This window comes from Pongo abelii, chromosome X (assembly GCF_028885655.2).
Source record: "Pongo abelii isolate AG06213 chromosome X, NHGRI_mPonAbe1-v2.0_pri, whole genome shotgun sequence".
Taxonomy (NCBI): Eukaryota; Metazoa; Chordata; class Mammalia; order Primates; family Hominidae; genus Pongo; species Pongo abelii.
The window spans coordinates 137,989,351-138,133,529 of NC_072008.2; the positions used below are offsets into that span (position 1 = coordinate 137,989,351).

General features: G+C 38.4%; 2 protein-coding genes and 1 pseudogene across 4 annotated transcripts; 1 reads left to right on the top strand and 2 right to left on the bottom strand.

Moving 5' to 3' along the window:
* Positions 1 to 8,729: 8,729 nt before the first annotated feature.
* STK26 (serine/threonine kinase 26) lies at positions 8,730 to 61,031 on the top strand. 2 transcript variants are annotated; one of them, XM_054545067.2, is made up of 13 exons: positions 8,730 to 8,914; positions 9,015 to 9,165; positions 39,688 to 39,918; positions 40,513 to 40,578; positions 48,506 to 48,562; positions 53,291 to 53,399; positions 53,488 to 53,645; positions 54,554 to 54,739; positions 56,160 to 56,308; positions 57,359 to 57,452; positions 57,905 to 57,967; positions 58,049 to 58,185; positions 59,226 to 61,031. In XM_054545067.2, the coding sequence occupies exons 2-13, from the start codon at positions 9,124 to 9,126 to the stop codon at positions 59,248 to 59,250; spliced, it is 1,317 nt and encodes a 438-aa protein (XP_054401042.1). In that variant the 5' UTR covers positions 8,730 to 8,914; positions 9,015 to 9,123; the 3' UTR covers positions 59,251 to 61,031. The 2 variants fall into 2 exon arrangements, with proteins under 2 accessions (XP_054401042.1, XP_002832159.1); XM_002832113.5 differs by lacking the exon at positions 40,513 to 40,578 and having other exon boundaries at positions 8,733 to 8,914.
* Positions 61,032 to 62,082: 1,051 nt separating this feature from the next.
* On the bottom strand, positions 62,083 to 112,319 carry FRMD7 (FERM domain containing 7). 2 transcript variants are annotated; one of them, XM_009235255.3, is made up of 12 exons: positions 112,087 to 112,319; positions 85,463 to 85,567; positions 84,311 to 84,353; positions 82,333 to 82,366; positions 79,102 to 79,199; positions 71,050 to 71,164; positions 70,712 to 70,859; positions 69,621 to 69,716; positions 67,480 to 67,643; positions 65,296 to 65,364; positions 65,104 to 65,179; positions 62,083 to 64,064 (listed from the first exon to the last, which is right to left on the bottom strand). In XM_009235255.3, exons 1-12 carry the CDS (start codon positions 112,141 to 112,143, stop codon positions 62,970 to 62,972), a joined length of 2,100 nt encoding a protein of 699 aa, XP_009233530.1. In that variant the 5' UTR covers positions 112,144 to 112,319; the 3' UTR covers positions 62,083 to 62,969. The 2 variants fall into 2 exon arrangements, with proteins under 2 accessions (XP_009233530.1, XP_002832160.1); XM_002832114.3 differs by having other exon boundaries at positions 82,333 to 82,411.
* Positions 112,320 to 114,311: 1,992 nt separating this feature from the next.
* Positions 114,312 to 115,586, bottom strand: LOC100438615 (acylglycerol kinase, mitochondrial-like; annotated as a pseudogene).
* Between the last annotated feature and the right edge of the window lie 28,593 nt (positions 115,587 to 144,179).

The following is a 144,179-nucleotide window of genomic DNA, read 5'->3' on the forward strand; positions in this document are numbered from 1 at the left end:
TATGTAAATTGCAACCATGCCTGACACACAGTAATAACGATATGCACGATACCTATTATAATTAACTAATTCCTCTATTTGAATTAATTCAAGTTTGGCTTGGGCTTCTGCTTTGAAAAAGAATTACTTTATATTTCATATGCTACATGCAGAACCAAAGTAGAGAAGTGATACTGAAGCATTTTGCTAGGTATACTCACTTTCCATACCTCACAATTTTACTAGGAAACATATTCAATAACCCAGCATTTTACAACCCAGACACAGTTTCTTCTGCTATTGTTCATATAAATGACCTTTCCATACAGCAATAACCTTTTAATGCTTTTAGAGTCTGGAAAAAATAGGAAAATGTATATTTTTAAAAACTGTATTTCATGAACTAAATCCATCCTTCACAACATAGTAAGCACCCATTTCTCTATATTTGCATAGCAAGAATCTGTATATTGTCAGATGCTAAAGTTACATTAAAATTTAAGAGCTGGTACATTTCAGTTTCTTGTAACACTTGAGAAAAACCCAAACACATAATAAAATGCAGTGTACAAAACATTTAAAATATAATTTATTTGTATCTGCTTTCATGATCTCATACTGTAAATGTCTACCAATATTTTCACAATTTATATGGAAAGCATGATTTATCTATGTTAATTTCAAGTTGGCATTTAGCCATTTGAATGCTTACCTTCACACATGGTAAACTATAAGAATATGTGAAGTTTCATAAAAGTCAATAGCACCGAAAGAATGGAAGAACCAGAACAGTATGAATGATTTCAAAAAATTGGAGGAATATTAACTAAAGTTGCTATGCACTTTCACAGCAGGCAAATATCATGGTTTTGCCAGTAATCTGTGCTTTAGATTGTAATAAATTGTTCCTGTTTTTCTTTCCATCGTAGAAGACACTAACTTGGCTTCGTGAAACCAGGCATGCATGTCATCTCCCACCTCATTTTCTTTTGAGTGTAGGAAGGGAAATATAATACAAACTGTTCTGGTGCACAATAATCTATTTTACAGTTGCAATCAAGAAAACCATACCAGAAAAGCTGGCAACGTAGTATTCAGATTTCTTCACATATTTCTGTTCTTTATTCTTTTCTTTACTGTCATTATCGTGCATTCGAAGGGAAATCTATGTATGCAGGAACACAGCAGAAATATTTAGTAATACGATCTCACAGACATGAGGTTAACAATCATCACTTTGAAGGAAACAGTAGGCTTTCTGCAGATAGATGTGATGCCAGTAAACACAGGACACATTTGACTGGCCCAAAACATAGGACAATTATTTAAGAAGTGGTTTTCTAAATGGGAAGTGAACAGTTCCAACTTGGTTTCTATTTTTTATGTCCTTTATTGACACCTTGACATGAGGTTACAAAGGATTTCTCTCTGCAATTCTCAAATCTATACTTGCAATCTGACCTCTTGCTATTTTCAACTACCTTTTGGATATCTCCACTTAGAGGCTGTACAGGCACTGCAGACTCGGTGTACCCAAACTGAATTCCTTATCTTTTCCCCAATCCTGGTTCCCCTTCTACATTCTCTGGTGAAGTTCCAGGCATTACCATTTATCCAGTTCCCTAAGCTAGATGTCGCTGGTGTTTTAAACCTCTCCCTCAGGTGCTGTCCACATCCAATCAATTGGATGCTGTTGAGTCCAACCGTAATTTGTTTCTGGAATCTATTCCTTCCTCTTCATTCTCACAGCCATTAATTTAGTTCAGTCCCTCTTCTGTACTTTTACAATGGCCTCCTAATGGTCTCTTAATGGGTCCCTCTGCTTCCAATCTTCTCCATATCCAATCTATCCTTTATGTGCTAAGCAGAGTTTTATTTTGAAAAAACAAATCTGGATCAAATTCCTTTCTTCCTTAAAAACCCCAAAAGACTACTGAGAGCCTGAGGGATCAAGTATAAACTCTTCAGAATGCCATACAAGGCTCGCAGTCTGTCCCTAATGGATCCTTCCAGCCTCACTGTTAGGACACCTCATGTTCTCTGTGTTTCTGCCTGTAAAATCAAACTATCAGCTAGTTCTAGAGGTTCTTAACCAAGAGTACACAACACAATCACCTGGGGAGTTTTTTAAAAATAAAATACAAGTGCCCTTTGTCTACCTTGGATGCACAAATTCAGAACTGAATAAATGAATTGCAATAACTATATTTTAACCAGGTCATCAGGTGATGGGGAAATACACAGGCCTGGTTTAGGCATTTGTTTATGCTGTTCCTTCTGCCTAGAATGGCTTCTTTTCTCCATCCCCTATCCTCAATTTTCTACTTGGCTATCTCCTACTCATTTTTCAAGGTTTAGCTCAATATCACCTCCTCTATGAAGCCTTCCAGGATCTACAGAGGTAAAATGAATTGCTCTCTGGTGCCTGTTGTTGTAGTAATAGACTGCTATTATCATCATTTATTGCTGTGAATGCTCCTCATTTTTTTGTGGCATTCTCCTGTGGGAAAGCAAACTCCTTGCATTTCTTTATATTCTGAGCACTTAGCACAGTGCAAGAAATATGTGAGAAAAAAAAGAAGAAGAAGGGAGGAGAAAGTAAGGGAAGAGAAAGTAAGGGAAATAAGGAAAGGTGGTGTGGCCTAGGCTGGACCTGGGGCCAAAGCGAAAGTATAAAAAACATTCTATCTTCTATTTTTCAGCAAAAAATCCCATTATAGTTTACAGTTGGACCCTTGTGGTGAGCCTCATGATATAACATACTGAATGTTAACTAATCTTAAAATATTGATGTGGCCCAGGAAAAAAAAGGAGGATAGGAGCTTTGCTTGTTTACAATGTTGAGTTTCTGCCCCCATTAGAAACTTCTGGCAGTCCCTGATAACATTCCTGCAATGGGTGCCTGTTATTCCCTTACTCTGTTCACGTTCTTTCAAGTACTGCAGTAACAAAACCATGGACGTTTTTACCACAGGGTGACAGAGCCTCAGCTAAGCAAGTTGAAGGGTGGTAATTTTACACAACTGCCTTTCTTAGAGGTCCTAGCAACTTCCTTTTCCTCGGTGTAAGCTGATGGGAAAGTCACTTCCTATTTGGTCTCAACTGCCAGTTTTTTCCTGTTTTTAACTGCCACCTTTGACTAGAACTATTTTCTTGAGAAGCCTACAAATGAAAGAACAAGTTGTCAATTCAATACATTTAAAAAAGTCAACTCAGAGGGGAAAATATCACTCAAATGGGTTGTTTAGCATCATGACACATGAAAGGCTCTCCTGTGACTAAAAACTGCACCTTGGAGAGCACAAGAGAACTTACCTGACCTCATTACAAAGGGCCCAGGCTTCCAAAGAAACTCTCCAGTCTCCTCAGGTACCCATATGGCAAAATAAACTACCATTATAGGATGGCTGGTACAGTGGTGCTTTCAGCATTGAAGAGACTGTGAGTGAGCCCATGCATGTTTCTGAGGGCCTTCACCTTAGGTGCAAGGCATCTAAAGGTCAACAGTCTGATTCTGTAAGTGAGAGTTTAGGCAGAGGAGCAAAACTGGAATCAGGAAGGGAGCTCCTCCATCTTTTGACTCCTGCCTCTGCGTGCAAATGAATGTCCAGGCCATCTTACCTCTCTTAGGTCTGTAACCAATTGGTAAAGGCCAGAAGTTATGAGCTTGATGCTTTTGGTACCTAAATGCAAACATTTCAAAGCAAGTAAGCATATATGTAAAGAAATGTTATAAGCAGGAAACTGCTTAAATGGCATCTGCTTCCACCCACCTCCTCCGTTGTTCTATTCCCCTCAGCAGCATCAGGAAGTAAAGCTAGACAGAATATTCAGCAGGGATGTCTTGGATAGTATAGTTTCCATTATATATAATACTATGATAGTATATTGTGCAAACCACAAAAGGTGGAAGGTTATTCAGGAGAATTCAGAAGTCACACAGTTTTAATGTTTAAGGTTTAATGTTCCTTGACCAAGGTCTGATTCAATAGGTTTCTCCTTGGGATGCTATGCTGGAACAATAGCAACGATACATATGACATCTGCAAGAACTATCATAACATGGTTTCCAACTTGATGCCCAATGAGAGTAAACAGTAAATTTGAGGTATCATCTATGCTTTTATTAAAATAAAAAATGGCCCTTGAATGTTGTACTTCCAAATATCAGTAGACTCCGCAGCTTGAATCAAAATATTCCCATCACTGGATGGTGAGCTTCTAGAATTACCCAGATAATTTTCGTTAGTTTCAAATACTCAGGTAAGTATATCAATTTGCCATTATATTTCATACATATATACATTTTATCCATTTCATCATAGTCACTAGGCTCAAAATGTGTAAGTCCAAAATGTGAAACCCTACCTTTAAATTTTGTAAAGTAGAATAAGAGGTCAAATTTATCATGATGAGTTAACATATTTGAAGGCTAGGTAATGCCTGGTATATTAGAACATGCTCAGTAATTAACTTTTTTAAAAAAATCATTTTTTTTTACTTAAAGTTATTTTCTGTTCAACATTATTTTTCATTAAGTTGTATTCACTTTTAGGGGGCAGATGATCTATGGTTCATTACAGAGGTAAAATAAGAATACTGCTTTGTTTCTATTACCCACTTGATGTGGCCCAATATCTTACGAGTCTTTTCTTTATTTGGTCCCAGCCACAACACTGAGCTAAAATCTTCAGAGAACAATGATTTTCAAGTCTGTTTCTTGGTTAGCAGCTCCTAATGCAAAAATTGCGGAGCATGGTTTCTCAAACCTTATCATTATTGACACTGTGGACTGAATAGTTCTTTCTTGTGGGGACTGCCCTGTGCGTTGTAAGATATTTAACAGCATCCCTGGCCTCCACTCTCTAGATGCCAGTAGCACCTACCTGCCTAGTTGTGATACCCAGAAATGTTCTCCAGGAGGCATAATTGCTCCTAGTTGAAAAACATGCCCTTATTTCACTGTCGCCTATATTAAAGTTTGGCTATTTCCATCTACCTACACTTTAGCTAAGAACCAGTCAATTCAGTAAATATTTGTAAACATGGGTAAAGTTAACTATTTAATACAGGTTGAGCATCCCTAATCTGAAAATCTGAAATCTAAAATGCTCCAAAATTGGAAACTTTTTGAGTGCTGACATGATGTCACAAGTAGAAAATTCCACACCTGACACCTTTGCTTTCTGATGGTTCAATGTATACCAACCTTGTTTCATGTACAAATTAAAAATATTGTATAAAACTATCATCAGGCTATGTATATAAAGTATATCTGAAGCATAAATGAATTTAATGTTCAGACTTGTATCCCATACCCAAGATATGATGTATATGCAATTATTCCAAACTCCAAAAACATCCAAAATCTGAAGCACTTCTCGTCCTAAGCATTTTGGATAAGGGATACTCAACCTGAATAGAGAGTATGACAAATGTCAGGAAATTGAAACCAGGTGCCAAATTTAAATTATTAAGTTTTGAGGCCTCAAGAACACTGTCTAACTCGAAATTCACTAACCTTACCTAATCTGTGTATAATGTTACTCAAAACCTTACCTAATCTGTATGTAATCTTATTTTATTTATATGGTTATTAAGTATTCACAGCCATTCAGGTCACATCAATCAAGCAGGTACCAAATCCTATCTGAGGTGCTATGTTACACTCTACGTGTGACCAAAAAGCATAAGTTGCATCTCCCCTCAAGAAACGTTTTCCATTAAACTATGGGAATACACTGTAATGTATTATCAGACTCTGGGCTGACTTTTTTTCTTTTTTTTTTTGGAGATGGAGTCTCGCTCTGTGGCCCAGGGTGGAGTACAGTGGCATGATCTCAGCTCACTGCAACTTCTGCCTCCCAGGTTCAAGCAATTCTCCTGCCTCAGCTTCCAGAGTAGCTGGGATTACAGGCACACACCACCATGCCCAGCTAATTTTTGTATTTTTAGTAGAGATGGGGTTTCGCCATGTTGGCCAGGCTGGTCTCAAACTCCTGACCTCAGGTAACCTGCCCGCCTCGGCCTCCCAAAGTGCTGGGAACAGGGGTGAGGCACCACGCCTGGCCTGGGCTGACAATTTGAAGTAAAATATTTAAGTTTCCTTTGTGTATGTGTGTAACAAAAGCATACTTGAATTTCTTGACATTTTATTTAAGAATTTGAGAAATAATGCAGTTCAAAGTGGAAAAAAAGTTTCTAATGCTCATAAAATTTGAATTGTTTTCAAATGTTGACACCTTCACAAGATTTAATTTGCAGATACACACACACACACACACACACACACACACACACAGGAAAAATCATTTAAAAGCCCACAAGCAATCCCATGTAAAAACTCAAGTGATCTCTATCAATTATAACAACAACTGATGCTTTATTTAATAGCAGTAAACCTAAATAAAGGCTAAAAAGCTCACTAAGATCTCAAATGCAATGTCTTTCAGGAAATGGCTCAATATTCCAGGTCTCAGCATTAAGCTTTTATTCTTTCACATAGTTACATAACTCTGGCCCAGAATGATGTCAGAGAAAGTCATTTTTCTGATATGCTTAATTTACTTATCTATCAAAATTATACAACTGGCTCATAAGTAGTTGTGAAATTAAGCTAGCAGGAAAGAATTTTGGAGACTAAATAATGAAAGATGTAACACACGATAAACTGAACAATTTAAATGTTCAGTAAGGGCAATGCCTAGGGGTTTAACCTGACATCAATAAAATATATAGTGTATACATTATGCACCTAGTAAACTCAGTGGAGAATTCAAAAGAAGTTCATTGATTCATTCAACAATTATTTATTGAGGGCCTACTATGTGCCATGAACCTAGTCTCTGGGGATACAGCAGTGGACAAAATGTAAAAAAAGCTTGCCCTCAGAGTCCTGCCATCCTACCTGAATCATTCTCATGTAAGAGAGGCTGGATCTCTGGCCTCAAGGACCTAATATGGGCAGACAAAACAAATGAAATATATGAAATAAGAAAGAACTACAGCGTGAGCGCTGCTCACATTGGAGGAGTTTGAAGGAGGGCTTGGAGCAACTAGGAAGGGTCAATGGAGGTGAGATTTGAGACAGGTCTTAAATGATGGAGCTTGATTCAGACCCTTGCAACTTAAAAGTGTGATCTAAATATCATCACCATGTGAGAGCCTGTTAGCAGCATTGCAGAATCTTGGGCCCAGTACAGACTTGGGAGATCAAAATCTGCGCTTTTGAGGGAGCAAAAGAACCCTCGGATTTCTATGGACGTTAAAAGTTTAGGTGGCACTGCAGGTTTCCGGTCAGGCTGGCAATGTTGTGAGCTGGGTTGGTGGGAAATCGAGACTAGATTGGAGCCTACCATTAGGTTAGAAATAGTGAAGGGCTGGACTTGGGGAACTAGGAGTAAGGAAAATGCAGTTGTACCCTTTATCATCATTAAACACAAACAGAAACCATAGAGAAAGTAGTAAGTTTATCACCAGTCAGAGGGACCTGCGTCTGAATTCCCAGCTGTACCACTTCTTAATTGCGTGACATTTCGGTCAAATTATTTAACCTGGTTGAGCCTTTTTCTTCATCTGTAAAATGAGGGGAAATCAATAAGACTCCAGAAGGCCCTTGTACAGGTTCAGCAAGGTATTAATAACACATAGAAAGCACTTAGCAGTCCCTGGCACAATGAAAATGACATCCATTAATAATAACGATATTGATAAGAATCATATACTATTCTCTGAAAAAGATTTAAAAGGAAGAAGAGAAACTACCTTTTACCACTAGAGGCCCCCCACCGTGTGGTGCGTAGAGACCCATAACAAATTTCAAGGTAAGGAACTTCATCTTCATTTTAAACTGGCACTCGACTATTACTTTTTAAAAAAGTAATTAACCCTTTACGTGTTCCCAAAGGGGCCTTCATAATGAAATTCCTGTTGCTATTGTTACCAGTGTTACTGTCGCTACTGTTAGAGTATTCTCAAAAGAGCCTGTCTCCCTCTCCTGGAGTGGAACTTAAAATGGGGCGGAGGCAGGGAGTTACCAAAACCACTGCAGTGTATGCTGAATTCAATAACCTGTACTGCTAACGATCCAATCTCATTTCCCAAGCCTCTACTATCCTCATCAATTTTTCTGCCGATATACCATCTGTTTTCCAATTTCCCTCTGCCTTACACGTGCAGAATTTGTGGTAGAGAGAAGCCCTAGTTTGGCAGTTCTGCAAGTGATAGCCCAAGAGGTAGGGGGAACCTTAAGTTGAAGTCACCTGAAGCATGTTTGGGGTTAGGGAAAGCAAGAGTGTGGCCACAGATCTGCCCAGAGGCGCGGCCCCCAGCTGAGGAGACCAGATGGCGGGAAAAAGCGGGGGTCCACCGACTCCGCGGCTATCTGTGATCCTACCCTTGGCCAGGCCGGGGAGCCAAGAAAGACTTCCAACACTCCCCAAGTTTCAGCTCAAGTCTTCTCCGAGGCTGCATGTGCCCCAGCCTCGCACGCCTCCCTGCAACGTGGCCGCATCTGGGGCGCCCTCATACCCTCAGGGTTTCCCAAACTCTTCCATTCTCTTCCCAGGCCCAGCCGTGTCCCAGGTCTCCGGGTCCCTGGGTTCTCCTCTCCGCGTGCCGGGTGAGTCTCCAGCTTCTCAGACTCCAGCAACCCCAGCCAAACCCCTTCGCTGCCTGGAGCCTTGGCTCCCGCGACACCGCCCGGCTGCGGGGCGGGGGCAGGGCCAACGGCGGAACCGCCCCCAACCGCCTCCCAGGCCAGGCGAGCAGGCGGGTGGCTGGGGCGCCTCCACCTCCTCTTCCTAAAGCGGCGAGGCGCAGAGGAGCGGCATCACTCGAGCCCAGGTCCCAGCCACCACCACTCACAGCGCTCGGCGTTCAGGAAGAGGAGCAGCAGCGGAGGCGGCTGCTTCAGCGGCGGGCGGGAGCCAGAAAGGTAGACTGAGTCCCAGGGAGCTGCGCCGCTAACAGCCCACCTCCTAGCCCCCGGCTACGCGCCGCCAGCCCAGTAACCCCACTTTTGTGTGTCCTCCCAGGCCCCGATCGAAAAGCCTGGGAGGGCCGCCGAACTACCCCCGGAGGAGGAGCCAGTCCGAACCCAAGGCGCCACCGCCGCAGAAGCGGAGCGAGGCAGCATTCGCCTCCATGGCCCACTCGCCGGTGGCTGTCCAAGTGCCTGGGATGCAGGTGAGGAAGCGCAGGCCGCCCCCGCCGCCCACGTGACTGCTTGGGAGCCCGGTGCGCCCTCGGTGCTGGGCACCGGCGACAAGGGACGGCCCCAGGGCTCCCCTGAGGGCAGGGCCGGTCACTATGGCCAGGTGACCTGGGAGTAGGGCTCGAGGTGTTTCCTGGTGTGTAGGCTAGGTAGTGCTCTTCGCTGGGAAGGCGAGGCGGGACTGGAGCGCGCAACTAGGTGGAGATTGAGGCCGGTTGGGGGGTATAAAAATAGGCCAGAGCCACAGACACCTGCGCCTGCTGAGCTTGGCACGGTTGGGGATGGGGGGGCGGAACTTAACCTGGGCGAGATGGAAGTGCCTTGGAATTTGTGGGGTATAACGCGAGTAGTGAGTGCCCTACACCCCCCACCCCAAACACACACTCAAGTTGGGGCGGGGCAACACCAGGGGTGGCGGCGGCGGCGGCTTGAATTGGGCTCTTCCTGTGTGCGTAGGGCTAAGAGAGAGGTGACCTCTTTCTCCCTTTCGGTACTGCTGCTTAAGGGCAAAGTTGTAGCTTGCTCCCCGACCTAGCCCAGCCCATAGTGTGGCGTGAGAAATGCTGGTTCTGTTCAGAGTCGCTGAGGTGATGACTTCTCAGCCCCCTCCGTGCCTTTCCCACAAGATGACTGTTACATGTGGTTAAAGGAAGCTTTTTGTCTTGGACAAGGGACTACTGCATGGGACCTAACTTGTTACTTGAAGTCTACCCAGCCCAACCCCCTCCCATTATATTTTCATTTTATTAAAGGTAAGCTATGTCAGAAAACTTTTTATGCTGTTATGTTTTTAAATCGGTGCACTTTAGGCTATCTGCTAAATGTTATCCAAATCTACTAACTTTTTAAAGCATTCATGTTCTATTTTTTTTTCCTTTGCTAGATGGCCCAAACAACCCATTTAGGGGCGAAAACCACTGAAGCCTCAGTCTCTCATGATCTAAAATGTGAAAACAAACTTTTTTGAAGTTCAAAAATAAAATGTTTAGTAGTAAATAGCTTATATTTCTAGTAGAAATCAAAGAGCTGTAGACTGGGGCCTCAATTTACTTATTGATGCATGGAGTTCTTTTTTTTTTTTTTTTTTTTTTTTTCAGTGTTCTCATTTTATGAATGGCCACAAAAGTGATTTTTAAATTCTTTCCCCAAATGGGATTATTTGTGCACCTAGAACTCTTGGTGTGTCCTAAACACCAGACATTTCAGCTGCATTTAGGGCAAGTCTGGGTTGAGTCTCAGGAAGTTAGTGTATATTAAATAAAGAGAGAGAGAGAAAGGGAAATAGGAAATAGTAGGGCTTAAAAAAAAAAAAGATTAATACACTCAAGCCTTGCAAAATGCCTTAAACTTTCTTCCTCTCAGGCGGCCTCCCCCCTCCTTCCCTCCCTCTTTTCCCCACGCACCCTGCCCCACACCCCATTCATTCAGTTCTGCCTTTGATTGTGTCAAGGGAATTCATAGTTCACAATACTAAGTACAGTTTTGCTGTTTGATCTGGGAAAAAGTGACATTTTCTCACCGTGCTCTTCTTTCCATTCTGTGGAGAGTAAAACGATGCACATGTGAAGTTTGTCTCTGAGGGTCTCCATGCTTCTCGCTCCATTGTGTGCGCGAGCCTGCGTGCGTGCGTCAGCAGAGTGAGTGCCTCCAGTTCATCAAGTTTGTGATTCTGAGGAACTCTGTGTGCTGAGGGGAAAATGGTTTCTGATCTTTATTTTATTTGTCTTGACCTTATTGAATTTATATGGTTTAGGAATTGCTTGCCGTTCAGTATTTCTGATTGCTCCCTGCTTTGTTTAATTATCTGAGTTGCCTATCTCTTGAATTTTTAAATCTTAATTAATGTGGATTCGAATGTGAATCACATACTTTAAATCACAAATTCTGCCTTTCACTCTGTGCCCTCTGAGTTGTGATTACTTTGTCCCACCTAATTTGAGTAGGGCAAACATCTCAACATTAGCAAAGAGGAGAGGAATCTTTTTTTTTTTTTTTTTTTTGGTCATTCTCTTCATCTTAATGAAATGGTAAATTCTTAACTTCTTATTTCCATTTTATTTCTAATATAGTTCTTAAGCACTTTGTGCAGCACACAGTTTTTTCCATAATTGAAATTGTACAATACCTTAATAATAAATTTGATAGCATGCAGTGTGACTCTTGAACCTAGACTATTTTTATTATTGTTATGTAGCAAAATATTGCAGATGAGATGCAGAAATCTATCGTGAGCTTGTAAAATTCTCCTAGAGTTTTATGAAGGCGTTAGGAGCAACTTTTAGACCTTTAGAAAACTTGAGTTAGCCATATGTTCTTGAAATTACTGTATAGTGTTTCCACAAATCGGGGTGAGGTAGCTGACCAGCCTATAACTTTTTAACAGTTTATTTTAGAGAATTATGAAGATTGATGGGAAAAATGATTTTTCCAGAAATACAAACAAAATTACTTTATCCACAATTATTTTCTCCCTCTGAGGAGAGACGTGAAGTAGAAGCCCAGCTACCTGTTCTATCACTTAAGATTTCCAGCATTCCTGACTTTCAAACAAAGAAATTGCTGTTGCCACTAGTTTAAAATAGAAAAGAAACTTGGAGTGAAGAAAGAAAACCCAAGATTTCGTCCAGTTCAAACTCTTCCTTATGAATTAATTATTCAAACTCATATTGTTGATATTTCTTAATATTGTGGTAATGAACATATTTTGCCATATTACACCAAATGTTGAGGATATGAAGTTTTTTTGTACTTAATTTGTGCTTACTTCTTTAGTGTGTAACTAGAGGAATTTTCCATACCAGTAGCTGAACTCTTGAAAATATTTAAAGTACAACTTAAAAAAAAAAACCAATAAACCTGTTTCTTTCCACTCAAATATTTACTCTTTAATGATTCAAACCCTGTTTTCTTTGAAGTTTTCAGTTATAAATCATACTTAAGTTTAAGATATTTCCCCTTAGAACCTACAATAGTATTTTTGAGGACAAGTTTTCATTTAGAATATTGTTGATTGTTAAATCTTTTGTAAGATGTAGGTGGAAGAATAAAGTTAAATGTTGAGTTAGAGTACTAAATGTTATGCTTTATGCTGTGCCTCTTGTTAAAGAGCTTTTAAAGCTTCTGCTAAAGAACTTTAAAATTAGCCTTCATGTATCTTTAAATATGACCAAGGTGGTACAGTTTAAATCTAGTTGTCATTTGAGATAAGAAGTAGAAATGAAGTTTAATGGTTAATGATCACCTTATTGAAGACTTTTATCTAAGTGGTGGGAAACACTGCCCGACATTGGTGAACATAATCACTGGGTTCTGGGAAGCATACTGACGTATATTACATGTTCTACCCTTAAAGATCTTAAAATCTTGTTGAGTTGTTAAAACTAGCACATGAAATATCAAATAATGCAAAATCTGTGAACTCACTGTAAGTATAATAGAAGTTTCTCACTGGAAGTGTTGAAGGCTTCCAGAAAGTAAGCTGACCCCAAAGTCTTGTTAGGATGCACACTGGGCAGGGCATTTCCAAGCAAGGAAAAATCCCCAGCAGAGGTAGACAGACAAGGATTTTTCGACTTTACAATGGTACTCACACAACCATTCTGTTTTTCGCTTTCCATACAGTATTCAGTAAATAACATGAGATAGTCAACACTTTGTTGTAAATAGGCTTTGTATTAGATGATTTTGCTTAACTGTAGGCTACTGTAAATGTTGTGAACACGTTTAAGGTAGGCTAAGCTATGATGTTTGGTAGGTTAGGTGTACTGTATTAAATGCCTTTTCAACTTACAATATTTTCAACTTATGATAGGTTTATTGGGACATAACCACATTTTAAGTCAAGGAGCATATGTATACAATATAAATAAGGAAAGGTGCACTGCATTTGTGAGCGCATGCACACATACACACAATCTTTGAGAACAGGATAAAGTCATTTGGGCTGTCATAGAGAATTCCTCTAGAAAAATGAGACACGATAAGGTCGGAAAACTGGATTGAGTACAGATCATGATTGTCCTTAAATGCCAGGGAAGGATTTTGGCCTTTGAACTAGCCATTAAACATTTCTGAGTAAGGGAGACTCAATGTACCAAGTTATATATCGGAAGAGAAATCTCAAAATTGGATGAATGAATCAACTGGAGGATTGAGAGAGGGAAGGCAGTTTGATCTACAGAGGCTATTTCTTCTTTTTTAATTTTTTTTTTTGAGACAGGGTCTCACTCTGTCACCCAGACTGTAGTGCAGTGGCGCGATCACAGCTGACTGCAGCCGCCACCTCCTGGGTTCAAGCAATCCACCCATCTCAGCCTCCAGAGCAGCTAGAACTACAGGTGCACGCCACCATGCCTGGCTAATTTTTATGGTTTTTTTTTTTTTTTTTTTTTTTTTTTTTTTTTGCGGGGGGAGACAATGTTTACTGGTTGTCCAGGCTGGTTTCCAACTCCTGGACTCAAGCAATCCATCCACATTGGCCTTCCAAAGTGCTAGGATTACAGGCGTGAGCTACTGCGCCTGGCTACAGAGGCTATTTCAATGGGTCAATCATAGTTATACAGATGCAATGGGCCTTCCATGGACAGGTTCCCTTCCATATGTTTAGTACTATGAAGAAAAAATTAGTTACCAGGCTTAATAATTAGCTAGTTTCAGAAGGAAAAGTTAAAGACTGTGGTGTTGAATATGAGGGAACTGGGAGACTTATGATACATCTGAAAGAAATTGGAAAGTAATGGGGAAGAGCCAGATCTGGTAGGAAGTTAAGGATTTCTGTTCTAGACTTGTGAATTTTGTGGTAACAATGGGATGACAAAGTACATATGTCCAATAAGTAGTTGAAGATGTAGAACTGAAGCTTTGGTCATTAATCAGATATTTACTGAGCATCTACTCTATGCCAGGCACTTCACTTGAAAATGAAGGACTAGAGGCATCAAGGAGGGAGAGGTTCATAATGCCAGAAAGAATACGTGGAAGTGAGGGCCCTCATGAGACAGGGCACATAGGTTGTAAGAAAAGTAAGAGTGGCTTTAAGATATATGAAAGGATGAGAACACGTGTCAAGTTAGAGAGTTAACTGTGGTGGGGGATGGGGGAGATTCTTTACTTAACAGTCTTTGGGAAGCCTACATTGGAGAAAGAATTCAGGTTGGTACCAGAGTCCAGTATGTGGAGTTCTTACCTCCCTTACACCTCCCTAAGGGGATAATCAGATTTGCAATTTGAGGTTGAAAGCATTGCTTTGCATTGGTGAACCCGAATTATTGTCCTTGTTATTGAGTAGTTTAATGCAGAGGTGTTGAATATGCTAATGATAATGGCAGAAGACCAGCTGGAACAAAATAATCAAAGACTGTTAGCTGAGAGAAGGCGGGGGTAGTTAGAACTTTTGACACTAGGGGAGTAGGGACTGTAGGGAGAATAAACAGGAATTGGGTATGATAGGACATGTGCCTTCAACAGTAATCAGAGTTTAGAAATGGCACTTGAGTACAAAGGTCCATCATCATGTACTTCTCTTGCTTGAGTCACAACAAATGAGAGAATATAATTTAGCTGGTACTTAGGAACCATTGAACATTGTGATATTGTATTTTTTATTCTGCTTTTCATATTCAGTGACCTTGAGCAAATCATCTACAAAATGGGGAATAATAAAAGCTGCATTTCCTTTGCCTCAATGAGAGGTTATTAGGATGAATTAACTATCATCTGTGGAGTTGGAGCTCCTTTGTAAAAAGGTGTTATGATGTATGGGGGCAGTTCATCCTGCAAAACAATGCTTGGCTAATCACATGAAAACACTGCCATTATCTCATCTCTCTCCTGCTTGATAACCCACATTTTTCTTTTGAAACCCAATCACCACCCCACACCACCCCAATGATGCACAAAGCCCTCTGCTCAGCTTTCCATACTTTCTGTTATATGGCTCCTCTCTGTAGATCTATACTTAGTTCCCACTACATCCCAACAAGAAATCCCTTTAATTCTACCATGCCAGTCACAGTTCAATAATCAGTGATTGGCCAAATTCTACCTGATTTTCAAGGTCCTCCATCTTACCTTCTTTGTGAACTCTCTCTGAATGTCTCAGGCTATAGAAATCTCTTCTATTTCCAAGCACCTATTCTGTCTATTGTCAGTAGTAGACAGTCTTGTCCTTAATGTATATACTGCCTTAGATTTTCTCTAATTATATATGTTATACTTGCCTCCCAAATGAGGTTGTACATTTCTTGAAGGCAGGGACCATGTATTTCACTTTTCTTTATACCATTAGGTATGAATTATATGTAAAATCTTGGCTAATCACTATACTGTACAGTGGACTTTTCTAACTGTTTAAAATTCTGTTTCTTTAAAAATATTGTACAATGCCTGAACTCTGTACACCTTAAAGACTAATTTATATGTGTACAATGTAGACTCTATACTTATTTAAATGATTTTCATGTATTATGTGTAATATGTCTAGCAAAACATTCTTGTAACTAATCATCTGTCCACACACACTGAAGCTCTCATTCTCTTGTCTTCCACAGACTTTGAGAGAAAAATGAGCTTCATTGCTTTCTTGGTAATCATGGCTGATTTCAGGCAAATTTGTTTCTCCCCTCATCTCTTCTGCTTTTCTCCTTCCTTCTAGTTGTACTTTCCCGTGACTCTTCAGGGTCCTCTCACTGGTGATTTGGACCTATCTACCTCTTGTTTCTTCCCTCTTCCCTCCCACTCCCCAAAAAACAAACATAAATAAAAAACTGTTTTACTTTCCTGTCTGAACTGTCACATTAGAAAGAATCTGATAATTTCACACACACTAAGATGTTTTTGATTAATGGCTTAATGCTTTACTTCTCCATGGATATTCACATTTTACAGAGAATTATGCCTTAAGAAATGGAAATCTAACAGAATTTCAGACAGCTTGATAGCAGTTTTTGACTAAGTTCTGTGTTCTGAAAGAGTGGTGGTTTTACTGGTTTTATTTGTTGCTAGAAAAATGGTGTTAGGCTAACAAAAAATAATAGTATTATTAGCTATAGTACAACAAACGCCTTTTCATTTCTTGTAATTAAGACTTGAAGAATTTCCACCACAGGTACATGTAAAACAATGTCTCTGAAGGAGTGGCAGAATGTAAATCATTTTTAAAAAATCAATTAAATACACAGAACTAAAATTTTGACCCCTTCTTTTTTTCCTTTTATTTTAGTTGACATGTAATAATTATACATATCTATGGGATACAGAGTAATATTTTTTTTTGAGGCAGGGTGTCACTCTGTCACCCAGGCTGGAGTGCAGTGGCACAATCACAGTTTACTGCAGCCTTAACCTCCCAGGCTCAGGTGATCCTCCCACCTCATCCTCCTGAGTAGCTGGGACTACAGGTGGTCGCCACCATGCCTGGCTAAGTTTTGTATTTTTTTGTAAATTTGGGGTTTCACCATGTTGCCTGGGCTGGTCTTGAACCCCTGGGCCCAAGCGATCCACCATGCTTGGTCTCCCAAAGTGCTGGATTACAGGCATGAGCCATTGTGCCCAACTGAGAGTAATATTTCAATATATGTATATGATGTGTAATGATCAAATCAGGGTAATTAACATATCTGTCACCTCAAACATTTATCATTTTTTTGTGCTGTGAACATTCCAAATCCTCCCTTCTAGCTTTCTGAAAATATACAATAAATTATGGTTAACCATATTCACCCCTACAGTACTGCAGAATAGAATTTACTCCTATCTAGCTGTAATTTTGTGTTAGTTCTCCAATCTGTCCACATCTTCCCCTCCTGCTTCCCTTCTCAGCCTCTAATACTCACAATTCTACTATCTATTTTCTCATATGAGTGAGAACATGCAGTATTTGTCTTTCTGTGCCTGGCTTAATATAATGTCCTCCAGTTCCGTCCATGTTGCTGTGAATAACAGGATCTCATCCCTTTTTACAGCTGAATAGTACTGTCTTGTGTATACATACCACATTTTCTTTATCCGTTCTTAACCCTATCTTCTGTGCATTTCTCACTTGGTCATTCGCCATTTTAGACTAAAGTGTTAGATGGCAGGAACCACATCTTTGAATTAATGCTTGTAGAAATCAAATATTTATTGAAGATATTAACTAATTTCTCTCAATACTCCTATAACGTAGAGTGATTCTGTAGGAAAATGCCTTCAAATTTGGATTTAAACATAAAACTAAGGGCATATTGACAGCTAACTCTACCCACGATCCCCTTTGTTGTCCCTCCCTAAAACCACATATGACTTAGCAAAATCACCTGACGCGAACATTCAGAGAAACCAGAAAACCTATATGTGAAACATATCCTGTCCTCCATTTCTGCCTGCCTCTCCCCACCACCCCTCACTAGCATATACCTTGCCGGGGATAGAGCTACAGGATGCATCTAAAAACTCCCCCTCAGGCTTTTCTGGACTTGTTCCAGCCTTCCCCTGACAGCAGCCTGCTGGCCTTTCTTTTCCTCCATTTATCATAGCATCGTGGATGAGAAGGATTTGTGTCTCAAAATATCAGGTTAACCATTGGTATGTCTTAGCTTTGGGTAGTCTGGCAAAATTAGAACAAAACGGTGGTTCATACTTCCTGGGCCCCAGAGTAACAAAATTGTAGATTGCTTAGATGAAAGAGTTGAAAATAGTCTAATTATCTTTTTTATATGTTCACTTTCTCTTTTTTGGTCAAGCATCTTAAAAAGTGTGCTGTTGAGGAAATCGAAGCCATTGTGTTTTTGCATTTTTCTCATGAAAAATGTTTACAGAAAAAGTTTTCAGCCTTTCTTTGTGATCCTTGTAACAGAGATTGTGTGTTGTCAGCAGTGTTTTAAATTTTTCCCTCTCCTTCTATTACCTCTTAAAGAAAAAGTGGGAAAAAGAAATCTGTACAAGTACAACCCTATTAACTTAAAATACAAAGGACTGAAATGCGTTGAGTTCAACTCAACCATCAATGGGGTTTTTTTTCAATTTGTTTATTATGGAACAACAGGGTGTCTAGCCAAAGAATTAACGGTTGCTTTGAATTATGGAAAAAGCTTCCCAGTATCAACTTAATGAAGTTTTACTGAATTTGAAATCCACACCACACTAGATGTGTTAGGAAATTTCTAAGCATGCTAGTGAATTACTCTACCAGGTTTCAATAGTGCCTGGTAACACAATCCTAGGAGTGAATTTTTGGCAGGTGGAGGAAATGCTTTAAGAACATCTAGAGGCATCCAGATTTTTCTTTGAAAATGCATTTTTGAGTTTCTCTGTTAGTCCCTTTTTAACCCTTCTTCCCACCCCCAGCTTTCCACTAAACCATTTGCTTTGGGACGTATCAATTTACAGTATGTTATATTAAGCTAGGTTTGACTGCTTGATGCACTATAGTATAAATAACAGAGCAGTGGGTGGTGGGGGTGGGATGGGCAATATAGATAATCAGGTGGAGCATAAGCTGTTATTAATGCAAGACAATTTAGGGGAGCTGAGCCAATAGAAACCATAAAGTCAGAATCTCTTCCCAAAGCCTCTGCCTCATCATTATCGCTGCCCACTAGAGCTGGGAAAGTTTCTAAACTCCCTGATCTCAATTTCCTGCCGCCTGCCTTAACTTTTAGCAGAAGCACAAAAGAAACCAATCAGCAAAGTATGCACACATACTACTAAGTATGGTGACAGAAAATAGAACTTTGACCTGTTGTGGTTAAAGAGACTAAAGTCAATGTATCTGACAGCCTCAGGGAAATAAGCATATTTCAAATTTATGCTTTTTAAGTGCTACTGACCCCATGGGAAGAACACTTGGCAAACTCATTAATTAGGATCCTGTTTGAGTTTCTAGTTTTAGTTCAAATCCTTTGTTTGAACTTAGTGGTGAGCTTTCTTATGTGCTTGTCAGTAAATGGTAATACATTGGACTTTACCAGCTTGGACAGTGGTGACCCAGGTTTTATGTTTTTACACACACAATCTATGTGGTTTGATTTAAGCCAGAAAATTATTAGCAGCAAAGTTTGGAAGGCCTGCTTTGGGTAGGACAGAGTGCTTGCTGTCTATCTTTGAAATACAAAAAATATTAGAGAGTCCTTGAGCTCAAGAAGTTTATACTCTAACCAGAGTGACTAGACACCTACACATTTAGAAATCTAACAACGCAGAACAGTAGTAATGAATCCCAAATAAGATAGAATCTGATGTAGAAGCATCCATCCCAAGGAAGACTGGAGTAAGAAAGGAAACTATCATTTATAGAATACCTTTCTACTAGGCATTCGTGTTTTGCTACTCCACTACATTGCTTCTCGGCAGGATGGCCTTCAACAGACTTTTAAAAGAGAGTAGGAGGCAAGCCTGAGAAAAGGCCCAAGGGGACACACACAGGCTCCTTGTGTAAGAGAGATTTGGTGTAGGTACCTATTGGTATGAATGGTGTTAGGGCTAGACTGTAAAGGGCCTTGAATGCCAGATTGAGACATTTATTCTTTACTCAGTCCATAACAAGGAGGTTTGGGTTTTTATTTTTTATTTTTTTTAGCAATATAGTGAAATGATGAAATAACGTTGTTTGTTTTGGAAGATTGCATTAGGCTGTTGGAAACCTAACAGGCTAGGCTGGAGATAAGGGAAGGCTTAATTGATAAGGGTTTAATCTAGGGCAGTGATGGTTAAACTGGAGCATGCATGGGAAGCACCTGGAGGGCTTGCGAAAACACAGACTACTAAACCTTAGTCCCAGAGTTTCTGATTGAATAGATCTGAGGTGAAGCCTGTGAACTTGCATTTCTCATGAGTTCTCAGCTGCTCTGCCAATTTGGGGAGCACTTTGAGCACCACTCAAGGATGACTTTAATAGACATTGGCGACCCCTTAAATATGAGAAGAAAGGAAACATGATGAGAGAGTAGAGTCAGAGATAAGGCTGAGTTTGGAAGAAAATTGGTACATTTTGGGGAATGTTGAATTTGAAGTGCTGGTCACATATCCAAGCAGAGGCAATCAGTAACACGTTTGTTGAAGAGAGGAGGTGGAGACTGGCGAATCTTATGTGAGGATAGTAGAGGAAATTGTGAGAGATGAAAACAACAAGATTTCCAGTTATCTTTCCAAGAAGCTGAACTCAATTTTGTGTTAAGTTCTGCAGCTTCCAAAATCTCATGGTCACCCATGACTTCTGTTTTCCTTAATCTAGGCAGGTTTGCGACTTAGCAAACACCCATCCTCATCATTATATAGTTATCATTGGCCCATGTGTGCTGTTAAGTAACCTACTTCAGTTTTTATTGATTGATTTAATTTTATTATTGTTATATAATTTTATTATAATAAATTTTACAATAATTTTATTGTTTATTTTGTTATATTTATTTTTATTGTTTTGGTCTGGATAAGCCCCTTAGATGACAAATTCTTACAAATAGAACCTTTCTGTGGAATTATGTTACCATGCTCAGTATGGTTAGGTGTTTACTGTAGTAAACAGCTCATTAATGCTTTTATCTTCAAATGCAGACCCTTATTAAGAACATGAAATCTGTTTATGCTTATAGTTGCTAAAATGCAACTTGGCTAAAGTGATATAAATGGCAGTATCTTAAATGCCAGTAAGTGGCAATATTTCCCCCACAGGTAGAGATTTTTAGACCTCTTATTATGTCCCCCCCTCAAAAAAAAACACAAACAAACCAGACTTAATAGTTCTGGCTGCATACACACACACACACACACATACACACACACACACTCATTCACAATCCTGACATTTCAAAGCCAATTTGTATTTATATATGTAAATTCCTGGAAGGGAGAGGAAGTTACTTCTGAATCATTAAAGAAATATCAAACCACTTCCTAAATGGCCTTTTCTGCTCTCTGAAATATTCTCTATACCTGTCGGATGCATATATTATCGTTTGCCAACAGGTACCCAGTAGGAAAGCTCTGAGTTTAGTTCAAACAAAGGATTAGAACTGAAAATAAGAGAAGCAAGTAGGGCAACACCAAACAATGTGAGCAAACTTGATTTACCTACCTCATTCACCAACTTTGGACCTAAATCACTTTTCAATTTCTAAAATGAACACACAACCAACAAAAACGAATCCATCCTTCAGAATCAAAGATTTGCCACCAATGAGGATGTGCAAAAGAATGTGAAGAAATATTCTCTTAAAAAATTTTGGCTGGGCTCCTTGGCTCACGCCTGTAATCCCAGCACTTTGGGAGGCCAAGGTGGATGGATCACTTGAGGTCAGGAGCTCGAGACCAGTCTGGCCAACATGGTGAAACCCTGTCTCTACTCAAAATACAAAAATTAGCTGGGTGTGGTGGTGCATGCCTATAATCCCAGCTGCTCATGAGGCTGAGGGAGGAGAATCACTTGAACCCGGGAGGCGGAGGTTGCAGTGAGCTGAGATCACTCCATTGCACTCCAGTCTGGGCGACAGGGTGAGATGCTATCTCAAAATAATAATAATAATTTAAGCCGTATTTAATTATCACTAGAATCCCTAAGAGACTTGCTTCCTCTTCAGGGAGTTAAATTTATTTGGATGTAAAAATGCTGATATGTTTACCTTATACCTTACACTTCATTGTGAAGATTTGCTGGGGAAAATGATAGATAGATAAATGGATAGATGAATGAATGTATATATGCACCCTCAATGTGTATTGCACATGAAGTATATTTTACATTTGAAAATACTTTTAATCTGTCGTGTGAAAATAAGGCTTGACATTTGCCTATAGAGTTTTTAATAACCTATACTAATAGTAGATACAACTATTTTTAAAAAGTGGAAAAATGCATTGTCAAAATAAAAATGAGTAACAGGATGCTCACTGTGTTCAAGGAGAAGAAAAATATCATTTGAAAATGTCATTTAAGAAGGTCGGTGAATTAAGAGAAATCAATGTAATTTATGTAAAAAATATGTATTCAGTAAAAATTGTGGTGTCCATGGACTTGCTAAATATTTTTATTATATGAAAATGTATGGAAAATATGTAGAATTCTTTACCTCATTTAAAACCTCATTTACTGGAAGGTAAAAACCTGTGAGCATGTACCTATGTCTAAATATATAATAGTATTGTCAGGATTTTACACATGACGCACTTTGATTGTAACACATGTTGCACGTTTATTGTGGCTAGTTCTTTCTACCTTTGATATTTAAACTCTTAGTATTCCTGAAGAAATTGAACTCACAGCAGTCTGTAACATACAGAGTACGGATCATGGGAAGTGGCTTTTAATGAAATTCAATACCAATATTAAGCAGTTTTAGCGAATTAGGATTGAATTGAACATTATCTAGGATTATATTTATCAAGATTTTCAATTCTTTGTTTAATTTTTCCTGTAGAATAGTTTTACAGAAAATCATTGCATTAAAGGAACTGCTTTTGATATATACTAATTTGTTTACCTGTTAGTAAAATCAGAGATATGTGGGCAGTAAACGAGTGACTTCTACTTCACAGAAACTTGTCATCATTGTCTAAGCTCTTATTTTGAAGCTCAAATTGTTATAAGTACTTAACACTATAGATTCTAAGGGATAGAGAATGGAAGGGACCAGGCATTGAATTCTGTTTCTGTGACAAACAAAGTCTTGTACCCGGAGAGCTGCTTTTTTTTTTTTTTTTTTTTTTTTTTAACTATTTATCTCTTCATGAAAAATGGTGACTGTCACTGAAAGATCTTTTTTACTCTGTCACAGGCTTCTCAAAGGGCACACAAAATGAAAACGTGGGATTCAACTAGTTAAATAATGAATCAATTTCGAGGTTTTAGCATAGGTGACACCTCCATGGTCGTCTTTTTGGACTGTGATTTCTGGTAATAGCAAGTGAAAAAAAACTATTACCGCTGTTGCTATGGATCTTCTATCTGCTGAGGTTCAGGCATCGTTTTTGGAGGCTGCGATGTAAACCCTGCTTAGGGAAGGTAGAATTTCATAATAACAGAGGATTACTGCTGCCTCATGAGGAAACAGAAAATGTAGGTGAGGGAAAAGGTGTTGGACTCTGGAAGAACAGAAAAACAGTATTTCCAAGGAAGGGGAAATCCTTTGCTTTAAAGATTGAGAATTCTTTCTGTGTTTTTTTAGAATGGGAAATTTCTCTACTTTCTGCAGAGAGGAGAAAAAGCTAACAGAAAAGGAAATTGGGGAGGTAATAGTCATTTGTTTTTTCTTGGTGCGTGTGAGTTTTGTGATAAAAGTGACATTTACATAATTAATTTGTTATGGCAAGAAAATGTCTAAAGAGTCTTTTTCGTTGGTAGAAAGCTTGTGAAAGATCAGGGAAAAGATCTAACATAATGGGAATGGTGATTACAGCTGCTTTTCTATTTAAGATGTGCAATTTTGGTAGCATGTGTATTGGGCCAATACATTGTTTCTAGACACTTGGAGTCATTTTGGGTGGCCTTTTTTTCCCTTTGTAGCCAAAATAAATATTTTTCATTAACAAAGAAAGATGCCAGAATATCTATCACTTGATTTTACTTGGCTAATTTGAACTGCTATTTTGTGGGGAGTCGGGGGCTAAAGAGGAGGCTCACTTTAAAATGACTGGACTTAATATCATTGTTATTTTTCCAGTAGGTTCTGGCATTAAAGGTCTCCCTTGGGGAATGATTGGGGAATGATTAAAACAGTTCTGTGGAGCATTTCAAGGCTGAGTAGCATCTCATATATACTCTAAAATAAGTTTGCCTAATGACTTTTTAGCACCACTTGATTTATGTTTTGGCTAAGAGTTCTAAATAGTAGTAGTCCAATTACTTTTTTCTAGGAATATTTACAGATACTACATACTGTATTGTTTACATTATTGACTTTTAACTTTGCAGTAGTTTAAAAGGTATAAATGTCTTTATTCTTAAAACAAACAAAAAAACACTGTTTTCTGCCACTGTTTTCTCTATCCTGTTCCAGGATAGAGACAGTTCTCTCCCTTTGTCCACCCACATGCCTGGGTTCTGGGTCAATCTGTATAACTAGAAGTATCTTAATTTGATTACTCTGGGGTGTATTTTTGATGGTAGTGCATCATGAAATTACAATATAGGTGTGATCTTGGTTGAAAGATAAAGCACATTTTAGATATTTTAAAAAAATTTCTTTAACTGAAAAGATTATCTGTCAATTGTGAAAGAATGCTCTTATTTAATATGGCCAAGTGGTTCCAGAGCTTGATACTTTATTTTTCTTTTCCTGATAGGACACTAAATCATTTCCTCCTAACTACTAGAATAAAGAATGTAGTGTATGCTGTTCCACTATACTGTGAAATTGCCTGTGTGCCTTTCTGCAAATGTAAAGTAAAGGGATTGCATAGGAAATCCTTAAGCTCTAAAACTGAGTTTTGGAGATTCTACTCAGGAGTTGGGACTAGGTTATTATTTGTAAAAGACAGCGTACATGCAACATTTTATATATTGAAGGGATCAGGTACTCATTCCAGGCAAATTTTGAATTTGATGTAAATAATTTTTAACTGAAGCAATGAATGTGTAATTATGCTTTTACTGTGTGTATTTAATTTTCTGCTTAGAGGTAGTAAGGCTATAATGTTTGGCTTATGCTTTAGACAAAAGGAAAGTTCTTTGAAATTTTGAATTTTTAGGTTCTCCCTGGCAAATATTTTGATTCCCTGTATTTTTGGAAAATAATAATCATCTACCATCTTCCAGTAGTGCTTTTGGAGCTTTTTTAATTGAATGCAGCCTTTCTCAACCAGAATTCCTCATCTGAACCATAAAACAGAAAATGATTTTGAGTTACTGTCTTCTCAATTCTCTCAAGAAGGACATATAAGGAAGCCCAATTCTAGATGCCCCAGACAGCAGTTAATTTTTTCATACAAGGATTCTTTAGGGTAGCAGTGGTCAAACTACATCTGAGGGCCAAATACTGTCTGTAACCTAGTCACGTGAGGCCTGCAAGCTAAAAATATTTTTTACATTTCAAAAGAGTTATTTAAAAAAGATGTGACAGAGACTCAGAGACTGTAAAGTGTACCTGACCCACGAAACCTGAAATATTTAGCATCCGGCCCTTTACAGGAAAGGTTTGCCGATCCCTGCCTTGGGGCATTAAGCCTGACTGAGAATTGCTGATGTAAAGAAAGGAAGCATTTTGTAGTACTTTCACTGAGGTTGTGGATATAGTATGACAATAGAAAAGATTTTTACTTTACTAAGGTAACTGACTTGCCTATTGCTTCCATTATTGTGATGCTTAATTCAAGAAAAGACCTCAGATCAGAGTAAATAGGCAGATATGTTTCTGTTTGCTTTTTAGAGATACACTTTAACCATGGAATTACATAGAATGTTGTATTGGTAATGACAATGAATGATAAATTACATTTATATGTTTGTGTGCAGATACATGTTAGTATTTTTCTTGGTGTCTAGAGAAATAAAATAAAAATGGGAGCATTTTATAAAGTAATATAAGGGAGGACAGGGGAGAGGCTTAATTGCTTTTATCAGTATTTAAAATTAGATGGCCACATCTATTAGAGAAGGAAAGTGAATAGGGAGTGTTAAGTGTCAGATATAATCACATTTGTTTCCTCCTTGTACTGAGTAAGTGTCTTCACCCTACAATTAACATCTCAGGTACCTTGTCTGAAGTAAGGAGAATAATACTTAATCAAAAATGCATTAAAATTATTAGATCATAGCATATGAAATAATCAGGCTTTACCAATGCCACTTGACTACTTGATTTAGTGGGGGAGGTACCATCCACCGTAAAACACGTATTGGTATGTCACAATTGTCAAAGGAATGAAAATGACCATCAAGCATTATTTGTAATTTGCTGCTGATTTCCTTTATCTCCATATTCAGTTAATCATGAAGTTCTATCAGTATTTTTTTCCTGCAAAATATCAGACATCATCTCTTCTTTTGTCACACTATTCTTTTGTCATTAAGTAGACTCAAGGCTGCGTGTACACATGATGCAGTTACCTAAAACACAACCTTTATTTTTTCACTCATCTGCTGAAAGCTTTCAGCGGCTCCCTACTAGCCTGACCAGAAATTCCGAGGAAAGATGAGTCAAGCCAGGCTTGCTGAGGTGGTCAGGAAAGGCTGTACTAGATAACTGACCTGGCTTTCTGACTGGGTGTAAATAAGGGAAAGAAAGAGGAGAAATGAAATTAGCCAAGGCAAGAAATAACAAAGGGAATTCTAAGGTTGCGTTTTCCGAAATGTTTTATAAGTCCTTTTGGGGTAGGCAGTGAGGATTTGTTTGATGAATAGTACTTTCTCTCTGGTTAGGGTTGTAAAATGATAGGGTACAAATGAACTCAAGTTGTAGATCACTGATCTTTTTGGGTAGACACTGTTCAAATCATTTTAATTACTTAGAATTGCTCATCAAGCAATTTAAGAACTAATTACGAAACTTTGTCATTTATCTCCATCCTGAGGTTACTTATTTGTCATTACTCTCCCCACTCCACCCCCAGCTAGAAATCATTCAGTATAAAATTAAAAAAAAAAAAGCCAAGTATTTCATAAGGGTCACTTCCAGTTCTAAAATCTTACTGCTTTTTTAAGTTCCTAAACAGACTATATACCTTTTTTTTTTTTTAAGGAAAAAGATCAACTTTTGTACATGTATTCAGATTTAGTACTAGATGTTGATTATCCCAATTGGAGAATTACGGTTTTGTTAAATTGATTTCTAAATAGACAAGGACTATAAATATCAACTAATATAATGCTTTGTATTTATGTTAGCAAAAATTACCTTAGTCATATCTGTGTTGAGAACATGGAAATAGCTTTATGTTTGAAATGATATTTGTTAAAAGATTCAACTCATTAGTAGATATCTCATAATTTCAGTAGCATTTTCTCCTCTTTTTGAACATTTAATTTGTGCTTTGGTAATTTCAGCAATGTCAGCACAGATCAATGGGTGTAAAAACGGGTGAATTTGTACCTCTAGGGATAGGGATTAAGATATTTACAAGTGCTATTGACAATGGGGACAATGGGGTAGGATGGAGATAAGTTTCAGAAATCTTAGTTCAAGAATATTTGGGGACCTTCAAGAGGAGATTAACTCACAACAAAAAGTAGAAGAGTCTTCTAAACTGGAATTATTTGGGAAAGTGAAAATATGACAATATTTAGTGCTTTTTCCCCAAAATGAGTGGTATTCCCTATGCAAAGGAAAGGGAATAGCAATAATAAAATTGTCAGTGACATTGCTGAAATCTCAGCCCTGTATTGTTAATGTAAGCTACTTTCTCATATATATTAACTGTATCGTGGTGCACAGTATAGAGCTTTTATGCTCATTTGTAATAGTTCTTCTTAGGTTAGGTTTTCAGGTACAACTATTTCACACATACACACACACATACTTACCATTTTACTTGGTTTTTAAGTGTATTCTTATTTATTAATGCACTGTTCCAAATCTTTTAAAGAATTAGATAGAGTAATAAAAACTAACAATAAGCATTTGTTTAGCCTTGCACACATATACACACACATAAACACAGACTTTGATGATATTTTTCACTTTGGGAAAATGAAAAGGTGATTATTGAAAAATTAGAGACCATTCTTTTGTTCAATGACCTCCTCTCTTTTTGCCAAGATTAAAATCATTTGCTATTGATGCCATCATGCCATCAGTATCATTTTCTTTTGATCATAAAATGTTAAAGCCAGCAGGACCCAAGAGATAATTTTCCCTAGTCCTATGATTCCATTGGGTAACTCTTAATAAATACTATTTGATTAAATTCATTCAGAATATATATTTGATTAAGGAGGAAAATGTTGGAGGGAAATTATTCTGCAGCCACTTTCTCATTAAGAATGAAAAGGTAAGTCTATGTAAAATTCCACTTTTTCAATCAGTGTTAATTTTCTAAAAGAACTCATGGTGTTAATAATTTAGTGCTGTGCTTACAAGCTTCAAACCTATTGATTTTAATTGGAGTTCCACATCTAGAAGAAAGATAGGCAGTGAGCAAATCAATTTTGTTTTAATCCAATGCATTTTAATAAGTGTGCTAAAGATTCACCATAACATTACCCATGATAGTTCGATATTTGCTATAAGGGGCTGCTGCCTTAGATTCTAACCAAAGGCATTTATTTCTGAAAGTACTAGAATGACATCCCTTTATTTTCCCTGTAATAAGGATAGCATAAAATGAGGCTCTCAGCATCTGTCACTTCAAAGTGCCCTGTGTGGGTTTGATTAAATAATGGCCTGAATAAATTAGGATACCTGTTTTATCATTCATATATTAACAGAGTCTTTGTCTTTCTTTCATTGTATGGCCTTTTCCCTCTTTCCAAATGAATATTTTATAGTTAGGGCTTGTTATCAATCCCAGGCCATATTTATGTAACCTCCTGTTTAGTCAGTAATAATCCCTGTAATTTTAACATTAATGCTCCTGGTTAAACCTGACGCCTGGTTGAATTGTGTATTTCTATATGTATTTAGCACAATGAAATTAAAAGAAATTTACAGCAGAGTGGTATGCAAACTGTGGCTCTTCAAGGCCTCTAATCTTTGCATTAGAGTATGAAATCATCCTGGATGCTCCAGGACATACAGTAGTCATGTGGTTCTGGTTAATAGTGATTGCAGATGTGCTTCTAGAATCAGATTTATATACACCACTGATATGCATCCTTGTGTATGTGGCTACTACCAACTCTTCTTTGAGTATAGCTCCATGTTCTTTCGAGAATTGCTGTTTTGCAACCCAAATAACTGTCTCCAGTTGAAAGAAAAAAATCTCAAAGTTGTGACTTCGCAAAGTTTTTATTATGTTAATCACATGAAAATAGGGATTGGCTTAAAATTTCATACCTATGTTAACATCCGTCAGTTTACTGAATATAGTCTCCCTTTCGCCAAAAGTCAGAAGTCAAGTTGCAAATGAAAAGATAATCACATGCCAAAGATTTCATTTTAGGAGGGCCCCCAGGTAAATACCCTGCAAACATCCAACTGCCATGGTGTATAAAGGGCCATACTGGATACTGTGAGGATAGCTGCCACTGAGTAAGGCAGAGCCCTATCCTTAATAAGCCTGCTATTGAAAATAGAAAGTCATGGCAATGAAAGAGAATGCAAACATTGTAAAATTTGTGCTCTAATGGAGGCACAAGTAAAGTCCTGTGGGAGGGCAGAAGATGAAGCAATGGATTGGTTAATGAGGTTCTCCTAGGGGGATGAGAAGGCTTGTTTTGTTTTTAATTAAAGATGCTGCAATTTTCAGAGATGGAGAAGGAGAGCGAGGTATTGTAGACTGAGAAAATGGCATGAGTCAAAGGCTCAAAAATTTAAAAATAGAGTCATTTCCTAATGGATCACTGTATTTAAGTTTGTATGTCTAAGGTATTACCTACTGAAACACTGGGCTTGAAATATGTTAAGATATTTCTCGAGAGAGAGAGAGAGAGAGAGATCTATCTATCTATCTATATATATATATACACAGATCTATACATATATATCTACATATATAGAGAGATCTATATATATCTATATATATAGACAGAAATGTATATAGATCTATATATAGATGTATATAACATCTATCTATATAGAGAAACATATATATATATATATGTTACTTTCTGAGTACTACTTTATGTTCTGAGTGAATTTACTTCACAACTAGGAGAGAAAGACAAATAGAACTTTAGGTCCTGTATGAGCTGAACTTATTAGGTCTTTATTTAGGTCCTGTATGAGCTGTATGAACCCCTTGACTTCCTCCGGGATAATCACGTGTATATAATGGGACATGGCCAGTGTGAAGGATGAGAAATCAGTCTGGACAATGACTCATTCTGCTGCTCTTTATCTATTCTTGGTGTCTAGGCCCACTTCATTACAGTATTAGAGTGTTGGGGCTTGAATACGGTCTACTAGTGATTTTGAATTTCTTACTGGAACAATGGCGTGGTATATAATTTTCATTTGAGCTATTGTGTGCTGTTATAGGCTTGGCCACATGACCAGTACCAATGAATCCATTACCTTGTTTCAAAACTAGGGTTGGTGATTGCTAGTGATGAAGGAAGGGGAACAAAGGGACTTGGCTTCTAATACTTCACAGATTCACACAGCTTCAGAGCAGTAAGGGATTTAAAGATTGAATACACCTCTCTCCCTCATACAGATGGTGAAATCGACATTAAATCACTGATTTCTACATGGGTGCAGCACACCAGCATGGCACATGTATACATATGTAACTAACCTGCACATTGTGCACATGTACCCTAAAACTTAAAGTATAATAATAAAAAAAATCACTGATTTCTTGTAATTTTCAAGATAAGCGAAATTAAGTCAATTTTTTCCTGACCTCTCTGCTCTCTTTACCTCTGTAGTACTTATGAGAAACCAGACCTCCTTTTTCCTTTGGAATGGCTGTAAAGTCAGAGAGGAATTAGCTAAATGATGCAATGGAATTTGCATCCAGCATTTATTGTGATGATAGCCTTGACTTTCGGTTTATTGAGAGAAGAATGTGATTGTTTGCAGGATGTTTCCTTCCCTTTACCCATGGATATAATTAAAGGTTTAAGGGAACTTCAGATCCCAGAGAGTTAGTAAAAAACAAAAAACACACAATTAGTTATTTCTTTTCACTTAAAAGGGCTTATATCCAAAGATGATTTACCTGGTTGAACAAAATAATCTGACGTTTCTACTTTTAATTAAAATAACAGGAATGTGAAGACCTCCATATTTGTGAAATGGAGTTAATGAAAGTGCTGCCTATTATGACTTTGGTTCTTGCTTGAGGATTTTTAAGATAAGGAAAGTTATTAAATTTATTCTCGTTCTTTCCATATTTCATTTTTCTTTGGAAAAATGTGATATGTGGTTAAGTGACAATAGAATCAAAGAAATGTCTCATTCTTCTTTACTCCATTGTAAAATGAACTGTCTTACAAACATGTAAAGAACAGCATTCTTCGCATCCCAGAATGTATCCTGCTTGCTTGCTTGTTCTTTTCCTCTGATCTGAGCTGGGGTAAAAAGAAGAATGCAAGTTAGGAGGCAGAGGAAGCTCTTCTCCTATCCTCTCGTGAGTAGGAGGAATTAAGATGAAGGAATATTATCAATTATTCTTTTGTTCTTAAAGATGAAGTAGACTCAAAATTATTAGTCAGGAGAAACTCCTCAAACTGCTATGTTATTCATACGCTATGTCAAAATCTTTTGTAATAATTTTAATGAAGTTATCCTTTACTAAAATATCTCATTCTAAGTATTTTTGCTAATGAGATGCATTTAAAAATAAGAATAATAAAGAGAAGATGAAAAAGTACTTATACATTTAATTTTATTTCTGCCTTATGAACACATTTTTCTTGCTGCTATGCACAAAATTGCTGAAAGTTTAAACAGTTGCCTTAATAGTATGAAATAATACTGTGTAAGACCTTTGACTTTATGCTTCACCATTGAGACCAGGGTTGGAGTGCTGTTGCCTCATTCGTCTCAAAACTGCCTTTTAAGTAGGTGGGTAAAGATAAGGAGTCAACTGTGAGTTGATAAAATGCTGTCTGATGACCACAAGGAAGCCCAGGGTTGATGTAATGACATATCCCTACTACATTTCATTTATCTCATTTCATGCATGTAAAATCTGGGAATTTGACTGCTACTTTATGTTGCAAAGGCAAGTTATAATAAACTTTGAGAAAGATGTAAAAATGTGAGTATACCATCAAAAATAGGTAAGCTAATAACATTTTCATTGTACACTTTGTTAAAATATTTTGAGCCCTTAGAAATATGGAAATACAAATTTAAATGACTGTCCACATAAAGAAATTTAACCCCAAGCCAAATTCTCCATGTTTAATTTGAAACATATACAGACATACTTAATTTTTATCTTAGTTCTTATTCTGTCATATGCAAAATATAGTGGAGCTAAGTATTTTACTTCAGAAATATAAATCGCAGGGATCTCTTAAGAATTCCATAAAATTTTATCTGATAACTTGTAGTATAAACCTGAAGTTGTGCAAAGTAAAAAATTACTCTGCTAACATCACATTCTTCAAAGGTTGAGAAAATTTTGTGGGGAGTTTATTTTATCCTTCTGATTATTAAAGGAATCTGAGCATGCATGGCCATTTGAACAATTCTAGGCCTGCGTAAACCTAGCACAAAATTAATAATTGATGCTAAATGTTGTTTTTTATTCCTGGACAATTTCTTCAATTTGTGGGTGTTTTTAAATGAACAGAACTGGAAACCTTAGTATTAAGGGTTACTGAAGTCTACCACAAATCACTGATAAAGCTGGAATTAGAGCTGTTGGATTCTTGACATTGGATCCTATGGGAATCATGATATGGAATGGCATCACTACTTTATCTCCTACACTCTAGAGGCTAGCCCATTCCAGTCTAGTTATTGACATGGAAAAAAAATAGTCTGAGAAATGCCAGAAAGTCAAGATTACTTACGAATCATTTTTCTTTAAAATTGTAATATGAAATATTTGGTAGTTGTGCATGCATATGGGGGCCAATCAATTTCATAGTGGTTCAACAATTATTAAAAAATTGCGTCATTTTCACCAACATCTTTCCCACCAACCCCCAACCACCACAGTCTGGTTACCATTCTACTCTAGTTCTATGAGGTCAATTTTTTAGATTCCACATGTGAGTGAGATAATGCAGTATTTGTCTTTCTGTGCCTAGCTTTCTTCACTTAGCATACTGTCTTGCAGGATCATCCATGTTGTTGCAAATGATTGGTAAAAGGATACAAAATTTTAGTTAGGAGGAATAGGTTCAGAAGATATACTACACAACATGGTGATATAATTAATAACAATACATTGTATTCTTGAAAAATACTAACAGAGTGGATGTTAAGTGTTCTCACCACAAAGATAAGAAATATAGCATGTAATGCATGTTAATTAGCTAGATTTAGTCATTTCACAATGTATATACTGTATATTTCAAAACATCTTGTTGTATATGATAAATACATACAATTTCATCAATTTAAAAAATTAATAAAAAATATCAGTTTAAATATAGAAAAGTCCTATTTTAAATTTTTTCAATTCTTTTAAGTTTAAATTTTTCAAATTCTTTAAGCATTGGGATAGTACAGAGTAGACATTAGACAATTGTGTGATCTCTTTACGATGGAAAGTAATTTTGCTTTTATAGCAAAAGGGGTTATAGTTTAAATTACAAATAAATCCTAGCTGTAGTGAAGGAACCTTAGACATAACAGTCAGGAGATCTGCGTTCAGATTTAAGCTTTGCCACTAGTTAACTACCTTTTATCTTTGAACAATTTGTAACCTCTCCAGGGTATAGTTTCCTCCCTGTAAAAATAGATTTTGGACAAGTTTGCTAAGTTCCTGTTCATCTCAAAGGTTATCTAATTCTTTTAATTTCAAGAGTCTGTATCTCTTCTTAACTTCTCTAAGACTTACCATCATTTTAACATAAATGGCCTTAAATTACATAGCTTCCATTTAGTGATCCTAGCCTAGGACAAAACGGGTATACAATAAATGCTTGTTGCTGATGGTGATGATAAAGAGTTGGATTGAATGACCTATATACATTTCCTTCCATTTCTAAAAGCCCATGATTGAGAGAGCAGTCAATTGTATTTGGATTGTATCTGGCACTTAAAAAAGATAGTGTCCTGTTTTCTTGAACTCAGCACTGGTAAGAGTTATACGGCTATTGACATTAAAATTCTGTTTTTCGTTTGTTTGTTTGTTTGTTTTGTTTTGTTTTGTTTTGAGAAAGGCTCTCACTGTGTTGCCCAGGCTGGAGTGCAGTGGTGCGATCATGGCTCACTGTAGCCTCGCCCTTGTAGGCTCAGGTGGTCCTCCTACCTCAGTCTCCTGAGTAGCTGGGACTACAGGCACGTGCCACCATGCCTGGCTAATTTTTTGTATTTCTTTTTTAGTAGAGATAGGGTTTCACCCTGTTGCCCAGGCTTGTCTCGGACTCAGCTGAGCTCAAATGATCCACCTGTCTCAGCCTCCCAAAGTGCTGGGATTATAGGCATCAGCCACTGCACCTGGCCTAAATCTCCTTTTTTTAAAAAAAAAAAAATGATATCTTGATTAGGAAACATTCAGCAAACATTTTAGGCAATGTTCATAAGGGCAAGTGAAAAATCTTAACACAGGCAATCATAATAGAATAGTAATTTAATTTGAGGCTCATAAACCAACTAGAGAATGACTTTTATTTATATGCATTCTGCTTCTTAGATGACAGGAAACTGTATATACATGGAAGTAATCCAGGAAAGCATTTCATCTCTAGCCTGAGAGAACCGATTTGATCAATTTAAACAGGTAGCTAACTAGGTGTATCTCTAGGTTAGTACATTGTTAGGCTGAAGTTTTTAGTTGCTCTCTGTGATTGTCAGGGCACTTTGTATTCACTGCAAGTCACTCTTGGTGTTCCCACTTGAGGACTTCAAGGAAGTAAGAAATCTTCTTTTAAGCCTTGATATCATTAGCACATTATTTGCTCATTATTTCCTGTAACACTCCTCCTCATCAATGAGTCACTGATAGGCCTACATACAGGCCAGTCTTTGTAAAGTGCAAAAAGTTATTTTATAGCTACAGCATTCATAGTATGGGCTTTATTAATGTAGGAAGGCAGGTGCAAAACAATTCAACCTTACTCAGCTTGGTTCTTAGTTCTGGAAGATTCTTTTAGGACACCTGAGTTGAACCCTTCCAGGTCAAATCCTGTGAGAAATCTGCCTCCTCTTCCTTACATCTATTATGTTTTCACTCTCAGTCCCAGAGTCTTATTGGGGGTCTTAGTTAGCTAGTTCAAATTCAAAGAACTAGATTCTTTACCTTGGTTCTTTCCCACATTTTGCTCTCCAGGTCCCCATTCTGCGAGAACTCCAAGACTAATTCTAAATCTGTCTTCAATGTTCTTGTTTCTCCTGGCCACCAATTCCTAATGCCCCCCTCCACAAGTTGACCCATTTTCTACTAACTAGATCTAAACTTTTATCCTTCATCAATGTTGGCTGTTATCCTCAAAACTCTGTCATCAATCACATCTTAACCTATTATAGGCCCTATCAACGATACATAGACTATATCGGGTATAAACAATGTTTAAGAATATGTATACAAAGAGTACGGGATATGTTGCTTGTGTTTTGACAAACATTATGTTTCTAATCTTGAGTCATCCCTCGGGGTTCCAGGATACCTTCTTCTCCTGTGTATACCAAAATTGGTGCATACTCAAGTCATGCAGTCGACCCTGCGGAACCCACATATATGAAAAGTCAGCCTTCCCTATACATGGGTTTCACATTCTGGAAATATTGTATCTTTGATCTGTGTTTGGTTGAAAACAAATTTGTGTGTAAGTGAACCTATACAGTTCAAACCCATGTTGTTCAAGGGTCACCAGTGCTAATTTTAGAGACATATCCTTAGAAGAAGTATTGCAGATTTCATTTTTAAAAATATAGGTATGTATAGTAAATGCCAAAGTCCTCTTAGTTTTACTTTATTCTCCAAGTTGTCCACTTTTAATGTACAGAGATAGATGAGACCCATATGCTTGCCTGGGAAAAATAAGGATAATGGGTTCCTTGTAATCAAGGATACAAATTTCACATCCATCTGCTTAGTGGTTCCCAAGTGCTGATGTCAAGACTAGTATTCAAATGACTACACAGAAATCATTTGGGGTGCTTTTTCAGAAGTATTGGTTGCAAGGCCCCAATCTCAGATAGGCTGAATCAGTAGTTTTGGGGTAAAGCCTAGGTATCCACATTTTAAAAGTGATATAGGTAGTTCTAATGTATAGCCAGGATTGGAGAGCACCTAGAGAACTTGTAAGAGTTCTTTCAGCTCTCTGTTTCTGTGGTTTAAGTATCCAAGAAGGCTTCTTCTATCTGCTCCCGACTTTGCGCAGGAGACAAGCAAGATGTTCACCTAACATTGTTTCCTTTTGGACTTCTTCAGAGTATTTCCATACTAAATAGTTGTTGTTGTTATTGTTGTTTTAGTGGTAATGATACCTTCTGAATAAGACTTAAATTTCTAACAGTGTACTTATAGTTGAAGAGTGCAAATTCAAGTTAAATAACAGATAAAACAGGGCCAAGGAATAATCTGATTGCCTTGAGGAGGTGGATCTTTGAGGTTTTCATTTTCATAGCCCTGTTTTGGTATGGCATGTGGAAATTGTCTGTCATTAATAAGTCAATATGAGCTTAATTTAGCAGTTCCTCCTATTTGACACTACAGAACATAGAGCTCTTTTTTTGGGGGCAGCTTTGAGAAGGCAATACAAATGCAGATAGAGTAATAAGTTGTGATTTTTGCAGTAGAGGTAAGGAATATTTAGAAATTTCAGTATTTTTTTATTATTATACTTTAAGTTCTGGGGTTCATGTGCACAACATGCAGGTTTGTTACATAGGTATACATGTGCCATGTTGGTTTGCTGTACCCATCAACTCGTCATTTATATTAGGTATTTCTGCTAATACTATCCCTCCCCAAGCCCCCACCCCCTGACAGGCCCTGATGTATGATGTTCCCCTCCCTGTTTCCATGTGTTCTCATTGTTCAACTCCCACTTATGAGTGAGAACATGCAGTGTTTGATTTTCTCTTCCTGTGTTACTTTGCTGAGAATGATGGTTTCCAGTTTCATCCATGTCCTTGAAAAGGACATGAACTCATCCTTTTTTATGGCTGCATAGTATTCCATGGTGTATATGTGCCACATTTTCTTTATCCAGTCTGTCACTGATGGACATTTGGGTTGGAATTTCAGTATTATTAAAAGAATATTTGATTTGGATGGAGAGGGAGCTGACTTTTCTTAGAGGTTCCAAAGAATGATGGGAATGATTAGGCAAACTAGATTCTTTATTTAGGTGGCTTTTAATTGCATTCCTTGGGATGTTTGCTATTTGTTTACTTGATCTTTGCCCTTGTGCTAAAAGCAGGAAGGAAACCTGTATTAATAAAGACTTAGGATACTTTGGTTTAAAATGATGAAGGGGGAATTATAACTTTTGTATTATCTATCAGGGATTCAGGATTAGTAAATGGGGCAGGGGTCTCTATCCCTTAGCTAGTTAGGAAAGTGAGGTTATATTAGTGAAATCTTGTTTACATGATTCCCTCCACTCTGAAAGTTGGTGTTTTGTAGGAGCATTGTTAGACCCAAAATAAAAGAGTAGGAAGTGCAAACATTGTGTAAATGATGGATCTTTCTCTTTTTCTGTGTCTAACTTGCTATTCCTCAATTTAAAATCTTAAACTATATCCATAGATTAGAGTTTACTTCAGTGCTTCTTTAAAATTCAAAATGTGACCTCGTTTTAAAATTTTTGATTTATATATTTGCAAGAACCCATTTATTGTAGGAAGCAAGGAACAGCCATATCCTCCCTGAGGTTGATTGTTTCAATCAAATCCTTTTAAAACACTAATTAGGAAGCTTAAGATTTCATTTTTGTTCCTTAACAACAAAAGATTCTTGTTATAAAGTTAATGAATACATACACTTCCCAGAGTGTCTTATCAGAAGATATATCCTATGTATCTTCAAATAAATGATACATTTCCAAATTTTAGAATTGTTTTATAACTGTATCAGGAAAACGGAAATACTTTTTTTCCAAAGGAAGTTATAAGGAGGTGAACCCATCGCCAAGCTATGTAGTAAGTATTTTTTCCACAAGGTATTACAAAGCCAAGAACCATCACCAAAGGTGGGAAGAGGTAACTGTGGGTTAGCCACTATGTATTAGTAGTCACAATGAAATACAATGTCTTGGTAAAAGAGGACACCAAGGAAATCAATAATGATGGCACTCAAGTTTTTGAGAAGGTATTATAACAAAATATGGGCATTAAAAATGCATTTGCAACCTACTGGAAGCCTAAGCTATTTTTAAAAGCCCATATGGAAAGCTCAAGATGTGTTTGTTCTATGTGGGTACTGGAGGTGGGTGGGGATACACAAGTAGCTTGCAGTCTCAGAGACTTCTATATGGAAAGCACAACTTTTAGAAATGGAAAAAAATCCAGTCAGAGAGAATGGGGAAGCTTATAAGGTAAACAGGTCATGTACAAACTGTATTTTAGGCTGTGTAAAAAGAGAACTTGGTGAAATTCTTTAAAAGCAGTCATGAGTTTTTGGAGTTACCTCAAAAGGTAGTGGTTTACTGGAGTAGTAGTGTGTCCATTGGTGATCATGGTGCAATGAACTTGATAAAAGAAAAACAATATTTTCAATGGCCTCTTTGTCTAATAAAGGAAGATAAAAGGGACATGCTAACTCCATAATTGTCTTCTGAAATTGATGATGAAGTGAAACTAGGTAAAACTGTAGTAAATGAACAGATATCCTAGGTCCAGTTAACAAATTAGACATGATAGCTCACCAGAACTTGATAGAATCCTCTTATATTTTGAAGGAACTCAAAGTTTTTGATTAATAAAGCACTTAATGTGCTTTTGGCAGGGTTGGCAATCTTGAGTTTCTACTTGATCAGCAGTATATTTTCAGCAATATGAATTTAAGTAAGTATATAAAGTTTGTCTTGGGGTAAAATTTTAATTCAAAATTGTATATTATAAGATACAGAATATTTCTGAATCAGGAAACAACAGTGAGTTTATAAATCTAAGTCATGCCTATACATTTGTTAACCTTAAAAGCCTATGCTCATTCCAGATTTTATTGTAGTGAAGTGTTAAATTATTCTGGATCTTCACTGTGACATGAGCTGTGCAAAGTTCAATGTGTTACCATTTTCTCATGATTACTAGCAATTATTACAAAGGTATAGAATCTTAGTTCAGCTATTGATGATAACATTACATATAGATAAGATTCCAACTAAAGAAAAACAAAGACCTGTAAAGCCTGGAGTCTTTTGTGGTCTGTGTTATTTAGATGGCGGTTTGGAAGTGTAGCTAAGATGATTGGGATATCCGAGTTGGAGAGAGAGGAGTGTTAAAAGATAATATTGGCAGAATGTTAGAAACCTAAACAGTTCACCTTAGCTTAGGTTAGATATTCTCCCACTATTGCTACATTTGCATTAATGTGTAAACTGTGTATAATCAGTGGCTTTATTCCAAAAAGTGCCTGATGTTTTGGCATGCATTGGATATATTTGCTGTGTGAGAATGTTTGTGATAGTAGGATCAGCTAAGCTCAGTTAGTGTGTATGATTCACTAGAATATGGACTAGCTGCCTGTTTGGGATTACAATTGTTCTAACAAAGCACATATGGGGAGTCAAAGGAGTTTGTATGCTTTTACAAAAATTTGTTATTGTCTTATGTGATTTATTTTCCTTCATTAAAAAAATTTGATTGAAAACATTTGTGTTCTTTCTTTTTCTCTTTCCCCACTCCCTTTAGAATAACATAGCTGATCCAGAAGAACTGTTCACAAAATTAGAGCGCATTGGGAAAGGCTCATTTGGGGAAGTTTTCAAAGGAATTGATAACCGTACCCAGCAAGTCGTTGCTATTAAAATCATAGACCTTGAGGAAGCCGAAGATGAAATAGAAGACATTCAGCAAGAAATAACTGTCTTGAGTCAATGTGACAGCTCATATGTAACAAAATACTATGGGTCATATTTAAAGGTAATGTGTGTGCTGTATTATTTAAGTCATAAGGTATTTTCATTAGAAGTTTTTTAATTCTATTTTTTTGAAAGGCAATGTCTTAAATTAGGATTTGGCAGTCTATGGCCTCCAGGCAGAATCCAGCTCCATTTATAGTTCCAAATAAACCGTTGTTAGATTTAGCAGCTGTATCCTGAATGCATCCCAGTACTCAGCTGCACCCCTTTTCCACACCTGAACTTTTGGTTTGATGGAGGAGCAGAAATGCAGCTGGTCCTGGAGACATATCCTTTGTCAGGAAAGAGGTATCCCCCTGGGTTTCCAGACACTATTCTCAATGGTCTTGACTGTCTCAACCTCAGAACTGATGGAACATGTAAGTATGTCACTTATTTCATTGAGTTATGGTAGTTATTTACACATTTCTCTCCCCCACCAGGTTGTGAGCTCCTTCATAGCAGGGAGTTTAGCTTAACCAGTCCTGGTACTTACATTCCTTAGCACAGGGTATGGCACATCTTAAGCACGTAGTAGATATTTGTTAAAATGGAATTAAGTAGAATAACATCTGCCTCCCCCTCCAAATAAAAGTTGAATTTTTACTGGTTCCAGGATCATGGGATTAGCAGACACCTGAAGTTCCAGCAGATGGAGATGTTACTACATAACAGAAAACTGGTTGGTAAAACCCAGTGGTTCTTGGGTTCCAGAGTTAGAAGTCAGGATTCGTGTCTGTTGAAATGTGAATAATAAATAGTTGAAAAAAAAGCCCCCACGAACTCTAGCTTAGTTTGGAGTTTGAATCATTTTAAAATTAAAATTGTTTATCCTTGTATTTCAGTTTTTCAACTGAAGGCTGTGCTAGATCTTTGCCATTCAGGGTTTAAAAGGAGGGAAGTGTTTGTTGTTACTGGTTGATCCATAGGCCAAAAAGAGTGTATCCATAACTAATTAAGCTGTTGGCCTGCATAAAAATTAGTGCTATCATTTTATGCTCTGCTGACCAAATAAAACTTCGGATATCCATCTATACCTTTATCAAATAAGCTGTCTTCAAGTTCACAGATTCTTTCTTCTGTTTGATCAGTTCTGCTATTGACACTTTATTGTATTGTTTCATTTCATTCATTGTATTTTTCAGCTTTAAAATTTCTGAGTTTTTAAAATGATTTAATCTACTTGTTAAATTTATAATTTTGTTCATTTATTGTTTTTCTGATTTCACTTGTTTCTTTGTATTTTCTCGAAGTTTGCTGAGCTTCCTTGACACAATTATTTTAAATTATTTGTCAGGCAGTTTATAAATCTCCATTTATTTGGAGTTAGCTACTGGGAAACTACTGTGTTCTTTTGGTGGTGAGATGTCTCCTTGGTTTTTCATGTTTATTATTGCCTTATGTTGATGTCTCTGCAGTTGGTAGAGCAATCACCTCTTCCAGACATTACAGGTTTCAATGTAAAAAGACCTTCTTCCTCTGTAGGACAGTGTGAGAGCAATGGCTGGGTGGGTTGCAGTGGTTCTGGCTCCAATGAGGGCATAGGAGTATAGTTCCTGTGCAGCTTCGTCACTTGAGATTAGTGTTGACAAAGATTGCAGGGATCCTCAGTGGTCAATACCTTGGGTGTCTACAACAGTGGTGAGGGCTGTTTGACGTCTTTGGTGGCAAGAGCTGCTAGGATCTCCCCAGTCTCTTTTTCTTCCACCAGAGAAATCATAGCTGAGTAGATCCCTTTTGGCATTGGGTCTGCTTGTGGGCCCACTTGAGGTGGCACTAGTGTCTAATGAGTGATGCCCATGGAGTGGCCACAGAACTAAGGCTTCAAGCATAGGCATATCTGGAGGGACATGCTCTGGGGCCCAAGCCAATAGTAATACCAACGTCCTAGGTACAAATACCCCCTACTGCTGCACAGAGCTACAGTGGCTCTGAGGGTGGCATGGGGCCTAGCTATTTGTAACATCTGAGCTGATGTCTGGAGCATAGGCACGCTCAGAGGGACCTTGTCTCCAGAGCCTGGGATGTGAGCTAGCTCACTATGGCAGTAATTGGCTCAAGTGTCTGAACTGTGGGTGGGTCCAGTGCAACCACTCAGCTGGTCTGGAGTCCAGAACACAGGCTAGCTTTCAGTGGTGAGTGTGTGGATGTCTGGAGCATAGGCACACTCAGAGAAACCTTGGCTCCGGGGCCCTGGGGTGTGAGCTAGCTCACTGTGGCAGTGGCTTCAATGTCTGAGGTATGGTTGAGCTCAGTGAAGACACAGAATCTGGGTCTGGAGTGTGGGCACTAGTGGAGTGGCCATGACTCAGAGGTCTGGAGCTGCACCAGTTTTCAGAGTGGTGGCTTCTTTCTCCATGTGGCTCAACAATGTCTTCTTCTTGAGATGAGAGAGTTTTGTAGTCATGTATCCCTCTCTGGGGTTCCCTGGCAGAAATGGCTGTTGGCTACCCCAGTAGCAAGAGATGCCAGTGTCCTCTGCAGAGCAGGCCACTGGGGACCATGATGGCTTTTACTGTGTAGTGATACCAATAGCCTCCACCTTTCATCTTTGTTCCTAGACATTTCCTGGCCTCTCAGGTATGCTGATCTCATCAGTGATCCTTTCTGTGGAGATATTCTTTCTTTTTTGCTCCACTGTGTTGCTGCAGATTGTTAAATAGGCCCTTGAATCCTTCCAGGGTTACTTGGGTTTGTGGATAGCTGTCTACATTTGGGGGCTTTTTATGTATATGTGGAGGGAGGGGGTGATTAAAACTAGTATCTCCTCTGCCATCTTGGTGACTTTGTCATCGCTTTCCATCTATCTGTATCTATATTAGTTAATACTGATAGAGAAATTTATCACAAATTTCACTGCCTGTTTACAAAACCTGACTTATTCTAATATTGGATGTATGTGGTATGAATGCATAGTAGAATGAATCATTAAGCAGCCAAACAGCCACTATGTATTACACACTCTATTAGGTGCTGAAGATATAAAAATGAACAACTCACTACTGCTGTCAAGGCACTCACAGTCCAGTTTTGCACTGAAATGATGCCAATTTTATGATTAAAGTATGTACAAGGTATAGATGATGCACAAATAAGTAAGTAGTCACTTCTGTCCAGGAGTGCATGAATAAAAGGCCTCTAAAAGGAGGTGATAATGCTAGTAATTTCTATCCAATTTCAGCATTTACATCTAAGTGTTAGCTATTACTGTATTTTACTACATACATAATTATTTGCTCCTTTGTGTGATAATTTTGCTGTCATATTTGTTCCTAAAAACCTAATTCAGCCTATCATATTCTTTTTTAGAGATCTCATGAGTGATTACGCAGTCTCAGTAGTTTTAGGTTCTCCTCCTAATTCCCATACAAATCCTTGGTGGTACATAGCCCCAGGAATTTGTTGTCGTGTGTGTGTGTGTGTGTGTGTGTGTGTGTGTGTGTGTGTGTGTGTCTGTGTGTGTATCATTTGCTCATTCTGGTTTACTCTTTCTGGACTGAATCCCGGTATTTCCGGACTCACCCTAGGGCAAACCTGAATCCTTGCTGCTTTTAGGCACCTGTGACAAATACACTATTTTTGGTTGCTGACCTAAAATATTAAATAAGCCATATTTAAAATGGCTATTCCATAATATATTGAAAATTGGTACTGATATGGTTTGACCATTTTATTGGTTGCTTATTTATTCATATTCAATACTCCCATGGAAAATGAGTGATAGCTCTATCTTCTTTTCCTAAGATTTCATATAGAGTGTTTTTTTAAGTAGCACAGTAGTATACATGTACTAGTCACCCAGTATTTACTTAATCTTTAAATAATTAAAAACTAGTTTTTTGTTTGTCCCAAATTTTGGTTGTAAAGTGTACTCAGACCAGCCAGTGCTACAAAACCATCCAAGGTAGCTTCTTAAGGGATTAAATCAAATTATTTTTATCTCCTTCACCCATCATTAACTAAACTCTATGATATAAAACACTACTTTGAAGAACATGTTGCTTCATGATAAAATTGTAGAAATGTGCAGCTGGCTTATGTTGATTATTTGTGTTCTGAATCTATTTAAAGTAAATAAATGTGTGTGTATATACATATGTCTCTCTACAAGACATATGTATATACACACAGAGAAATATTCTATAATCTTACAACATTTTCATATCATTTATTTAAATCACTTTCTTAAATTGACCAACTCATTTATTTTCCATTTATATTACAACACAGTATGACTGTGTGGATTTGTATTTTTTTCTAAACTAAAATCACGTCAAATATAACAGGATTCTGTTTCATGTAGTCAACATAAGACAAGGCCACATCCTCTTCATGCCATCAGGGAACTGTGTTATCAGTCAACTTACATACTTATTGTGGCCCATTGTTCCATTTCAGGTGACATGGAGGATTTTGTGAGTCAAGTTAATTGAGCAAACTGGGAAATGGGTTGTTCTTACACAGGATGTCATCCATAACTAAGACCTCACTGTAAGCTGGAGGAAAAGGTTATTACATTTGAGAGAAAATTATATGTTCTTTGAAACTGTATGCAGTTGTAGTGATTTCCTTGAGACATGCAAAAAATGTAGTAGGTATTCATTTTGACTAAGCTCACTGTATAACTTCATTTTTAAAAACGAGAGTTAAAAACCAGACAAACACATCAGTATGACCACAGTGTTTTCCTTTAATTTTAGTTCACTGGGCAGATTTTCTTGACAAAGTTAGTCTTTATGAAGAGTGCTAAAATAAGCAAACCCTTCCCTTCTGATCTCATAATATTGGAATAATCTTTTATAATCTTTAAATATTTTTCTAGTTCAATGTAAATCTTAAAATGACACTCAGGCATTGAATAGAATTTGAATCATGCCTTTATTTGCTGCTGAAAATTGCCTTTAGATTTCTGTGTATGTTAAGGAAATATTGCCTCCCACCCACCATCACCAATATTTATGAAAAAAAAAAGAATTGAATGAAGCAAAATATTTCAGAATCATCTATACGGCTTTGTGGCCTTCTCCTTATTTTTCACTGAAACTGTATGTGCTTACAGCCAGTGTATGTATGCTCAATGCCTCTGGAATATTCTTTTATTGTTAAGATTTGTTTTGGAGTTCTCTTATAAAACTTGAAGAAAATGGAGGCTGGAAAGTTTGTTCCTTCTTAAAATGTTCTTTTCTCAAAATAGGAATAGCTTTAAACTTAATATAATACACCTCTAAGAAGCCCCATGTTAGATTCAATTCAACAGACGCTTATTTATTAATGCCTACTATGTGTATTCCTCTTCTTTTGCATGTTGTGGTTAATCTCATCTACTTTCGTCTGACAACTTCTAAATTGATGTCTCTGGTTTCATCCTCTCTGCTCAGCCCCAGATATGTGTTTATAACTTGCTTCATATTAATAGCCTGCTTATCTGTGAGTACATCAAGTGCAATAACCCTCAAACTAGGGAGGTAGCATTTGAACTAAGTCTTGAGTATGATTTTGGTAGGGGTTGGAAGGTGCGAGTGGGGTAGGGACACAGCATTCCAAACTGGAAGAAAATGACTCAGAAGTGGTAAATTTTCTAGCCATATTCTTGGCAAGATGATTTCTACTGTCACTTCCAGTTTTATAAAATCTTACGTGCTGCATGTTTTTTTAATCAGGCAAAATACAGTTAACACTAAATTTGCCATTTTAAGTGTACAGCTCTGTGGCATTAGCTACATTCACATTGATTTTGTGTTTTTTTTGTTTGTTTGTTTTTTGGATTTTTGTTTTGTTTTGTTTTTTGTTTTGCTTTTTTTTTGTGACAGGGTCTCACTCTGTCTCCCGAGCTGGAGTACAGTGGCACAGTCTTGGCCCACTGCAGCCTCCACCTCCCAGGTTCAATTGATCCTCCCACCTCAGCCTCCCGAGTACCTGGGACTACAGGCATATGCCACCACACCCGGCTAATTTTTTGCACTTTTTGTAGAGATGAGGTCTTCCTATGTTGCCTAGACTGCTCTCAGACTCCTGGACTCAAGCAATCCTCCCACCTCGGCCTCCCAAAATACCGGGATTACAGGCGTGTTGTGCAGCCCTCACCACCACTGATTTCCAAAACAAATAAGGATTCCTTATTTTCAGATCTAGAAATTGAGTAGTTGTAATTTTAATGCTTAATGGTATATACTACTTTGTAAAGTCACATTTCAAGCTTTCTATAAACACGTTTTACTGACAGACAGTTGGCAAGTTTCTGTTTTGAATTAGTACAAACAAAAAGGCACACATTGTTTTTAACTTGGAAAACAGGTGCTTTCATTCATGCAGAACTGCAAAATAGGCAGGCATGTTTTATAAGATCTTTTTCTTTTAAATGTCAGGTGAATGGGAAGCTCTCTGAATTCATATGATAGAGTACGGTACTTGTTAGAAACAAACTTGTGGCAAAAGAAACAATTTTTAATCTATCCACCGTTGTAAGAACCACTTTTTTCTTCTCTTGAAAAAAGTATAAAGGTACGTCAGATTCACAATTCTCAGGTTGTGAGTGCCTAGGTTCTATACACAAATACAAGTTATATGAACCTTTCCTGGAACTCCTCTTCCCTCACCAGTATTGTGGGAATTTATTTCCTCTATTTCCTAATGTAGACTTCACTGCTAACCAAGACTCTCAGCTTTCTGCTCGCAGTGCCTGCTGGCCATCTATGTCAGGACAGAGTGGATGTCAAGATTAGTGGAGGAAGTGGTAGGGGAATATTGTTCCTCCCTTTCTCTTACAAATTCTACATAGTGTCAGCATATGGAAAGGAGAATCATTTTGTCTTAATTAACTGAGCCCTCCCTTCGTGATCGCTAACCCTGGGCCACATCCCATTCTCCACACTACAATGTCAGTTCCACTCTGATTCTTCAACCCTCTCCCATCCCCTAAGCACTCATCATCATGTCACTGGATTCCATTCTCTGCCTTGATAAAGTCACATCCTCATGGAGATGCCTGGAAATTTTAAATTGGACTCCTGAATACCTCCCAGGGATTTTTGAGTTTGAGGGCTACTGGCAGTAGCTTGAGAATCTTCACCCCGCAGCTGGGGTTGTGAAGGTGAGAAATGTGTTTCTGGCATCCCAAGTTGAGGCACCATGCTGAATATATTTTTCCGCTTGAAATATTGTTAAGATATAAATAGTAGTGAGTTTCTCTGGTACTTTTTATGCTATACTACGAATGAATACATTTGTGTGAAATTGTCTTTTGGGAGGACTACCCCAGGAACTTAGGCATTATTTTTATGGGAAAATGCTTGCTTTTAAAATTCCGAACATCTTACTTAAAAATCAACTTTTGGGACACAGTCCAGTCACTACTTGATTGCTGCCAGTATAGTAAACCCAACCATTCTACTTCCAGTCAGCTCTTTGGTCCCACAAAAATTCAGAGAATACCACTCATGAAATGGTATGGAGAGAGAGGCGTCCCTTGTATTTAAGCTATAGCTAAAACAAAAAGGGTTTAATGGTTTATTCCAGTGTTTAACTGATGGTACTGAATGGTATGTGTGTGTGTACACCTGTTTTAGAATTTGTATACATATATTCCTCCCAGGAGCCCCATTTCCTCTTGTTCAGCTCACAGTGAAGTTAATTCCACCTGGAGAAAGCATATATTTTTAAAGCTACACTCTCCCTTTTTCTTATCCATTTACATCAGAGGTAAAATGAACAATATTCTTTCTAGGTTCCGTGTGTGCCAAAAATGCCCATTAATCATAGCTGATAAAAGTTTGAAGTACATCAAAACAAATGAAAGCCAACAACTGAAATAAGGCAAAATATCCATTGGCCTCAAACTCAAACCCAAAATTTCTACAAGCCCTCATTTACCTCCTCATTCTTTAATGTAACTATCTTTTCTTTCCAATATCATTCAAGATAATTATTTAAAGCTTTGTTTTTTATAAAAATTACTAATAGTTCAACAATAACAAACAGTACTTTTATTTGTTTAGCTATATGATAGGCAAAAAGGTATGGGGGTAGTCTAAGCTCAGAATTTTAATTTGGAATGTTCTATGGAAAAAATATATTCTGGGTTCCCAAGCAACCATTTTTAAACCTACATTTTAGAATATATTCTTTATTTTTATTTTTTTTAATTTTTAATTTTTGTGGTTACAAAGAAGGTGTAAATATTTATGGGGGTACATGAGCTATTTTGATAAAGGCATATAATGTATAATGATCACATCAGGGTACATTTACTCTTTGTGTTACAAACAGTCCAGTAATACTTTTCTACTTATTTTTAAAAGTATAATTAAATTATTATTGACTATAGTCACCCTGTTGTGCTATCAAATACTAGATCTTACTTATTTTCTCTAACTACTTTTTGTACCCATTAACCATCACCAACTCCCCCTCCCTACTATCCTTCCCAGCGTCTGGTAACCATCCTTCTATTCTCTATCTCCAAGGGTTCAATTGTTTTAATTTTTAGCTCCCACAAATAAATGAGAACATGCAAATAGAATCTGTGCTTTAGTATGTGAGATTTAACATTTTTGCTAGTATGTTATTTTGGCTCAGGTTTGTAATTATTAAATTGTTTCATGGATTTACAGGGGTCTAAATTATGGATAATAATGGAATACCTGGGCGGTGGTTCAGCACTGGATCTTGTAAGTATTTTAAAATAATTACACACAGATGCAAATGTGTGCATATGCACGTACCTTAATTTTTTAAATAGAAGATTAATGGCTTTTGGGCACGCTAAGTGGTTGCTTTAGTTAATATGTTCAAATTAAATTCTTTTTTCATGACCTCTACCTTATGTAGGTACAGATGTATTGTACGTTTGAACATGTTGCTGGCATTCTAAGACTATATAAGAAATGCAAATAGCTTAATAAAATAAAGTCTCCCAAATTAGAAGGGGATGTGTGTATCCATTGCTGTCAAAGTTTGACTTTTGCAAGCTTATCCCTGAAAAAACTGAGTTTTCTTAGATTTTTAAAAAATATGTAATTGAGATAACTATCACTAAAAGTGATTTTTATGAACTGAATGTTTGTGTCCCCCCAAAATTCATGTGTGGAAATCCTAACCCCCAATGTGATAGTATTAGGAGGTGGGGACCTTGGGACCTAATTAAGTTGTGAAGGTGAGTTCTCATGAATGAGATTAGTACCCTTATAAAAGAGGCCCCAGAGAGCTCTCTGACTTTCTTTCCACCACGAGAGGGTGCAGTGAGAAGAAGGCCTTCTGGAAACCATGTAAGAGTGCCTTTACCAGACTCAAATCTGCCAGCCCCTTGATCTTGGACTTCTTTCCCAGTCTCCAGAACTGTGAGAAATAAATATTGTTTAAGCCACCCAGTCTGTGGTATTCTGTTATAGCACCTGAATTGACTAAGATAGTGGTACTAGGGTTCTAAACAAGGTTGGCCTACAGATCCAGTTCTTCACAGAGTTCTCTCTGCCCCTCTATAGGTTATTTGGAAATGTGATGGCATTTTGGGTTGTCACAATGACTTAGAAGTGCTCCTGCCATTTTAGTGGTCATGGATCAGAATGCTAAAATCCTGCAGTGTGCAGGAAAATTCAACCCAATGAAGATGCATTTACACACAGAATGCCTTTGAGAAACACTGGTTGTTCCCCAATTTAGTGTGATCCTATCAATGTTGAGTTTCTTTCCCTTCCTTAAAAATCTTTATTAATATGATACTATGTTTAAAATTCAGTATGACTTATGAGAGGCAACTTAGTGTAGTAGAATGACCACTGGGCTGGCCTGGGGTGTTTGAGGTTATAGGTCTGGCTCTGTGCCTGTGAACCAGGCACAAACTTCCTGGATGTAGGTCTTCTATAAAACAAAGAAGTTGCACTAAGTTATTTCTAAGTTCCCTTCCATCTTTAATATTATATGATTTTTTTATTTGCATGTTTCCGCCTTAGAAATTATAGAGTATGCTGTTTCTAGAAAGTGTTTTGATTAAAATAATCACGTAATATTTTAATTCTTATTTTTTTAGGTGGAGATGAGTTTTCCTAACTGAAAGTGATTATTTTTAAAAGGCTTTTAACCTTGACTGCCAGTAACTCAAAGTTTCAAATAATTTTATGAACAGAAATGACTATAAGAGATTTTCTTTCCTTTAGGCAGAACCATATTTAAACCATTCTAAAGAAATGGTAATTAAACTTGATGGAGAGCCTCATCTACTACTAGGAATTCACATCAGTTTAATCAGTTGCTGAATTTGGTAATCTTTCCTTGTGTCTAATCTAATTCTTATATCCTAAAGCCTGAGTTCATTTTTTTTTCTCTCCTCTCTAGTGAGAGAACACCACTGATGTTTCTTTGTGTAATAATCCTTCATGCATATGGAGTCAGGCTTCATTCTCCTCTTGAAGTTAAATGATCTCATTTCTATTTGTCTTGTCACAGAGTCATATTATTCAATAGTTTTTTCATTAGCTCTACAGGAAGCCTCTCAATTGTTTCATGATCCTCCTTCCATTTTTTGAATATTAAGAGCCCTTTCCAAATTTATCAGTTGTCTTATCTGGTCCTTCAGGGTGCTCACCATGTCTCTTCCCCATTTTGGAAGCACTGGCAAAGCTTGGCCACTCTGTTCAACAGGATCACTGATAGCAATGTTAAGCAGTGAACACTGGCCTAACCCCAACCAACGACCCAAATCTGTGTCCCCTAATAGTAGTTTGGTCAGTTTTATGAAATCTCCAAGTTAAATGATTGTGAGATCTTAATCTCATCCTGCTATTCTGAACTCTACTTAATAAAACAAATAGCCATTAATAACAGTTTTCAATGAATGAAAAATGTTGTTAGTACTGTATTGGTTAAGAATCAAAAGGCCTAGGCCATAAACCCAGCGCTAACACTGACTGCCTGGCAAATATTGGGCAGCCCTTTAGCCTCTTTGTGTCTTAATTTATTCACATGTTAAATGAAGAAATTGAATCAGTAATCTCTAATTTTGTGTTCTTAGCTCTAAAATTCAATAATATTGTGATTTAATTATAAAACTCATTTAACTAGACTTTACAGGGAGAGCAGATAATGAGAAAATGTGCTATTCCTTTTTCATGTATATTCCTGTACAAATAAATGCTACCATTTGGGGGAATCTAAGACAGGATTAGGTGTAGAGGAAGGCTCTGCTACTAAGAACAAGAGGAAATAAGAGGGATGTTTAGCGGAGAGTGTTTCTCACATTAAACTGGTGCCTGGTACCTAACTAATGGAATAACATAAGATTACAACTTGTCATTTATGTCAATGTTATACAGTGTCTACCTTGAGTCACTCCCATTCTTGAAAAACAATTTATTGTATGTGAGCAGACTTTGAGGATATTGCACATATTTTATTGAGTTTATTATGCTCTACTTCTTTCCAAAAAGAATCGTGGTGGCTTGCAACAAAAGCACATCTAATAAGATGACTAGAATAAAACATGAGCCCCAAGAAAAAAGAAACAATATGCTAACCATAAGAGAGGGCATAAAATAGCAGACTGCATTAGGGACCGGCTGGAAGTTAAAGTGTGACGAAGATCCATGAGCTCACAAATGTACAGTCTTCGAAAGAGTCAAGGTCCCTCTCTTGCATAGTCTCACTTGACAACAGAGGCAAATTACGCAAGGCAAGTACACTGCCTTGGGACAGAGATATTATTTGTTAGAGACATGGCAAGGTCTTCAGTTATTGGAGAAAAGTTCAAATGGAGAAGTCTCCTTGCCACAGAGTCTTTCTTCCCATCCTCCTCTAGCACCCAGTTAATTGAGATTTCACTTTTATTGGATTTTAACGTGAACCTAAAGTATAGCAGATAAGCTCATGAATCTGTAGGATCCCCTTTTTGTTGTTTTTACTTAAATATTTTTAAAAACTTCTGTATTAGGTAAGGTACTGTCTTATTTATGTTACTTTTAGATGTCCTTCAGAATGATAGCTAGTAGGCCGTACATTAATCTTGCCCAATCACTGAAATAACCAAGGATATACCTCCTCTGGCCTTGCCAATGTCCTATGATCAGATGATACTAATTACTGATCTTAAGTAGTGTGACGTTTGTCCTTCAGTTATTTTGTAGTACCTCAGAAGTTCATTGCCAGCCATCAATAACATAGTACGCCATTTTCACCCTTTCTAGAAGACTTTAGAAACTATTTTAATCACTATTGTTTGAATATAAACTTTGGGGTGGAAGTTGATAGATTTGAAAGTAAATAGATAATGTTACCCAGGAAAGGGACCTATTGAATTACACACATCCCTGGAGTATACTATATACCCAGACCACAGTTAATATTAGATGGTGAGACCAAAGTATGAGTTCTATTTTAAGCTGTTAAATTTCAACATGAAAGTGCCCTTTATTCAGCATAAATATGGCATTCATGAAAGATGAAATACACAAGGTGCCAAAGAGCTGTGGATCCCTCCCAGTGTGAGGCAGAGTGGGCAATGTTTGATTTTCACCACCTCTTCCCTCCTTCCAGAAGCAAACAGAACTCTACCTCGGCTCTGACTTTAGATTCCCACCCTTTCCTGTAATAATATTGTACAGTCCACTGTTTGTGCTTTATGAGGTACCAGAATTTTAAAATAACCATTTATTTTAAAGAGGGATTTTCAGATATTCCATTACAAGTTCTCCTGAAACCTAATCATTGCTTTCCTTGTATTCCAGTTGGAACTATTGGCTTTGGTACAGGGATGGGGAAATAAAGGGATATGTGTTACATTTATTTGAAAAACATTATCCCTCCATGATTTAATTTTTTTCACCATCATAGTCTGAATAGTTTAATTATTATATTCTTGGCTAAATTTACAATTTGAGTCTCAAAAAGGCTATTCTTTACAATATTATTAAAATACATAAACGCTGACTGATATGATCAAATAGTTGCTGTGGAAATCTTACGGATTCTCTGACCTAAAAATCAGTTTCGTGTCAATATGTAGTAACTTTTTCACAGCAATTGCCTGAATTTAAGTAGCTGATTTCTCTTTTTTTCCATCTAAACCAAAGATAGTTGGTTCTGTCATTATGTAAGCATATTTGTTCCATCTTTGATGTAAATATTCAGGAACCTCAGAATTTGAAGCCTACTATATAGGTAAAAGGGCTCGTATTATCTTTCATTAAATTGAATCATTAAAAAACCTATTCAGCCCTTCAACTGAACTCTTTTGCTTTCTTCCTTCACATTTTACATTTTTCCTTTCTTGTTTAGATATTGGTTTGATAAACAGAACGGCATCATGTGTCTAAGTGATTTCTTCATTTCAAAGATACCAATTTTGAATTTTATGTTTCCAAACTTTTACACATGTGTGTACGTGTGTGTGTGTTTTTCCCCTTAAGCTTCGAGCTGGTCCATTTGATGAGTTCCAGATTGCTACCATGCTAAAGGAAATTTTAAAAGGTCTGGACTATCTGCATTCAGAAAAGAAAATTCACCGAGACATAAAAGGTATACAAAAGTCTAATATGAACCTGAGAAAAATAGAAGCATTCTGAGCAAGCTGAGTTTTTTTTTTCTTTTCTTTTTTTCCTCCTAGCTGCCAATGTCTTGCTCTCAGAACAAGGAGATGTTAAACTTGCTGATTTTGGAGTTGCTGGTCAGCTGACGGATACACAGATTAAAAGAAATACCTTTGTGGGAACTCCATTTTGGATGGCTCCTGAAGTTATTCAACAGTCAGCTTATGACTCAAAAGTAAAGTATTACCTGTACAAACTGTTTTGGGCTTGTTAATAAATTATATGTGGCACACTATCCTAGTTAATACACTGCCTTATTTTTCCTTGTTTCACAAGTGTTTCTTAAGCTAGAGTTATGTCATATTTTGCTGCTTAATCATAAATTCTCTCACAGCTAACTAATATTTGGACCCTATTCACTTCAATGGCTTTTCATCCCACGTGGAGTAAAATCCTAAGTCCTTTCTGTGACATAGAAAGCTCTACACAATCTGGCCATTCATTATCTGCCTCTCCAGTCTTATCTCCTACCACTCTCTTCTAGATTATTCATCCACAGTGGCCTCGTGGTTGTTCCTCAAACATAGCAAGTACACCCTGGCCTCAGGACTTTTGCACCTGCCCTTCCCTCTGTCTGAAAAAACCTTCTTCCCACAATCAGGTCTTTGCTTGAACATCCCCTACACAGGGAAGTCTTCCCTGGCCATCTTATGTAAATTTGCAACACCCTTGCCCCCGTGATTCATTATTCTCTTACTATGCTTTGTTATTTTCTTCACAGAAGTTAGCACCATCTGGCACCATATTATTTATTTATTTATTGTCTTTCTTATTAGAATGTAAACCCCTTAAGAGCAGGGATTTTTGTCTGGCTTATACACCACTGAAATCCTCCATTCTGAGAAGGGTACCTGGCACAAAGTATGGAATTCATTATGTTTTACATAAATGAATTCTACTAATAAAAATTTATTAACACCACATTTTCTTGAGAGACAAGTACTGTATAGCCATTAGGTTCCACAGACTATTTTGTGGTAGTATATTGGAATGGAGTTTCAAGGTGATATACATACATACATATATATATATATATATATATATATATATATATATTTTTTTTTTTTTTTCCTTTTACCTTAGGCTGACATTTGGTCATTGGGAATTACTGCTATTGAACTAGCCAAGGGAGAGCCACCTAACTCCGATATGCATCCAATGAGAGTTCTGTTTCTTATTCCCAAAAACAATCCTCCAACTCTTGTTGGAGACTTTACTAAGTCTTTTAAGGAGTTTATTGATGCTTGCCTGAACAAAGATCCATCATTTGTGAGTATATATTGCTATTATTACTATTTGTTTTCTATTATTAGATCTACTTATAGCAAAGGTAGCTTTTCCTGCAGTAGGGAATACAGTGCATGTGAGAATTGTCTAAGATCCATCCAGGAACCTGGTTTGTCTATCTGTATTGCTATTTCTATTGAGTTCTTAACCAGATTCTTCATTCTTTTTCTCCTTACCCTTCATTTTTTTCTTGATCCTCAGCTTCCTCCTTATTCTATTCATTATTTCCTCTTTCAGGGGTAAATAAATTTGAGAAATAAAGTTAACTTTATATTATGTCATTATTAAAGTGTATGTATAAATACAATGATTTTTATTCAACTGTTTTCATTTTTCATGAAAAGTTATATTTGGGTTTAACTTTTTTTTTTTTTTTTTTGAGATGGAGCCTTGCTCTGTTGCCCAGGTTGGAGTGCAGTGGCGTGATTTTGGCTCACTGCAACCTCCATCTCCCAGGTTCAAGCGATTCTCCTGCCTCAGCCTCCCAAGTAGCTGGGATTACAGGCACCCGCCACCATGCCTGGCTAATTTTTGTATTTTTAGTAGAGATGGGGTTTCACCATGTTGGCAAGGCTGGTCTTGAACTCCTGACCTCTACTGATCCGCCTTCCTCAGCCTCCCAAAGTGCTGGGATTACAGGCATGAGCCACCGCGCCTGACCAGGTTTAACTATTTTTATTTGGTGTTTAGAAACTTCAATGTGAAGTTGTATACTTTTCCTAGGCTAGTGAGCTCCATTCATTTACTTGGTGGATTCTATTACAGTTGTTTTACTGTTGTTGAAATAAAGCTGCCTTGTGACTTTTCGAGATGAGAAATACACAAGAGCAGTCCAAACTTGATATAACTATTTTTAAGTTGATGATAAACATTCTCATATTAATAAAATGAAGGCAGAACATCCTCCACAGCACCTGGTGTTTGCATTTAGATGCAATAGACATTGATTTCTGATGGAGAAGGGATTATAAGATATGTGCAGATAATAACAAAATTACAGCCTTGCAAGTTTTCATCAGGTTTTTTCAAATTTACAGTAAATGTGATTAAAGTATTTTAGAACACTACTTTGAAATGTTTTAAAATGTTTACTTTCTAAATACTGTCATGTGTCTCTCTGCTTTTGAGAAAGCCCTGCCTGCCAGTTTGCTGGTGGGTAAGCCACCTGCTGCTCATTGGGCTTTAACAAATTGGGAAACCGAAGTAATAGATTCAATGTTGTTGCCTTGAGCCACTTCAATAATAGAATTAGCTATTTTCCTACAGCATTTTAGTTGTTCTTATGTCTACAGACATACCTTTATACCTTTCAGCTTAATGATTCCAATGATTTTTTTACCATTCCTTGTAATCATAAGAGTTCAACAATTGTCATATGCAGCCTTGATCTTTTTATCCTTAGCGTCCTACAGCAAAAGAACTTCTGAAACACAAATTCATTGTAAAAAATTCAAAGAAGACTTCTTATCTGACTGAACTGATAGATCGTTTTAAGAGATGGAAGGCAGAAGGACACAGTGATGATGAATCTGATTCCGAGGGCTCTGATTCGTATGTACAAATTATTTAATTTTTATGTAGGCAGCCTATTTAAATATTGTATATCTTTTAGCTATGCTCCAGTGTGCTTGTTCTAGCATAAAATATAAACCATATTTTGAAATTTCACCTTAGAAACTGTAAAAATCTTTTTCAATCACAGTCTGTGGAATACAATGAAGTTGGAAACATGTTTTTCTTGGAAGGGAATAGCTCTAGTTTTAAATGGTCTTGGTCTAACCCCTAGTGGATACTTGAGTATATTACAAAATTTTGGAACAGGATTCAATTAAAGTTGTTATATTAGTTTGCTCAAAGTAATAAGGAGCTGTGTTTTCTCATACTTTGATGGCAACCTGCAAAATCCCTCTAAAGAACTGACCTCCAGGCTTTTCCCACCTCTTGGCCGTGTACCAAACCAAGATCAGACTGATACATTTAAATATTCATTTATGTATGATTTTTATTTCTTGAAAATGTTGTAGGGTTTTATAACAGCAGCGTTTACATTAAAAATTCAGCCTCTAAGTCTGTCAATTAATTTAGACTAGGAAAGTCTGTATGCTATGCCAGAATTTAGTCCTCCACCAGCTGAACTGGAACAAAGGCAATACCAAATTTCTTTAGATACTACTCTGAGATTCTTCCATTTATGAGAAATTGCCCAATGTTGGAAAGGGATAAAAAATATCAGAATAATTTGTGCCCTATTCTAATGGGTGTTAGCCTTAGCTTCCCATAAGAGTCACTCATGGAACCTTAAAGCAATCACAAGCCACACCACTGGAGATCCTGATTCAATAGGTGGGGAGTAGTGAGGGACAGGTATTTATCTATGGTAGGAGGTCTCAATGAAGCACACATAGAGTTGAGAACCACTCCACTACTACTCTGTAGTAAAATGTAGTATTCACCTGAAGCTGAGATCAGATACTTTTTTGCATCATGAGTTTTTAAACATTGGGACAATTATCCCTTTAGATTCTACCTGCATTGATTTGGTATTTTTGCCAAGCTGAATCATTTGGGCACTTATAGAGGTATCTTTGGCAATCTCTTTAGGGAATCTGCCAGCAGGGAAAACAATACTCATCCTGAATGGAGCTTTACCACCGTACGAAAGAAGCCTGATCCAAAGAAAGTACAGAATGGGGCAGTATGTATATGGAGACAATTACTTACTCTTCATACAGTTTTTCAAACTATGTAGTGAGATTATGATGGCCGAAAATTGTTAGGATTGAATACCCCTAAATGCCTATCTGCCTCACTGTGTTTGTAGTATGCTTCATTTGTCATTAGTTTTGAGTTAATTAAGAAAAGTTAATAGAAGTTATTTAAGTGGCCATATTGGTATTTTTTAAAGTGCATTTCACCTGGAGATACATAAGCCCAGGGAATCATAGGTATCTATTGTAATCCCAGAAGTTAGAGGACTTCTGGATGATGAATGGGAATGAATGATAGGAAGAAAGCTTAGAGACTTGCCTTGCATACAATCTTTGGTTTTCAGTAGGGGATTCAAATTAGTTCGTATTTGTTAAAGAATAAGAAAATCATGACACTTATTTTAATTTCACGTGTATAATATATATTATTTGTTCAAAGGAGCAAGATCTTGTGCAAACCCTGAGTTGTTTGTCTATGATAATCACACCTGCATTTGCTGAAGTAAGTACAGATTAATTAGCCTTGGATATCTGTTTTAAGTAGTATAATATTTTAAATGTTTTAACTATTACTCTTTCTCAGCTTAAACAGCAGGACGAGAATAACGCTAGCAGGAATCAGGCGATTGAAGAACTCGAGAAAAGTATTGCTGTGGCTGAAGCTGCCTGTCCTGGCATCACAGATAAAATGGTGAAGAAACTAATTGAAAAATTTCAAAAGTAAGTTGGAAATGTCATTTTAAAAATTATTTTGCATTTTCTGTTGTATGTTAATTTATGATGCAATATAATTCCTTTGATTCAACCATTCCAATTATTCCTAACAAAGTCACCTTTTAATACATAGTTGTATACTTAAAAATAGTTTTTGTTTGTTGTCTATCTTAAACATTAGCTTTTGGAGTGATTATCTTTAGGCATGACAAGGTAGTTTTCCACTGCATGAAATGACCTGTTTTTCTTTCTCCACTAGTAGGAGTATAGACAAAAGGTCACTGAGCATATTCTCATTTGAGCTCTTATTAATATAATTGTGGAATGCTTTCTTTCTTGCCACTACCCTCAGAATTTAACAAAACACCACTAGTTGCATAGTTTCCAGTGCTAAAGTTCCTACGTTTGACCTCCATGTGAAAAGTTAAGGAAAAGGTAGAGGGACTCAATCCAGACCAAAAAAGGGCTCTTATGTTCAACTTCAGTTTCTATGTTGTCTCTTGAAATATTCATTTGATTTTGTTCGCATTCAAAAAAGTTCTTACATTTAATTTTTAAAAAAAATTTCAACAAGACTTTTGTATGCATGCACACATATACACTCCTTAGCTCAACAAGCTGTAAGGTGATACTGATTTTAGCCTTGACCCTGCTATATCTCTTCTCAGCGCATCTTTATATTTCTTTGTGTTTGTGATGCCACTGGGATCGAGATGGAACAAACTCTGTGACCTATGAAATCACACACTCTCAAAGATCTTTCTATCTGATAAGGCTCACTTGTACTCGCAAACCTAACCCCCTCTTAAAATCCCTTATATTTTAATGAAAACCCCCCATTTGAAAACAAATCAATTGGAAGTTGTGAAATCAGATGCAGAAGGGATTTTTTAACTTGTTTATATTTTAACATCTACATGATGAGATTCAATAGAAACAATGTATCCCTTTTGTGGAATCAGTTTCTTCATTGCAGAGTTCATACAAAGGAGAAATATAAATATGCATAGTTGTACATTGGTTTAAATTTTTAAAAAATTTTATAGGTGTTCAGCAGACGAATCTCCCTAAGAAACTTATTATTGGCTTCTGTTTCATATGGACCCAGAGAGCCCCACCAAACCTACATCAAGATTAACAATGCTTAACCTGTGAGCTCCATGTGCCTTTTGGATCTTTGCAACACTGAAGATTTGGAAGAAGCTATTAAACTATTTTGTGATGGTGTTTATCATTTTATATTTTGAAAGGATTATTTTGTAAGGAATAACTTTTAATACTATAGTTTCACCTGTATTCTAGTAAATGTTGAGACACCGTTTTGCTTTTAAGTATCCCTATTTCTTAAGTTACTAGGATGAATACCTTTCACATTTTGATCTTTAGTTGACTCTACCATCATGAAACATACAGGTCTTTCAAAGTCATTCTCAATATTCAGCTTTTGTAAATTATCAAGCTTCAAAAAGCTTTTTTTTTTAAAAAAAAACATGCATATTCTAAAAATGACTATTGGTGGGGAGGTGTAAATAAGTCATACCTTCTTAAAACAGAAAATTTTAGTAAAGTCTTTTAAATGAAACCTGTAAAAGTATTGACTCTTCTACCAAGTTGGTATGATATTCCAGGCAGCTCAATGATTATCACATTTGAGACCCTGTGTTTGAAGCATTTACAGGCAATGTATAGCAACAGAGGTACCTCTTGGTGTATAGTATTTACATTCTCTTTTAGGTAGAAGAGGCAATTTTACCCTTATTTAACATGGTTAGAAATTTAAAGCAAGATCATTTACCCAAGGATAGGTGTTTGGTAATGTTGGAGGAGTTAGTCTGGCTTCATGTTTTACATCTTCAACTAAAATCCCATACTATCTGCTTGGATTTGGAGAGCCAAAAAATAAAGCTGATTGTCATGTGATTAAACATCTGATCAACAGGTATGAATATAACTTGAATCAGCATATTTTTGCCATGGTAATGAATTGTCCTGTAAACTATTTATATATTTTTGTTCTTCATAATTATCACTAATAAGCATCAGTTTGTTGTTTTTAAAAGGATATTTAAGTGAGCATTTTCTAGTTCATATGAAAATAACCATAGTACAGGATGATTTCTGTCCACACAAAGGTTAAGTTAGATTGCACAGTTAATTTTCACTTATATTTATGGTACTATTATGTGGGTGATGCCTTTTTCTTTTAAGCCCAGTACATATATTATGCCTGCCTAAGTTCTGAACTGGGGCTATATTTCAGTAGTTGTAGAATTATTGATATTTAGTTTTGATAGCTAATGTTTAATTGTTTGGATCTGCACAGTTTGGTTTTTGCACAAAAGTCATTTAAAAAAATCTGAGTAATTGTCAAATATTAAAAGAAAGATATTCTTCCTGTAAGGAATACAGTTTTTAGTCAAAGTGGCCATTACATCCTCTTTTTAATTTACATAATATAGATACTTGAGAAAGTTGTTGTGGTGTTGTATGCCAAGAAAATTCTTTTTATTGGTGCCTATATTGTAACAATTATTTTTAATGCATTGTATTTTGAAGTAATGGTTCAGTTAAATTTTTCACCTGCTGTGTAACTGAAACACAATTACAGTTTATAATCTGTAGACGTCTGGAGATAATTTTGCAACTCATGTTATGGGTTAAATGAATATTTTTGTAAAAGTAAAAGCAACAAATTTATAAATTGAGTATTTGAAACTTTACAACACAGTTGCATCCCAAATACAAATTGTATTGCTTATTCATTATAGCTGTTCGTCCTGTAATCTGTTTCTAGGTGAAGCATACTCCAATGTCTTGGGGGTTTTGAAAATAAATATTTAAATTTCACAGTCCTCAATGTTTGTTTTCCTTGAGTTGGGGGTGTGGTATGGGACTTCAAGGACTCCTTTGTCCTTTATTGTTCAAACACTAAAATCGAAATTTTTGTTGGAAACCAGAAGATACTTTTCACATTTCATTAAGCATTAATTATAGCTACAGTGAACATCTGTCCTGATTTCTAGGCCTCCTGTCTTGACCAAATTATTAATAAAGTCCCCTTTCACTTGAAAGTGTCCTGGGTTGAACAATAAATTGTATGGTCACCCTAATTATTATATTATTAAGAGATCATATATAGATATAAACTTAGTAAAGATTTTTAGAAATTGATATGAGAAATAGCATTAACATGAAGGAGTTTAAGTTTTTCCTAGAGAAGAGGTTGAGGGTGAACTTAACATAGCATTAAGGATCTATGGTATTAATATGTATTAATATATTAGTATATTAATTATATAATATTCTAATATTATACTATGTTATATTATTAAGCCCAGGTGATTGGGTTTCACTATATTCTTATTATTAGATAGCTACTCTAGACTTGTGAGTTACTGGATATGAGTCCAGAAGCAGACAAGAAAGTGCTAGGATGGAGGAAAGGGGTAGGATGAGGTATATTAAGAGGGATTTTTCTGATGTAAAGTTTAGGAGAGTAAGGAAGCTATTCCATTAATTTTTTCTCCTTTAAGTTATATATAAAAATAGCTTGCCTATAGAATTGCCTCCTTTCTTTGAAGTTAGTAGCAACATTATCTTGTAAATATGTTGGACTTTAAAATCAAACAAAATAAACTTCTCAAATAGAATGCTATACCTTCTAGGAGGACCATTAGAGAAATTCTGAATGGGTAAAAAATGGAATTTTGGTTCATTAACTCACCCTGGTATTAGTACCATCCTTTTTTGTTTCAGCTACCCTTCAATTCTACTACTTTTCCTCTCCCTGGCCATACATTTTCACTTGCCTCCCTCCTTTTCCTTGTTCTGTAACTGTCCCTTTCCTTAGTAATAGGCCAGAACCAATCACTTCTGAAATTGATTAAAACAAAAGGAAGAACATAGTTATAATTTATTTTTTAATTACCTGGATTTTCCATCACACTTTATTACAATAACATTCATTTCCTGGCCTGCATACATGCAAGAAGCTATGACAAAAAATAAATTCTGGCAGGAAATATTAGATAGACAAACTGACCTGATAATGTTTCTCTTTTACTAGATATAGTAAATAGTTAAGAATATAGAAGTTATAAGTAAAACAACATGATATTTTAATCTGTTTTATGTCTGGCTCTAGAAATTGATTTAATTCATGAATTTCCTAGGTTTAGAATTCTGCCAAGTCCTAGATTAATTCTAAACCTGTATTCTCTTGAGAGGATCTATGCCACCACCTCCTTCCTGAGGCTGTAGGAGGGCCATGCTCCGCCTTTATATGTTATAAAAATGGAAGTCTTTAGCATATTACAAGACCATTTCTACTGGGCCCCACACAAATAGTAAAGACTGAAATATTCGTTCAGTGTTGTTTAAGAGCACAAAGATCAACACAGTCACAATCTACTAAATCACTAAATGCCATTAGAAGCTAATTCCATATGCCAACCCATACTGTCACCATTCTTCAGCATCGAAGAGCCTGACCTTCACTCACAATGTCTCTATGAGGAAGTATGCAGTGGAGATGACAAATACCCACTTTGCCTTGCCACAGTGCTGGTGAGGAGAGGTCATGTTCTAAAGTCCCTTCAGAGGTAATGGAAGAGTGAAACTCAAGGAATGAGGCAACAGCTGGATCTTTCATAAGGTAAGCATCCAAAATGAGATTTCCTTAATACCAATGAATATGTAGTAACCAAGAAAATGGTTTCTACAACTTTCATTATTTTCTGCCTAAGTCAGTAACATGGAACTGGCTCAGAAATGTCCACAGGTTCACACTTTTAAGCTAAAAAGTAATTACATGGTTTTAGTGAAGTCCCGTCTTCAGCAGTTGGTGTGTTGAAATAAGCATCTTCATCTTCTTCATCTAACTGTAGACTACCAGAAGACAGGCGGATTCTGGCCATGGGTGACCTTATTTCTTTGCCATACAAAGCATAGTAGTCTGGTTTAAGAATCTCTGATTCAGAATCACTGGATTCACTAGCTACATACCTTTCTGCTGTACTTTGATCCATTAGAACTGCTGGCAACTCCTGCTCTGCAAACATATCCGTAAACTGGTCTGCTTTATGACTGAGAGCAGGACAAGGCCCTAAAGGTCTAAATTCTGACCCAAAAGGAAAACGAATAGTTTTCATGTCTGATTGGCTCTGGGACCTTTTAGGGGTTTGCTCTTGAATGTTATATACAAATGCATCTTCCAAATTTGGGTCTTCCTCTTCTACACCTACATTGATGTTGCTCCTACCGCTAGTCCTGGCTATAGCTTCTTGGAGTCCTTGCAGGTCTTGCTGAAAGCTCTTCATTCTGATACTCCTTGGGCTTCTTTTGGCTGGCTTCATTGCAGTGGGCTCTACATAGCTATCTGGACTTGTCCTTTCCTCTGCTCTGATTGGGGACCGTCTGGGCACCTGGGGTGGCTTATCCACATAAAAAATGACCTGGGGAGGCATAATACCAACCTGCTGACCTGTACAAGGAATATAGGGCACATCCGTGTAAGTTAGCTGCTTTGCTGGACTCACTTTGCTTGTGAGGCCAGAAGATATGTTCATGTGATTACCAGCAAACTTACAGCTTGTTTGGAAGGAGCTTAGAGAACTCCTCTCTGAAAAAATGTCTCTGGGATCAGGGTTAGGATCGGGCTCACTGTTAAAGACAGGGTCCGTATAAATAAAAGGGAAAGAGGAACTGCTTTGGGACTGATGTAGCAATGTGGGATCTGCCTCTGGTTTGGAATGCTCCAGCTCAGTTGCAAATGTCACCTCCACTGCAGAGTTCCTCCTCCTACTCTCCAGCACTGGCTCAGATGCGTGCACTCCATTCACATTTTGGTAGTAGCCACCACCATATGCTAGTCTCAAATCTTCCACCTTGAGAGAAAGGACACATTGGTGAAAGAAGGAAAAGGCCATTTGGTTAGGGCTGGGGGAGGGATCTAAATTAGCCTCAAAGTTTGAAAGGTAGTTTTTCATAAAGTCATTTAACAAGATCCATGTTCTATTCTAGGGTAGATAAATATATAAAGAAGGGGTAATAACTTCTACTACATCCCAGTGCATGTGTTAAAAAGTACACGTGACACTATTCTTTCTCAATGACATCCTACTTCCGGACTCTGAGTGTATACACTACAAGCAGTTTGGTTTAATAGCTATATTAGTGAACCAGGAGTCCTGCCTGTTAGTCCTGGCTCTGTCTCTGATTTGCTGTGTGACCTTAGACAAGCCTCCTAACCTTGCTGCTCCAGCCTCCTCCCTATTTTCTGTAAAATGGTGGGAGGAGGGCTATGAATGGTATGAGAGGTTCATATACTAAATGGCTCCTTTCATCATTATGCCTCTGATGCCTTTTGGATAAAAACTGCCAGTGACTTGAAGGCATGAGGATTTATGAGACCTATAATTATTTTTTTAGGGAGAGTAAAAGAAAAATAATTCACAATTTTCATACTAAAAATGTCAAAGGAAGCCATCGTCTCACAGTTCCAAGGGAACAACACTTTGTCCTTAAGTTACAAAATTACACAGGAAAAATACTCGAAAACTTTAACCCAAGACCTTATACCTTCCTCTACACTTTAAGATTTTCATAGGTAAAAAGATGGAGCTTTCAGTTTTGAAAATTCAAAGCCATTTGGATCTGCATTTTGCAAGATGTTAGCAACACAGGTTGCAATTTGAAGATGTGCCAGTTCTCTCCAGTCTATAAGGTACACACCAGTGGTAGTTTACTAAATGGTCTTCTATTGGCAGGAAAGACTGAGCTGACAGACCTCCCCAGGAAGCTAACCTACTCGAACAGAGTAACCTTTTTACACACTGGGATTCTGGCAGAATCAATTCTTGGAAGCATTTGAAATTTGCACAAATTACATTTATCTAAAGAAGTAGAAATTTTCAGAAACCTTACTTGTTTTGACACATCAGAGAGGAGGTCTGGTGAGGACCTGCACTGTCGTTCATGGTACTGAGATGGGTAATGTTTCCTGAAATCCCCAAGCAGAGAAGTCATTGAAATGACCTTCATGTGGGTACCAGGATACATAGAAATCTCCAAATTCAGCATAAAACCAACACGAGCAAGAGAAACAAAATCATGTACCTTTCAAATGGCAAGCTCTTCAGCCTCCCTTTTCTCCCATATTCCAAAAGTTGCCTTTGGGTTCGTCCACTATCATAAGGAACAATAAAAATCCTTAGTTCTAGCCATAAACCAATAGGCTACTAAAACTTGAAAGCCTCATTTATTGTTGAAATCAAAAGACTAGATGAATGACAAATGTCATGAATCTTTGACCATCACAATGATAATACCCATTTATTCAAGGACCAGGCAGAGAACAACCTCAACTACTCAGAACGCAGGTATTTTTTAAAGGCCTCTGAACAGGGTTATACAACAGTTAAAAATTGCAGGCTTTAAAAATAATAGACCTGGTCTGGGCATGGTGGCTAACACCTTAATTCCAGCCCTTTGGGAGGCTGAGGCAGGAGGATGACTCGAGCCCAGGAGTTTGAGACCAGCCTGGGCAACACAGTGAGACCTCATCTCTACAAAGATAATAAAAATTACCCGGGCGTGGTAGTGCATGCCTGTAGTCCCAACCACTTGGGAGGCTGAGGTGGGAGGATTGCTTGAGCCTGGCAGGCAAGGCTGCAGTGAGCGGAGATCATGCCACTGCACTCCAGCCTGGGCAACACAGCGAGACCCTGTCTCAAAGAATAATAACAACAATATATTTTCCTTTAAAGCCTTTTCCTCTACCTCCAAACCAGAGTCAACTGACTGATTTTCCATACTACTTTGAATGAGATTACTTATCTGGTTTCCCAGTCCACAGCAGAAGAAAAGCAGCTAAATGAACAGTAGAAGAGGATTGTTCTAGTCAGGCATACACTAGCAAAGAAGTCAGATCACGGCCGGGAGAAACATAAAAATCAAAAAAATCACAAGAATTAGCCAGGCACCATGGCTCACACCTGTAATTCGAGCACTTTGGGAGGCCAAGGTGGGTGGATTACAAGGTCAGGGGTTCAAGACCAGCCTGGCCAAGATGGTGAAACCCCATCTCTACCAAAAATACAAAAATTAGCCGGGTGTGGTGGCCTGCACCTGTAATTCCAGCTACTTGGGAGGCTAAGGCAGAGAATTGCTTGAACCTGGGAGGCAGAGGCTGCAGTGAGCCGAGATCACACCACTGCATTCCAGCCTGGGTGACAGAGCAAGACTCCATCTCAAAAAAAAAAAAAAAAAAAAGCAAAAAACAAACAAACAAACAAACAAACAAAAAACAAAACACAAGAATAATAAAGTCTAAAAAGTCTGGACCATTTATAACCTAAGTACAGGGCCTTGACATGCATCCCCTGCCCTGAGGCCATTATTGCACTACAGCTTCCTGCAAAAGATCATATGTGATGTTTATAATAACTCAGGTCACTAAGAAAAGGGCAAAATATGCTCAGTATCATCTATTTAAGAAGGCAGGGATTCGTAGAATACAGACTGGAAAGATTCAATCAGAAATATGTAAGTTTTAACAGATTTTAATTTTTACTGGGGTAGGCTACCACTCTGAAAAAAAATTCTTCATGGGGAAGCTTTTAATCAGAATTTTGTACCTAGCTAAAAGTTTTGAAAACTTACTCCAACGGATTCCTAGGCTGATGTATTCAAGTAAAGACAAGATCTTTTTTTTAAATTTTATTATTATTATACTTTAAGTTTTAGGGTACATGTGCACAACGTGCAGGTTTGTTACATATGTATACATGTACCATGTTGGTGTGCTGCACCCATTAACTCAAAAGACAAGATCTTAACCCAACCTTGCTTCGATTCCTCCAAAGTGTGACCTGTAGTGAGGATTCTCTAGTGGCATATTGTTCAATCTTCTAAATCTCTTATCCCCTCCAGTGCTTTCTCACGCTAGCTTTTACAACCCAAAGGATGCTGTTGAGCTTTTTCTTTCCATGGTTTGCATATAAGTTAAATATAAGAGAAACAATGGGTTTATAGAACATGTATTCTCAAACTGCACACATCAGCCCATCCTTGCTGAAACTCTGATCCTACCCCTTAGGTAAGTTGCCCTCCCCTTCCTCCCTCCTAGTTAGGAAACATTGACTTAATGTGTCACACAGAGAATGAGCAGGAAAGGGTGCAATCTTTGATGTGATTAAAATGGATTCTTTGTTGCTTCTAGAATGTGAACTCCTCCTAAGCCTCCTGTGTTATTGAAAAGAAGCAGTGTGAGCAGTTTGCCTATGTGCATTGTTTAATTACCTATAGCGGAAACTGGAACCCTTGCTGCAGAGTAGGGTTTTGGGCTTTGATTTGGGCTCTTCCGAAAGCCTAAAGAAAGCATGGTACTCCACACAAGTCTTCCAGAAAGCCTTGCAGGCATCTCGGCTGGCCATGGTGAACTCCAAGGTATCCTTGCACAACACCTGTATAAACCAATTTCCATCAAGTAAAACATCCTTCAAGAATATCAAAGACCTTCAAATCCCAATGCCTTCCAAACTATTGCTCCGTTGGCCCATGCAACTTCTGATTTTCCACTTGGCTCCCTGTAGGTTTCACACCTACTGAAACCTAATGATTGGCAACTTTGTGAGGAATAGACAGGGCCACTGCTCACAAACAGAGCCTTCTCTAAGAAGCAAATATTGCTTTGCACACTCCGCTCACCTTAAATACCTTTTTTACTCACTCTTCTCTGCCAGAAACACTTTTATGAAGTTGTAAATTAGATTAAAATCATGTCAAAGGGCATCTTTTCAAGGTGAGGAGAAGTTATAAATGACCAACAGGAAACAGGAGGGAGGAGAAGATTTCCTTATAGATGGAAGGGTTCATAAGATGATTACATGTACATAAGTCTGTTGTTTTCTTGAGACAAGGTGTCACTCTGTTGCCCAGGCTGAAGTGCAGTGGCATGATCATCACTCACTATAATCTCGAACTCCTGGGCTCAAGCAATCTTCCTGACTCAGCCTCCTGAATAGCTAGAACTACAGGCATGTGCCACCATACCTGCCTAATTTCTTTGTTTTTTTTTGTTGTTGTTGTTGTTGAGATGGGATCTTGCTATGTTGCCCAGGTTGGTCTCAAACTCCTGAACTCAAGTGATCCTTCCACCTCAACCTCTTAAAGCACTGGGATTATGAATGCGAGCCACCACACTCAGCCCATGAGTCTTTTTAGTGTAACAGTTAGAAACACTTTTTCCTCTATAGGTTGTCTTGTACAATGCTCTATATTGCTCATCTAGCATATTCTAATCTTGGCTTTCCAGACCTAAAGTTTGAGTTTTCCCCATCTCCTGACACTATATGTACCCCTCACATGGCATGTTTGCAGCCCTGTTTTCAGCAGCCCCATCAACCCACTGCACTGACTCCACTTCTGTCATTCCTTTCCAGGTTCCTGCATGTAGCCTCTGGGGCTCTCCATGAGCTTCACACTGAATCCAATTTCTTGAACTGCTCAATGAACACTTTTCTATAAGGTCAAGATGCAGAGAATAAAATCCAAACTGCTGGATCTTCAGTAGGTCAAAAATTAGTTGATACACACTTTTTATTTTCTTTATGATCATAAGAAAATTCCTTTCTAGACTAAGTGGCTCATGCCTGGTAACGTCAGCACTTTGGGAAGCCAAGGTAAGAGGATTACTTGAGGCCAGGAGTTCAAGACCAGCCTGGGCAACATAGTGAGACCTTGTCTCTATAAAATATGTTTTAAAAATTAGCGAAATGTGGTGGCACATGTCTGTAGTCCTAGCTACTCAAAAGGCTGAGGCGGGAGGATCACTAGAGCCCAGGATGTTGAGGCTGCTCTGAGCTATATGTCACCACTCCACTTCAGTGTGGGCAACAGTGTTATTCTATCTCTAGAACAAAAAAAGAAGAAGATCATTTCTAGCACCTTTGTCTCACCCTTTACTATGCAACCTTGCCCAATAATTGTTTATTTTGCTTACGTGTATACCTGACTCCCACATCCTGCTTGTTTTTGGCATATACTAGGTGTTCAATAATTTTTGCTTAAGGAAAGTAATTGAAGATACTTTTAAAATGGAACAGATAACATCAAATGAATATGTTCTGAGTCCTAGATCTGGTCACTCCCATTTGACTTATCAAATCCCTAAAATGCAGTTTCCAGGGAGACTTGCCTTTCAGCCCAGTTGCCCCATTTTCCTATTACTTTGTTAATTCTAAACTGCCAATCAGATTTCTTAGTGTTTTGCCTTTAGTAAAAAATGATTAAAACTCTGGTTGATTTCTTTAAAGGCAAAAGAAAAGACACACCGTCACTCAGGGCCAGCCAGCTTTTACCATTTACATTCAAACGATTTGCAGAAACAACCAAAAAAATTCGCAGTGAACAGTAGACGAATTTATTAGAAAGCTACTTACCAAGATATTGGCATGAAGTTTGATGAGAAAATGCTTTCTCTTAAAACTCAACTTGCGGATTTTAGCCCAGTTAAAAGTATTGATCTTTGTATTTCCCTACAGTGAAAAATGTGGCAGATTTCAGAATGTATTAACAAGAGTTGGTCTGTAAGACAGTGCAAACCTGATAGAAAGTGCACTTAATGAGAGGGACCGCCCTTGACCCATCTCTTGCACAGATTGATCCTGCTGCACTGGGTAGGAGCTGTGGTCAAAGAAGGCATTTCAGGTGGGATACAAGGATGCTCTGGAATGCAAGCAAGAAGGGGTATGCCTAGGGAAGTTTTCTAGCCAGCAAAGGGAGATCACAAGAGGAAAGGATTACTACAATAGCTTTTCTAATCTCTCCCCTTTCCCATGTTTCCCGATTCATCTGCTAAAAACAATGTCTTCTTTCTCCTGACACCCCAATAGCTCAAACACCTTCAATAGCTCCTCACTGCCCACATTATATCATGGCCATATCTTGCTGCCTCATCTATATTGAATATATAACCTTTGTTCCCACTAATTCCAAAACACCCTTTCATCTAACTCTATACCTCTCTCCTGCAGTCTCCTCATTTTCCTTGCCCACAATGCCTTCCACATAGTCAAGCCTTCTTGCCAGCTCTGACAGACCCTTGTCTAGGCTATTCTGTTTAATTACTGCAGCCTACACCCATTTCCAACTCCTCTAAACTCCCTTGGCTTTCCTGGTCGGCCCGACCAGCTTTGCTTTTTTGCTTGTTTGTTGTTTGTTCAACAGGTAATCGATTCACATGGTCTGAAAATCAGAGGTATACAAAAAGATATATATAGAAAGAAGTCTCACTCCCACCACTGTCACCCCTATTTCTGTCCCCATCTATCCATTCCCTACAGTTAACTATGTTTATTAGTTTATCATGTATACTTTTCATGCAACTACAAGTAAATATGATTGACCATTTCCCTTTCTGGCTGGTGATAATACTGAGGAGTGAGATCACCTTGGGAAAGGACACCCAAGTTTGAGCCAAGATAACCACCCCTCACTAAAGCTGAAGGGCTTGAAAGGAAAGAGGTTTTACCCGTAACACCAGTACTCCCATGTGAGCAACAGCCAGGTGAATCTGCATCCCTTCACCGTCACTGGCGGGGTGAGGCCTGATGCCATACATATCCAGCTTTCTTGCTATGTCCAGTAGCAGAATGTCAGATTCAGCTGGGCTCCTGCCACTGAAAGGGGAAAGAATTTATGAGCCTAATAAATGCCTCAAGAATGACATTTCCACGCTGAGAGCTCCGTGAGGAGCTCAGTGTTTCATGGAGCCTGAAACTTCTCAGGTTTAACGGCTTGCTCTTAAGAGTCTGTCCCCAACTTTAGTGTTCTCTACGGGGGAAGCAGGTGCCAGTTGAAAGTACTTACATGTGCTTCTGATGAAAGTACATGATCTTGCCCTCTAAACAGTCTTGGTTTGGTAAGTACCGAGTTTGTGCCAGATGCTTCCTATCTGCTTCTTCATGAAAGTCTCCAAGTTCTGCTGCATGACAGGAAAAAGACATTTTTCACATTACCTTTGAGGAACTTAGCAATGGAGCATCCAGCATACCCTTGTCCTCCATCAAACAGCCCTTTCTTTGCAGCCAATGCAGTCCAAAGCCTCCAACCCCATGCTTTATGAATATTTATGTTTCCATAGGGGTGTGTGTGTTTTGAGGGGGGCAATTGGCTCTTTTTCAATTCGGAAGCATTTCAGCCTTAGTATAGGAAGTCACAGACCAAGTATAGATCTTAAGGGCTCCAAGATCACAGTTGAACATTTTGTTAGATTTTTCTTCTACCATATTGTATATATGATCTCTCTTACTTTCAATCAGCCACTGGTATAGGTGGAACTATGTCCCCACCCTCTGCCAAGTTCATATGTTGGAGTCCTAATTCCAGTAGCAGAGAATGTGACTATATTTGGAGATAGAGCTTTTAAGAGGTGATTGAGGTGAAATGACTCCATTAAGGCAAGCCTTAAACCAATCTGACTGGTATCCTTATAAGAAGAAGAAATTTGGACACACAGAGTGACACCAGGGATGTAAGTACACAGAGAAAAAGACCAAGTGATAACACAAAAAGAAGGCAGCCATCTGCTAGCCAAGGAGAAAGGCCTCAGGAAAACAAACAAACAAACAAACAAACAAAAAACTGCTGACAGCTTATCTTGGACATGAAGCCTCCAGAATTGTGGAACATACATTTCTGGCATTTAAGCCATCCAGTCTCTGGTATTTTGTTATGGCAGCCCAGCAAACTAATACAGCCATCCAACCCCACTCCATCCTGATCATAAGTTACCAAGAAAGAGGAATATAAATGCCAACTACATTGCAAGCCAATTAATCACTCTGTACATTGGGAGTCTAGTAAATCCCCAGCTATCTGAAATCCCCAATAGATGAACCATTCTGAAAACCATTCCGGCTTTTCCAAATAGCTAGCAGTTTATCCATGATCATAATTTGCTCTTTTCTAGATGCCTCCAGTTTATTTTTATAAAACATTTATTACAGCACTATGTCTACAAAGGCATTTAGGACTATGTGCCCTTAACCTAAATTGCCTCAGATTGTTTTGATTTTTGGATTCTTTTTTCTTCTTTATAATTTGCATGCCTTTTTCCTCTCTGTCAGATTTATATGAATCACTTCCTGGTCACTGACTTCCCCTGAAGTCAAACTTTAGAATACTTGGTTCTAAAGTGAGACTTCTAATCTAACATAAAATGAGAAAGCAAATATCCAAACCTGTTAGCATTCTATATGCTGTAAAAGTAAATAGACTCTCCATGGAATCCTATGGTGCTCTCCTATTGGATAAGATACATGGACAATAGGATACCTATTTTGAGTGCTGGAGGGCTGTTTTTTTTTCTCTTCTTTCTTGGTTTTCCATTTGTGTTTTAGACAGATGGGTGTATATCTGTATTTCAAAAATCACAATATAATGAAAATCTCCATATAATAAACATTCTTTAAAAGACCAAAGAAATGGCTCATTCATTTATTATTTTTTTTTACCAATACTGATAAATGTACAAATCACATTAAAACCCAGTAAGGCCCTGATGGTTTCACTGACTAATTCTATCAAATATTCAAAGAAGAAATAAATACCAAATCTTCACAAACTCTCCCAGAAAATAGGAGTAGATACTTAGCAACATATTCTATGAGGTCAATATTACCCTGATACCAAAACAGGACAAAAACATCATAAGAAATGAAGACTACAGGTCAACATTCCTCATGAATACAGAGGCAAAAATTCTGAACAAAACACTAGTAATCTGAATTCAGCAGCATATGAAAAGGATTATATACGATGAGTTGAATTTATCTCAGGATTACAAGGTAAGTTCGACATATGAAAACCAATGACTATAATACACTATGATAATAGAATAAAGGACAAAAAAATCCCTCACATTATCTTCTCAAGAGATGGAGAAAAAGCGTTGCACAAAGTCTAATACCCACTCACAATCAACAAAACAAAACAAAACACTTAACAAACAAGGAATATACCAAATGGTGAGAAACTAAATGCTTTCACTTAAGATCAGAAATAAGGTAGAGATATCAAGCGCCTGCCACATCTATCCAACATTGTACTGATGGTTCTAGTCAGTGCAATCAGGCAAGAAGAAGAAACAAAGAATTTGCACTGAAAAGAAGGTGGTAGAACTGTCTTTACTTGCAGTCAACATGATCCTCCATGTAGAAAATCCCAAGGTTGAGCGTGGTGGCTCACGCCTGTAATCCTAGCACTCAGGGAGGCCAAGGCAGGAGGATTGCTTGAGCCCAGGAGTTAGAGACCAGCTTGGGCAACATGGCAAGACCCCATCTCTACCAAAAAATGTAAAAATTTGCTGGGTGTGGTGGCACGTGCCTGTGGTCCCAGGTTCCAGCTACTTTGGAGGCTGAGGTGGGAGCATTGCTTGAGCCCAGGAATTCAAGGCTACAGTGAGCCATGGCCATGCCACTATACTCCAGGTTGGGTGAATGAGTGAGGCCCTATCTCAAAAAAAAAAAGAAGGAAAAAAAGGAAAGAAAAAAAATCCCAAGGAACCTATGAAAAGCTACTAGAACTAATAAATGAGTTCAGCAAGGTAGCGTGATAGAAGATCAATATAGAAAAAGCAATTGTATTTATATATGCTAGCAATGAATAATCTAAAAATGATATTTTAAAAAGTTCCATTTACAATAGCATCAAAAAAGAATAAAATACTGAGGGATGAATTTAATAAAAGAAGTGTAAGGCTTACACACTGAAAAGTACAAAATGCTGCCAAGGGAAATTTTTAAAAGATCTGTATAAATGAAGAGATAGTTCATGTTCACAGACAAGAAGATTCAATATTGTTATGGTGGTAATTTTTCCAAAAAATAATCTATAAATTCAATGCAATCCCCATCAAAATCCCAGTAGGCTTTTAAAAATAGAAATTGAAAAATGGCCTTAAAATTTACATGGAAATGCACAGATCTCAGAATAACCAAACTATTTTGAAAAAGAACAAAGTTGGGCAATGTGTACACCTCCTCATTTCAAAGCTTACCTCAAAGCTACAGTAATTAAGACAGTGTGGTAATGGCATAAGAATAGAAATATAGATCAATGGAACATAACTGAAGTACAGAAGTAACTCCTTATATCTATGGTCAATTGGTTTTTGACAAATGTACCAAGCCAATTCAATGAAGAAAAATAATATTCTTTTCAACAAATGTTGCTAGGACAAATGGACATCCACACACAAAAATATGAAGTTGGACCCCTACCTCACACTATACTCCATGCAAGCGTACAAAAAATTAGCTCAAAATGGATCATAGATCTAACTATAAGAGGTAAATTTATAAAAGTTATAGGAGAAAATCTTTTTGACCTTAAGTTAGGCAAAGAGTTCTTAGATACAACACCAAAAGAATGATCCACTAAAACTATACAGAAAGTGAAATTCCATCAAATTTTAAAACTGTTGTACTTCAAAAGATATCCTTACAAAATGAAAAGACAAGCCACAGATTAGAAGAGAAAATTGCAAATTGTATATCTTATAGACTTTTAATCAGAATTTATAAAATGCTCTTAAAACTCAATAATAATATAAAAACTCATTTAAAAATGGGCAAAAGATTTGACTAGGCCTTTTACCAAAGAAAACATTGGAATAAGCACATGAAACTGCTCAACGTCATTAGTCATTAGGAAAATGCTAATTAAAGTTGCAGTGAGATACTTCATACCCGTTAGAATGGTCATAATCAAAAAGATATACAATACCAAGTGTTAGTGAAGGTATGAAGAAATCAAAAACCTTGTACATTTCTAATGTTATTGTAACAATTTGAATTGGCAGTTTCTGAAAATGTTCAATATAAATATATCATAAGACCCAGCAATTACACTCCTTGGAATGTACCCAAAAGAAATGAAGACTTGTATCCACAAGAACACTTGTGTGCCAATGCTTATAGCATTATTCATAATAGCTAAACTGGAAGAAAATCCAAATGTCCATGACCAGGTGAATAGATAAACAAAATGTGGCTGGGTGCAGTGGCTCACTCCTGTAACCCCAGCACTTTGGGAGGCCGAAGTGGGTGGATTATGAGGTCAGGAGTTCGAGACCAGCCTGACCAACATGGTGAAACCCTGTCTCTACTAAAAATACAAAAATTAGCCGGGCATGGTGGTGCCTGCCTGTGATCCCAGCTACTCAGGAGGCCGAGGCAGGAGAATTGCTTGAACCCGGGAGGCGGAGGTTGCAGTGAGCATCTCAAAAAAAAAAAAAAGTGGTAAATCCATAAATGGAATACTGCTCAGCAAAAGAAAGGAACAAACTATTGCAGCTCATGTTAGAGCATGCATTAATTTAAAAATCATTATTTTGAGTGAAAAAAGTCAGATGCAAAATACCCCATATTTTATCATTTCATTTACATGAAATGTTCAGGAAAGGCAAATCTACAGAAACAGAAAGCAAATTAGTGGTTGCTTGGGGCTGAGCGTGGGAACAGGGCGTGACTGCAAGTAGGGATGAGAGATGTCTTTTGGTGTGATGGAAATGTTTTAAAACTGGATTGCGGTAATGTTTGCACAACTGTAAATTTGCTAAAAATCATTGAGTTGTGCATTTAAAATGGGTGAATTTTATGATGTGTCAATTATACCTCAATAGAGCTGTTTTTTTAAATAAATCACATGCACAAACACACACACCCCAATTTTCCAGTTTATTAACCATAAATCCCACGTTGACCGTAAGAAAAACAAAAGCACATAAGACTGTGCTTTTTTTTCTCTCCATACAAGACTATAGCAACCTAAGAATAGAATTATGACATACGAATGAGTAAATATCTCCAGTAACAGAAGGTGACAAATGTTATAAGCACCTTCACTGTTACCACGCTGGTCCAAACTACCGTGGTCTCTCTCTCCTGTAATATCCTTTTATCTAGTCTCCCCACTTCCACCATTTCCTCTTGAAGTCTGTTTTCACCACAGCAGCCAACAGGACCCTGTCAAAACCTAATTCAGATTATTTCACTCCTCTGCTTAAACTGCTTCGATGGCTTATCTGCTCATTTAGAGTTATGCTATAGGTCTTTCGTATGCTTTTTTTAAAAAGAGATGGCCAGTTGGATGTGCACTCCTGGCCTCAAGTGATCCTCCCACCTCAGTCTCCCAAAGTGCTGGGATTACAGGCATGAACCAACACACCTGGCCCTTTAATATGCTTTTAAGGCCTTCATATTTATTCTCTTCCTCTCTTACTGAGCTCCAGCCAGCCACAAAAGCCTTTCTGATGTTTTTTGAACACCCCAGGCATGCTCTCACCTCAGGCGCTTTGCACTGGATGTTCTCTTTGCCAGGATTCTCTTTCACATGATTTTGTTGCGTAGCTTACCCTCCCACCTCCTTCAAGTCTTTGTTTAGCTGTCATCTTCCCAGTAAGCCTACCCTGTCCACCTTATTTAAATATTTATGCTGGCTGGGCACTGTGGCTTACGCCTGTAATCCCAGCACTTTGGGAAGCCAAAGCGGGAGGATCACTTGAGGCCAGGAGTTCAAGACCGGCCTGGCCAACATGGTGAAACCCTGTCTCTACTAAAAATACAAAAAAAAAAAAAAAAAAAAAAAAGCCAGGTGTGGTGGCATGTGCCTGTAATCCCAGCTACTCGGGAGGTTGAGGCAGGAGAATCACTTGAACCTGGGAGGTAGAGGTTGCAGTGAGCTGAGATCGCCCCACTGCACTCCAGCCTGGCCGATAGCATGAGACCCCATCTCAAAAAATAATATTTATGCCGATGTTAACTCTTGTCCATAAAAGAAGAAAATAATAAAATTTAAAAATATAAATATTCAGTGTCTGCCCCCAGAATTCCTCCATCTCCCTCCTATGCTTCATTTTTCTCCATTGCTCTGATCACCTGCTACCATGCGTTATATAATTTATTTACTTATTTTGGTCATTGTCTGATTTTCCCCTGCTGCCAAAATGTGAGCTCCACAAGGGCAAGGATTTTTGTCTGTTTATTGCTGTGTTCCCAGTGCCTATAATAGTATCTGGCATGTGGTAGGAACATGATACAATTTTCTTGAATTAACGACCAAGAAGAGTTACTGAAGGAGTTCATAAAAGAGGGACGCTTCATTTGAAATGTTCAGCTTGTGTTTGGGAGGGAGTGTCTGGCTAGAGTAGAGAGGTGTGTAAATGAAACCAAAGGAGACGAGAAGGTTGGAATGTGGAGGTTCTTGAACGCTTAAAATATAGCAGGTATCCAACAAATATTAGATGAATGGAAAATTAGACAAATAAATGAGCAATCTAGTTGTGTTCTGCATACTACGTTAGAGTTTAGTGAAATAGTCTCACTGCGATCAATTGCGAAGAACTACCTAGTTGGAACTTTAGCTTTTTTCCATGGAAAGAGTTTCTACTGACAAACAATAATATCCTCTAGAAAAGCTCAAGTGCTCTGTGCTATGCCTGAAATGGCCACTAGGGAATGCTCAAATCCATAAGGCAGAACTGTTAAGAATGAAATTGGGCTCCCCCGTCAGAGACTGCCTGGGAGCCCCAGTCCTCTGACTGCTGCCTCAACAGGCAGCTAGTGGAGAAGGATGTCTTCTAGCACTGTTTCCTCTATCTGCTCTACCCTGTGCTCCCACTCCAATGCCAAAGTACAATACTGGACATGACGGTTAGCGTCCTTGGCATTCAAGACCCTTCAAAATGGTGCATTTTCCATCACCTCTTCTAAACAGACCCTATATTTGGGCTATACTGGGTCATTTTTCATCCTCTATATACGCCACTTCTTGTCCAACCACCATTTTTGTTTTCATGCTGTTTCCTTTACTGACCAGTACTTATCCAATTCCTACGTGTCCCTTTAAGGCCCAGCACAAAAGCCACCTTCTCCAACAGCCTTCCATGATTACCATTTCTCTTACTGCCCCCTGCCTTTCTGAGATCCTAGGGATCTCATTGCTTGTCCCTGCCAGGAGTCACTTGGTAAACACTTATTCAGACACTGTCCCTATCTAAGCACTGAATTCTGGGGCTGCCGGTGAAATTAGAAATCTGCCATTTCTGGACTATCAGAAAGGTAAGGTACAGAGGTCAAAAATGAACTTAAGTTACAAAAAATGAAGTTATGATCCTGCAGGACTAGTAAGAAACAGCCTATTCTTTGGAGGCCTCTCTAGAAGACAGAAAATGTCCAGCTGGCTTTAGAAGAGATACTATCTCCAGCTGCCTATACCCTGCCCTTGGGGCTGTAGGAGCAGCCTGGCCTGCCAGGCATCACCCCCTCCCTGGAAGGCCCCTGCTGTTCTCCAGACCACCTTCTACCTACCTTCCTTATGCAGCCTAGTCCAGCTACTTGTTGGTTGTTAGGATATGGGGAACACTAATAGATGCCTGGGGCTTTTTTCCCTTTTTACCTCTCTCCACCTGCTGTACTCTGTGCTTTGTTCTCTGAAATCATGATAAAGAGCAACAGGGAAGTCACAACAAACGTGACAATGTGCTACAGAGAGCATGTATCAGAGAATTATCCTGGGGTAAGCAGAGGGAGTGGGGACCTGTCTGGCAAAGCCCATGCCCAGATTAGCCCAAACCAGCTCCTGGACAGCTTTCCCAGAGGCGGTAGGAGGGGAAGGTTGGACTGGGGTAGAAGAAAATCAGCATTTTCATTTAATCCACAGAACCAAAGGTATTCTTGTCACTATTTTAAAGACAAGGAAACTCAGGCTCAGGCCATGCTGTTTCTCTCTATCTTATCCAGGCTTTCTCTCCCCTGTAAACCCTAACACAGTGATGGGCATGTGTGGGGAGCTCAGCTCCTGTGCTTGGTTCTCTACCTGGCTGATAGGTCCCGAAGCAGACAGACATTTGCTACTTACATTGTAAGATGTGAGATACCATCAACGCTGTACAGTTGTCACTGCATGGAAGCCTTCCTAGAGCCAAATCCTTCTTTATTTGAAGAGTAAAAAGATACCTGCAAAGAAATTGGGGAGAATCTCTTGATAAAGAAACAGAAATAAGAAAGAAGCATTTTCCTTCTCCCAGATCCAAGATGATTCAAGAAAGGAATGGTGCCCCCAGTCAGTCAGATGCCTTTTTTGGGGTGGTGAGTAATGCATAGGCTTTGCTTCAGCCCCAAACCAGACCAGGACCACAACTTGGCTGATCGAACACTTTGGCAGGCCTCACAGCCATTAGGAATCACCCTGGCCAAATCCTCCTGCCAAATTGAGAAAGTTGGCCAATCATCCTCTGGTGGTTTCTGCCACGTAGCAAAGCCACATTCCCAGCTAGAGAGAATAGGAGATCAAGCAAGAATAAATGCACTCAGGAGGCCAGTAGCATACTGTTTACAAAACGCTATCAAGTACTCACTACTATAACAACTTAGGAGGTTGGTGGAGCAAGAAATGATCACTCCAGTTTACAATTATAGAAAGAGAGGGGCTAGGTGATTTTGACAAGGTCATATCACCCAAGGATAGTGAACCTGTGGCTAGAACTTAGGTCTGCCCCTGAATTCAGGCTGCCTCCTATCCAAAAGACTGTGTTTTAGAAATGAAGAACTTGGGGCCCTGCTTCTGCCTGTTATTCCCTTGGCCTGGACCATCTTCTCTGTATCACCAGTGCCCAACACATCATTTTACACAGTCAGTATAATTAATGTTTGCTGAAAAGAACTAAACCAAACTGCCCCTTTTCCCACCAAACGCTCATCAGGGACCTATGAAATGCAGCTTGGTATCTAGGGCTCTGCTAAACAGATAACATTTATCCCACACTTATGAAAAAGTCATTTTCAAAGGAGAATCAAATTTTGGAAAGAAATGTGCATAATGAAGACTACCTACCACTAATTACCTTCTTCCATGGTCCAAGATTGGTTCCAATATTTTATTGATTGATTGATTGAGATAGAGTCTCACTCTGTTACCCAGGCTAGAGTGCAGTGGTGCAGTCTCAGCTCACTGCAACCTCTGCCTCTGGGGTTCAAGCGATCCTCCTGCCTCAGCATTCCTAGCAGCTGGGACTACAGGCATGCACCACCATGCCCAGCTAATTTTTGTATTTTTAGTAGATACGGGGTTTCACCATGTTGGCCAGGCTGGTCTTGAACTCCTGACCTCAGGTGATCGCCCCACCTTGGCCTCTCAAAGTGCTAGGATTACAGGCGTGAGCTACTGTGTCTGGCCCCAATATTTTGTTTTATAAATTAAAACACTGTGTACTATGGGCATTTCCCTATAAAAATGTGATTTTCTAAATAAAGGTCTATGTGTACTTTTTTTTTTTTAACCAATTAAGCCTTGAAGGCAATGTGGTGAATCAAAATTAATCTCAAGTGATACATGAAAATCTAGATTGAAAAAGCAGGTAAATTAGTAGGTGATTATTCAGCTTACAAAAGCATTCATCACTATAATCCTTCAAATTATGAGCTCTCCTTATACATTAGAAACGATTCAATTAGAAAAATTACATTTGCACACCACTCTCAGAAACCCATGTATTAGCCTAGACAAGGCATCCTTGTAGACTCAACTAAAGTTAAGTATTATTTAAGTGGACCAATGGGAAACAAATAAATGCAGCCTAACCTTTGCCATTGCCTGTTTTCAAATATAGTTGTAAATGAGAATAATCAGCTTTAGTTGCTAAAGGAAAGGTGAATTTTGTTTTGCTCCTAGCATGAAAGAAAGTGAACTTCTTGTCATTTGACACATTCCTTGTTGTTAAGAAGGCAGCTGCCTGCTACAAATACCAAATCCTTGCTCTGAACAGCTGATGAATCATTTATCATCACATTGATTTTCCCATTCTTTTTTTTTTTTTTTTTTTGGAGGTAGGGGGAGTTTATCTCCATCAAAATTGGTCACAATTTAAAACTCAACTGAGATGGGTTAGCAAATGCAAATACATATATATACCAAGGTATCAAGTTATTTGGGAAAGTGGCCTGTAGCTCACAAATGTGGAGAGAGAATTAGGAGAGAGAAAGAGGGAAAGAGAGGCTTGTAAAAAGCGACTTTTGCAAAGGCCACTCAGAAAACTCTTTATAAAAGGGACAAAGATTGAACTGGCCGTGAACTCTTTTGGGGGGAAGACATCAGGGAGAATAACTGGCAACCTTCTGTGATCTTGGACAAGTCATTTTAGCTCCCATGACCTATCTCTTCCTCTGTAAACTAAGAGGGCTCGATTAGATTATCTCTCAGACCTCTTTCATGTATAAGAGTCTAAATCTAAGCCAGGTATGGTGGCTCATGCCTATAATCCCAGAACTTTGGGAGGCCAAGGCGGGGGAATCATTTGAGCTCAGGAGCTCAAGACCAGTCTGGGCAACATAGCAAAGAAGTCCCATCTCTCAAACAAAAACAAAAACAAAACCAAAAACAAAAAAAACCCTTAAAAATTAGCCGGGCGTGGCGGCAAGTTCCTGTAGTCCTGGCGGGAAGCAGGGCACAAGGACTGAGGTGGGAGTGTTGCCTGAGCCAGGGAGGTTGCCACTGCACTTCAGCCTATCCTACCTAAGTCAGAGCGAGACCCTGTCTCAAAAGAAAAAAAAAACAAAAAACAGTGTAAGTCTAGAAAGTAGAGTACGGTTTTGAGGAATGTTTTGTTGACAACATATTTTTGCAGAAATAGGTTTACTTTGTAATTCTGAAGGACATTTTTTCATAAGTATTTATCATCATTACAGATTATTTTGTCTTCTGTGAGATACATTCACAACCCCCACATTTTCAATTTCCATGGAAATTGGCTGGTATTATACCTGTGCTGTTAAGCTGCCCTCTCTGACTGAAACACAGATGTCATGAAGGAGAGCACACTCATTGTTGTAGTAGTTAATGGCATAACCCCCAAGTGGATACCCAGGCTTGAACTTCTAGAACACCCCTCTTTCTTCCTGTAGTCTCCACCCTTTGGAAGATGAACACCTGGAGAACCAGCTAGGCCCACCCTCTCTCCAGATCCTCACCATCTCCCAGACAGTGACTTAAAGCCAAGTTTTGTGAGAATGGCTAGAAGCACTTGCCCCCAATAAATGGAGAATAATGATTCTTAAGTAACATCATGCAGAGACACACAGGTAATCACTATACCTTGTAAGTTCTTCCCGCAGATGTCCAGGGTCCACTGGGAAAAATTTCACCATAAATTTGAAAACGATCTCCTTAGGATCTTAAAACACAATATCTCCATAAGTTTTATTTAAATGTCCATCACAACAGTTATAGGTACACACACACACACACACACACACAACCCTCTCCTCTTCCGTCCCCTCCCCATCACTCCCTCCTACAGACTTCTGTGTTTCCATTTATCACATGTATAAAGTGTCACAATTTCTGGATTGTGTCTCTGTGTATAGCGATTGGGAAAGTTCTCCCACCCCTCTTTCTACCCTCTCTCCCTTCAAGTTTATTTGCATAAATGTGCCCCTTTGGGGCCTACTGTGTCCTCTCCTAAGTATCCCATTCAGAAAAATATGGCACTTGCTAGTTGGGATTCTGCATTCGTGACTGAGAGAAGGACTCAACTTCAGCTGAGGCAGGTGTACATTACCAGGCCTAAGTATCTCATAAAGAGAATTCGAAGCACAATGGACTGATGCCTCTATCTTATACATTAAGAAAACACATATACTTATCTTCACACCTGCTTGCATTTGAAAATTAACTTTTACACAAAACATAAATGCACACATGCAGCATTAACACCATTGATTCAGTAAATATTTGTTGGTGCCCATTATCTGCAAAGCAGGTATTGGGAGTAAAAAGACAACTAAGAGCTCACTGTCTAGTAGAAGAGACAGACATCTAGACAGTTATAACACTCTAAAATGCTATAAGCACTGAGTACTGGGGAAGCACAGAAGGGAGGAAAGAATTTGGAAGTGGTCAAGGATGTCTTACCAGAGGACTTGAGACCTGAGTAGAGTGGCCAGATTTAGTGAATAAGAAGCACAGGACTCCCAGTTCAATTTGAATTTCAGATAAACAACAATTGCATGAGATGTGCTTATATAAAAAAATTATTCTTTGTTTATCTAAAGTTACAATTTAATAGGGCATTCTGTATTTTATCTGCTAAGCCTCCATCTGAGATTAATTTTGTCAGAGACAGCAGAGGTAGGAATATGAGGTAGCTAGGAGCAAGGACAAGGCTAGGAAGGTAGCCAGAGTTCAATGCTTTGTGTACCATCCTAAGGAATTGGGACTTTACTCCTTGAAGGGTAGGTAGTAGTGAGCCATGGAAGCATTTTAAGAAGAAGAGTGATGTGATCAGGTTGGTATTTTCAATAGATTTCTTTGGGAGTAATGTAGATGATGGATGAGGGGAATCAATTTGGAAGCTGTTGGAATAATGTGACAGGTGATCCTTATGCAGTGGGAACAGACAGAACTTTGGGAAGCACTAACATGTAAAGAGCAGGTAGAGGAAGAGGAACCAGTAAAAGAGACATTAAAACAGTGCAAAGTCCTGATAGAAATTTGCCTGCCTCAGAAACATCTGTGGAATTTTGTAAACATGCAGGTTATTGGCAACCCAGGAATAAGGCCCAGGAATCGGCATTTAACAAGAAACTCAGGCGATCCTAATGCACACTGAAATTTGAAAACCATCACACTAGATTGTAAAATATAGGGAGAAAATATTTCATACATAGTAGGCACTTAAATATGAACTAAAGCGAATGAATAATGCTTGTGACAGGATATAACTAAAGAATCTTCAGGCAGACAGTGAATGGCATTGCAGATTGACATTAAGGATGCTCGAAGATTTGCAGTGCCAGAAAATGAGATATATTCCTCAAACCAATCCAGAGTACTGTAATTACCAGAGTTCTTCAGATTTACTCAAAGATCCAGCAGCATGATTTCTTTCATCTCAGGCAAAATTAAAACAATTTCCTAAATTGCTGAATTTACTGGATGTATGAAGGGTTGAAATAATATCTCAAAGCCCTTTTCTCCCCTTATATTAAAATGAGAAATTGTGTGAGGTTGCTGAAACCTTTTTCAAGCTCTAACTGTGAACTCTATTCCTTAAATGATTTTCCATACTTACTTTTTACCTGTTTTGTTACGGGCTTCAAAAGTTCCAGCCAAACCTGTAATAACATTAAGGAAAAAATTGGTAGAGCATGGCATTGAGCAGAGCTTTTTTTTTTTTTCTTTTCGGTAATAGATAAAGATTAACATGAAATAAATGAGTACCAGGACTATTTAGACTTCTAAAGGTAGAAACAAACAGCAATGTCAAATAGGTGGCATACCACGTTTAATCTGCTCCCTTATATTTTCCCGATGACAGTGAACATTGTTGATCTATAAACTCTTTCTTGTTGACATTTGAATCACTGCTCCACTGCCTTAGTAGGATGACAGAGGTGTCACATACATGGCTCATTAGTTGCTACAAAGACTAATAATGAAGGCATTTGGCTCCACATTTGAACCCTCCAGTCCCCAAATGCCAGTCTAATAGACATAATGAGCCTTTCTGGGAAGATGCCAGATCACAGATATGCCAAGGCAGGACACAACAGAAGAATATCTGAATGTTAGGGTCTGAGAAAGGAGAAAGGAGATTCCTCTGAATATTCACTGGTGAGGTTAAAAGTCTTAATTCTGCAGGTTGAGGTCCAGGCTCTGGAAAGGCAAAATTGATAAAGCATGCATAGCTGCTCACAGAGTGACAGAACAGGAACGTGGGGTAAAAGAGTTTGTGTTTGGCAAATTGAGGTGACTTGTTGTTTTGAAACAGTCTCACTCTGTTGCTCAGGCTGGGATGCGGTGGTGTGATGTTGGCTCACAGCAACCTCTGCCTCCCAGGTTCAAGCAATTCTCCTGCCTCAGCCTCCCAAGTAGCTGGGATTACAGGCACACACCACCACACCCAGCTAATTTTTGTATTTTTAGTAGAGATGGGGTTTCACTATGTTGGCCAGGCTGGTGTTGAACTTCTGACCTCAGGTGATCCACCTGCCTTGGCCTCCCAAAGTGTTGGGATTATAGGCGTGAGCCACCACACCTGGCCAAGGTGACTGTTAATAAACAAAGAGGGAGGAGGAAAACTAGTTATTAAATCTAATCATGTTGCAAGGGTGCACATAGTTTTTCATTTTTCAATCAGGGAATTGAACCCTACATACCTAGCGGCAAACTGCATTTAGAAGCAATGCTAGACACAAAGAACTCTATAATGAAACCAACTTACATTATTTCCAGAATGGCTGCAGAATTCTAATCCAAAATATTCCTTTTCAGCAAGATTTAGATGGCTGCAACTCAGGTTAAACAATGCCTTCCCGGATGACTTTTGCTAAACAAAACAAAAAGATGATAACACAATTTGCATTCCTAACCTGATACTGTTACTGCAGCACGGAATAAAGCGTAGAAGCCACAAGACTCTCTGAAAGCCCTGTTTCCTTTAAGCACTGTTCAGAGGACCTGCATCCTTTTCAAAGATGTTGACCTTTACAGATAGATCCACTTATCTGTCTGTATGTTGTTTTAGCGACATCCCTAAAAAAGTCTCATGACAAACCACCTTGGAAAAAGAGAGCCTTGCACTTAACTATGGCTACATCTGCAAATTTACCCTTTCAATGGAATTCTTTAATCAGTTCATCCCACGGGCAATTTGAATGATTTCTTCCAAATTGACAGATAGTTTAGTCAAGATGTAAATCCAACCCTATTACTCCCCTGCTTGAAATCCTTCAGTGGCTCCCCCTCAGGATAAAGCCTGTACTCCTCAGCACAGGAGACCCAGTTCTCTCTCCCTCCTGTGGCCATGCCTGCCCCTCCAGCCTCTTGCCCACCTCCTCCTGACACTTTCATCTCTAATAACTGCAGCCTGCTCTTAGTTCCCCATACCTGTCTAGTCATTGAGTGCCTGCATGCCTCTGCTCGTGTCATCCTTCTCCACCTATCACTCTTTCCACATTTCTTTGGTTTGGCTTACTCCTACTCAGCTCAGATGTCATCTCCCCAGGGAAGCTTTCTTCAATCCCTATCAGCCGCAGGCTGAGCCAAGGGCAAGCTCCCCTATGCCTCCAAACACCCTCACTTACCTCAAGCATAGCACTTCTTGCCCTGGATGTCTATCTTTCCCATTAGACTGAATTCCTCCATAGCAGGGACTTTGCTTTATTTTTCTTGTTACTCACCAGTTCTAATTCAGAGCCTGGCACATAGTACTGGGCTCCTGAATGTTTGTTGATCCAACATGAAATTGACCATATGATTATATAAGCCCCTTGAGTAGATTTCATTTTGTAGCTTTGCCCACCAAATCTGCATACAGCCTACTCTGTTCACATAAGGCCACAGATTTTTTTTCTTCATAAAGCCCACACACACTGTGAGCACGAAACAGTCCCTTTCTTATGCTTCTCTGAGAACAGGAGCTTTGAAGAGCTCTCTGTGAAAAATTTCTTTGAGCTGAGTATGGCTGGGGCTGATTTTCAGCCTCCACTATTGCTGAACCCAGGGGTTGCTGTTGCAGGGAGGACCGTGATGGGAAAATTGAGCCCTGGCTGATAGGCACAAAGACTGGCTGCTGAAAACCCCTAGTTAAAGGCGGGTCACGCGGTGCCTACAGTGCTGCAAAGGAAGCCAGGCGCGGGGAAATGTAGCTGGAAATCACCGACCCATAGAATTAATAGCAACCTTGAGAGGTCAGAGAGTCCATCCACCACCATTTCCCCCCTCCCTCAAGGCAGCACCACACTGAACAGAGCACACATCTGGGATTTAATAGCTTTCAGGAAGGTGGCCTACCTCACCCCCTTCCCCCACCGACCAAAAATACGCCCCTCTCCCCATGGACTTCTCTCTACTTGGTTTTACTGCCCAGAGCTCCACCGACTCAAGATTCATTTGGGTTAACCCCAGTCTGATTTTTAAATGAAAATAGGCTGCAAAGGGTGAAACTTATTTCATCCCTTGCACCTGGAGACAGAGCTGCTCTACCAAGGAAAAGGGGGTTTGATTTGATGTGGGAGATCACAATGGAGCTGTAGTCCAAGAAAAGGGGGTCAGTTCCCCTGGGGGGGCGGCACCAAGGGAATGGGGTTGCCAGGGAGGGCCTGTTTATAGGGGAGAGGGGTACATTTTTGCCTGTGTGGCAACCTTGCCTAGGGCAAGTGCTGACACAGACCATTGCAGACACATGAAATTGCTCCTATTTTTAAAATCCTTCATGGACAAGGAGCTGCCACGGGATTTTTATTATGAAAATAAAAGAACTTCTAAAGACAGAGAGATGACAGCAATACTTTTTCCAACACCAAAGAAACACTTCAGTCATGAGGACCAAATTCCGTCATACACTCCAGTTTTTTTTGCAAGCAATTTAAGAAGCTCAAGATTTTCCTTTCTCCTTTTCATATTTTATTCTTATTTTCCATCAGGGCACTTAGTCCACCCTATCAACACTGCCATGTTCCATGTGTTTGTATATTTACATGTTTCTGCAATTACAAAGCATATGTAGCCATTCTTTTAAGGTTTCTAATTAAGACCTTCATTTTGCTTCCTTCCGTAAGATCCCATACTATGTTTATAAGAATAATTCCCTGATTCCTCCATCCCTGTAAGTGTTGCCAACTGGCTCGAAAAGCCTTTGGCATTTACGCTTTTGGAGGTCAGACACTCATGTGGCTCAAGCTTTCCAACCCCATCTCTGCGAGAGGCATTTTCCTTCAGTCCTCCATAGTGTACGTTGAAATTGGCCAGCTTCGTGGAATGTGTTATGTAATAGGTAAGGTCTTGATTCTGTCTCAACATGCAGCCTTTAATTTTTTCTACCATTATGATCAAATTTCTCAGTTTTGATGTTATGATTCTCTTTCTTGTAATACTGCCTTATATACAACTTTCCTGTTTTCTCTTTCTCTTTTCTGTTTTCTCTGGACTTCTGATTCTCTGTACAGTTGCTTGATATTTTTTAAGCTGGTACTTTTCAATATCCTAGTCAAGCTCCTTAGCAGATCTAAATTCTTTACCACCCGTCAGTCCTCCCACTCAAGGAATTGGAACTCCAATCCTGAATCCTGTCTCATCCTAATATCTGCCTTTAAATGTCTATCTATCTATCTATGTATCTATCTATCTATCTATCTATCTATCTCTATAATTTAAACAAATCATTCATAACTTGGATTTATAATCTTTAATTTATTGGGTCATAACAATTGAACACTGATTCCTGGGGGCTTCAAACTCATCTTCTCATGGAAACAATAATATTCAAAGTGGCTAGCTCTAAAAGCAAATCTACCAAATTTTCTGTGCACCACCAACTGTTATATACCAATTTGTTAAAATAAATTGGGATTGTAATCTTGCTCTCTTCACTTACTAGCTGGACGAATTGGGGCAAATCCTTTAGCTCACAGATTGATCTACCTCTTCTAGATATCTGAAGATAAAAACCACGTGTTTGAATTCTTGGAATTAAGTACAGTGCCTGGCAAAGTGGACATTCAATAAATGTTTACTGAATAAGTGGATAAATGGACCCAGACATTTAACTTGATTCATGTACATTAGTATAATAGTCCTCTTAAGAGGGAGACAGACTAGTCATTATGTGACCTTGGGCAAATTACTGAACCTTTCTGAGCCTCAGTTTACTAATCTGTAAAATAAAGATAATAGTGATATTATCTGATAGGGTTGTTGTGAGGATTAAATAAAATAATTCACATCAAGGTCTTAGTACAGTGCCTGGCACAACATATGCACATGCACATATGCATATGCACTTCAGCAATGCACATGTGTAGATATATGCATAGTACTAAATCTGGAAGAATATACACCAAATTGGTAACAGCAATATTCCTGGAGAGGAGATAGAATAAAGGGGACTTTAACTTTTTACTCTGTACATGTCTGAATTTTTTTTTTTAATAAGCAAGGATGGTAGAAACTTTCTTAACCAGCTTCCACTTAATAATGTGCATATAATGCATTCCATTCTCTCTTTAAAACATTGGCAGATGTGGGCTGGGTGCTGTGGCTCATGCCTGTAATCCTAGCACTTTGGGAAGCCGAGGTGGTGGGATCACGAGGTCAGGAGATCGAGACCATCCTGGCTAACATGGTGAAACCCCATCTGTACTAAAAAGTACAAAAAATTAGCTGGGCGTGGTGGTGGGCCCCTGTAGTCCCAGCTACTCAGGAGGCTGAGGCAGGAGAATGGCGTGAATCCAGGAGGCGGAGCTTGCAGTGAGCTGAGATCATGCCACTGCACTCCAGCCTGGGCGACAGAGCAAGACTCCATCTCAAAAAACCAAAAAAACAAAAAACAAACAAACAAAAAAACATTGGCAGATGCCCACATTGTGATGAAAACTCATGGCTAGTAGGTGACTCAAATACAATTGTACACTTTTACAGTGACCAATTGAGTCCCATGCTTACTAATGATTATGTTCTTGAAAATATTTTTGACAAGCTCTACTTATTAATTACACCATTTAATTAAATGGTATGTATATCAAAAATTATTATGAGCACTAATAGCAAGAGTTGTTTCTATGAAACTTAAATTGATATTTTTGTAAAGACTCAATAAGGGGGAGTCCCCAAAAATGTGCTGTCAAATTAGTTTTGGATATGACAGCAATAAAAGATTGACGGAGGAAAGACATCAAAATCTGGAAAGATTCTGTACTCACTGCTTTGAAATCATTATATTCTTGTTCCACATTAAATAAACCAAGACTGGAAATCATTGATGACAGATTATGGATGTGGTTTATGGAAGAAAGACAAAGAGAATACAATCAGAAGTCCATACTAAAGAAAAGGTCTTGGCCCTATATCAAATGGTTAGGATATGAATAAAATGTATACATGTTATGTTAAAATAAAAAGTTTGAGATGTCTGTATGTATATGTATATGATTTGTCATTAGTGTTTGCTTTAGCAAATTTTGTCAATTAACTGATCAACAACCACCTTCAACAACATTTGAAATAAGACATTCTCAGTATCATTAAAATGGCCATACTGCCCAAAGCAATTTACAGATTCAATGCAATTCCCATCAAACTACCAATGACATTCTTCACAGAACTAGAAAAAATTTTTTTTTAATTCACATTGAACAAAAAAAGAGCCCAAATAGCCAAGGAAATCCTAAGCAAAAAGAACAAAGCTGGAGGCATCATGTTACCTGACTTCAAACTATACTACAGGGCTACAGTAACCAAAACGGCAGGGTACTGGTACAAAAGCAGACACATAGGCCAATGGAGCAGAATAGAGAGTCCATAAATAAGGCTGCACAACTACAGCCATCTAATCTTCGACAAAGCTGACAAAAACTAGCAATGGGGAAAAGACTCCATATTCAATAAATGGTGCCTGAATAACTGGCTAGCTATATGCAGAAGATTGAAGCTGGACCCCTTCCTTACATAATATACAAGAATTAACTCAAAATGGATTAAAGACTTAAATGTAAAACCCCGAACTATAAAAACCCTGGAAGACAACCTAGATAACACCATCCTGGACATAGGAATGGGCAAAGATTTCATGACAAAGACACCAAAAACAATCGCAACAAAAGCAAAAATTGACAAGTGAGATCTAATTAAACTTAAGAGCTTCAGCACAACAGAAGAAACTATCAACAGAGTAAACAGACAACCTACAGAATGGGAGATAATATTTGCAAGCTATGCATCTGACAAAAGTCTAGTATCCAGAATCTATAAGAAACTTCCACAAATTTACAAGAGAAAAACAAACAACCCCATTAAAAAGTGGGCAAAGAATATGAACAGACATTTTTCAAAAGAAGACATACATGCAGCCAACAAGCATATAAAAAAACTCAGTATCACTGATCATTAGAGAAATGCAAATCAAAACCACAATAAGATACCATTTCACACAAGTCAAATGGTATTAAAAATAATTACTATCATTAAAAAGTCAAAAAATAATAGATGCTGGCAAGGTTGCGGAGAAAAGGGAACACTTATACACTGTTGGTGGGAGTGTAAATTAGTTCAACCATTGTGGAAAGCAGTATGGCAATTCCTCAACGAGCTAAAAGCAGAGCTACCATTGGATCCAGCAATCCCATTACTGTATATACTCAGAGGAATATAAATTATTCTACCATAAAGACACACGCACTCAAATGTTCATTGCAGCATTATTCACAATAGCAAAGACATGGAATCAACCTAAATGCCCATCAATGACAGATTGGATAAAGAAAATGTGGTACATATAGACCATGAAATATTGTGCAGCCATAAAAAAGAACAGGATCATGTCTTCTGCAGGAACATAGATGGAGCCGGAGGCCATTATCCTTAGCGAGCTAATGCGAAAACAAAAAATCAAATAATGCATGTTCTCAGTTATAAGTGGGAGCTAAATGATGAGAAATTATGAACACAAAGAAGGAAACAACAGACACTGAGGTCTACTTGAGGGTGGAGTGTGGCAGGAGGGAGGGGAGCAGAAAAGATAACTATTGGGTACTGGGCTTAATACCTGGGTGATGAAATAATCTGTACAAGAAAATCCCTTGACACGAATTTACCTATGTAACAAACCTTCACATGTACACTCAAACCTAAAATTAAAAGATTTTTAAAAAGAGAGAAATTTTAATGTATCTTACATATTAATTGTGTGCTTTAAAAAAATACAGACTATACAATTAAGGTTTCAGGAAAAGATAGATTGGAAGGAAATATAGCATATCATTAATAGTAGCATAATGGGTTATTTTTACTTTTTTCTTATACTTGTTATATTTTCCAGATAAATACAATAGATATTCTAAAAGTTAAAAGCATAGTGTCATACAAAATGTCTTATAGATAGAGGCTTCCCCTGTTTCCAATGCTGACTCTGGCATTAAAAATATTTCTTATGCCACCTTCAGGAAATTATTCTCAAAGTCACAGATGATAATCATTTATTCTCCTGACTTTATGGTTATGCCTCATTTTTTATCCCCAAATATGACTGTCTTAGCCAGTTCAGGCTACCATAACAAAATACCATAGAGTGGGTGGCTCAAACAATAGAAATTTATTTTCTCACATTTCTAGAGGTTGGAGACCTGCGATGAGGGTGCCAGTATGGTTGAAGTGTGGTAAAGGCTCTCTTCTTGGTTTGTAAATGTCTGCCTTTTCACTACATTTCTACATGGTGGAGAGAGAGAGAGAGAGAGAGAATCTTCCTCTTCTTATAAAGCTACCAATCTTATTGGATAAGGACCCCATATTTATATTATTTAACCTTAATTACATCCTAAAAGTCCCATCTAAATAAACTCACACTGAGGGCTGGCACTTCAACATATAAATTTTGGGAGAATACAAGTCAGTCTATAGCAATGACCCAGCTTGATGGTCCACTTTTGTTACCATATTTGCTTTTTATGACTTTTGGCTCTTCCCAAACACTAAATTCCCTCTCAAATAATGAAGATTTGTGAGGCATTTTGGAAAGAATGTGCCCAGCTACAGAGGGCCAAAGAGGAGTTCCAAGAATGTGCTGAGCCCTTGCAATAAATATGAGGTGGCAGCACAGCATGGTGGCTAAGAATGTTTGCTTTGGAGCCAGACACACCTGGGTCTAGTTCCGACTCCTCTACCCACTAGAAGAGTGATCGTGGGTAGGCTACTTAATCTCTCTGAGCCTCAGTTTCCTCAGTTGTAAAATAGAATTGTCAGAAGCCAGAAAGAAAAAGTCACATACTATATGATTCAATTCCTATGAACTATCCAGAATAGGCAAATCCCTACAGACTGAAAGTAAATTATTGGTTTCCAGCAGCTGGGTGGGAGTGACTTAATAATGAGCATAGAGTTTCTTTTGGAGATGATGAAAATATTCTGGGATTAGATGGTTGGGATAGTTGCACAACATAATGAAGATACAAAAAACCACTGAATTGTACACTTTAAAACGATGAATTTGATTAATTTACTGTTATGTGAACTGTATGTCTATCTCAAAAGGGATCATAGTGAGCTTCTAGCGAGAATATTCATGTAAAGTACTTTACACAGTGTCTGACACATAGGAAGAACTCAACTTACAAGGGACGTGAAGGACCTCTTCAAGGAGAAATACAAACCACTGCTCAGTGAAATAAAAGAGGATACAAAGAAATGGAAGAACATTCCATGCTCATGGGTAGGAAGAATCAATATTGTGAAAATGGCCATACTGCCCAAGGTAATTTATAGATTCAATGCCATCCCCATCAAGCTACCAATGAGTTTCTTCACAGAATTGGAAAAAACTACTTTAAAGTTCATATGGAACCAAAAAAGAGCCCACATCGCCAAGTCAATCCTAAGCCAAAAGAACAAAGCTGGAGGCATCACGCTACCTGACTTCAAACTATACTACAAGGCTACAGTAACCAAAACAGCATGGTACTGGTACCAAAACAGAGATATAGATCAATGGAACAGAACAGAGCCCTCAGAAATAACGCTGCATATCTACAGCTATCTGATCTTTGACAAACCTGAGAAAAACAAGCAATGGGGAAAGGATTCCCTATTTAATAAATGGTGCTGGGAAAACTGGCTAGCCATATGTAGAAAGCTGAAACTGGATCCCTTCCTTACACCTTATACAAAAATTAATTCAAGATGGATTAAAGACTTAAATGTTAGACCTAAAACCATAAAAACCCTAGAAGAAAACCTAGGCATTACCATTCAGGACAAAGGCATGGGCAAGGACTTCATGTCTAAAACACCAAAAGCAATGGCAACAAAAGCCAAAATTGACAAATGGGATCTAATTAAACTAAAGAGCTTCTGCACAGCAAAAGAAACTACCATCAGAGTGAACGGGCAACCTACAAAATAGGAGAAAATTTTCGCAACCCACTCATCTGACAAAGGGCTAATATCCAGAATCTACAATGAACACAAACAAATTTATGAGAAAAAAACAAACAACCCCATCAAAAAGTGGGCAAAGGATATGAACAGACAATTCTCAAAAGAAGATATTTATGCAGCCAAAAAACACATGAGAAAATGCTCACCATCACTGGCCATCAGAGAAATGCAAATCAAAACCACAATGAGATACCATCTCACACCAGTTAGAATGGCAATCATTAAAAAGTCAGGAAACAACAGGTGCTGGAGAGAATGTGGAGAAATAGGAACACTTTTATACTGTTGGTGGGACTGTAAACTAGTTCAACCATTGTGGAAGTCAGTGTGGCAATTCCTCAAGGATCTAGAACTAGAAATACCATTTGACCCAGCCATCCCATTACTGGGTATATACCCAAAGGACTATAAATCATGCTGCTATAAAGACACATGCACATGTATGTTTATTGCGGCTCTATTCACAATAGCAAAGACTTGGAACCAACCCAAATATCCAACAATGATAGACTGGATTAAGAAAATGTGGCACATATACACCATGGAATACTATGCAGCCATAAAAAAGGATGAGTTCATGTCCTTTGTAGGGACATGGATGAAATTGGAAATCATCATTCTCAGTAAACTATCGCAAGAACAAAAAACCAAACACCGCATATTCTCACTCATAGGTGGGAATTGAACAATGAGAACACATGGACACAGGAAGGGGAACATCACACTCTGGGGATTGTTGTGGGGTGGGGGGAGGCGGGAGGGATAGCAATAGGAGATACACCTAAGGCTAAATGACGAGTTAATGGGTGCTGCACACCAGCGTGGCACATGTATACATATGTAAGTAACCTGCACATTGTGCACATGTACCTTAAAACTTAAAGTATAATAATAATAAAATAAAATAAAAAAAAGAAAATCATGGCTTCTCATATCAAAAGTTTTCTGCTGGCATTAACTTATAAAATCTCCTTCTGACAACCTATTTTGTTCACCAATTCCTTTTAAAGTCACCCACCTGGGCCACGCACAGTGGCTCATGCCTGTGATCTTAGAGCTTTGGAAGGCCAAGGCAAGAGAATTGCTTGAGGCCAGGAGTTCAAGAGCAGACTGGGCAACATACTGAGACCCTGTCTCTATAAAAATTAAACAATTAGCTGGACATGGTGGTGCATCCCTGCAGTCCTGGTGACTCAGGAGGCTGAGGTGAGAGCCCAGGAGTTCAACTGCAGTGAAATATGATCACATCACTGCACTCCAGCCTGGCCAACAAGGCAAGATCCTGTCTCAAATAAATATAAAAATTTAAGTCCACCATCTGGCATTTTCTTTTTTTAATTTTTAAATTTTGTTTTTAAATTTTTTATCTATTTATTTACTTATTTTGAGACTGGGTTATAAGACTGGCTAATTTTTGTATTTTTGGTAGAGATGGGCTTTCGCCATGTTGCCCAGGCTGGTCTCGAACTCCTGAGTTCAAGCAATCCACCTGCCTCAGCTTCCCAAAGTGCTGAGAATATAGGCATGAGCCAGTGTGTCTGGCCAACCACCTGGTATTTTTCTTCTGGTCTTTTGGTGAACCTCAGAGCTTCTCCATGTATCACCCCTTTTGTAACTTACCCCAATCACCCACTCTGGCACTGGCCCAGAACCAGTTCCATCTATAATAGTGTAAGCACATTGTCATTCAGCATATTTGTGGGGACAACTGTGAACTAGTTCCTTCTGGCTAATTTCCATCAGTCCTTCACTCTTCAAATCCTGAACTCTGAATAGCATTTTGGAAGCCAGAACCAAGCAGAAGACTCCAGTGAGAGGATTGGACTTGTGTTAATTAGAACAGGAAGTATGGAGATAGTTCTGCATTTTGACACCATTTAGTGCAATTCTAGGCTAAGCATGTTTTCAGTGATGCTGATTTAATTTTAGCCATCTGGTGAAATCTTGGTCTGCACTCCTTCACCTCGACTGAGCTCTGTTTATAAACATCAGTAGGTGTGCACCTTATTTACACAGAGCTTAACCCCTCTGAAGGTAAGCCTTTTTCTGCAGGCTACATCCAGGAATCTCAGAATTTCTTGAGGAATAAACCCTAGGAGGGATTCTTTTTAAACACTGTTTTACTTTTCGGTAAAAATGCAAATATTCTGACATTTTTAAAAAACGCTCATATTTTACACATTTACCAATATAGGCAGCTGCAACAAGTTTTCTAGGAAATAAGCTGAACATAATTTGAAAGTTTGCACTCAGTAAATCACCTAGGGAACTAGGAAAGGGAGCTCCTTCAGGGCAGAGGCAGAAGAAATTCATTGACCAAACTGTAACCCTTCCTGGGGTTTTAACTCCTGGTAAAAGGAAAACTGCTAAGAGTGGTGAAAGGCTAATTACCAGGTAGCAGCGGTTCCTTCTAAAATGGAGCTCTCTCTGCAGGCAGTCTAACCTTTTAGCATCTGGTGGAGAGCAAGGTGCAGTTAGACACATCAAAGAACAAAGAATAAGTAGAAAGGAACCAAGGCCCTTTCGCTAGAGCCCACAGGACTCAGCAATAAACCCTGGAGGGAAGCACAGTTTGACTGGGTACTTAAGGTTTCCTGGTGGGGGTAAGCAGAGAGAACAAGCCTTTTAGATGCTTGTGCACGTGTGAAATTCGCACCAAATTACAACTGGTTTTTATTTTATTTCTGAAAACATAAAGCAGTTCAAAGTGCTGCATGTGTGAAAGATGGAAGGCTTAACGTTGCTTAGGATTAACTGCCCAGAAAGATTTCCGGCCCACGTGACTATCCTGGGGGGTCCTGGAGAATCAAGCTGAACAGCTGCCTGACCACCACCCCCTATACCCACAGCCATATTGACGCCGACCAAACCAAGCTAGGAAGAGAACTCTGGAATCAGATAGCTAGTCCGGTACCTGATAGACGATACCTTCTGTCAGACACCTTTTCAAAGCTACAAGGAAGTGATTATATGTAATTGCCTGAGGCCTTATGCAGGCCTGACAATGACCTGGACAGGTTGCATCTGATTCACGTTCTTTGGTGAAGTAACTGGATGGAGTCTAAGAGACTCTCACTGCTCAGCGTTAACCTTCATACTAAGGGGGGCAGGGGTGAAGAAAAAGATTACCAGTAAGATTATCAGCCTAATAGCAATCTTGTTCCCACTCCTGGGACATTGAAATTATCATGCCTAAATTGGAAAGACTGTTGAAAAGTGACAGTGTAATAATAGCATTCCTAAGACAGTGCTCCCAAGTCTTATAGAAATTACTAGCTACTCTGGGTAATTAAAACAATTATAATTGTTTGTCTCCACATAACACTTTAGCATTAAATCCATGTGGTGGGCATGATGCACAACCAAATTCTAAATGGTACTTGGAATTATATTTTAACGTGAAATTGATTCTGTATATACTTAGCAATATGAGACACCCAGGACAAAACAGACCATTAGATATCATGTACTCCAAGCCCATCATTTTACAAGTGGGGAGATTTAGATACAGAGCAGGTAAGAGACTTGCCTAGGATCTTTCAGCAGGTTAATGGCAGACCTGGGAGTGGAACCCGGATCTTCTGGCCTCCAGCAATGGGCTCATTTCATTATGCCAGGCTCTCCTTAAATGTAAAGAGAAAACTAATATCTAGGTGTATGAATGATAAGAGAGAGATAAACAGCTAGAACTTGTTTTTTTCATTCATTTCTTCCTGTCATAGTCACTCTGTTTACCTCACTTTGCATTTTTTAATTTATGTGGGTACACAGTAGTCGTATATATTTATGGGGTACAGGAGATGTTTTGATACAAGCATGCAATGTGAAATAAGCACATCATGGACAGTAGGATATCCATCCCCTCAAGCATTTATCCTTTGAGTTACAAACAATCCAATTACACTCTTTAAGTTATTTTAAAATGTACAGTTAAGTTATTATTGACTATAGTCACCTTGTTGTGCTATCAAATAGCAGGTTTTATTCATTTTTCTATTTTTTTTTCTACTGATTAAACATCCCCACCTCCCCCCAAGTCTCCAACCCCCCACTACTCTTCCCAGCCTCTGGTAACCATGTTACCTGACTTTATTATCTTTTCTCACCTTTGGACTGTATCCTTGACTCACTTTTCCCCCCTTCTGCTTATGACTTCAATGTTTCACCTTCTCCTTTAGCCTCCCTTTTCTCACTTGCTCCCTGAGTCTGTCTCTTTTTTCCTAGAATCAGTTTTACTCCATTTAGAAAGAGTGCTCACTATGTTGCCCAGCAGGGCTGTGAGCAGGTTGGAAGGCATGCTGTTCTGACAGGTTGTGAATTTCACAGAAACCCTATAAAGAAGTCATCAAGGAATAATGCCTTATAAACCATCTACTTACTAAGAGGCCACGAAAGCCAGCATATTAGGGTTACTGTGGGGAATCTGCATTGACTGAACAGGAAACCTTTTGAAATATATTCATGAAACTATTCCAAACTAAATGGAATGGGGAGGCACATGTGGAATTTAGGGGTCCATTAAAGAAGTAGAATTTCAATGTATAAAATGCACACCAAAATGTTAAAATCTTGGTGGTAGGATTATACTTGAAATTTATTTTCTTCATTTGCTTACCAGAATTTTCTCATCTATTTATGATGAACTTAGGTTCTATTGTTTTTGAAGCTGGATATAAAATTTTAAATTAAAAATATACAACCTCTATAGGATTCAAACTGATTAGCAAAAATGAGATGTCATGTGAGCTATCACTCAAGCTGATCTCCCTGTCCAGGAGTGTCTCATTTCCCATCCTTTCCACATCTCCACGTTAGCCAGGTGTGCTTGCTTGTTGACACCTGCGGACTACACTAAGGGACCAGTTCTGCCCTAGAGCAGGAAACCTACAAGAGGCCCCTGCTTCAGTCTTGACTTGGCTTCTTTGCCAAGCTCCACCTTTACAGCAGTCACTTAGGACCTGTTATTTCACTCTTCTTTTTCTACCCACACATCTATCCAAGTTCCTAACCCTGATGTTCACCTAGTCTCTTCACTTGGGTTCCTGCTGTTTGATACTAACTTGGACTTACAATGGCAACCAGCTAGATTCCACTTAGGTCTGCTCTCCCCTTGACCGATCGCCACATATGTCGTGCACACCGTAGGTGATTCTCAAAGATTTGTTGAACTTAACTCCTGGGACTGCTTACAGCTTAGCAGTGTAACTTAACTCCAGGGCCTGCTTACAGCTTTCTGCCCCTTTTCTTTTAGCCTACACCAGCCTGTAGTCATCCCAGTCCTAAGTGCTAACTCACACTTGTGAGCCTTGGAGTGACTTGAACTTGTAAGCCTAGTGATTACAGATTCTTCTCAGTCTGGATTAGTCTGGGGCTGGCCCCAGATTTAAGGACCTCTGCCATCCTTTCTCCTCAAGGCTATTTAAATATGGTGGCTCTATTTTTAGGGTATGCAGCATAACTCAAAACAGTTGTCTGGAATTCTCTCATTGTACCCAGGTACAAGTACAGCCAAACCCAGGACATTTTTAATTTCATGCATTTCTTTTAAGTACTACACATTTAAAGACTAATGTACAAGAGAGAAAGAGAAAGCATGGTTTAACTTTCTAAATGTAAAATTGTGGGAAACCTGAGAAGGGAGTACTGGTAGGATTTGTAACTTATTAGCAATCTTTAATGGGAAACTACATCCCAAGGGATACTAACCTTTGTGTCTTAAAATTAGTTGTACACTCCCAATGCAAGATTTTCCAATATTTTTCTCCTTTAATTGCTTAGGTGGAATTATTTGTACAGAAGGATCTGGTTAAGCTGACTCATTGCTATTTAAAAATCAAAACCAAAGTTATTCTTCCCTTCTGAATGTTGAATTTGACATTTGCTTTTCTCAACTTAGGAGGCTCTAGTCCACATTCCTCCAAATGCAGAAATGAATAAACAGGTTCACGGTGGCTTCCACAGAGAAACCTGAGGAGTCTCTGTAGATTCCTAGGAGCAGAGATGACCTCTCGTTTGTTATACTTTGGGGAAGTCTGAGGCAGGGCGTTTCTCATTTTTTCTGGCAACCCCATTTCGAATAGTCAGTGAGGGCATACTGTGACCACACAGTTTCACATGTGTGCAGGGCTGGTCCAGGAAAAAAAATTATTACTCTAACACATGAAATGTTTGCACCACACCCCTCCCGACTTAACACTTAACTTCCTAGAATGTTTTATCGACTGACATTCTATCAGCTAACTCATTGGAGCAAGGATTAGCTGCCTAGCAGCTGAGAGCAAGAACAGAATCCACTCTTACGTTGATTTAACAGATATTTACTAAGCATCTATTATGTTTCAGAGTAAGCAGTAACTATTCAACAACTATTGCTTGCCTTCTCAAAATTAAAGGAACTTACTGCATCCTTTTGGCCTTGTAACCCCGCCCACTGAGCTCCAAAGAATGACCTTTCTTTCTGGCCTCATATGATTCTCAGATGCCACGTATTTTTCTAATCTTGTCCATTTCTCTGAACCGTTTCCATTTTCCATTTGTACATGAAAGCTCTCTCAGAGCTCTTACAAGGCCCACTTCGCCAGCAACTGCTGACCCTGTTTTTTACTCAACCACTCCCAACACAAATAAGAGCCGTTTAAGATATAACATGCTGAGATACAGCAAACTAACACAGGAACAGAAAACCAAACACCGCATGTTGTCACTCATAAGTGGGAGCTGAACAATGAGAACACATGGACACAGGGAGAGGAACAACACACACTGGGGCCCATCAGGGTTGGGGCTGGGGGAGGGAGAGCATCAGGATGAATAATTAATGCATGTGGGGCTTAATACCTAGGTGATGGGTTGATGGGTGCAGTAAACCACCATGGCACACATTTACCTATGTCACAAACCTGTCCGTTCTGCACATGTATCCCAGAACTTAAAATAAAATAAAATTTAAAAATACAATAAAATAAATAAAATAAAATGCTGAGATAACTGCAACATGGTGGTTCTTGAAGGGCTGGCTTCAAAGAGTGGTTGGAGTGGTCAAGTGCATGGGCTCTTAATCCAGCTTGCCCCTGTTCAAATCCTGTTTGCACCACTTACTATTCTGTGACTTTGGGAAAGTTACTTCACCTCTTTCCAGTTAGCACATCTGTCAAATGGGAATATTGGTAGCGCCTACTTCATTGAGGATTTCAATGAGCTGATACATATAAAATATTTAGACTAGTGTCTGGCACATAATAAACATTGTGGTGATATATATTAGCTATTACCACTACTATTTAGGTTGGAAAAGAGTAATAATTGTAGGCTAGTGGGGAATGGGGTTGATATTTTGGAGCAAGTGCCTAGAACCTATACATATCACATAATGTGGCTATGAGCAGCTGGGAAAGTGTGGCCGTGCCGTTATGAGAGGAACCCCCTCTTTTGATTGCTTATGCAGGTAGTGGATCATATACAGCAACTGCTTTTATTTATTATTTTTAATGGATGAATAAAAATTATATGTATTTATCATGTACAACATGATGTTTTAAAATATGCAGATTATGCAATGGTTAAATCGAGGTAACATATGCTTTACCTCACATACTTATCATTGGAACTGTGTTTTCAATGAAGATTCTTTTATTGTTTTCTCTTTTTTTGTTTGTTCTTTTGGCCTCATTCCAAAAGCAATATATGCTTATTTAAAAAGCAGGGAACAAAAGAAACAGAAAAGCAAGAAGAAATAAGGTACTCCTAATCCCACCTATCAAGAGACAGCCAATCTAAGGATCACAGAGTAAAGCTCAATGCATGTGATGTAATAACACCTTTTGGTGACCAACTTTTTAAAAAAAATGTAGTATTACATTATGAATATCATCACTAGTTACTGTTATATGAAACTACCTTGTTGGACATGTAAGTTGTTTTCTCCCTTGAGCTGTTGCAAACAACACTAAGATAAACATCTTAGTACACAAAGATTTACATGTATCTTTACACACAATTTTATTTCCTTAGGATACATTTTTCCAGAAACTGAATTTTCCCAGCTTATTTGGGGTACATTTTTGGTTGTCTTATTTTTGCTTGAGACTTTGAATTAAATACTAAAATGTCTAATAATTTTTTTGTGTAAAATTTTAAGTAAATACGGAAATATGAATACAAATTATGGGAAGGAATCGTGGCAGTGGTAGTTCTTGCTTGGTAAAGCAGTGAAAGAATTATATAAACCCAAACTGTGCATCAGAATTCCGGAGGCAGCAAACCATAGGGGAGAGAGTTGGGGATTGGAATTAACGCATCTACTTTTAATTCCTGACTCAAGTAGTTACTTGCAGTTGTATGACCTTGAGCTCACATTTAACCTTGCTGAACCTTGATTTCTTTATTTGAAAAATATTTTTTATGACTTTGTGTTGCAGAATTTTGCTCGTTAGTTCAGCTAAAACCAGGTTCTTGTCACACGACCAGGAAAATTTAGGCACGCGAACACATTGAAGAGTGAGTAGGGCAGGATTTTATTGGGTGAAAAGGGAAAAAAAGGAAAAAAAAAAAAACTCAGCAAAGGGAGATGGAGCTCCTGCTAATAGGTCCCGGACCTCACAGATTGAATCGCAGGCCACCACACAGGAACTGGAGGCCAAGCTCCTCCCCCTGCCCATGGCTCCACCCTGTTCTCCCAGTGCGCATGTGGGCATGCTCAGACAAGGCACTGGGCAGGTTCTCCCATCTGCACAAAAGCATCTGATGTAAACACTTGTGGGGCGGGCCAGAGATTCTTTGGAGACCCCTTTTTAACTGCCTAGGCATTTAGCTGTCTCATCAGTTCCTGTTTGTCTCTCCTGTCTCAGCCCTCAGTCTCTCACCGCTCTCTCTCAGCCCCCTCTGCCCTCAAGTTTAAGATTCAATCAGATTAACCTACTCCACAGGCCTTTTCCTGCTTCTCCCTTTGTCTGGACCAACCTTCATCTCTGCTCCCCCACAGCCCCCCAACTCCCCAACACATACCTAAATAATTAGTACTGGCTATCTGGGGCTCAGGTTAGACATCACCTTCCTTAGAAAACCCTACCTGTCTGTCCCCTCCACATACACACTTCAGTCTAGGTTAGATGCCCCTCTTTTGCTGTGCTAGAAAAAAAAATTATCCTTTCCACTGTCATTTGTACACATCACACCATAATATACATACCTGCTTATATCTCTGATTCTTCCCCTAGCCCATGAGCTCTTTGAGATTAGGTACTATTTCTCATTCATCTCTGCATCCTCAATAGCCAACACAGTGTGTAGATTCAGTGAGGGCTCTTGAGGACTTGTTAAGTGAGTGATGAATGAATGAAGGAGCATAATCATACCTATTTCACAGACGTATTAAGTAATGATTGTATGAAATAATGTAAGTGGAAATTCCTGGCATGCAGCTAGGTCAGGAAATGAAATCTCATAGCATTAAAGGCAATTGACAGTAACTTTGTCACAGATCTCTTACAATCACTTAAAATGTTCTGAGTGTGAAGTTCTGGAGAATCTTTGTCTTTTTAAAAGTCTGTTGAAAGGTGAATTTCGTCATCATAGAAGGAATCTCAGAGGACAAAGGACCTCTTGTTTAAGACAACTAAGCCCAGCTATTAGTGGTGAGGCGCCATGCCTAAGTGCTTCCAGGGCCTGGGGTCAGCTCACCCAGACAAACCTCCCCTTTCTGGCCCCACACCTTGGGCCCAGAAGAGGAGGAAGTGGGTAAAGAGGCTGAGAAGGAATAAAGAAAAAGGGGCTGGAATTAGATGATGTGGGGGTAATAATTGTAGCTTTTGCACAGCAGCTGTGTTTAGAACCAGACAAGCTATATACATCAGAGAGTTCCGCAGCCCCCAGAAAAATGTTCCTCGGAACGCCTGTCACCTTTCATTCTTCCTGAGCTTTGTAGCCTTCAGCAGGTCTTCTCAGTGGTGCCTTGCCCTAGCACCTCATTGGCCAGCTCGGCACTACCTCCTGGGGTGTAAATGAACTGTTAAGGGTGGTTCTCTCAGCAGTAGAACTGGTCTCACGGAATGTTTTTCCAGTTCTGACAGTCTGGCACAAAGCTGCTAAGAGGCACCTAGTATCACAAAAGCTAGGCACTGCTCCCTGCTGCTGGGCTGGCAGTCTCCAGGCTCTTTTAGGAAATGACTGGGCCAGTCCAGCCGCCTCCCAGATGATTTTCCCCCTCAGGCCATGCCCTTTTGACCCCAAGACAATTTGGACTCAGCTCAGTCAGTTTGAAGAATTTCTCCAAGTTGCAACTGACAGCTTCATTGTCTTACGGCACAAATTAAAGTTAAGCCTTTATTAGAGTAATACATTTGTGTTTGTGACAGGTGAAAACAATGATGCAAATGTAGGGTATTTAAAAGAGAGAGAGAGAAACTCCTATAGAATTCAGAGGAATCTTCTCCTCTAGCGAGTCTAATTCGGAGGGAAGATATGCAGATCGTTCTGGCTGCAGAGCAGCGAACCAACTTCTGCTACTCCTCCCCAGCACCAGGCAGCAGGCAGGCCAGCCCTGCGATGAAAGGTGAAGAGGCGGCAAGGCCCCGACTAACTGAAATTTTCCACAGAGATTTCCACGAGTGCAGACTTGAACAAACACCCAACCGCCACCCACTTATAGCTCCAAAGCCAGTTCCCAATCTCCTCTGCCATGGCCTCAAATGTTCTTGCGTTCGGGTTCCCTCCTCCTTTCAGCTGTGGGGATGGGAAGCCAAGGGGCAGGTAGGAGTGGGAGTGGGAAGGCTGGAGGCCCTGCCTTTGCTCTGAGCTGGAGCAGGAAAGCAGCCTGGAAGCCATGTGACAGCAGGAGATGTGGGGCTCCCAGAGGGTGGGGCAGGCAGCACCCAAACCATGCTTGACCCACTGCTCAGCCTGGCCTGGGGCCAGAGGAAGCACAAGCACTTTTTTTCAGTTCAATTTATTCTCTGAAGCAACAAACCTCGGGATATGAACGACAGAGGAAGCTCAGTTTAAACAAAGACATTCACCAGGCAGTATGGGTCCCCTGCAATGACAAATGAATCCCTGGCAAAGGGACAGCCAACATTGGCTAGGTTGGAACGTTATGATTCCAGGATGATCTTTCTGACCTGGGTTTAGAAGCTCCTTCACTTGGCTTTCTTTGTACAGGCACAGGGTGGTGGTGAGCTGATCTGCTCAGTCTGTTGGTCAGTCTATCAACAAACATCGATTGATCCCACCTAGCATGGGGCAGGCTGTTTAGGCAGGCTGCTTGTGATGTATCTGCTAGAGGATACATCACAAAGTTCTGGAAAACCAGGAAGTTTCACTGCATATACAGAAATCACGCTTGAGTCAGAAGCCTACCATCTAATCAATGTCCAGACAGGATTTTGAAGCCAGACAAAGTGGGGCTTGAATCCCAGCTCACCTGATAACTTAAATAGCCATATGACTTTGGGTAAGTCAACCTCTCTGTGCCTCAGTTCACATACTCATAAAATAGAGATAAACATAATATTTTAGGCCTAGTCAGCTTGGAATATTACTGCTTGGACGCAAGAAGCAGGACATGTGTTCACCATCTAAAATTGGAGCCAATTCCATGAGGCATGAGTGTAGCAAACACTTATATGGCACTTACTAATACTAGTCTGAGTGTTTTACATATATTAATTCATTTAACCTTTGTTAGGACCCTATAGAGCAGGTACTAATATTATCCCCATTTTACAGATTAAAAAAAAAAACAACCCAAGGCACAGAGAAGTTATATAAAAACCCTAGTCAGTGACACTTATTTGATGTGCGTGAGACTTATGTAAGGTAGTGCATGGGAAGTACATCTAGAAAATTGTTGATAAATGCTATTTGTGATTATTATTCAGTAATATTATTGTTATTATTATTAACTGTAGTACCCTAACTGTGAGTAATGACCATGGAACAATTTAGAATGTAGTAAAATGCAAAGGGTTTGGCTATTCCCATCTGCTTCCTTAAAGGAAGCCCTACATTAATTTAGGTAACTCTAGGGAGTTCTTATGGACCCTTCCAGGATTAATGACTCCAAAGGGAAGAGCAAATCTCTTGGGGCTGCTGAGTAAACAGAGGCCAAAGCATGCAAAAAGGCAGGGTAAATTAACCCTACAGGAAGCGCAGAAATGGGGGAGCACGGCTCTATTACCAGGAGGTGGGTTGCAAAATCAAGCATTATCAAAAGAAAGTCCAGTTGAAAGTGAAAGACTGTTCTTTGTTGGTTTGCAAAGTACAGAAATAAGGAGGTCTGTAAGCCAGGGAGAGGGGAATTAACAAGTTTGAGCACCTGCTTTGTGTCAGGAACCTTATCCCTGATATCTCATTTATCATGACAATGACCTCATGAGGTAGATGCTAGGATTATCTCCACTTTAGTGATAAGGGCACATCCTCAGAGAGCTGAAGTGACCCACCTGAAGTCTCACATCTTCAAATTGTTGGGGTTTGGTCTAGAATTCAGGTCTGCCCTACTCCAGATGTATTTTTCCTTCCATAATCCCATCTATAAATCTCAAACAAAACCAATCATTATCCCTTCTAAACTTGCTCCTTCTATTCTGTTCTCTATCTTGGTGAATGGGGCCATCATCCCACCAGCCACTTAAGGTAGAAACTAAAGGTCATTTAGATCCTTTCTCACATATCTCCCATATCCAAAAGGGTGGCATCAAATGGTTCTAGAAATTCTACCTCATTAGCATGTCTTTTATTCATCCTTCCTGTCTGTCTTCACCATTGACCAAGTTCAGAACCCTAGTAGGCTGCAATATCGATGTTTGGGCATATGTGTTTGGATATAGTTTGACCATCTAAAATTGGATCCACTAAACTTGATGGTAACATTCAGATTCTACCTGGCATCTGTAGCACTTAGAACACATTTTTATTAAATATAGGCTGAATGAATAAATGCATAAATTAATGAATGATGAGCAGAGGCTAATGTCCCCACTTTTAAGCCCTTTAGTGGTCTCTTCCACCTTCAGGATAAAGATCACACTTCTTCACATATAGAACACATTGCCTGAATGGTCTAGCTGCCAACCTCTTCTTCAACTTTGACCTCCTGTCACTCCCATTTTCCTTTCAATACTCCATTCTTCACTCAGATTGACCCTTTTGTTCTGTGAAAGGACCATGTTCTCTTTTGCATATTGGCCTTCGCTCTTCCCTTTGTGTAGATCACCATACTTCCCCCACAATCTACCTCTCGATCTTCACCTTCTTAACTCCTACTCAGCAACTTAAATGGTTTGTTCTTCTGGAAGTTTTTCCTGGCACCCCAAGTCTAGGATTTACAGTTGACAGAACTAAGGCTCAAATAGCCTAAGTGACTTACCCACGGCTCCACAGCTTGTCAGTGGCAGAGTCAAATCTATCCTGGTTTATCAGACTCCAAATATACATTACCTAATTTGTATTACTCCTCACAACAACTCAGCAAGCTAAGGGGATAAGTGATTAGTCCAAGATTACATAGCTAAAGTGGTGAGTTTTTTGGTAGTTTTTGTAGTCCCAAATTCAGGTACCTTCTATTACACCAAAGCAATTTCATATCATTGAAGTTGGAAGAACTTTGCCTTATGAAGTGACAGAATCAGTTATCTATTTCACTGTTGACTAAACTACAAAAGATCCTTCATCATTACAAATTTAAAAACCAACCCCTGGGCAAACATCCCAAGGGTAAATTCCACCACTAATAAATTTAAAAATCACTGTGCTTTGCTTTCCTACTTAACTTGAACAGTGTTCTGTCCTGGCACTGCCTCTCTGTCTTTCCAAAAATGAGGCCTAGTGGCCTTTATCATGGACTCCCAAGGGAATCAGGTGAGCTAACTTACTATATTCTCTTACTGGGTACCCACTGCATGGCCAGTACAATCACTTAGCAATCAGGTAAATGTGAAAGTAGAGTTGTTTTAACATCTTGTTTTGACTTTAGGCTCCAGAAACCATCAAAGTGAAACATCATTGTGGAAATTCAGAAATAACAGCTTTTACAAAGACAGAAATGCAGCAGGCAAAAAGGGATATCAGATAGAACTGTGTCAAATACGGTGATGGGATGACCATTTTGTACAACTCTCTATGTAACCTGAGATAAGCAAACAAGAGGTTGCTCTCCAAAGGCACTCATCACTACTACTAAATGTGCGTGAGAGTGTGTGTGTGCACACGTGCATGTGCATGTGCATGTGTGTATATTGAAGAGATTGATAGTCAAGCTAGAAACTTGACCCTCTATTGTTTCTAATATCTCACGAAGCTTTAACTTTGGTCTCATCTTCCTTTTTTCCTTCAAGAAAAGTTCTAGTCTCCATGTTGAAGAAGCAAAACTAAATATACAATAAAACCTGCAATTAATTTGTAAATCATGACCTTATTCAATTTTTGGTCCCACTCACCCACTCCCATCATCATTCTAGAGAGCCTTCCTTGACAGTCTAAAGATAAGCTGTACGTGTAAGATCAGCCCTAAGAATAATGCTAATATTTGACAATGATCAGTTTTATGAAATAAATATGAGGGCTTGAAAAGTAAGATGACATTTTCACTAAATTCATTTTCTTCATTGGATTGTACTTTAGTAGGCACATTCTAGCAATTGTGAAGTCCCATAACCTATCCTGCACCGCTAAACACTATTGGAAGTTCATGAAAGAAAAGGTTGACTAATATTTTCAGAGAATTTATCTATAAAATCAACACCGAGTGACTCACAGCACAAATATGCAAAGAAACCTCAGGAAAACAAGATGTATTTGGGAGCAGCCACTCTTTCTAATAAACTAACTGAAAGTATTAACAAGTTAAAAACAGCAGGATGATCAGAAAGCGGAGTTGTCAATCATGCAATGACAGAAAAAGGAATAACCAAGGCCAAAATTGGTAGCATCCAGGCAGTATTGTCCAGACCAGAGTGTGCTCTTGCTCATGAACTTTACCTACCAATATAACAGAGTCTACTGTTCCCAGAACTGGGCCTGGGACATATTAGGTCCTCAATAATAATTTGTTAACTAAATGAGTTAATTAATGAATACGTGACTAAAAGGTCTCAATGCCATGGCCTCTGTGGACACAGATGCATTACCAGGCCATCGAATATTAGGATCATATATCTAATTCTCCCAGATCTGGCTCTTCTGACATCATTTGGCATATAAATGATGAGAGGACCCCAGTGTCCCCAGTCCCACTGTAAATGGTGACACTAGCATTCTAATTTTAAATGTCAGTCTCTGACTCCAGTTCTTGTGGAGTAGTGACAAAACAGGCTTCTTAGTCAGGAGGCCTGAGTTAGACCTTGGACACCGGCAAACTCAGCAAGATAATAGTACTGGGGGTGCAGAAAGGGTTCTGGATGTCAATGAGCTTTCCCCAGGTGACATTATTTTATCTTATCATGTGTCCTTTTTATATTTCTACCACTGCACTTTCTGTAAAATCAACACCAATACCCAAGAGTCCACTATGTTCCCTTATGCAACCAATTATTTTCTTGAGTCTTATCTTGAAGGACAGTTTTCCCTGGTTATGATCCATGCCTCTTGAGATTTCAGTTTAGTATCAAAAGGTCCTCCATGAGGCCTTCCTCAGCTATTAATGGGTTCTCTTCATTATGGTTCCAAGCATTTCTTCATCAAATTTGGAATGTTAGTACTAATAAAATAGAGCATTCTTTAGGTTGCTTTTTTAAGTGTTTGAATAGGTGAAAAGATTCACACCATTGTCTCCCTGACCTTGAGGGAACACTGTCCCACATAATTCTTCAACCATGATTAAGAAAAGAAGGATCTACTAACTGGTTCACAATAGTCATCAAAAGCTCACTGTGTGCCAAGTTCTATGCCTTTTGAGGTCATCAGAAAATAAATAATGTGCATCGGCAATACTGAAGGCTACTGACAGATGAGTCTTCTGTTTAAAATTGTATATGAAGGAGAGGGGAGGGTTCTGGATTGGAAGTCCAGCTCTGCAATTATATGCTGTGTGATTGTGCACATGTCACTTAAGTTCCCTGAGCCTCCATCTTTCAACTTACAAAATGAGAAAAGATCTTTTCCCTACCTTCATTCACAAGGCTGAATGGAGGATCAAATGAACTAATGGATGTGAAAGTGCTTTGTAAATTTTAAAGTGCTATCCACAGATGACTCACTACTGCTATCATCATCATCATCATCACCACCATTATCATCATCATCACTATCATCATCATCATCATCATCATCAATCTATTATTGTTAAGCAGAGAAGGTACTATTGGATGACTGAATGCTAACTTAAGCTTCTAACTCCTCTGGACAAAGCCACTCACAGTACTGCAGCCAATGCTATTGCCACTCTGGGTAACACCACGGTTGCTACTTACAAAGCAGTCTTCCACAGAGCAAAAGGGATCACATGCTTTGACACCTGAATTGCTGGGTATCAAATCTCTCCCATTATCTTTCCAAGGAACACAATGTGTTGCAGCTGGAAAGAGACAGTTTGACTTGAAGCCAAATCAAGTCTTCTAGTTGCTGGAAGTGGCTCTTCCGTAGGTGAATTTTGTGAAGATATGGTACTGTGTTCCCCATCCACCCTCCACCCCATTTAAATGGATCTGAATTAGACTGCACATTCAAAAAACTCTTGTCACTTTTAGTCAAAGATTTCTCTTTGAGTTCCTTGAAATATCTATTAAAAACTTAGCCTAAAGCAATATCTTTTGAATACCCAGCTCACTAATTAAGGTACTGCAGCACTGTAAGCATACACCACCAGTCTGCAAATGGATAAACTACTCAAAAGATATTTTCCACCCCTTAAATATAGTTCCAAGAAAGAATAGGAAATGCCTCATACCTCTAATGGAAGCTATTTGCTACAAAAACAAATCATTCAGGTCTGTGGAACTAGAAATGCCTTTTGCGCATAAAACTGAAAGGAAGAGACAGCAAAACAGCAGACGAAGGCATGAAGTCATCACTCACAAAGCACATGATTCAAATAAAAATAAAATACTCATTGGAAAAATGGGCTACCCACACACCCAACATCATGGCTGAGCCACAGCAGTTGTCAGTTTATGTATAAAAGAAAAGAACAAACATTTTGTATGAATTTCAGAGAAAATAAACTATTTGTCTCTTGTTAGTAGCTAACGTAAATATCAAAGCAAATAGCATTTTTGGTTCCAATAAAAATGTAGAGCTTTTCAAAATGCTCATACATAAATCCTGACATCAAAATGTACATATCTTAAGATGTTGGAACATGAGCACCAAATGATGTGCTTAATACATTTGTTCTTTCTTGAAGAGATGAGGTATAATTGTATGCAATCATCTTGTAGCTAGGAATTTATTAAGAACTCTGAACTATAAGTACTAAATCAAACTAAATAGTCTCATCCTATTTTTCTCTCTCATACTTGTCATTACTTCCTGAAGTTCTCATTACAACTACATAATTCTACCCCTTATAACCCATAGGTTTTCTTCAGAAAAGGAGGATAGCTTCCCCCACTCCTTTCCCTCAGAACAACAGTTTTCTCCCCACAAATGCTCATGGGGTGAGACCCACAGACATAATTTCAATGAACAATAATACCTTATTGGGTAAAAGAACTAGCTTATTGCTGCTTTAGTTTTTGCAAATAGTTATTCTGTCTTTAAAATTTGCTATTGTTGTCCCTTGAGAAAAGACAACTTGTTCTAAGAGAAAGGTTAATGGAAAAATATGAACTACATTGTGATGTTAAATACAGATTATTTTTCCAAAGCTAAAAATCACAGTCCTTCATTCAGTCCTAAAGAAGACATAACATTGCTGTCTAATGGGCTGTTCACAAATGACTATTATTGAATGAATAATAAAGGAATAATACCAACGTGATTTCCACTTACATCAACCACAAAAATCTTCTGGGAATCATCCAAAAACTGCACTTTTAAATGTAGCATTCTCAGCGAGGCCGTTGGGCTGCAAGCAGGTTCAGAGTGCTGTGGGTGCTTTCTCCAGGAATTTCACTCCCAGCTGGATGTGGTGCATTCGGGTCCCCCCACCCCCAGCCAGGCATTCCCACTGTAAGCGGGGCACACTTCCGTTTGCTTGAAGTAATGCACACCCAAGGGCGTTTGTGCTGCCAAGTGCAGGGGATCAATAGCATCTGGGTAGTCTCCCGTTTGGTTAATATCAAATCTAACTGGACTTCCTCTAGCCTTCTTAAACTCCGCTCCTTTCTTCAAAGAAAAATATAAAGAAAGCAAGCATTTGTGGTCCCTGGGGATTTTCTTTATTTCACAAGGGCACAATTTGAAAACCCTAGATGAAGCTTTAATAAACTGAGAATAGCCATTCTCAAAAGTAAAAAGATCCGAGTTAATCTCAAATTGTACTAGAAATCTCATGGCCGAGCTAGGAAGCATCTATCTATCTATCTATCCATCTATCTATCTATCTATGCTTATATATATCTATATATAATTATATATAGATATATATCCATATAATTGCGTATTATATAGAAACATATATAATATAAAATTAGGTCTAATTTTAATTATCTGAATTCACATGATTTAGAAATAAAAACTATATAAAAATGTATATGGAAAACTTCACTTCCACTCCTGTTCCCTCTTTTCTGTGTTCCCAATACACCCCTATTGGTAACCATTTTTTTTTCTTTCTATTCCCATAGAATTTATGTGCTTACATCTATAAAGAAATGAAACAAGGAATACAACTGAGGTTGAACCCCATCTCAGCTGTAAATAACATTCATGCATTCTTGGATAAATGAACTAATTAGGATAAAGAACATTCTAATAAAACAATCATCAAAGAATTGTATTAATATCATTTTCATTATATACCAATAATTACGATAACATTTATTCTGGACGGAGATAACACTTAAGGCAAGAACTAAAAAAACTTACTTCCATTTATATTTTTTGTTGACAAGAAGATAGTGGGTGAATGATTAAAAGATGCCAAGCACAATAGATTACATTACGATAGGATTCTTGGCTGAAAGTGGTATGAAAATATAGAAGAAAAGCCAATTTAAAATGTTCAACTACTAAAGAACTAGCTCATTTATTTTTATAAATGAATAAAGGGTATCACATTGTTGTGATATTTAAATTGTACTGGATATGTTTAAAATAGTGATGTAACAGTTTTTATTTTAAAATACCAATATTTACATGACACCAGCAAATACATACTTTGTCAAGTATTTAACTTCCCATGAAAAATTTTAGATGTCAACTTAGATGGGTGAGGGGATACATGATTTTTCAAAATACTTTTGGGGGCCACATGCGCAGAATACTTTGTGGAACACTGCTTTAAAACACTATTTCTCTAAGTACGGTTGAGGGACCAACTTACAGAATCACCTGGGAAGGGTGGCTGACTTTTTAAAAATGCAGATACCTGAACCCCATCCCCAAATTGGGTCGTTAGGTTTGGGGTGGACCCCAAATAGATCAATTTTCAACATGCACTCCAAGTGGCTCTCATGCAAACCATTTAAGAAGCACTATTTAAACAATAAAAACTAGCATTTTACAGTATTATAGCCATGGCTGAAGAGGGAAACAACCTCACATACATATCTGGACTGAGGATAGAATTGAAATAAAAGCTAAACAAGAGCCGGAGCTCTCAAAATAGCAGCAACCGTGGAGGAGCCTAGAAATAGGAAAAGGTCACCAGGGAAGGAAGGCACTTTTCCCAGAATTCCTAGTACAGTCAAAGAATAGAATGGGAATGGAAGGGCTTAGGCAGGCTAAGCCCACTGTGGGCTCTCCACTGTGGTTGCACTTTGGGAGAAAACAGAAGAAAGTCCTTTTCCATCTTGAACCAGCCTGAGGAAAGTCCGTGTTTAGGAGGGTCGACCATCACACCAAAACAAAACATGCCCTAACAGAAGCTGATTGCAAAGCAGGTGACAGAGAACACTTTGGGAAGCACTGCTGGAGGGGGGCAGAGGGGTACTTGCCATGAAAATGCCCTTGAGAGCCTCTGACAACACTGTTGGGATGGTTGAGGCACCTGTTCCCTTTTGGTCCCACCGGTGGCCTAAAATGTGGTCTCGGAGTACTTGTCGTCTGCCTGCTCACTGGGTGGGGCTTGCCAGCATCTGTTCTCTCTTCCTAGGATCACAGAAGAACTGCAGCTTCCTGGGGAGCAGTTTCACCTCCACAGGCATCGCTTCATACTCCTCACTGTCAATGCTAAAAGAGCTCCCTGCTCCCTCGGGGACAAGCAAAGTGTACTGGCTGGCTTGGAGACACTCCATGCCCTCGGTGTCCAGCTTGGCTTTTCTCACCTTTAGACTTCGTATAGTTATAAAGCCTCCTTTGCTGACGGTGTCGGCTTCAATGCAGATGTTCATAAAATCTTTGCGTGTTCCGTCAAGCTGATTGTTCCGTGTTGTGATGGACAGTTCAATGGTGGACAACTGCACATCTTTCCAGACCTCTCCGCTCACCTCTTGGGAAAGGGCATCCTGTGGTTGTGCCCAGTAAGATGCAAGCCTCCGTAATATTCTCCTGTACAAAGAAGGCCTTCATACAGGGGTCTTCTCTGGTTCATTGGCACGTCTCTCTGTAGGTCCTGTATACGAGATAGAGGTTTCATGAGTCTGAGGCCACTCCTTAAGAGTGCTGAAAAAGTGGGCTGCTTTGATTTTTAGAGGCCCAAGATATCAGTACCTGCTAACTTTGATGCCAGCATCTCTGAAGGATCCCCATCAAAGGCCGGTCATCGCAAACACAGGCTGTTCCTTTTCACCCTTGATCTGCAAGACATCGAATGGAACTATCTCTCCGTTCACAATGGCAAGTGTAGCATCAGTAATATGTTGGACTTTGTTTCCACTTTCAGTAAAGAGGTTATGACTCAAACTACCGGTCTCTCCCAGTGGGATAAATCCAATGGGAATCTTACTGAAGGTAGCCTCATCTGTTCATCAAAGAACTCCAGTAGCAGCCTCTTGCAGTGTCCCATCTCCTCCTTCAACAATGATCACATATGTGTTTTCTATCAGTTCCAGGAATTTCTTGGCTTGTCCCTCATAATCTGTCTTAACAATAGTCACACCTATGCCGGGATAAATGTAAAATCGGGGCAGCATTTTTTTCAAATAGAATCCTGGCTTTGCCTTTGCAAGCTGCAGGATTGAGAAAAACAGTTTCCTTCTTCACTTGTGCATTGGGAGGAATGAGTTGATTGCCAAACACCTGAGCTTCTTCACAGGCTGCTCTCCTTAGTAGGTTATCACAGTGTTTTCCATAGAGCCGCTGGCCTCCCCAGGGCAGCAGGAAGAGCCCAGCTGTAGTTTTCTTCCAATGATTTTGAAGTGTTTTAAAGAACACCGTCATCTTCTAGAGATTTGCGTGGCTGGTCCCGCTCGATAACCACTTTTATTAGCGTTTTGTTGTAGTTGTTCAGCCTTCAGTGTTTCCTTATGCAAATTTTATACAAGCAAATACAAATATATATATCCTATGTAGGTAGCATACTAATATTACACTGTTTTGTGCATTCTTTTTCCTCATTTATCATGGAGATCTGCCCTTACCTGTGCATGGAGAACTTCCTCATTTCTTTTCACAGCTGCATAATTTTGCACTGTGTAGACAAACCAAAGTTCACTCAGCCAGTCTGAAATTAATATTTCAGCCTCAACAAGACTGAAATGAATATCTTCATACATATGTCAATTTATATGTGTGCAGATATATCTGTAGGATAGATTTCCAGAAGTAGAGTTGCTGGTCAAGGATAATGAATTGGTAGTCACGATAGCTATATCTATATTTCCTTCCATAAGGGTTATTATGGGTTGAATTGTGACCCATAAAATTCTTATGTTGAAGTCCTGAGCCCTAGTAACTCAGAATGTGACTGCATTAGGAGAGAGGGTCTTTAAAGAAGTAATTAAGTTGAAATGAGGTCATTAGGGTGGGTCGAATCCAGTTTGACTAGTGTCCTTATTAAAAGAGAGTAGGACACAGACATGTAAAGAGGGAAGACAACATGAAGACACATAGAGGAGAAGATGTACATCTGTAAGCCATGGAGAGAGGCATCAGAAGGAACCAGTCCTGCCAACACCTTGATCTCAGACTTCTAGCCTGCAGAATGGTGAGAAAGTAACTTTCTGTTGTTTAAGCCACCCGGTCTGTGATATTTCTTAGGGCAGCCCTACCAAACTAATAAAGGTTGTACTACTTTGCAGTCCCATTAGTAATGTATGAGAGTGACTGTTTTCTACACAGGCTTGACAGTGGAGTATCAAACTTTTGAATGTTTACCAAACTGATGGGTGAGGAAAAAAATCTTGGTGTACTTTTCATATTATGAGAGAAGTCAAGCATCTTTTCATATGTTTAGGGGCCATTACATTTTTTTTTTTTTTTTTTGAGACGGAGTCTCGCTCTGTCTCCCAGGCTGGAGTGCAGTGGCGCGATCTTGGCTCCCTGCAGCCTCCACCTCCCGGGTTCAAGTGATTCTCCTGCCTCAGCCTCCCGAGTAGCTGGGAATACAGGCGTGTGCCACCGCACCCCACTAGTTTTTTTTTTTTGTATTTTTAGTAGAGATGGGGTTTCACCATTTTGGCCAGGCTGGTCTGGAACTCCTGACCTCAGGTGATCCGCCCACCTCAGCCTCCCAAAGTTCTGGGATTACAGGTGTGAGCCGCCATGCCTGGCCCCAGTGCCATTACATTTATATTAATTTCTTTTTTGTGTGGATTTCTTTTACTGTGGAAGATGTGTTCATTTACTTCAACATTCCCATTTTATTTTTCTTATTTAAAAGATTTTGTATAAAGTTTAAGGAGTACAAGTGCAATTTTGTTACCTAGATATGTGTTGAGTACTGGTGAAGTCTATGCTTTTATTGTGTCCATCACCCAAATAATGTACCCATTAAGAAATTAATTGTACTGGTTAAGTAATCTGTCACCATCTACACCCTTCCCATCCTCTCACCTTTCTGAGTCTCCAGTATCTATCATTCCACCCTTTATGTCTGCATGTATACATTATTTAGCTTATAAGTGAGAACATGTGGTATTTGACTTTCTGTTTCTGGGTTGTTTCACTGAAGATAATGGCTTCCAGTTCCATCCATGTTGCTGTAAGAGACACATTTCATTCTGTTTTGTGGCTGAATAGGACTCCACTGTGTACACATACCACATTTTCTTTATCCAATCATCTGTTGATGAACATTTAGGTTGATTCCATATCTTTGCTATTGTGAATAGTGCTGCCATAAACATATGAGTGCAGATATCTTTTTTAATATAATGATTTCTTTTCCTTGGGGATACTCAGTAGTGGGATTGCTGGATTGAAGGGTAGTTCTATTTTTAGTTCTTTGAAAAATGTTCATACTGTTTTCCACAGTGGTTGTACTAATTTACATTCCCACCAACAATGGACAAGCACTCCCTTTTCTCTGCATCTTCACTGACAACTGTTATTTTTTTGACTTTTTAATGATAGCTATTCTGATTAGTATAAGATGATATCTCATTGTGGTTTTAACTTGCATTTCTCTGATGATTACTGATGCTGAACATTTTTTTCATATGCTTGTTGGTCATTTATATGTTTTCTTTTGAAAAATGTCTATTCACATCCTTTCTCCACTTTTTAAAGTGGTTTTTTTGTGTGTGAAATTGTCTGAGTTCCTTGTAAATTCTAAATATTAGTCCCCTGTTGGATGCATAGTTTGCAAATATTTTCTCCCATTCTGTAAGTTGTCTGTTCGTGCTGTCGATTATTTCTTTTTAGGTCTCCCTTAAAAAATGGTTTATTGTTTTTTCTCACAGATTTCTAGAAACTCTTTAAAAATTAGGGAAATTAGTCTAGTCCTTTGTCTGTGATATATAAGTTACAAATATTTTCCCCATTTCTCCTTTGTCTTTTGACATTGCTTATGGTCTTATGGGGTGTGTGTGTGTCTGTGCACTCACGTGTGTTTGCCATGAGTTTTTCTTTTTTGTATAGCACAATTTGTCAATCATTTTTAAAAATGGCCTCTGGATTTTGAGTCATAGTTAGGAAGGCATTCACTTTAAGGCTTTTTTTTTAGTGCTTTTATGGTTTTGTTTTTTTAAAAAAATTTAAATCTTTTATCTATTTGAGTTTTATCCTGATGTATGGCATGAGGTATAGATTCAGTTTAATCTTTTTTGAAATGGCTTCCCACTTGTCCTAATGTTGATCAGAAAGCTTATTTCTACCTCCATTGATTTGAGAAGTTGCTTTTATCATATATTAAATCATCTTATGCACTTGGGTCTATTTTGGGATTTTTATTCTCTTCCAGTCATGCACAAATACCACACTGTTTTAATTTTTGAGGCGCTAGAGTATGTTTTAGTATCCAGTAAGGCTGCTCCACACCCCATTACTCTTTCATTTTCCAGAATTTTCCTGGCTATTCTTGTTTACTTATTTTTCTGCATACACTTATTCAGTTCCAGGAAACAAATGTTGGTGTATTTATTGAGATATGTTAAAATTATGAATTTGCTCAGGGATAATTGATATCTTCCTGATGGTGCCTATTTACGGGACATGCTATGTATGTTTACCTGTTCAGGTGTACTTTGTTGTTGTCGTTGCTGTTGAGACGGAGTCTTGCTCTGTCACCTAGGTTGGAGTCCAGTGGCATGATCTCGGCTCACTGCAATCTCTGCCTCCCAGGTTCAAGCGATTCTTCTGCCTCAGCCTCCCAAGTAGCTGGGGCTACAGGCATGTGCCACCGCGCCTGGTTAATTTTTGTATTTTTAGTTGAGATAGGATTTCACCATATTGACCAGACTGGTCTCGAACTCCTGACCTCATGATCCTCCTGCCTTGGCCTCCCACAGTGCTGGGATTACAGGCATGAGCCACCGCACCCAGCCTCGGGTGTACCTTTATGTCCTTCTCTGGAATGTTGTTGTATTTAATACACATTTTTATACATATACAAAAGCAAAGGGTATAGACAGTACAATAAACTCACATATACTCATCATTCAAAATTTTTATGTCAAAGCCCTAACACCCACTACCTCAAAACATGACCGTATTTGGAGATAGGCTTTTTAAAAAGGCAATTATGTTAAGATGAGGCCCTTAGGGTGGGCCTTAATCTAATCTGACTGGTCTTCTTGTAAGAAGAGGCTATTAGGACAGAGAAACATGTGCACAGAGGAAAGACCACGGAGGACCCAGCAAGAAGGTGGCCTTCCATAAACCAAAGAGAGAGGCTTCAGGAGAAACCAAACTTGCTGACATCTTGATCTCACACTTCCAGTCTCCAGGACTGTGAGAAATTAATTTGTTGTTTATGCCACACAGTCTGCGGTATTTTGTTACAGCATCTAGCTGTAGTTTAGATATGGTTTGTTTGTCCCCACGAAAACTCATGTTGAAATTTGATCCCCAATATGACAGTATTGAGAGGTGGGGCCTAGTGGGGTGTGTTTGTGTTATGGGGGCAGATCCCTCATGAATGGCTTGGTGGTATATCCGGGGTAATGAGTGCTTGCTGTAATGATACTGGATTAGTTTTTGTGGGAACGGATTCGTTCCTGAGAGAGTGGGTTGTTATAAAGCTAGGATGCCCTTCGGTTTTCCCCTCTCTTTGTATGTGCCCACTTCCCCCTTTGACCTTCTCTGCCACCTTGTAACATACATGAAAGCCCTTGCCAGAGGCCAGAGTCACGCCCTGAACTTCTCAGCCTGCAGAACATGAACTAAGTAAATTTCTTTTCTTTATAAATTGCCCAGTCTGAGGTATTCTTTTATAGCAACACAAAATAAACTAAGACACACCCCTAGAAAGCTAATACAAATAATATTAAGATTTTTCTATTTCATTCTCTATCTTTTCCTCTCTCTACCTCCCACAAATGACTTTAAAGCAAATTCCAAGCATTATTTCTTTTCACTCCCTAAATATCTTTATTATGTGTTTCATTAAAATGTGGAAATTTTCTTCTATAACCCCAAAGCCATTATCCCATCTAACAAAATTATTAAACACTCTCTTATTATCATATACAGTTGACCCTTAAACATGGGTGTGAACTGCATGAGTCCACTTATACATCATTTTCTTCTGTCTCTGCCACCCCTGAGACAGCAAGAGTAACTCCTCTCCCTCCTCCTCAGCCTACTCAACATGAAGACAATGAGGATTAAGACTTTTATATGATCCACTTCCACTTAATCAGTAGCAAATATATTTTCTCTTTCTTATGATTTTCTTATAACATTTTTCTCTAGCTTACTTAATTGTAAGAATATAATACATATAACATAAAAAGTATGTGTTAATCAACTGTTATGTTATTGATAAAGCTTCCAGTCAACAGTAGGCTATTAGTAGTTACGTTTCGGAGGAGTCAGTGTTGAATGCTAGTTTTCAACTGTGCGAGGGTTGGCACCACTAACCCTTGCACTATTCAGGAGTCAACTGTAATACATACTAAAAGTTTCCCAATTGTCTCAAAAATCTTTTTTTTTTTTTTTTTTTTTTAACTGTTAATTAGTTTGCATCAGGATCCAAACAAGGTCCACACATTACATTTGGTTGTTATACCCATTGATTCTTTTTGAATCTGAAGCAATGTCCTTTCCCCCTTTTTATCCCTTCAATAAATCAATTGAAGAACCTGGGTCAATTGTCCTCTGGAATGTTTCATGTTCTAGATTTGTCTGCTTGCTTCATTGTGTCATTTAATTTGTTCTTCTATTCCTCATATTTCTCAATGAGATTCACTTATTTGTTGAAGATATTTCATGGTTGATGCTGGGTACTTCATATTGGATCAGAAGGCATATGTCTGGTTGTTTCATTTTTAGTGATTCTAAGGTTGATCAGTGTGTTTAGGTGATGAATATCAAAGTGTTTGAAAGTATTCCTCATAAAAGTTTGTAAATTTCTTATATATTCACTCCTATGTATGTAATATTTTTGGTTGCTTTTTAAAATGTGATCTTCCCTGCCATTATATCTTCTAATTGGCAGTTGTTTGCATATGTGAAGGGAATTTATTTTTATACATTAATTTTATATTTTAATAATGTACTAAATTTTGTTAAATATTTCTAGTAGTTGTTTACTTGATTCTTTGGTTTTCAGTTAGAAGACAATTCTATTATATGTGAGTAGAAATGTTTTAATTACTTTCTTTTCAATACTTATAATAATTATTTTACTCTATTGTCTAGTTAGGGTAGCTAATACCTTCAATGCATTGTTACATAATAGTGGCAAGAGTGAGCATTCTTTTTTCCCTCTTGATTTTAGTGGGAAGGCTCCCAGTACTTCCACATTAAGTAAAACAGTGGCTTTTGAATGAAACTTTCTAAAAAGCACATTTAAACTTGATTAGGCAAAAAGCGCAAATACCACCATTTGTCTATATTGAACCAACTTATTCTATGTCACTAAATAAATAGGCTGGTAATATTAGACTAATTAAATGTTGTCATCTGATGGACAAGGGTGCATACCTTTGCTAATATTTTGACTGCTTACAGCACAATCTCCACAACAACTTCAACTGGACAGGCAACTGCAAGGCTGGTAGAAAAAGCAGTAGCTCTGGTGACCAGAGTCTATTTGGAATCTAACCAACATTGTGACCTGGGGCAGGTCACTTCCGCTCCTTGCGCCTCAGTTCTTGACCTATAAAGTGAGGTGGCAATTTTTTTTTGAGGTTGCTCTGTTGCCTCTGTCGCCCATGCTGGAGTTCAGTGGCAAAATCATAGCTAACAGCAACCTTGAACTCCTAGGCACAAGTGATCCTCCTGCTGTGACTCCCCAGAGTGCTTGGAGTACAGGCACGAGCCACCACATCTGGCTGACAATTCTACTTAATAGGGTTGTTGTGAGAAAGAAAAGATATACATTGGTGAAATCATATACTTCAGTGCCTGGCACACAGTAGACACTCAACAAATGTTTGCTGAATAGGTGAATATTAAGAAAATACACATGTATAAATCACTTTTTTTGCGAAAGTTTAAAATAGTAAATGAGTAAATGAAGAATGGATTATCTCTTTCCTCTCTCTTTTTCCACCTAGACTTTATTCCTTCAGATTTACTGGCAAAATTTTTACTAAATAGACTGTGATCCAAAACAGGAAACTGTCCTAAAGGGAATTTTCATATTCTACTTTAAAGTAAAAATCCAAAGTTGAGCTCACCCTTGGAAAAATTAGCCTGGCCAGTCTGTCTTCAATTAGTCTCTCCACACATAGGGAAGTGGAGCAGGAGAGATGGGCAGGAGGCCAGAATAGCGGCATAAGGAGATTGGGAAATGGATTCCAGGGTTTGTGAGCCGGATAGAAATAGAAGAGTGAGTCTACATAGATTTTACCATTATCCTTTAAAAATAAATAAAACAAACTTAAATAAAAACTAAAAAGCACCACACAAGTGGTTTTACCTAAGTTTCAAAGAGTAGTCTTTGACCACTGTGGTGTAACTTGGAAGACATAAGTTAAAAACACTGATAAAAATTATGGCCCCAGTTCCTGGCATCTCTTCATTGGTGGCTTATTCCTTCTGGGGTTAGTCCGTTCACTTATAGGGTCCCTTATTAAACTGCCAACACTCTTGGATGTTAGTCAACCTTATTAATATAATGTCAGAGCTTAAAGGGCATTTCTTGTGTGTATTTTTTTTAAATTTCCTGTACCCCCATGAAAATTGCTTTTTTACTGATTATGTACAAAATAGGACAAATGCAGTGGCTCACACCTATAATCCCAGCACTTTGGAAGGCTGAAGCAGGAGGATTGCTTAAGCCCGGGAGTTTGAGACCAGTCTGGGAAACACAGTGAGACCCCATCTCCACAAAAAATAAAAAAACTTAGCTAGGTGCGGTGGCACGTGCATGTGATCCCAGCTACATAGTAGGCTGTGGTGATAAGGATCCCTTGAGCCTGGGAGGTCGAGGTTGCAGTAAGCTGTGATTGCACCACTGCACCCCACCCTGGGTGACATAGCAAGACCCTGTCTCAAAAAATAAAAATAAAGTCCATTTTTAAAAAAGTTTCATAACCCCAAAACATAAAGAATTAAGGTCACCTGAAATTAATGATACCAACCTGAGATAACCACCATTAACATCTTCGTTATATATATGTATGCATATATATATATATCCCATTATACACAGTCATGCACCACATAATGATGTTTTGGTCGATGACAGACCACATATACAACAGTGGTCCCATAAGATTATAATATGGTATTTTTACTGTGCCTTTCTTTGTTTTGATAAGTTTAGATGCACAAAAACTTACCATTGTGTTATAGTTACTTACAGTATTCAGTACAGTAACATGATGTAAAGGTTTGTAGCCCAGGGACAATAAGCTATACCTTATAGCCTGGGTGTGTAGTAGCTTATATGATCTAGGTTTGTGTAAGTATACTCTATGATATTTGCACAATGACAAAATTGCCTAACTTTGTATTTCTCAGAGTGTATCCCCATCATTAACTGACACATGACGGTATATGTATATGTATTACATGTATACCATTGTATACATATAACTATTGGTAACCATCATATATATGTATGTATGTAATATTATATTTATATAATTATAACCATTATATATACATATATTATATATTATATGCTGTTTTATTATAAATGCCTATCTCCTATTCCCCTTATACCTCTCCAAGTCATATTAATAATGTTATGTGTCTCCTTTTAAACTCCATTCCATTCACAGAACCCTACTGCCTCTGTGGCAGTACCTCCCATTGTAAAAGGACAGGCAGAGAGCACAAGTAACTTGGGATCCAGTACTACCACTCCTACTCCTACTGGACCAGATCAAATTTTATTTTATTCTTTTTAAATATTAGACTTTCATGGAAAACACTTTTAAGAAAGGATTTTTTTTTTAAAGTTTGAAAACCACTGATCACCTGTGGTCAGTTCAACCTTCCACATTTTAGAGACGAAGAAACAGGTGGAGAGACTTGCTCAAGATCATTTAGCTAGATAATAGAAGATTTTGCCTTTTGGCTGCAGTTTACTATCTTCTTACAATTCATCATCTTTTCTTGTTTATCCAAGGATTATGTGTGTTTTTCAAAACATTGCTGGTCTATAAAAATATAAAGATAACATAATAATTAATGGTAAAAGACTGATTCTTACTCTATAAGATCAGATAAAAAGACAGGTTGTCTGATCTCACCCCTCCTATGCAATTTAATACAGGAGGTCTCAGCTCATGCAGTAAGGCAAGAAAAAAAAAAAAGCATACAGAATGGAAAGGAGGAAGTAAAATTAACCAATTTGCCAATGGTACAATTGTATGCATAAAAATGCTACGGAATATACAAAAAGCTATGAAAAGTAATAATTGAGTTTAGCAAAGCCAAAAGATAAAAGTCATTCTAAAATATCTATTATAGGACAGGAGTTCTGGCATGATAGGAGGTAGAGAAATTCTCTCCTCAAAAAGCAACTATAAAGCTATACAAGATAGTGAAAAACAACCATTTCAACATTCTGGAATTCAAACAAAGGTACAAAGCAAACTGAGAAGTATTTATTTGTGAAAACTACTGAACTTTGTACAAGAGCGGCATGTTTCTGGTAGTTTTGTCTGGGGATAGTTCTAGACACCATCTCCCAGCTCTGTATGTGGTGTAATGAAACCAGGGTGAGGAAGGCTGTGCAAACCAGCGGTTGTGATGCCTCAGTGGGAGGGGCTCACTTGATTGGCAGCATTCGTAGTTACAGTGGCAAACTAGGTAACAAGTGAATAGGAAGAGCTAATGGCTCCATTAGCCTGAGGTTGTGTGCCTATTTTGGGCAAGCAATGTAACAGTGGACTAGCTAGGAATGTAACAAGGTTTCTGGGGAGGTGACAGACATAGGATGCTGATATGTTTTTCACATATCCTGGCTTAATAAGAAGATGTGCACATGTGCAGCAGAGACTGGAGTAGACTTAAGCCACCCACACATACCTGGTTGAAGGAGACAGTAAACACCCCCAGAGAAATCATGAAAAAGCCTGGAAAAAAGCAAAAACTTTGAAAGACTTCAAAACAGTCTGAAGTTTAAATGTTTTCCCAGTACACACACAGATACATCAGCAGAGAGAGAAAATCTTTCTGGCATAAGATGTTTGAACACAACTACTAACCAATATTTGGTCTATCAGAAGCTATGAAGGCCCTATGATCACCCTTAAAAATCCAGATTTTAAAATAAAAACAAAGGGAAAAAAACTAAATAAAGACACCAGTGGCTGCACATCAATGGGGTAACAGATTGTAAAGATTTAGCCCAGTCAACAAAGAAACAAAACAAACAAAACAAAACAGAACAACAATACCCTTGGGGTGGTCAGAATTCAGAAGTGCTATATTATATTATCTGAAATATCCAATATTCAACAACAAAACTATAAGACATGCATAAAAAGAAGAAAGTGTGACCTATACTTGACAGGGGAGGAATCAGTTATTAGAAACTGTTTATGAATATTCCCAGATGTTAAATTTAGCAGAGAATACTTAAAAGCAGCCATCATGAATACGTTTAAAGAACTGAAGAAAATAACTTATGTTTAAAAAATTAAAGGAAAGTATGACGGCAATGATACAGAAAATAGAGAATCTCAATAAGGACATATAATTTATACAAAAGTACCACATGCAAATTTGGGAAATGAAAAATAAAATAACTATAATGAAAAGTTCACTTTAGGGGCTCATTGTAGATTTGAGCTGGCAGAAGAAAGAATCAGTGAACCTGAAGATAGAACAATAGAGAAGATGCAATCTGAAGAACAGAAATAAAAAGGAATAAAGAAAAATGAACAGAGCCTTAGAGACTTGTGAAAACCATAAAATCTACTAATATATGTGTAATGGAAGTCCTAGAGGAGAGGAGAAAGGAACAGAAAACATTTTAAGAAATAATGGCTGCAATTTTCCCAAATTTGATTTAAAAATTAATCTATACATCCAAGAAACTCATTGACCCCTCCAACCCCCAGCAGGATAAACACAAAGAGATCCACACCTAAAAATATCCTAAGCAAACTATAAAAAACCAGAAAAATATAAAATATTGAAATGAAAGCAGCAAGAAAAACATCAGGAACATAAGAACAACAATATGATTAATGGTTGACTTCATATCAGAAATGATACAGACCAGGAGGTAATGAGATGACATATTCAAAACGGGTGAATAGAGGAGAGAGAGAGAGAGAGAGAGAGAGAGAGAGAGAGACTCTCAACCAACTATTCTGTGTCTAAGAAAACTATCCTTAGAAAATGAAGGTAGAACAAAGGCATCCTCAAATAAACAAAGACCAGGAGAATTTGTTGGTCACTAGCCTGCATGAAAGGAAATTCTAAAGGAAATTTTCAGGCTGAAAGAAATTGACAGCAGATGATAACTTGAATTTCCAGGAAGAAATAAAGAGTTATGGAAATGGTATACCTGTTGGTAAATACGAAACTTTCTATAAATATATTACTTCTAATTTCCTCTCAATTTTTAAAAAAGACATGCAATTGTATAAACTAATAAATATAACACTATATCATTGGGTTTATAACATATATCGATATACTATATGACAGTAGTAGCAAAAGGCAGGAGGAAGAAAAAGAGACATACTTGAGTAAAATCTTATACTTTACTAAAATTAAATTAGCATTATTCTCAGTCAACTTTAATAAGCTAAGATGCATATTGTAAATTCAAGAGCATTAAGAAAATAATTGAAAATAATATAGTAAATAACAAAGCAATAGATAAATTAAAATTATACACTAAAAATATTTATTTCACCTAGAAAATCAAATGAAGAGCAACATATGCATAAACAAAGTGAAACAGATGAAAAACGTGACAAAATTGCAGACATAAATCTAACCATATCAATGTGTATTAAACGTGCATGAAATAAACATCCCTTTCAGAAGTCAGAGATTATCAGTCAAGACAAACAAAAGCAAGCTCCAACTATATCCTGTCTAGAACAGATACCACTTAGAGTCAAATAAACACATAGGTTGAATGCTTATAAAATGATGGAAAAAATTACCCCACATAGAAACCATAAAAATGATATTGGCTTTATTAATGTCATAAAAGACTTTAAGACAAGAAATGTTACTGGAAACAAAGAGAGACCATTTATATGATTAAAAGGTAGATCCATCAGGAAGATGTAAAGAGTATAAACACATATGCACTTAGCAACAGGACCTCAAAATACATGAGGCAAAACCTGACAGAATTAAAAGGAGGAATAGGCAAACAGCAATAATAGTTAGATATTTCAATATCCCACTGCCCATAACTTATAGAAAATAAGCAAAGATACACAGACTGGTACATCACTATTAACCAACTTGCCCTAATTACCATTTTTAGAATGCTCCACCCGTTGACTATGGAATACACATTCTTTTAAATGCATATAGAACATATTCTAGGATATACCATGCACTGGGCCAGAAAACAAGTCTCAATAAAATGGAAAAGATTGCAGTTATTTAAATATGTTCTTTGAGTGCAAAAGAATTATTTTAGAGAGCCACATCAGAAAGGAACCTGGGAAAAGCCCATATGTTTGAAAATTAAATAAAACACTTCTATGGATCAAAGGGAAAAATTAAGTCTCAATAAAATTGGAAAGACGTAATTATTTAAAGATGTTCTATGAGCACAACATAATTAATTTAGTGATCTACATCAGAAAGTACCCTGGAAAAGCCCAAATATTTGAAAATTAATAAAACACTTCTATGGACCAAAGGGAAAAATCAGAAGAGCAATTAAAATATTTTGATTTTGGAGACAACAGCAGGAGTTGATTGAAGTTAAAAGACTGACAAGGCAGGACTAGAAAAGGGGACCACTGAGAGGAGGAGTCAGAGGACCTGACCACTGATTGCTAACCCAAGGCTGCATGCCCAGGGAAGAGGAAGGGTGTGAAAGAGTCAGTGAAAACCCCAGCCAGACATACTGAATCATTGAGAAACAAAGAAGAGGGAGGTGTCCATCCCTCCTTGGTGATCAGAGAGCTGGAGGGCAATGACTTCATCAACTTTCCTTCTTTCCATCACAGTCCCAGGGTCAGACATAGAATAAAAAGTCGTGTGTCATGTATAATTGCTCTTCATTATGGATATAGGTGCCCATGAGAGGAAGAGAAGGTCTGGCGACTAGAGCTCCTGAAATGTCACCCAATACTCCTGCATTTTAACAGTCTCTATGTCTCTCTTCAGAATGCTGAGGTTTCCACAAACTTTATAAGCATGATTTTCCAGGATCATCACCCTATGGACACATGTAGACAGAAGGAGAGGCGAGATGGATGAACTAAAAGCTCATCTCTGGATTCTCAACATCTTGCACAGTGCCTTGAATACAATTAGCATGTGTTGGATAATTGATTAATAAAAATAACTAGGATTCTAAAAAATATATTTTGATTTGAATAAAAATCATTTAATATTTTGAAATTTTTAATATATGAGATGCAGTTAAAGCAGTGCTTCAAAGGAAATTTATGGCTTTAAACATTTGTATCAGAAAAGAAGAAAGATCTCACATCGATAACCTAAGCTTCAACATTAAGAAACTGGAAAATGCCAAGCAAACTAAAAACCAAAGCAATCAAGAGGACACAAATAATAAAGATTATAGCAGGAATAAATGAAATAGAGAAAGAAAACAAAAACAACAGGGAAAATCTAGGAAACTAAAAGTTGGTTCTTTGACAAGATTGGCAAAATTGGCAAATCCTTGCTAAACTGATGAAGAAAAAAAGAGAAGATCAGGAATACGAGGGGCTATCACTATTGATTTTACAGAAATTAAAAAGATTATAGGTAGTATTGTAAGCCAATTTATGTCAAAGAATTGGACAATTTAGATGAAATGAGAAAATTCTGAAAAGGGACATAAATTATCAACACTGACTTAAGAAGAAATTTAAAATTTGAATAGACCCATAACTACTGGAAAATTGAATTAGAAACTAAATATTTTTCCATGAAGAAAAGCCCAGGCTAGGTAAAATAACTCAAGATAAAAAATCAATCCTTCATAAATGCCTTCAGAAAATTGAGATGCGAATATATTCTAATTCTTTCTAAGAAGCCAGTATAACCCTGATACAAAAAGCAAAGATACCACAAGAAAAGAAACCCTAGAGCAGTATCCTTTTGAAGAACATCAAACTCCATTCAACAATATAAAAAATGAATTATACGACATGACCAAGTGATATTTATCCTAATAATGAAAAGCTGGTTTAACAACTAGAAAATAGATTAATGTAACACAGGTGGTAGGCAGAATAATGGTTCCCCAAAGCTATCCATGTCTTAATCCCCGGAACTTGTGAATATGTTATACTACATGCCAAAGGGAAATTAGGTTGCAGATGGAATTAATGTTGTTAATGTGCTGATCATAAAATAGGAAATTATGCTAGATTATCCAAGTAGGCCCAATGTAATCATAAGAATCCTTAGAAGTGGGAGAAGGAGGGCAGAGAGGAAGTAGAATGATGGCCTCATGAGAAGAACTGGACCTGTCACTGCTGACATTGAAAATAGCGGAAGAGGGTCATGAACTAAGAAACATGGATGGCCTCTGGAAGGTGTAAAAGGCAATGAAATGGATTATTCCATAAAGCCTACAGAAAGGAACACAGCTCTGCTGACATCTTGATTTTAGCCTAGTGAGATCCTTATTAAACTTCTAATGTACCACACTGTAACATAATAAATTTATGCTGTTTGAAGCCACTAAGTTTGTTGTTAGTTGTTACATCAGCAGTAGAAAACTAATATAGATTTTGATACTTAGAAGTGGGATGCTGTTGTAACAGATACCTTAAAATGTGGAAGTGGCTTTGGAATTGAACAGTGGGCAGAGGCTGAAAGAATTTGAAAAGCTTGATTTTAAAAACTTAGATTGCCTTGACCATACTGTTAATAGAAATATGACATCAAAGATTCTGCTGATGAAGGTTCAGAAAAAAGTGAGGATTGTGGTAAAGAAAACATATATCACCTTAGTGACTACATAAATCATTGTAAATACACTTTTATTAGAAATATAGATGTTTCATGGACACATAGAGGGGACTAATACACACTGGGGGCTATTGGAGGGTGGAGGGTGGGAGGAGGGAGAGGTTTCAGGAAAAATAACTAATGAGTACTAGGCTTACTACCTGGGTAATGAAACAATCTGTACAACAAACCCCCATGACACAAGTTTACTTATTTAACAAACCTGTATGTGTACCTGTGAACTTAAAAGTTTAAAAAATGAAAAAGAAAAGAAATATGGATGTTTAAGGTGACACTAGTGAGGACTCAAGATGAAATGAGGAAAATGTTCCTGGAAACTGGGAGAAACAGGGTCTTGTTATATGGTGGAAGAAAACTCAGCAGAATTTTGTGAATTTGGGCATTGTGCCGAGGTTTCCAAACCCAGTGTCGAAGGTACAGCCTGTCTTCTTGCTGCTTATAACAAAATATGAGAGGAAAAAGATAAACTGAGGGAGAAATTGTTACAATAGAACCAGGACTTGGTGATTTGGGAAATTCCCAGCCTATCCAGATTGCAAAAGATAATACAATTAAGAGATTTACTTATAGGAAAGTGTGTTGTAGAACAAAAGCTGAGGCTGTGGCTGGACAAATCTTTGCTCATACCGCAAAAAGATCAACAGATCAGTGTGTTCCACCACACTGAAGGCTCTTTGAGGAAATTAAAGTGTGACTCATAGATACCCTCAGCCATTTCTGCAAAAGCCAAAAATAGAGATAAGATAAATTAGAAAAGATCTGTGAAGGAGCCTCTTGCTTAGTGGAGTAAATCCCCATGACAAACATAGGAGACACACAAGGTTTTTGAGAATTTTATACAAGCAAAAACGCTGCCAGCTTGTACTGAAAAGGACAGAGTATGAAATGAAAAAAAGGGCTGTCAGAGCCCCAAAATTCTACATGCAAGAAACAGGCTAATGAAAGTAACCACCTGCAAACGTGCTACACTTCATGAAAAAGAAAAGATGACTCAGAGCATGGATGCGTGAACCCAGAACTGCTTGCCCACTGGGTGAAGCCACTGGCTACAGAGGATTATTTGCAGGTCTTTAAAGCAAATCATGTGTGCCTTCATTGATTTTGAAAATGTTTGAGACCGGTGACTCCTTTTTTAACTTAATTTTTTCGCTTTTTGAACAGGAATGTGTATGACAGTTATTCCATACCGTAATAATATTTTGGGAGCCAGTGTTTCACAGGTCCATAGATTGAAGAGGAATTGTGTCCTAGGATGGATGATACCCAGAACCTCATCTATACTTGATGTAGATTGTTAAGGTGATGAGATTTGGGACTTTTGAGATGATAAGATTTAGATGTTCTTTAACTCTGAGTTAATAGTGCAATGGGATGAGACATTTGAAGACTTTGGGATGGGGTGAATATATTTTACATATAAGATAAACATTTACCTTTTAGGGGGTCAGATGGCATGCTGTGGTAGGCAGAATAATGGTTCCCCAAAAAATCCATATTTTTATTTCCAAAACCTGTGAATTTTTTGTGTTACATGTCAAAGGGAAATTGAGGTTGCAGATGTAATTAAGATTGCTACTCAGATGACCATAAAATCAAGGGATTTTGCTGGACTATCCAGGAGGTCCCAATGTAATCGCAAGCATCCTTAAAAATGGAAGAGGGAGACAAAAGAGAAAGGAGTCAGAATGATGCCATGTGAGACGGATTGGACCTACCTTTGCTGGCTTTGAAAGATGGAGGGTGAAGAACATGGACCAGGAAATGCAGGCAGCCTCTGGAAGGCATAAAAGGCAAGGAAATAGATTCTCCCGTAGAGCCTTGAGAAAGGAATCCAGCTTTGCTAACATCTTAATTTTAGTCCAATGAAACCTATGTTGGGCTTCTAATATACAGAACTGTAAAACAATAAATTTGTCCTGTTTCAAGCTACACGTTTGTAGTTAGTTGTTACAGCAGCAATATAAAATTTATATGCCATAAAAATAAGATAAAAGACTAGTAAACCACATGATTATCCTAATAGATGCAGAAAAATCCAATGCTCATTCATGATTAAAACTTAAAAATACTAGGAATAGAAAGGAAAGGTGATTTCTCAACCTGATAACAGGCATTTATGAAATACCTACAACTAATAACAGTCTTAATTGTGAAATAGTGAATTATTTCCTCCCTAAAGTCAAGAAGAAGGAAAGAATGTCTACTCTCATCATTTCTGTTCTACATTGTACTTCGGGTTCTAGCCAGCACTATAAGGCAAAAAGACTTGGAACCAACCCAAATGTCCAACAATGATAGACTGGATTCAGAAAATGTGGCACATATACACCATGGAATACTATGCAGCCATAAAAAAGGATGAGTTCATGTCCTTTGTAGGGACATGGATGAAATTGGAAATCATCATTCTCAGTAAACTATCACAAGAACAAAAAACCAAACACTGCATATTCTCACTCATAGGTGGGAATTGAACAATGAGAACACATGGACACAGGAAGGGGAACATCACACTCTGGGGACTGTTGTGGGGTGGGGGGAGGGAGGAGGGATAGCTTTAGGAGATATACCTAATGCTAAATGACGAGTTAATGGGTGCAGCACACCAGCATGGCACATGTATACATATGTAACTAACCTGCACATTGTGCACATGTACCCTAAAACTTAAAGTATAATAATAACAAAATAAAATTTTAAAAAAAGAAAATATAAATAATAAATGAAAGTAATTAAAGGAATCTAGATAGGAAAGAAAGAAATACAATTGTCTTTGTGCATAGATGACATAATTATTTATTAGAAAATCCTTAGGAATTAACAATTAAAGTACTAGAGCTAATAAATTTATCAAGTTTATAAGATATAAGAACATTATACAAAAATAAATTTGGTTTCTATATACTAACAGTGAAAAATCTGAAAATGAAATAAAAAAACAATTTCATTAAAAATAGCATTGGAGCATGGAGTCTCATGCCTGTAACCCCAGAGCTTTGGGAAGCTGAGGCAAGAGGATTGCTTGAGGCCAGGAGTTCAAGACCCAGACCGGCCTGGGAAACGTAGCAATACTCTGTCTCTACAAAAAATAAAAAATTAGCTGGGCATGGTGGTGCACACCTGTAGTCTTAGCTATTTGGGAGGTTAAGGTGGGAGGATCACTTGAGCTCAGGAGGTTGACGTTGCAGTAGCTATGACAGCACCATTGCACTCCAGCCTGGGTGACAGCCTGGGTGCACTTGAGCCTGTCTCAAGAAAAAAAAATGCATCTAAACTTAGAAATATATATATATTTTTAAGACAGAGTCTTGCTCTATTGCCCAGGTTGGAGGGCAGTGGCATGATCTCGGCTCACTGCAACCTCTGCCTCACGGGTTCAAGCAATTCTCCTACCTCAGCCTCCAGAGCAGCTGGGATTACAGGCATGCACCATCATGCCCAGCTAATTTTTGTATTTTTAGTAGAGACAGGGTTTTGCCATGTTGGCCAGGCTGGTCTCGAACTCCTGACCTCAAGTGATCTGCCTGCCTCGGCCTCCCAAAGTGCTGGGATTACAGGTGTGAGCCACCATGCCTGGCCAATTTAGGAATAAATTTAACAAATGAAGTACATTATTTCTACAGTTAAAACTACAGGATAGTACAAAATAAATTGAAATCAGATCTCAATAAATGGATAGACATTCTATGTTCATGGCTTGGAAGACTCAGTATTGCCAGATGACAATTCTTCACAAATGGATCTATGGATCCATGGGATCAATGAAATCCCAGCAGATCTTTCCTAAAAATTGACAAGCTGATCCTTACATTTTTATGGAAATGCAAAGGATCTAGAATAGGCAAAATAATTTTGAAAAAGAAGAACAAATTTGTGGGACTTACATTACCTGATTTCAAAATTTACAATAAAGATACAGTAATCAAGACAGTATAGTACAGTATTCATCTACGGGTAGATATAGATTAAGGGAACAGAATGGATAATTCCAAAATAAACCCTTACAAGTGTGGTCAATTGATTTTTTTGACAAGTTACCAAAAGAATTCACTGGGGAAAGGATAATCTTTTCAATAAATAGTGCTGAAATAACTGACTATCCATACAGAAAACAAATTAACTTTGAACCTTACCTCACACTGTATGTAAAATGTAATAAACACTAATACCATAAAACTTATGTCATGCAAAAATTAATAAAAACTAGTATCATGAGGAGAATCTTCCTGAATGTTCTACAGTCAAAAATTGTTAGGTAAGTCTGATATGGTTTGGCTCTGTGTTCCCACCCCAATCTCATCTTGAATTGTACTCCCATAATTCCCACGTGTTGTGTGAGGGACCTGGTGGGAGATAATTGAATCATGAGGGTGGTTCCTTCATACTGTTCTTGTGGTAGTGAATAAGTCTCATGAGATCTGAGGGTTTTATCAGGGGTTTCTGCTTTTGCATGTTCCTCATTCTCTCTTTGCCTGCTGCCATCCACATAAGACGTGACTTTCTCCTCCTTGCCTTCCACCATGATTGTGAGGCTTCCCCAGCCATGTGAAACTGTAAGTCCAACTATACCACTTTCTTTTGTAAATTGCCCACTCTTGGGTATGTCTTTACCAGCAGCATGAAAATGGACTAATACAGTAAATTGGTGCTAGTACAGTGGGGCATTGCTGAAAAGATACCCGAAAATGTGGAAGCAACTTTGGAACTGGGTAACAGGCAGAGGTTGGAACAGTTTGGAGAGCTCAGAAGAAGACAGGAAAATGTGGGAAAGTTTGGAACTTCCTAGAGATTTGTTGAATGGCTTCGCCCAAAATGATGATAGTGATATGGACAATAAAGTCCAGGCTGAGGTGGTCTTAGATGGAAATGAGGAACTTGTTGGGAACTGGAACAAAGGTGACTCTTGTTTTGTTTTAGCAAAAAGGTTGGTGGCATTTTTGCCCTTGCCCTAGAGATTTGTAGAACCTTGACCGTGAGGGAGATTATTTAGGGCATCTAGCAGAAGAAATTTCTAAACAGCAAAGCATTCAATAAATGACTTGGGTGCTGTTAAAAGCATTCAGTTTTAAAAGGGAGCACAAAAGTTTGTAAAACAGAGCACAAAAGTTTGAAAAATTTGCAGCCTGACAATGTGATAGAAAATAAAATCCCATTTTCTGAGGAGAAATTCAAGCCAGCTGCAAAAATTTGCATAAGTAATGAGGAGCCAAATGTTAATTCCCCAAGACAATGGGGAAAATGTCTCTAAGACATGTCAAAGGTCTTCCTGGCAGCCCCTCCCATCACAGGCCCAGAGCCCTAGGAGGAAAAAGTGGTTTGCTGGGCCAGGCCCAGAGTCCCTCAGCTGTGTGTGGCCTAGGGACTTGGTGCCCTGCATCCAGCTGCTCCAGCCATGGCTGAAAGGGGCCAATGTAGAGCTCAGGCCCTGGCTTCAGATGGTGCAAGCCCCAAGCCTTGGCGGCTTCCACATGGTGTTGAGCCTGCTGAAGCACAGAAGTCAAGAATTGAGGTTTGGGAACCTCCACCTAGATTTCAGAAGATGTATGGAAGTGCCTGGATGCCCAGGCAGAAGTTTGCTCTACGGGCGGGGTTCTCATGGAGAACCTCTGCTAAGGCAGTGCAGAAGGGATATGTGGGGTCAGAGCCCCCACACAGAGTCCCTCCTGGGGCATCACCTAGTGGAGCTCTGAGAACAAGGCCACTGTCCTCCAGACCCCAGAATGTTAGATCCACCAACAGCTTGCACCATGTGTCTGGAAAAGCTGCAGACACTCAACACCAGCCCATGAAAGCAGCCAGGAGGGAGGCTGTACCCTGCAAAGCCACAGGGCCAGAGCTGCCCAAGACCACAGGAACCCACCTCTTGCATCAGTGTGACCCAGATGTGAGACATGGAGTCAAAGGAGATCATTTTGGAGCTTTAAGATTTGACTGCCCCACTGGATTTGGGACTTGCATGGGCCCTGTAACCCTCCTTTTTTGGCCAATTTCTCCCATTTGGAATGGTTCTATTTACCCAATGTCTGTACCCCCATTGTATCTAGGAAATAACTAGCTTGCTTTGGTTTTATGGGCTCATAGGTGGAAGGGACTTGCCTTGTCTCAGATGAGACTTTGGACTGTAGACATTTGAATTAATGCTGAAATGAGTTGAGACTTTGGGGGACTGTTGGGAAGGCATGATTAGTTTTGGAATGTGAGGGCATGACATTTGGCAGGGGCCAGGGGCAGAATGATATGGTTTGGCTCTGTGTTCCCACCTAAACCTCATCTTCAGCTGTACTCCCATAATTTCCATGTGCTGTGGGAGGGACCTGGTGGGAGATAATTGAATCATGGGGGCAGTTTCCCCCATACTGTTCTCATGGTAGTGAATAAGTTTCATGAGGTCTGAGGGCTTTATCAGGGGTTTCCACTTTTGTGTCTTCCTCATTCTCTCTTTGCCTGCTGCCATCCATGTATGACGTGACTTGCTCCTCCTTGCCCTCCACCATGATTGTGAGGCCTCCACAGCCATGTGGAACTTTAAGTCCAATTAAACCTCTTTCTTTTGTAAATTGTCCAGTCTTGGGTATGTCTTTATCAGCAGCATGAAAACAGACTAATACAAGGTCACAAAAGCATGAATTATTAAAGGAAAACTATGAAAAATTTAAGACAACTACAAAACTTTTTCAAAAAATACCATTCAAAAAGGAAAAGACAAGCATCAGACTGGGAGAAAATATTTGCAACATATATCTCACAAAGGGCTTGTATCCAGAATATACAAAAAACTCTTACAATGGAATGACAATTCAATGAAATATAGGTAAAATATTTGAACATAGAATTTAAAATAAATATAAAAATGACCATAACCACATTAAAAGATGTTGAATGTCATCTAATTATCAGGAAAATGCAAATGAAAACCACTACAATATGGTATTTTAGATCCACTAGCATGGGTAAAACTATAAACATTGGCCCTACTAAGTGCCATCAAAGATGTAGAGCAGCTGGAAGTCTCACACATTTCTCATACAATTCATACATTGGAATATTAAGTGAATCAACCACTTTCAAAAAATTCAGCAGCTTTTATAAGGTTAAACATATATGCAACCCAGAAATTCTAATTCTAGTTATTTACACAAGATAAATAATTTCCACACAGAGATAGTACATGGAGGTATATAGTAGCTTTAGTGAAAATAGCTCCAAACTGGGGAAAAAAACCCTGAATGTTCATTACCAGATAAATGGATAAAACAACTGTGGTATGTCCATACAAGAGAATACTACTCAGCAGGGTAAAGGAATCAACTGCTGATATAAGCAATAGTATGGATGATTCTTAAAAATGTCATTCTGATTTTAAAAAGCTAACAAAAAAGAGAACATACTGTATGATTTCATTTACAACAAAATTCTACAACATTAATTTAATCTCTAGTAACAGAAAATAAAATATTCATTGTCTGGGGCCAGCATTGGGGAGTACTGAACACAAAGAGGGAGGCACAAAGGAACTTTTTGAGGTGATGAAAATATTCTATATATTGATTGTGTTGGTGCTATATATTTGTAAAAAGACATCAAACTGCATGCTTAGAATTGGTCTGTTTTTCTACATGTATATTTTACCTCAAAAAGGTTGATTTTTAAAAAATTGCTGGAATAAAAGAAGCCAAATATTTGATTTGTTCAGCACTCTTTTTACCATTCTATTTTCATTTCTCTTATTTCCCTCTACTTGAAAGCAGTAGTCAAGAGATTTTGAATTTTAGCTAAAATTACATCAAGTCAGAGGCTTATGGAAAACATATGAAAAAGTAGAGAACTATTTTCCAGCCAAATTCATTGTGGTAAGGTACTAGCCCAGGAATCAAGAAATGTGATGAATCAGTTAAGATGTCTTAGGTTGCAAGCAACAGAAAGCCCAACAGAAACTGCCTTAGGCAACAAGGGGAAATTATTAGTTCCTTTATCAGGAAAAGTCCAGCGGTATACAGACATCAAACAATATTTGACCAAGTGTTTTGGGCAGCAAAGATCTAGTTTCTCTCTTAACGTATCTTGTCTTTATCCATGGTGTTGGTGTCACTTCTAGCAGACTCTCCTATTATAGTCCCAAGGTGGCTGTCAGGAGCCCCTGGGGATACAGCCTTTGTCATTCACACACAAAAGGTGTGTCACACACACCTTTACTCTGCTGAGTCATAATTTCCTCTAATATTTTAAACAAAAGTTTTGTGTCTTTAGCCCTTATTGTTCTGAATTGGGTCATGTGTTCATCTCTGAACCAATTACTGAAGTTACAGGGATGGAATATACTGATTAATTTGAACCTATCCATGGTGACCCCAAATATATAGGTAGGTCCCATTTGGTAGAGGGTAGGGAGTAATAGATGCTAGGGAGGCAACAAATGAGTATCCACAGTCACTGAGCTCTAGTCCTGATAATGTTGCTTACCAACTAGGTGGCTTTTGATGGATTGCTCTCTAAGCCTGTTCTCTCACCTATAAAATAGGGACAATGAGTTCTGAGTAGAAAACATTGTCAGTGCTCTACCTAGATCTCCTCAGATATCAATTACTGCTTTATGCACCCACCTTCCCAGCTTCTGTTTGTTTTGCTTTTTTTGGAAAAGAAAAACAACGTTTTTTTTAGAGCAGTTTTAGTCTCACAGCAAAATTGAGGGGAAGGTACAGAGATTTCCCACACATACTCTACCTCAGTGGTCCCCAACTCCTCAGGCTGTGGACTGGTACAGGTCTGTGGCCTGTTGGGAACCAGGCCACACAGCAGGAGGTGAGCAGCAGGGTGAGCGAGCATTACCACCTGATCTGCCTCCTCTCAGTTCAGTGGCAGCATTAGATTCTCATAGGAGTGCAAACCTTATTGTGAACTGCACATGCGACAGATCTAGGTTGTATGCTCCTTATGAGAATCTAACGCCTGATGATCTGAGATGGAAGAGTTTCATCCTGAGACCATCCCCAACCTGCTCCCCATCCATGGAAAAATTGTCTTGCATGAAACCAGTCCCTGATGCCAAAAAGGTTGGGGACTGCTGCTCTACCCTCCACACACATAGCTTTCCCTCATTATCAACATCCCCCATTATCAACATCTCAAATGTACATCTGAGTGGCACATTTATTGTAAGTAATGAACCTGCATTATAATTACCCCAAGTCCATAGTTTACACCAGGGTTCATGGTTTTATGGGTTTGGACAAATGGATAATGACATGTATCCATTTTTATAGTATCATTCAAAATCCTCTGTGCTTCACCTATTCATCCCTCACCAACACCTGGCAACCAATGATGTTTTTACTGTCTCCATAGTTTTGCCTTTTCCAGAATGTCATAAAATTGGAAGCATACAGTATGTAGAAATTTCAGATTGGCTTATTTCACTTAGTAATGTGCATTTAAAGTTCTTTCATGTATTTTCATGGCTTGATAGCTCATTTCTTTTTAGCGCTGCATAATATTCCATTATCTAAATGTAACACCATTTATTTATCCATTTATCTATTGAAGGACATTTTCCTTGCTTCCACGTTTTGACAATTATGCATAAAGCTGCTGCAAACATTCCTGTGTAGGGTTTTGTGTGGACATACATTTTTAACTTCTTTGGGTGGGTAAATACCAAAGAGTGGCTGGGCATGTGGTTCATACCTGTAATCCCAACACTTTGGGAGGCTGACACAAGAGGATTACTTGAGCCTAGGAGTTTGAGATCAAAGTGGACAACATAGTGAGACTCCATCTCTATGAAAATTAAAAATTAGCTGGTCATGGTAGTGCATGCCTGTGGTCCTAGCTACCTGGGAGACTGAAGTGGGGGGATCACTTGAGCTCAGGAGTTTGAGGATGCAATGAGCCCTGACTGCACCACTGCCCTCCATCCTGAGTGACAGAGTGAGTCTTTGTCTCAAAAAAAATAAATAAATAAAAATAAAAAAAGAGCATAATTGCTGGATCACATGGTGAGAATATATTTAGTTTTGTAAGAAACTGCCAAACTGTCTTCTTATGTGTTTCGTTTTTAATGGCCAACACTTGCAAATATTTTAAAAGGACTGCCCTTGAGTGTTTGGAGCCAGTTTTCTCAAAAGCCCAGGAAACCAGAAGAACCCTGGAGTTTACGTCCTTGCAGGGCAGCCTTCAGCCAATTACTGAGAGGTGCAAGAGTATAAAAGTCCAGCTGTGATGTGTAATTTTACATGCCAGAACTCCCCTGAAAGATAAGGCTAAGGCTAGGACTGAGTCTGAATTTACACCCTTTCTTTGCTTCTTCCTTTTTGTATCCTACTTTCCCTACTCCCTTATTCAGTTCTTCCAGGAGCAATTGCTTAATAAACCATGTGCATGTGACTCTTCATCTCAGGGTCTGCTAGTAGGGAATTTACCCTAAAATACCCTGGTTGCTTACCTCACAGATAGTTATCAATATAACTGAAGAAAATGAAAGTGGCATGTTGCTAGGTCATGAGTCCTCCCATGATCATCGTTTCTGTTTCCCTCTTCAAGGATGAATTCCACATAGGACTGACTTTTGAGGTCCTGTTATGGAACCACCTGGCTAGAAGTGAATCTCTGCCCCTGTTCAGAGTTGGAGAAACTGCAACTTATTTATTTATTTATTTATTTATTTATTTATTTATTTATTTATTTAGAGACAGAGTCTCACTCTGTCGCCCAGGCTGGAGAGCAATGGCACAATCTCAGCTCACTTCAGCCTCCGCCTCCTGGGTTCAAGTGATTCTCCTGCCTCAGCCTCCTGAGTAGCTGGGATTACAGGTGCCTGCCACCATGCCTGGCTAAATTTTTTTTTTTTTTTTTTTTTGTATTTTTAGTAGAGACGGGGTTTCACCACATTGGCTAGGCTGATTTGGAACTCCTGACCTCGAGCGACCTGCCCGCCTTAGCCTCCCAAAGTGCTAGGATTACAGGCATGAGCCACCATGCCCAGCCTGCCACTCTTTTTAATCCACTATTTCTTTCCATTCATGAGCACCGCAGGAATGCCAATACTCATAACTACTACATATTGAATTCCTACCATATCAGAAGTTTTGAATATGTTATTACACTTAGTCTTCACAACAGCTTCCTGATGTAGGAATTCATATTATCATCCCCATATTACAAATGAGGAAATGGAGGTCCAGACAAAATTAAGTATTGGCAAATGGCAGTGCTGGGATTCTAACTTGGGTCACATATGCATGACTCAAGAGCCCAGCTGTTGACCACTAAATTATATTGACTCTCACTTTTTAGCATCTCTTAGGGAACTCAGGAATCCTGGTTTCCCCCCGTCTTCTCCTGTGTGTGCACCAGAATTTCATCACTTGAAATATGTCTCTATTAGATCCCAACATTTGCCCCTGAACTGAAGTCTCTTAATTTCTGTGTATTTATCTTTGATCTTTGCTTTGGGACTTCTATATAGTACAGTTTATCTTTAAATGATTGTCTGGGACTTCCAGAGAAAGAAGAGAGAGAAGATGAGCTTTTGTAGAGTGTTCTCTATGTGCTAGGCATTTTATTAATCAGTTAATTAATCAGTTCATTTACTTTCCACACAAACCAATGATAGGGGTACTATTTTTATCAGATAATGAATAATGATTTTTTTGCAGGTGGAAAAACTGAAGCTTAGTGAGGTCTTACCCAACAGGTCACTCAATCAATAGCTAGCAAACCTGGAATTTGGGTCCTGTAGACTCCAAAGTTTGTATTTGTTCTTTTCCATCAAGCTGCCTGTTAGCTTTAATTATCCAAGTCTCAAATTTGACTTTCTGGCCACAGAGCTAAATATGTTGCTTCTGTTCTTGCTGACACACTATTATTGAAGAGAGTGTTTGCTCAATCGTTGCACATATTTGTTTTGTACCAGGTGCTCAGTCTGATTTTTGCAAGTTGTCTAATTTGCCCGGAGCTGTTTGAGAAGGTGGGAAAGGAGCTATGAAACCAGTCACTCTGCCTGGTGTCTCTGCTCCCTGCACAGCCAATCCCTCATTACATACCTGACCTTCTTAGGAAGGATTTTAGGACGCAAGATAAATGACAAGGTAGGTGGATGATCAGAGAAGGCATAACTCTTTTCCCAGGCTGAAGTTTTTATTCTCACAGCAACACCATATGTCGCTCAACTTTCCGTAGGGTTTTTAGATAGGTAAGAGGCACTACGATTTTCTTAGGTGCTTATTATATGCCAGCCTTTCTTTTTATTTTATTTTAAGTTCTAGCGTACATGTGCAAGATGTGCAGGTTTGTTACATAGGCAAACGTGTACCATGGTGGTTTGCCGCACAAATAAACCCACCGCCTAGGTATTAAGCTCAGCAGACAGTCTTTCTTATATGCTGCTTATCCATCATTTGATCAAAATTATCTGTTGAATCCTGTTAATCAGGGCATTGTTATAGACACTGGGGATGCAGCAGTGAACAAAACAGACAATATACCTACTGTCTGAGAACTTACATTCTAGTCAGAACCAAATAGAATCTTGCTCCTCTTCCTCCAGCTCCAGTCCTAGCTTCAATCTCTGCATCTGTTATTTATTTACTATATTGGGGTTCCAAGTGAGACTTTATTTGAAAAAAACAATCCTGCTCCCAAGAAAATAATGAAAATTGAGAAAGACCACTCTAAACAAATGAGATAAATAGATCTAAACTAGATCCATAATTCGAACATAATCCTTTGGATCTCTAAATACCTCTTTTGTTGCATACTAAATAAATGCTTTTTTGAGGGGAGAACATCATTCTAAATATTAATTACATCTGAGTAAAGACTTTGGGCTCAGACAGCAAGAGACTTGAACTCTTTTATTGTCAGGACTGCAATAAAGCCCCAAATAAATAAAAATGTTCTACTTTAAAATTACCAAGTGAGAGTTATTTACAGCAAGATTACTTTCTCATTTAATTTTTACTGCAACTGCATAAAGTAGGTACTATGATTATCTGATCCTGCAGATAAGGAAACTAAAAGTCAGGAGCAGAAGTAGCAGGGCTTGAGTGGTGTGTGTCTGTATCTCATCCACGCAGCCAGTATTTGGAAAAACTGGGATTCAAATCTTCATCTGTTTACTTCTAAAGCCCTGGAATTTTTTTTTACTTGAACAGATACTCTCTTTTAAGTCTGAACATCTGTGTGTTTTTGCTCCCAACACTGCTACTAATTAATGGCAATATTTAAGATACTTCACTGATACTTTAGCTAAAGAGCAAGAGCAGTGCGGATTCACTGCATGTGTCTGGGCTGGGCTGCCCATGGAGTCATCTGACTTGTGGCTGCTGGGATTGACCATGCCAGGGAGGGCCTATATTTGAAGGAAGTCAGTCTTGCCTCCTGTCAGATTCCAGGGATTGAATTTCAAAAAGCTGTGAAGGAAGTGATAGCAATTTATTAGTTCCTTTTCACAGCTTGAAAATTGTCTGTGGTCCCTATACAGGCAATCCAGGTTCACAGAGGTACAATGAAACTTTGTAGGAGAAGGGGTGTTGGGGGGCACATTGCACTGCTGAGAAAAGCCAAGCAAACAGTATATATCCAACTGACTGCGTACCAAGATTTCTACTTTGAATCATGAAGCATAGTACATTGTCTCTTATTTGCCCTCCAACCCTGGCTTCCTCAAACCCCAATCCCAAAGTCAGTATGCGGCTACAATATTCTGCAAGTCATGGATGCTCTCAACTGGCAAAACACAGCTAGGTCTTTGAGAGCAGATACAGTGGAATCCACCAGATGGTGACATTTCCAAACAAGGTGATGTGGAGCATGACTGAACTGTCTGGGAGGTCTGAAGTGTTTAC

Excerpts from the sequence above, each read along its gene's own strand:
- STK26 (XM_054545067.2), top strand. The coding sequence starts at position 9,124 with ATGGCCCACTCGCCGGTGGCTGTCCAAGTGCCTGGGATGCAG. Across the intron at positions 9,166-39,687 it reads TCCAAGTGCCTGGGATGCAG|AATAACATAGCTGATCCAGA; the intron begins GTGAGGAAGCGC and ends CACTCCCTTTAG. Across the intron at positions 57,453-57,904 it reads AGAAAGTACAGAATGGGGCA|GAGCAAGATCTTGTGCAAAC; the intron begins GTATGTATATGG and ends ATTTGTTCAAAG.
- FRMD7 (XM_002832114.3), bottom strand. The coding sequence starts at position 112,143 with ATGCTACATTTAAAAGTGCAGTTTTTGGATGATTCCCAGAAGATTTTT. Across the intron at positions 70,860-71,049 it reads TACTTTCATCAGAAGCACAT|TGGCAGGAGCCCAGCTGAAT; the intron begins GTAAGTACTTTC and ends TTCCCCTTTCAG. Across the intron at positions 64,065-65,103 it reads TCTCTGATGTGTCAAAACAA|GTGGAAGATTTGAGACTAGC; the intron begins GTAAGGTTTCTG and ends CTTTCTCTCAAG.